This window comes from Nesoenas mayeri, assembly GCF_963082525.1.
Source record: "Nesoenas mayeri genome assembly, chromosome: 1".
Lineage (NCBI taxonomy): Eukaryota > Metazoa > Chordata > Aves > Columbiformes > Columbidae > Nesoenas > Nesoenas mayeri.
In genome coordinates this window covers 120,394,125-120,538,303 of record NC_137541.1, presented here as the reverse complement: position 1 = coordinate 120,538,303, position 144,179 = coordinate 120,394,125, and the positions used below count along the sequence as shown (strand labels likewise).

At 39.6% G+C, this 144,179-nt stretch overlaps 5 protein-coding genes across 11 annotated transcripts; 1 reads left to right on the top strand and 4 right to left on the bottom strand.

The window, feature by feature from the left end:
• Positions 1–34,572: 34,572 nt before the first annotated feature.
• Positions 34,573–47,549, bottom strand: PSMG1 (proteasome assembly chaperone 1). Of its 2 annotated transcripts, XR_013922909.1 has the most exons (9): positions 46,345–47,549; positions 46,098–46,207; positions 44,408–44,559; positions 43,960–44,022; positions 41,299–41,497; positions 40,229–40,365; positions 38,626–39,125; positions 36,593–36,729; positions 34,573–34,960 (listed from the first exon to the last, which is right to left on the bottom strand). XR_013922909.1 is itself a non-coding variant. In XM_080354600.1 (7 exons), exons 1-7 carry the CDS (start codon positions 46,473–46,475, stop codon positions 39,051–39,053), a joined length of 867 nt encoding a protein of 288 aa, XP_080210726.1. In that variant the 5' UTR covers positions 46,476–47,549; the 3' UTR covers positions 37,146–39,050. The 2 variants fall into 2 exon arrangements, 1 of the variants encoding a protein (XP_080210726.1); XM_080354600.1 differs by lacking the exons at positions 34,573–34,960; positions 36,593–36,729 and having other exon boundaries at positions 37,146–39,125.
• Positions 47,550–48,523: 974 nt separating this feature from the next.
• BRWD1 (bromodomain and WD repeat domain containing 1) lies at positions 48,524–104,199 on the bottom strand. Of its 5 annotated transcripts, none has more exons than XM_080362805.1 (41): positions 103,980–104,199; positions 103,738–103,796; positions 103,516–103,545; positions 103,287–103,346; positions 100,369–100,519; positions 98,990–99,088; positions 98,275–98,435; positions 97,430–97,651; positions 95,387–95,487; positions 93,736–93,806; positions 92,472–92,572; positions 91,103–91,143; positions 89,753–89,851; positions 88,734–88,884; positions 88,002–88,136; positions 86,443–86,571; positions 84,938–85,163; positions 84,325–84,510; positions 83,431–83,614; positions 82,534–82,624; positions 81,466–81,606; positions 78,904–78,989; positions 77,830–78,025; positions 76,720–76,836; positions 76,493–76,600; positions 75,987–76,111; positions 75,816–75,898; positions 75,262–75,373; positions 72,079–72,140; positions 68,083–68,238; positions 67,695–67,815; positions 65,987–66,112; positions 65,275–65,350; positions 63,974–64,018; positions 63,203–63,349; positions 62,350–62,502; positions 61,902–62,071; positions 60,050–60,285; positions 58,703–58,888; positions 57,263–58,240; positions 48,524–50,821 (listed from the first exon to the last, which is right to left on the bottom strand). In XM_080362805.1, exons 1-41 carry the CDS (start codon positions 104,041–104,043, stop codon positions 49,677–49,679), a joined length of 6,930 nt encoding a protein of 2,309 aa, XP_080218931.1. In that variant the 5' UTR covers positions 104,044–104,199; the 3' UTR covers positions 48,524–49,676. The 5 variants fall into 5 exon arrangements, 3 of the variants coding, with proteins under 3 accessions (XP_080218931.1, XP_080218932.1, XP_080218933.1); XM_080362806.1 differs by having other exon boundaries at positions 77,830–78,010; XM_080362807.1 differs by lacking the exons at positions 48,524–50,821; positions 57,263–58,240; positions 58,703–58,888; ... (14 more) ...; positions 76,720–76,836; positions 78,904–78,989 and having other exon boundaries at positions 77,944–78,025.
• A 5,212-nt stretch (positions 104,200–109,411) lies between these two features.
• Positions 109,412–116,765, bottom strand: HMGN1 (high mobility group nucleosome binding domain 1). The gene is made up of 6 exons (XM_080348073.1): positions 116,573–116,765; positions 116,090–116,122; positions 115,945–115,974; positions 115,772–115,822; positions 112,714–112,845; positions 109,412–110,241 (listed from the first exon to the last, which is right to left on the bottom strand). Exons 1-6 carry the CDS (start codon positions 116,585–116,587, stop codon positions 110,194–110,196), a joined length of 309 nt encoding a protein of 102 aa, XP_080204199.1. The 5' UTR covers positions 116,588–116,765; the 3' UTR covers positions 109,412–110,193.
• Positions 116,766–117,038: 273 nt separating this feature from the next.
• Positions 117,039–126,222, top strand: GET1 (guided entry of tail-anchored proteins factor 1). Of its 2 annotated transcripts, XM_080348045.1 has the most exons (6): positions 117,283–117,477; positions 118,942–119,079; positions 120,803–120,968; positions 122,195–122,262; positions 123,120–123,234; positions 124,532–126,222. In XM_080348045.1, exons 3-6 carry the CDS (start codon positions 120,845–120,847, stop codon positions 124,603–124,605), a joined length of 381 nt encoding a protein of 126 aa, XP_080204171.1. In that variant the 5' UTR covers positions 117,283–117,477; positions 118,942–119,079; positions 120,803–120,844; the 3' UTR covers positions 124,606–126,222. The 2 variants fall into 2 exon arrangements, with proteins under 2 accessions (XP_080204170.1, XP_080204171.1); XM_080348044.1 differs by lacking the exons at positions 117,283–117,477; positions 118,942–119,079 and adding an exon at positions 117,039–117,243.
• A 1,621-nt stretch (positions 126,223–127,843) lies between these two features.
• Positions 127,844–138,328, bottom strand: LCA5L (lebercilin LCA5 like; the record flags this gene model as incomplete). The annotated part of the gene is made up of 6 exons (XM_080363307.1): positions 137,822–138,328; positions 136,182–136,319; positions 134,196–134,289; positions 130,517–130,626; positions 130,081–130,213; positions 127,844–128,415 (listed from the first exon to the last, which is right to left on the bottom strand). The coding sequence occupies exons 1-6, from the start codon at positions 138,266–138,268 to the stop codon at positions 127,844–127,846; spliced, it is 1,494 nt and encodes a 497-aa protein (XP_080219433.1). The 5' UTR covers positions 138,269–138,328.
• Between the last annotated feature and the right edge of the window lie 5,851 nt (positions 138,329–144,179).

Genomic DNA, 144,179 nt, shown 5'->3' with positions numbered 1-144,179 from the left:
CAAACACTGATAAAACAGCACTGTTTTGAATGGTTCCCCACATCTGATTAAACTGCTTCTCAGGTGGAAAACGTCTCTTCTTCTGTAGCAGTACATCCACAACTGTTCAAGGCTGTTGCTGATGAAGAGGAAAGCTGATGGAAAAGCAGCCTCACAAGTTGTTATTATGCCCCAACAATTTCAGGCCAGCTGAGTCAGAAGTGGAGAGAGACCCCTCATGCCTGTGAGTCCTTCTGATTCAGTACAATATATACCGAACTGCAAACAGAATGAGCTCCTAAAAAAGCTAGGAGGTAATGTTTCTATTAATCACTCCTAAAGCCTTGCAAAGGTGAAAGTTTATTTCATTTGACTAAAAAGTTGGTGCTACCAGCATTGTTCCAGCCTTTCTTCTTTTGCATGTTTCTCACACCAAACCCTTGGGCCCTGCTGACTTGCAACTCACCTGCCACAACTTTCATAAGCACATCACCAAAACTGATGCTGAGGCTGACAGACATGATTTTTCAAGCGAAATGGTCACATAAAACTTTTGCCTAATAACTGTGGTCAGTTACAGCTGCTGTGATTTTGTTGCTGTTGTTACAATATTTTTATGACAGCAAAAGCCTTAATATAGAAACAACTCTTCAAGCATACAGAAGATTTGCATTTGTATATCTTGTATTGCTCACTATGTCTGCAATATATATTGGGAAGTCATTTTTGCCTGTGTGCACTGCCTGCAACCAGAGGGCTGGCCAAGGCACTTACTCTGGCAGAACTTTTACGTCTAAATGATGCCAAAAGCCCTCAGCTCCCATAATCACTTGGTGGAGTCAACAGAGCTCATGTGCCTGAACTCTGTGGGTGGGTGCTCCAGAAAACAGGAGCTGGTTCGAGGCTTCTTCTCCTCTCTGAATTCACTAATTTCAAGTGCATACTCAACATTTTTATACAGCATGTATAAAAGACAAACACTCCTGAAGACTGTAATTTTTTCTGCTTTTTTTTTTTTCCTGGCAAAGATGGAGGTGGAAAGTAGTAGGTTTATCTTATCTGAAGTGTCCAGCCTTAGGGGTTTGTTGTCCCAGGTGTCAGACACTCACTGTAGCTCTTTCAAAGGGGAGGCTCCTGCGCGCTTCTTTGCTACATCTTGTTTGCACCATGATTTCTAGGAGTTCACTCTCCTTTTGTGCTGAGGGACTGCATTCCTTATTTCTTTTCAGAATAATTTTAGTTGAAAAATTTTATATAATTTTCCACCAGTTTGTGATAATAGTTGTTTGTGTAATAGGTTGCTTAATGATTAAGTAGAGCTGCATAGTAATTTAAGTAGATAATATACGGAAAGTCCACTTATCTTAGAAATCCCTTTAACCTAAAAAGCCAACAGATCAGCACGCAGTTTGTCATGGAGCATCAGCGTGGTGGGACCTGACTTCCTTCAGCAGCACAGACCACATGTAGAGCAGTCGGGATGCCAATGACAGATGTGCACAAAAATCCAAAAAGCTTTAGCCCTCGAAATACTGTTAGACCAAGCCCAAGAAGCCTACACCTGCCATACAGGTCCTGGTCACAGAAATGCCTTCTTTCATGTGGCATCAGCACAGTTATCTTGGCAGCATCAGTTTCATGCTCAGCTTTATGAACTCCACTTGCCACAGTGAAATATGGCTGAACATGCTCCCCCCAGCTCTTCTTGCTTGATACTTGATGCACAGTGGGACAGAGTAGGTACAGCTCTCCAAAAAAGCCGGGGGTGTCAGCCTCCCTCAATAACCATGCCACATGGCAGGAATAATCTCCTGCTTGTTTTCACATGTGAAGAGCCCATCTCCTTGGTTCTTTTGCAGCAGGTACATTACTGATGCAGCCCAGCTTTGACAGGCTTGGGTTACTTGTGCAGCCCTTGGTGCAAGGGCCCTCTGGCCCTGGTGTCACCAACCTGCCCAGCTGCACAGGGTTAGATGGGAGACAGCTGCATCCTAGCCAGCACCTGCAGTTTTCCCACATCCCATGTAGCAACCTGAAACTGCTGACCTTGTTCCTTAATACCTTCACCTCTCTCCCATTTTACTCCACTTTACTACGGGATTTCTTCACTCTGTCCCTGAAAGCATCTGAAATCATTTATCACAGGAAGGTGCTGGAATAAGTGTTCTGACCTGGCATGTCCTATTGAAACATCATTGTTGAAATTAGCAGTCAGTAAATCCTGCCTCATTTTTGTGTTCTGTCTCTGCTCTATGCTTATCTGCTGTGATCATTTCTAGTCCTTTCTGCAGTTTCATCCTTCTTACAGCATCCACCTGTTCTGCAAAGCTCAGAAATCTTCCTGTCTGTCTTTGTAGAAGACACTAAAATGTCAAGTAACAAATCGTTATGCGCTATGCTAGGACCATCTCTGGCATTTCCTGAGGCATTTTTATGTCTGACTTTCAACTTACTGTATGGAAAGCTGTTTGAAGCAGAAAGCATGTTTGCCCTGGTTTCTCACCCTGACACCCAAGGCAGTACAAGCCCTTGTATAACCGTGAGGGGCCATGCATGGTGGGAACAGGATTTCTCATCTCCTCATTTCATGGTGTGTGGCTCTCCATACCCCGCTCTCTCCATGGGTGCAGCCCAGCAGGCAGATGAGAGCCTCAAACTTCATTGAAAGAGACTCCCTTTCTGCCTGAGGGACATGGTATTTCCACAAAACTCTGCTTTAAAAGGGGCTTGTTTCTGTAGTACTTTTGAAATTTTGATGCTTTACAATGAGATGCGGTTTCCTGGAGGGCAACATGACTGTGGGTCCACCTTTCATCCCGCTGTACCTTGGTGCAATGTTGAGGGAGCCTCCTGCTTTTATTATTCTGCTCTTCATAACTCATCTGCGAAAGAGAGCTCTGCACAGCCAAATGCAATAGAAAATATTTTCCTGGGAAAACAGAAGTATCCTCCAGGCTTTGTGTATATTTACAGTAGGCAGATGAAATGCATAAATTAAAAGGATAGGTAGAGGCTCTGAAGGGTTTAAGATAGCCAGGGTACTCACACACTATATATTTATTAAGGATAGGGTTTTTTTTCCACAGGGAGCATTACTTCATGTCTGACTTTCACAGTTGTGGTAAGATACACGGTGGTGTCTTAATGTGGTGGGACTGCTGTGAAACTCCTCGCTTTGAGTGGTTCCCTGGTAGCAGACCTTGGCACTGGGAGATAGCACAGAGGAAATCCTGGGACAGACAGAGGTCTGAAAGAAGGCACAGATAAATGTCACAAGATTTAAGTGCTGTGAATAGGGAGTTTGTCTCCAAAAGAGTCACACGGGCCTTTATCTGACAGAGAGAGGGTTGGAGGTGGTGGTGTTTTTTGGGGTTTTCATCCTCTTTTGCCAGCACAAAGGTACTTTCTGCCTCCAGGCACCCCCAATGAGCACCTTGGAGACTGGTCAATAAGAAAGTGATACCTGTCAATCCTGTCGCTTGCCCCTCATGGCAGCAGGCTGGTGAGAGCGTGCCGAGCAAGTGAGGTCCCAGCCCCAGGAACCAGCCGTGCTTCCACACGCCGCCCGCGGGCGAAATGGAAACCAGACGGGAACCTCTCCAGCCCCACTGGGCTCGCCTTCCACCTGGTCTGCAATTAATTAAGACTGAAGGGGAGGTTTTGAATAACCCCTTTGTGGAACAAAATACATGCAGTCAAAACCCAGCTGACAAACACAACAAAACTGACTTCATGGTTTCTTATGAGAAAACCATTAACGGATGGAGAAATGAAGAAACACTTTGTTCAAGTCACTGGTGTGAATGCAGCATATTCAGATTACAAAGCAGACTTGCCCTGCTGTAATAAATATCATATAGCTTTATCCATGGGTAACCAGGTACGTAAAAGCCAGGAATAACACATTAGGTTTTGAGTTAGTGTACAGTGCCCACTATTACATTTTCATGGAGTTCACCCGCAAAGAGTCAGCGCTTCGACACCAGCCGATGCCTCCAAGACGACAAGCACGGACCGGGTAGTCACCCTAAACCCACCACCACTGCTCTGGCTTCATTTCAGCTCTTCATCCATGCCCCCCTCCCATGTCAGCGCCCAAGGGACTGCTGCCTGCTACAAGGTTGAATAAAGAAAGATCTCCTTTACCTGGATGGCATATCACCTTCTTTTCCACAGTGATGTACATCAGAGCCAGCTGAGGAGCAGTGGCAGGTTACTCAAACAGTCAGGCACAGAGAAGCAGGGAATAAACGTCACATTTGGGGAAAACATTTACCACATTCCGACTTTAGTTTGGGTGAAGTTTAATGTCGTGTGCTATATGGCAGGTCAGAGCAAAGGCTGTAACAGGCTCCTCTCCCTGTACTGGCTGTGAGAGTGGTATTCACCCCCAGTTTTACCATTAGCACTCAAAAGCATCTCAGAGGTGTCCAAGCCTGTCTATTTCTTACCGTGGATGACCCTTACAAAGGTTTTGTGAGAAGGGAGTGTTGGTCCATGAAACACAGACCCAGAAGGTCCTGGTCTGGTCTCATGTCACATTCTTCCTTTGGCCATTAGCACCCAAAGCCCCAAAGTGAGCAAGCACCTCCTGTCTGCACCAGCCCCTCAGCTCTGTCTGAAGGCTCCTATCTTAACGTGCAGATGAGAGACCTGGAGACAAGACTGTGGAACTCATCACTCTTTGAGGCCTAATTCTGTTCCCTAATATATGGAAACCCAATCCTCTTGCTGAAAAAGGCAGCCAACACACCAAATAAGCATTTCAAGCACAAATCCGGATAATTTTTAGTAATACCACTGTTAACATCCAGAAACACAGTAATTTTTGAGCTTACATCATAGTCCTAAAATGAAATAAATTCCAGCTGGCACACCATATTTTCATTGGGTTCTCATAAAAACAGCACAGCACCTTATCATCTCCATAGTTTGACAGCAGTTATAATTGACTGTCCACATTTATCTCCATCATTCTGAGGGCTATCACGCACCAAGCATGCCAGGTAGGAGAACAAATAATTGTTTTACTTCCAAAACATGAAAAGAACTCACTGCAAGGCAAATGAGAAAATCCTATTTCTACACCTTTGCCAGCCCTCAGAAACCTTAAAGATTCAATTTGCTGAGGTGGTAAGTGTGCCACTTCAGCAATGGTTTCTGTGGGCTGTATTCGAAGCCCCATAACAAGCCCTCTTTACAGGCTTATGATCTGGAGTTATTGGCTAACTTTTGCCAGTTGTTACCCAATAATTTCAAGCATGAAGCTGGTCCTGCCTCTTCATGTTGTCCTGTCGTGTTACAAGACTACCCGTTCTCTTCAGACCCATGAACAATGAGATGATTGAACCATTCTCTGGGTAAGCAAGATGTACTGAAAGTAGTCATGATCATGTGCCATAAGCCTTCCAATCACAAGAAATTGGCTCAACATCTCAAACCTGACCCACTGAGACCAGGAGACCATATCAGAACTGACATGGCCCTCAAGTTTGGTACTCACCCACCCACAGGGCTTCGCTGTCCTTTCTAATGCATGCACAGAGCTCTTCCCTTCACATCTGGTAGGAGGTATCTCCTCTCCCCACCTCATTTAAAATATGTGATCCTAAGGGTTGTAGTTTACAAGCAGGTTCAGGTCAGGTCCTCCACTAGGTGTTTTAAGGACAAGGGTCTTTATGTGGGCTCCCTGGTCTCAAAACCAGCTGGGACTACTAATATCAGCTTTGGATTTTCAGTGCTAACCTCTCCTGGTGTCTACAACTCTTCTCTTGAGAGACCATGTCAATTTGATGTAGAAAGATCGCCTAGACAGAACAGATTTGGCTCACTGTGGAGAACTGAAAGACTTGACTTTTCCCTCTTTAACATCATGTACTAGTATTAGTACATGGGTTTATTGAGGCCATTGCGACAGGCAGAGTTTTATTCAAAAGCTTTTTCTTTCTCTGTGTCACGTTCTTCCTCCACTGTTATTTTTTTAAACACAAGACCACACATTGATTTTGTCCAAAGTACTGCCAATAGCACATAAATATTGTTTACATTTCTATAAATGGAACAGTTTATTATAGCAATTTCTGAGTGATCATTGCTCTGCACAAGAATGTTTTCAATGTCAAAGCAAGCAGGCTGCTGAAATCCTGCTTAAAAGCATTTTCTATTGTCCATGGACTATAAGAATAAAAAGCTCATGTTTCTTAGCATTTTAATGATTTGATAGGGTTCTGAAGCTTAGGTCTGAATGCACAGCAAAGTACAATGACTCTGCCCATTTGAAGCCCTGCAAAAGCGTGGCGTTGTAAAAGAAAGAGATCCTGAAACCTTCACACTAAAAGAGATGACCAAGGTCATGGAAGGGTCCAGCCACCCATGCCAGGTCACTCCTTGGGCCTGGAGACTCTGCATCCTGCAAAGTGCCCATCCAGGGTCAGCATTCATTCACTGATGTTTCATCTTGGATTAATTTTGGAGGGCTGTAACAAACTGCTCTGCAACCTCCATCAGTCTCCAAACTGCAGTGTCAAAATGCAACTAGGCAAGCACTCGAGACATCTGGATTTGCAGTTACCCATGCTGGGGTTTGGGGAGAGGGCTAGAGGCCTCCAGAGATCCCTTCCAAGCCAGCTCTTTCCATAGTTCCATCAAAACATTGCATTATTTCTATTGACTCAATTAACATTTGACCCTCATTTGAAGTGAGCTTCCATTATGCTGAAATATTTTGCTTTTTTTTTTTTTCCAAATCTACCCTATAAAATTGCCTTTCAACCCTACCTGTAAAAATACAGGAATACAATATTTGACAATGATTTAGTTTAACTGAACACTTGCTACCTTATAACAGAGAACTACATGCAACTCTAAAAAAAGGAAGGGACTGAAGAAAACCCATAAGAAATCCTCTGTGTACAATTTCTGAGAAATACACTCATTATCTGGCTAGAAATATTAGCTGTCAACTAAATGTGACTTGGGTACATACAGGAAAAAACAACTCAGAACATATTCCTCCGAGTATCTAAAGATGAAATTTCCACACCTTTGAGAGCTGAATCATATTGTGCTTCCATTTACAAAGTTCCTATTCACTTCAGTACTCAAGTATGCTCAGAAAGTACATATTTAAAAAGAAAGGACCTTATTCTAGACAGGCAAACAGCAGGATAAAACCCTATTGTTTCGAAACTTGCCAGCAGAGCAGAGTGGGGTGGACTGGAGACCATAATGAAAAAGCAACAGGGAACTTGAATCTTCTGCCACTGGTTTGGTTGGGTGTTTTGGTTTGGTTTTTTTAAGAGCCCCTGCAACAGAAATACATTCACAGGCATGTTATTTTGACAACTCTTGGTAAATTAAACACACTATACTCTTATTTCCACTTGGACAACACTGTAGATCACATGCTGGTTTCCTCCTGTTCATAATCTGCTCAATATTAAAGCAAATTCATCTCATACATACAAAAGTCAAGAATTAAATCTCTCTCACAAGGTGTTAAATGTGGGTAAGTCGTTTTTGGCTTTAGCAAAACTAATCTCACAGTGTTCTCACTGTTAGCATTCAGATTCCCTCTCAAGTGCTGATAGAAGCACCTCTTTTCACTCAACACTGTCTCCTGCTTTGCTCTGGCCTGGTTGGGTGGCAGAATAGGAATCCTATTTCTGGGGTTTGTTTCAGAACTACAGATATCGTAGCAAGAGGCTGCAAGAGATCAGAGGGCTGGAACAGCTGTACTATGAGGACAGGCTGACAGAGCTGGGGCTGTTCAGCCTGGAGAAGAGAAGGCTCCAGGAAGACCTTATTTTGGCCTTTCAGTACTTAAAAAGGGCCTGTAAGAAAGATGGGGACAGACTTTTTAGCAGGGCCTGTTGCGATAGGACAAGGGGAATCATTTTAAACTAAAGGAGGGGAGATTCAGGCCAGACATGGGGAAGAAATTTTTTACAATGAGGGTGGCAAAACACTGGCCCAGGTTGCCCGGAGAGGTGGCAGATGCCCCATTCCTGGAGACATTCCAGGCCAGGCTGGATGGGGCTCTGAGGAACCTGATCTAGTTGAAGATGTCCCTGCTCATGGCAGGGGGGTTGGACTAGATGACCTTTGAAGGTCCCTTCCAACCCAAACTACTCTATGATTCTATGAAAAGGTTTTAGGCATAAATGCCATGGGACAGGTTAGGTACATGGTGGAATATAGGCAAGAGGAAAGGATCTCATTCCTGAAAAGCCTCCGACCTTTTATCCTGTTATCTCTTCCTAAGGAAAGGTATTACTTCTGGTTACCAGTGTCCCTGTGCCGTCCCTATAGTACTGTGATGATCACAAGATTATTTGTCACATTGCTATTAGAGCAGGGGGTGCTGGTACCAAGCAACTTGCAGAGCGGAGCTCAGGACCGTGGCGGCTTCAAGGCTTTGCTATGAGGATGCTCCCCTGTACCTCAGGCCACCACTTCCTTGCTGGAAAGAGGGAGCAGAGCATGGGTTTCCTCTGCAAAACACTTGCAGGTCTCTGAATGGAGAATGCTTTCAGTCACCCTGAGCAGCAGCTGTTTAGCAGTCAGGTTTGCAACATGTTATTTTCCAGATTCAAGCAAATCTGGTTTTATAACATGCTCAGGGAGCAGGAATGACATGCACTGCAACCCCTGCTCCCCAGAGCTTCCTCAGCAGATTAAACCAACAGCCCAGATAAATGTATATACTATTCTATTCAGTTATTCATCTGCAACACAGATGAGAAGATTAATTAATTTACTAATCAGCAGTTTACATCCTGTTACAATTTCTAAAAGATGGGGGGAAGAAAATCTGCCTCTAGTTATGCAACTTTCTTGTCAGCTTATTACTGCCATCTAGCATTAAAACAGAAAGAAAAATGCCTTTTTACTGAATGTCAGTACAGCAAAGAGGAATCCCATAGCTCCCCATTGGTTCAAATGCCGTCAGCAAACTCTGCCAGTTCAACGTTGGGAATCAAGTCAGGTGATGTCCCGTGTTTGCCTCCATCCGATCACCTACACCAGGAGGAGGCTCAGCAGAGAAGCAGCAGAGCAGGATGCAGTGCAGAAGAGCAGGACGTGGTAGAGAAGAGCAGGACATGATGCAGAAAAGTAGGACATGGTGCCACACTGCTGTGGGACAGCCGACTTTGCATTAGACTGCCGTCAGATGCTACCATCACCCTGTGAGCACGGGACGACTGACGTCCCCCGAGCTGCCACCATGGCCAGACCAAAACAGGATGGCCAAGGCCCCCTGATTCCCAGGCCAAGCCTGATGCTCCATCACCTCTTAAGTACCCATCACATCTCAACTTTGGCTCACCTCACCATTAAGCAGCCAGCCCTCTGCCAGGATCTGCACTGTGTTTCTGAAAGCAGCCACAGAGACATCAGGTCTCTGCCATTTTCCAGGCAAATACTGAGTGCTGCATGTTGTACTTACACGTGCTCCATGCAAACTGAAACAAGAAATAAAAGGGGCTGTTTAAATCAGCTGGCATAAGAGGATACTGCAAGGAGAAGCCCTGACGTACACAGTCCAGCTCTTCCCTCTTTCTCTGAAATAAATGCTGTGATCCCAGAGAGCTGTGACGTCTCAAACTCTCAAACAGAAACTCTTGTCTGAAACTCTCAAACAACACTTAACAAACACTTGGATCAATTTTCTTCCATTTCACAAGAGGGAGAAAAAGTGTGGAATTTCTGCTAGTTTGACTGAAAATTAGTTAGAAACCTTTCTTTTTCACAGCTAGCACACTCATTATTTGGACTTTGTTTGAGAACAAGAGATAACAACCCAGCACAGAGTTAATATTTTTAATTGCTCTGATCTGAGAGCCAAGGATATTTTGAGTGCTCTGTCCACAGGTGTGAGGCAGCAAGGAAGGGGGGCCTCTCTCTCTCCATCTCTCCCTCTGTCTCGTCCCTTCTTCGCTCTTTTTGTTGGAGCAGGGGGAGTTTGGTTCGGGATGTTTAGTTCAGTCTTTACCAATTTGCAGAAGCCTTTGGGCCTTTCTGCCTTTTTTCCTTTTTCTCTCTTCAGGATCAGCTCTTCGGGACCAGGTGCTGCTGCCTGGGACTGGCTGCTCAGTGTGGATGGAGTATCTTTTATTTTATTTTATATTTCTATTACATATATATATATATTTACCAGTAGTGTATCAGTCTTTTGTTATTTTATTAAACTGTGTTTATCTCAATCCAAGTTTCTCCCTTCCCTTTCAATTCTCTCCCCTATTGGGGGTGGGGAGGGGCACGAGTGAGCAGCCATCGTGGTTGTATTGCTAGCTTAGGTTAAACCATAACAAAGTTGCATTTTTTTCTCTCAAATCACAAAGTAACCTTTTAAAACCAGGTAGAATTATTTCCACATTTACTCTTGGTTTTCTATTATTCCTTACCTTCTTAAAAAGATCTACATAAATTCTGCTAGCCTGCAAAATAAAGGTTCTTGTAATGGTCTCATTACCCACTTTAAACCCAAAAGCACCCTGCTGGTGGATCTGCTGTCTCTGTTTTCAGGCATAACAATGAACAAAGCCAGTTATTACGATTTCATTACTTATTCCACAAATATGAGACTCGATTCCCTTGAAGAGATAATAATATTTCCATTGCATGACAACCTTGACATAAAAGAAGATTACTGTCTGTCAGAGGGAGTGAGATCTTTCTGGTCCCAAGTCTGTGGGATAAAGCAACCAATCTATCTCATGTCATCTCATGTAAGCTGGAGATCTTGATGGCAGAGCCCTCAGTGGAGGGAGATAGACAAATCACAGCAGATGAACCATCCCATCCGGAAGTCAGTGTCTAAAATAGCTGTGATTAATCACACTCTGGAAGTTCCTGGCTCTCTCCATTGACTAGAGAGGGGTTTCTACATGAGGCATCATAGTAAACAACAGCCTTTTGTTGCGACAGCATGGTCCCCTTCAAGACACTACCAAAACACCCGTTTACAGCAGCAAGTGGAGGATTTCAGCGTTGCTAGGGAAACTGTGGGGTATTTGTCACAGCCAGTCCTGAAGGAGGGCTGGATGGCCGCACTTCTGCAGGAAGTCCTGCAGGGCTCCAGCTGAGTCAAAGAGTTTCTCATCAAGCAGTTCTCCTTATAACCCGATGGGCAAAGAGTCACTTTCCTCATCCTTTTATGGGTACAATCTGCACTTCCCATTCCACTCTCCCCTAGCCTTCCTTTCTAGGCAGGCTGTGTGGTGCTCGCACCACCCACAAGCTCGGGGGCAGCACCATCTTTCATCCTGAGGGAAGTGAGAGAAATGCCAACCAGAAGAATCCCTCCACCGTTGAGCAGAGATGCTAATGGAAGAAAAGCAAGAAGTCTACAAGAAACACTTACTCCATTCACACAGCCTGCACTTGCTGCCTTTTTCAGGCATACAGGGAGACGGTTGTAGGTAATCAGAGGATCCATTCAGGAATCCCTGCTACTTCTAGAGAGCAGACACCCCGCTCCAGCAAAGCAGTAGGAAAATTCCAGCAGGAGTAGAGTCACAGGTGGGATATTCCAGGTGCCTGAGCTCAGATGGCTTTGTCAGCTGCTTTTCAGAAGCTTATGATCTGTATTCAGGGGGAAAAATATGGCATATTCAAACAGAAACACCTGTTTCCCACAGGACTACAAAATCCCCAGGGCCCTTCTCCTCACAGGAGCTGTAGCTCATTAGCAGGGACAGCCAGCCTTGCAAAGAGCATTTGAAAACACATTAGCAGATGTAACAGCAGGCTGTTAAGATGTTTAGAAAACACATCTTGAAAGGTGCAGGTTATTTGAGATTGTTCATAGAGAGAAAAATACCTCTGCTCCTGAAGTGCTCTGTGAGCTGCACTGACCGTGCCAAATACCATCCTCTGCCTCCTCCAGGTGCCCCATGCCACACTCTGCGGGGAAAACAAAGTGTGCAGCACACCACGGTGTGTGAGGAAGCCCAAACCAGGGTTCTTGGTAGCAGGGTCTGTGTGCAGAAACAGAGAGGAGAGAGAGGAGGGGAGAAGAGAGGAGGAGAGGGAGAAGGAGAGGGTGAGGGAGCGGGAGAGGAAGAGGGAGAAAAATCATCTTCTAGGTTGACCAGGAAGCAACAAGTAACAGCACCTGCCCTGAACGCTCTTTAAAAAATAATAATAATAATAATAATTAAAAAAAATTGTTTCTTTGCTTTGTTTTTTAATGAAAGGTGTAACAGGCATGTTCAGTGGAGCTCAGACTGCACCACAACCAACGCAGCGGCACCTTAGAGGGATTTCCCTGGGGCAATTGTCAAACCTGATGGCAAAGAGCCCTTCCCAGGGATAGTGTTGGGGGACCTGTTTCCCCAGTTTGGCTCTGGTAGTTTAGTGCCTCACGCAATGTGATGCATATGGGGCTTCTGCCAGGCTGGTGGGGAAGGTCACCCACCTCCGTCTCCTCCAGAAATCATGCCCACACTGACCTCTCACCAGCCCATGGTACGTAACCCCAGTGCTAAGTCCCCATAGACAGCCCTTATCCCTCCTCAGCTAAAGTCCCAAAGCTTCTCAACCCACATCACGGTGGGGTTTCCCACTGCCTTGTCCCCAAGATAACAGGGTTTCCCTGGCACACCTCTGGCCAGCTCTGCTGCCCTCTCTGCACCACCCAGGTCTCCTCTCTGGTGACCACACACAGCCCATCCAGCCCCCTTGACATGCCTGTACCCCCTGGGGCTTCCACAGAGCCTTGCTAAGGAAAACACGAGGTAGCACGGACCCTTTCCTGGCGTGCCCCAGCATCAATCCCTCCTCACTGGGACGCAGCATCTGCCTTGAATGCTGAAAACTCCTGTGGTTCAACAGCCTGTGAGGCACTGACTTGCAAACAGAGATGCCCATCACCCACCTTGCAGAGGAAAACCCTGAAAATGTCACCTCTTTTGGGGGCAACCTAGGTAGTGAATTAAATATTCAGGGATTTTTTTTTTAATATTATGATTTTTGAGGAATGACACTACTGTATACTCCTGATCCCCCTTCCCCAACAGGTTTATTTTCATCTTGAAATCATATTATCCTTTGGGGGATTGCTCACTCCCAGGAAGATTGTCATTAAAGGAAATAAATGTGCAGCAAGAGAGATCAGTTCCACCCTTAGAGGAACAGCATATGCAGTGCTTTATCAGCCTTTAAAAGCAATACATGTTTGAGGCAAACAAAAAGTAAGAGACTTTTTTGGTTTTTTTGAGAGCTAGAAGCATTGAGCAACAATTAAGTCAGCCTGGCTAATGCTGATGCAGAAAGCATCCAAAAAGATATAAAATCAGAAAACAAATAGAATCCTCGAAGTGTAAACACTTACACACCAGTAACCTGATTTGGTACAAGTCTCACTCAAAGTTTCCAGCAAATGCAAAATATTATGTGCACAAATTATCCAGTGTAAAACAACTATACTATTAGATATCACACATTGAAACATAACATTTGTAATGCAAAATATCAGGGAGCATCCCAGCACCGCACCTACTGACAATGAGCTTTCATGCTGTATTCTCCGAGAGACATGGGAATTGTTTTCTGCTGCCCATTATTATGACAAACACTTTCTCTGTAAGGGAAAGTTTATTAAAGAAAGTTGCTAAGGCAAAGACATGGTGAACCAAACAGAGAAGCAGAACAGAAGAAAGGAAGAAATCCCCAGCTACACAATGAGCGACAGATGCCAAAGGCACCACTGGCCTCAGGAAGTCCATGCAAACCCGGCTCCCACCACACCAGGAACTGGCGCTGGGCTGTCCACACACACAAGGAGGTCACACACAAGCCACACACAAGGAGGTCGGCAGCCAGCATGGGACACATTTGCACTCCCTTTGTCATGTGTGTGGCACATCACACACAGGGCTCCTCGGTCCCAGGCCACACAGTGAGCCCAGACCCAAGGAGAGCACAGGATTTGCCTAGTAAGAAGTTGGAAGAAGAAGAGGAAAAAAAAAGAAAAAAGAAGATACAATGAAAAACCAAACACGTATACAAGACAATGTAGGCTTTAAATAAAAACGGGTTATAATTGAATAATAATATCACACTGATTTGCATCTCTCTCTTCATACCTGCAAATAAGGAAAATATTACAATTTACCTCAACTCAGGCACTTCGGTTTAGATATAAGGTGAAAAAAAAAGGGCATGTTACATGTGTGTTTATGAGCTGCAGAAGGAGCATTCAGTGAGACACGGGAGAAGCAGCCACATTACAGACCAGCATCGGACGCCGATTCAGTCACCATACTGGGAAACATGGAGCAAGAAATCACACCTGAGCCCTCACGCTTCCCTCAACAGTTAGAGGCTCCGCTCTTCCAGTCAGTGTTGTGTCCTGCACAACACTCCATGCAAAAAAAAATAGTAAAAAATTAAAAAATCATAATTCTTTTCCTAAAGTTTGTCCAGCTGTGTACAGCATAAATTTTTCCAGGGACGCATTTGGTACAGAGGAATACTGTAGCCTCATTCACGTCATTTAAGGCATCTATTGCTTTCCTGTCCAAATAATATGTGTACAACTTTGAAACTGGTTAAAAGGAGCTAAATGGAAAAAAAAAAAAAATGAAGGAAGGAAAAACCCTCACTCCCCAAAACCCTGGGCGAAACTTTAGCAACCCATCTAAGACAAAGACATGCACATCTTTGTTCAAAGCCATTTGAACCTGGGCCCATTGGGTTCTATGGATTACTGTAGCACCCAAATTTTTCCAAAAATGTTAGACAAGTTTACCACAGCAATTAAGCTGTCTACCATCTGTAAAAGATTTGCCCAAGAGTTTTCCTAAAGTTTTTTTTCTCCCTGAAATGCATTTAACTTAATTCTTTCAACATTTTGCCTATCATTCAAGTCCATATACATTAAGTATTGCAGAGTTGGCTAGATTTTTGAGGGCAACTTTTCTTTCTAAGGATTAGTTGTGTGCTGCTGCACTGAAATTTTATATAGAGAGTTAACACACTGAATATGAATTATTTCTCGAGGAACACTGTGCCTATTCTCAGAAATGAAGAAGTAAAAACTTTACTAGGAATTTCAGCCAAGGAGCTAAGATTAACACCATTTATTCTCCTCCCAAATGGTGAGTTATTTTCAGAACACTAGACCAGGCTCAAGCTTAATGTCTCCATCACACTGTATTAAAAGTGCCCTGCAAGTAAATACGTGCACTCAGCCAGTGACAATGAAAGACATGGATCCGAATTCTTGAGCACATTGGAGAAAGTATTAAGTTTTCTCAGCAACATTTAGTGTACCTTGCGGTCTAAGTAAAACAGCGGTTAGGAAAGCAGAAGGGTATTCTTTATGTTAGTCCTCTTTCTAGCTTGCATATAAAGTGGTTGCTCCCAACTGCCTAACACTGGTGGGCATTCTCACTTTTCACTATGGAAACTATTTTTATGTAACTCTCTAAATACAGATTGCTTGTGTGATGAATAATCAACCAGTCTACAACACGTTATTTTCTCTTTCTGAGAACTGATTTATGCTTTCATTGCAACTTTTGTTCTTCCATCATATACCCAAATACTGAGTCTCCTAAAATAAACTCTGAAAAAGTAATCTGTTAATGATTAAAAGGCAGGAGGGTTGGAGGCATGACCTTTTCTTGTCACATGTGGCATCCCCTTCAGAAGCTGATTTTGACAAAGCTGGGAAAAAATATATGCTGCCGTGACTCTGCAGAAGCAGAAGATAAGGTCAGGTCTTAGAAGAACTGAGAATAAGGATCGGAGTTTTAAGAACACCCAATAAATGACTGAGTAACTGAGATGAGTGGCAATTATGAAAAGAAATAGCTCAGTCCCTCACCTGGGTTCAGCATAGGGCCTTTGAAATCCTTGAGTGACAAGATTTACCTGTAAAATATAAAATGCTCCTTTGCTGTCAAAAGCACCTACTCAATTTTGGGACAGTGATTCTGTGTAGTTAAAAACCATCCATCAGCCCCAGTGATTTTAGAGCTTCACATTCATAGAACAACATAACAATGTGATGCTCCTGGTTCCTTCTTTTGGTTTCTTACTTTGTTTTTTCTGTTTCTGAATTTCATTTGAATAACAAAGCCCTTTGGACATGGTGTCCATTTCCTGTGAAAGTACCCAAAAGCACAGAAAGGGTTAGTCACATATGAGTAGTGGTCCACATGACCAGTCCCACCACGCTCGCTGAGAACACCGAGGCAGCAAAATGCCATGCACAGTCCTGGAGCCAGGGCTGACACCCCAAGCACCAAGTGCAGCCCTCTCTGTGGGGCTCCTCACACGCCTTCCCTATGTCCCCTGGCCCCACATGGCATCACTCTGCAGCTCACTGCAAAACACATCCCCTCCACCTCCTGCTCCAGAGCTGCCACCTTCACTGTCCTCTGTGGCTGCAAGGTATCATAGAATCATGGAATGTCCTGAGTTGGAAGGGACCCACAAGGATCATCGAGTCCAACTCCTGTTCCTGCACAGGACAACCCCACAGTTCACACCGTGTGTCTGAGGGTGTTGTCCAGTCTCTTCTGTCAGGCTTGGGGCCGTGACACCTCCCTGGGGAGCCTGTTCCAGTGCTCCACCACCCTCTGGGGGAAGAACCTTTTCCTCATGTCCAACCTAAACCTCCCCTGGCACATCTTCCTGACATTCCCTCAGGTTCTGTCATTGATCACTAAAGAGCTGAACAGGCTGAACCCTCCAAACCCTTCACCAACTCCATAGCCCTCCTCTGGACACTCTCCAGTAGCTTTATATCCTTTTTATCCTGTGTTGCCCAGAACTGCACACAGTGCTCCAGGTGAGGCCACACCAGTGTCCAGAGCAAAGCAGTGTCATCCCCTCGTGCCAGCCTGGTGGGCCTGGCTCCAGGCTGGCCTTGCTTGGCTGCTGTGGGCTGGCATGGTCATGGCCCTGCTAGCCAAGCCTGATGGCTACCATGTTGGGGCAGCCAGGTTGCTCTCCTTTCAGAGCCATCACTCATCATGTCTCCTGCAGATATACTGTCACTGACCCCTGCACCATGAAGCAGTGTCTCTGAATTGGAGGTCATGTGCCACAGAGGCATGGGATGGAAAGCATTGTTCGTTTGTTTGTTTGTTTGTTTTACAGGCAGCTTTTCAACACAGTGAAGAGAGAATCACAACTGATGTTTCTATTTGGTTGGGATGCTGAAAACCACCCAAACAATACATCAAGCACTATTTTTATGAGGAAACACTGAAAAAGTTGGAATTGTTCAGCCTGGAGAAGAGAAGGCTCCAGAGAGACCTTATTACAGCCTTCCTGTACTTAAAGGAAACTTATAAAAAAGATGGGGACAGACTTTTTAGAAGAGCCTGTCATGACAGAACAAGGTGTAATGGTGTTAAACTAAAGGAGGGAGATTCAGGCTAGACATGAGGAAGAAATTGTTTACAATGAGGGTGGTGAAACACTGGCCCAGGTTGCCCAGAGAGGTGGTAGATGCCCCATCCCTGGAGACACTCCAGGCCAGGCTGGACAGGGCTCTGAGCAACCTGATCTAGTTGAAGATGCCCCTGCTCATGGCAGGAGGTTGGACTAGATGACCTTTGAAGGTCCCTTCCAACCCAAACTGTTCTAAGAATCTATGATTCAGCTAGGTCTCAGTACTTGCTGTGTCAAATACACATGCTTCCTGCTACGCCTGTCCTCTGCTGCTGTATTTACTCTCAGGGCTGTAGTACAAATTCCGGTGGAGGAAGATTTGACACACATTCCAAAGTGTTGCACTGATTTAAACTGGTGAAAGGTTTTGATGTTTGCTCTTCTCTCTATACAGAAAGGCAAATTTACAAGACTAAAATGAGACGTTTCTCTGTCCCACTTTACACACACTTTCAAAAAATATTGCTGCTATTCAAAATAGCATATGGTAGGCACTAAAAAAATAATGATAATCAACAGTGTGGTACAGATTTTTTTCCCTTAATTTTTGTACCACACATGGGCCCAGTGCTGCTCACACCAAATAGGACACACATAAAATACAGTAAAACCATCAGAGAGGCACCAGAGATGAGGTGGGGCAAGCACCCCCATTCTCCAGGCTTAGTGGAAGGGCTGAAAAAGACAAGACAGACAGAGCAGCTGTAAGGATTAGGAATAGCACAGGGAACCAAGGAAGGGGATAGGGATTGAGGTGGCCAGGAGTGTCATGAAGAAGAGGCCCATACCCCAAGGCAGGCAGAGCCATGCACGCTCCCACCCCCAGAGCCACCTCATTCTCACTGTGAGGTGTCTTTCCATCCTAGAAAGGAGCAAAGCGCACAAGGTGACACTTGCACTGCTGGTCACCCCCTTTCTGGGGTGAGGATGAAGGGCTGATGAAGCCAGCATAACCTTTTCTGGGGCTGGGAGTCCACACCCTGGCCAGGATGCTCACCCCTTGCCCTGGCAGCACCCTCAAAGCTGGTGGCTGCTCACAAAGCTGCGGGGACTACAGCATCCCTCTGCTGTGTGTGTGTCCTTCTTCTTGGCTCTGCCCTCTCCTCTCTAAACCACAGGGGTGTGGACTACAAAAGCCCAAGCAATTTCTCAGCAAGCCTCTCTAACAACCAAAAACTTCAGGGATAGTATTTCTGAGATAGTTTGGCCACAGCTTTCCACCAGGTCACTGCTGAAGTGTTCAGTCCAGGCAGCAGGGACCAGATCATTTTTCACAGGTCAGGCTCAGACCTCTGTGGCTGCAGCCCTTACACACCCTCTTCTTTCATTCACTCATTTATTTGCTCATTTGTTCGTTCAGTGAACACGGGGCTTCCTTTTCTTAGACACTTCTCACAAGTTACTTCTTAAAATTACCCAGCAGCTCTCCAGGGGTCTGTTGACATCAGACGGCAGCCACCAGCAAGCCCAGCCATGCACCGCCAGAGCCGGATGGCTCTGACAGTCCCCAAAACCACATCCACAATCCTGCAGCTGCTTCCTCAGGACGCCAGGGACACCCACTGCTCCCAGTGGCCACTTGAGAGCAGCCCTGAGGGGCTCAGAAGAGCAGCCAGACATCCCCAACTTGTTTTCTGTGGCATCAAGGACACCCAGCCTCTGCTGCTCATTTGGCCGTGGCACAAATGGCTGTATAGGGGACAGCACCTATATCAAAGGTTTCCACTGAGGAGGCACATTGAGTAACTACCATTCCAGGAGTGCCAGTCCCCTCAGACACTTTCTGCAGATGTCCAAGAGACACGAGTGAGCCTTCCCCAGTTTTTCAAAACTTTTCACTCACTTGCAAATGTTAGAAGGAACAATTCAACAACTGTGCGGCTGACTCACCCATTTTTTACAGTTTGGGTTCACTAACAGTAAGTGCAACTGCTATATCCTGATATCAAAGGATGGATAACCCCTGAGCCACTTTCCTTCCCTTGTTCATGCACACATTATTTGCTGTTGGTTCTCACAGGAAGGAGACACACAATTTGTGCTTTACTCCAGCGTGCAGAATGAGGAAGGGTGACACAAACACGGAGTGCCACCTGCCATTCCTCACACCAGACCCGTTCTTGCAGGAGTCACTCCTTCATCTCTGTGAACCCACCCATCTCGACCACAGCAATTTCCCAGCTCAGCAAAGCACCCAGACTGTGCTTATATCAAACAGCAGCTGGGGAGACAGGGGGAGACCGAGGGACCCTAGGGCAGCAAGGAAGCATGGGGTTACCTTGAAGACTGCACTCTTAAAAACAGAGGGACACAAATCAGTGAAAAAATAAGATAAACTATCTTGTCTGAGGGTCTGTAGGGAAAGGCAGTACGTACAGCATTGGTGCTTGGTCAACAAAGGCTGAAGCTCAGCTGCTGATCCTGCCCTTCCCATTAGACCTTCTTCTGGCTTAAAATGTCCTGGCCAGAAAACCCAACTGCTATGGCTGCCTCTCCCCCTCTCTCCTCCGCTCTGTCTGCACCCTGTAATTTTAATGGACTTCTGGCCTCTCTCTATATATCCTGCACATAAATTTCCCCATTCCCCAGACAGCTACATTCTGACACAGCCTTCAGTGGTCTCCGCTAACAGCCCCTGGCTGCCAGGAGAGTCGCTCCAAAGTTCTCACCACACCTGGAAAAGCAACAACCAGAAGTCTGAACTCGGGCAACCTCTGGAGGTGCCAACAGCCCCGCCAAGCCCAGAAGGACAGCACCCACAGGGGGAAAGGCTGGTGCTGAGAATTACCTTTTGCCACTTCAATTCAGAGTTCATTCTTCATGCTTACCACGAAATTTGCTCACCATGTGCAGGAATGGTTTGCCTGTGTGGTGTGAGGGCAGTGGTTACATCCTCAAGTACCAAGACACATTCTGTGGCAAGGCTCGGCTCTAAGAAGGTTTCCTTGTTAGTTTGCTGTTTCTCCTTACACACCTGGAGGCACTAAATAAGCTGTAAGCATTCCTCAGGTTTTACTGATATCCCATTTGCACGCTTATTTTGCTCTGTATCAAGATTTGTGGTACATTTGGGTTAAATATCAAATATATCATGGACCCATTTGAAAAAGGAAAAAATAAGTAGGGTCAATGCAACCTTGAGTGCCCAACCCCAGATCATTGGGTCAAACACTAAGTTCTTACTGATTTCACCAATACTAACAGGAATTCAAGTGGGAAGACAGCAATGATAATTTCAAATCTTGGCTTTCTGTTTCTCTAGGATGTGAGTCATTGCAAAATGGACATTTTGCAGCAAGCAAAAAATTACAAAATAATTCCATAAATCAGCCTTATATACCTTATCATAATAAGTATACACAAGTGTGCTCAGGTATATGTTTGCACGCAGGCTGGAGGCCGGCTATGGGAATTCATCTATTATTTCTAGCGTGAGCCAAAACACTGTCACTGAACAGCAGGTTATTTATTTTTTTCCCCAAAAATGAAACCTCTGGCAAAAGCATATGAATGAAGTAGGTCCTACTTCATTTTTATTCTATTTTAAATGTATTTTCTGCAGGAACTCATCAAATCCATTTTGGGCACACTTAGAAATAGAGCACTTATGCTAAAAAGCATAAAAAATCCAAAAAATCCAACTCAAACAAAATTGTTGGTAAAAACATCATTCTGTACTATGGACGAAACCAAAATGTGGCTCCATTTTCAAGTGCTAACCAGAACAAAAATACACTTGTGGATGTGCACCATGAACTATGATTTAATTTCCCAAAGAAAATGTCCCAGCAGGGTCCCAAAGCTGAGCTTACAGCAGAGCAGCAGGGCATAAACGCTGGGGCTTCGCTCAGCAGCGTGGTTTCCCAACATGGGGTTCCATCACTTTAAATGTCACCACTTACAGAGATGTAGGGGTTTAAAGTAAAGCAGCAAGTACCAGAGCACTGAAAATAAACTCGTGCGATGTGGCAACACTGCCCTCCTGCTTCCTAGTGATTCCTGACCTTTTCTCATATTCAATACATCTTGGGCAAAGAGCTGTCCCGGGCAGTTTCTCCCACCACAAAAGTGTTGAGGGATTTATTCTGCTTTTCCTTCAGTCTATTCAAGTCTCCTTGTGCAGGCAGCAAAGACACATCTCACTAGGGAAAAGAGGATAATAAAAGACAAAAACTTCAATTTCTTGGTTTTCTCAGGGAAAATACATGCAGCTATAAAAACCTCAAAATCCACTGTTTGATTTCTGGGTTTAGCTTTAGGCTTTATAAATCAGCCTAATGCTTTATAACTCCATTAACAACAAATAATGAAATTATAATTAATTCATCTTGGAACTGAAAATGGTTTACATATGTTGTGAAACACAATGGAAAAGGTTATAAAATATGGGAAACAGATTGTTGGATTGTATTGGACTAATCCTACTCTTCGCATTCAGCGTTTGGGTGACTGCGGGGAGGGAAAGACACAATACTCCAGCCCTGGCCAGATTAAAGCTTTAAAAATTAATTAAATTAAAATGTAATTTAAAAGATTAATCCCTATGACCTATTCCTACGTGCTCCTATTGAAGCCGCCATTCTCCATAGGCTAAGAGAGCAAACATCCTATTGAGGAAAGCAAGGAGAAGAGAGGACACGTCCCGCTCCCTGTGCAGCCCAAGGATGGGCCCTGCAGCCCAGTGACGCTGTCCCAGCGCATCAATGGGGTGACTCGGAGGGTTTATTTAAGTGTATGATGAAGCAGCTCACTACTGTTAAGGAAAACAATGATGGAAACCCTACTTTTTATTTTGTGTAATACTTCACGGTGAGCCTCCGTGTTTTTTCCTTCCAGAAACAAAAACAAGCCAGGATGTGCAAATAAACCAAGAAAACTGGAGGGAAGGAAGGAACAGCTTGCAAGACAATTGTGAAAAACAAATAACAGTGGTAATGAGGAAGGAACAGAAAACGCATCACAAAGAGAGGACGTGGGTCAGGATTTACAAAAAATTGGAAAGAATCAAAAGGTGTAGGAAAAAAAAAAAGCTTGAAAAGGCTTACTGAACCCAGGAGTTGAACAAGACTGAGAAACAAAGTGAGAAAGAGGAGATTTATGAAGAAAAAAAACCTGCTCTGTTTTATTTCCAAGTTCTTGTAGAAATGGGCACTGCTGTTGACAAACCTGAGCCCCTGGTGTTCATGTGTTGCAAACTCCATCAGTCTTCTCTCCCCTTTCCAGAGTGCAAAGCTTGTTTTGCAGTCCCCTCGGTTGTCACATAAACGTTCGCACTTAAAAAGTAAAGGTTTATTGGTAAAAATTGTCTGCTATATGCCTTAGGAAAGATGTTTCTGCTTCCACAGGAAAAAAAAAAACAAGTAGAAAAACCAGACATAGGTGCTAGTCTTGCCTACTTTGTTGCCTCAAAGCCATTATGGTTCTCTGATTTGAACCCAAAATATTACCAGTTTGCAAATACCCAAACAATCTGCTCGAGCACGCTCTCCCAGACGCCCTTTACTCTCCCTTGCCACGGAACTGAACAAAGCTTTTTGTGGTCATGAGCACACTCAGCAATCAACACGGCCACATTCTCCACTGGTGCAGACCCTGGCCCCTGCCAAGTGCGCACCCTCCAGGAGTGCCAAACAGGCATCACCAACACCCTTCACCCCTGTGTTCGTCCCCCTCTCCCCATGCAGCACCATGTTTTCCTTCCAGAGAGCCTATGGAAGAGGATGGGGTTCAGGAGTTTCTCCCATGTGTTGCTTCCCCCACGCTCACCGGCATTTTGTGTCGTCGAACATCACAGCTGAACGGCCCGACAGCTATTTTCACTCAGACGTTACTACTCACTTAATTAGCATTGATCTGCACATTCGCCTCATGCTGGCTATCACCTTCTAGGCTTTCCATACGTGTCGAGTTTTCCTGACATGTGGCATTACTTTGATGCCTGGGAGCTTGACTTTGTTCTGCACTCAAAGGTCACGCAGAGTGTTTTTTCAAAGCGTCCTTCAAGCCAGCTCCCTGACAATGACAAATCTTGGTTTATTGCCTTTCCCAAGGCTTCACAGTGTTTCCTAACAGACATCCTAGTGGTATTCTCAAATCCATCACTCCTGAAGTCAGATGTAAAGCAACCACGGAAAGCTGTATACAGCCATCAAACCATATGAACGTTTTTATAACAACTGGCAACCCACTGAACATTAAATATTGGATTAACATTCAACAGCTCTGCTGGTGCTTCCTGCACTTTGGCAGCGAGCTCTCCCCACTCCGTCGTACGCTCACGGAATGGGTTACAACTCTTTCAGGAAAGATCTCAAAATGGAGATCTTCGCTTGCGCTATGCCAGACTCATCACACACAGCCTGAGGGAAATGGAGCATCACAACAGGACCACAGGCTGGGAGATGAGGCTGCTGCTGGTTTTCAGCCTCTGTGAACTCAGTCTGCAACTCTTTACTTACATGGCTGGCCCAAGGAAAAACATGTGCTTGAGTTGTTACCAACACAAACCTACCCTCTCACTTCCCTCCTTGCATACCTCTAAGGGAGAACTGTGATCCCTCTGGGATCCAGCCTGATTCTCCTGCGTGCAAGGTGAGTCTTCCTCATGTTTGCTTCCTCACATTTCCCCCTACACACCACAACATGAGCGCTTCTCTGAGCAGGAATAACTTGTTCTGAGAGCTGGCTCCTGGTGTCTGCACTCCAGAAATGCAAGCACAAGTCCCAACACCACCTGGCACCTCCTGACTGCTTGTTAAACAAGTAGCTTCCTCAGCCCTGCGTCCCTCATTGCTGCCTGCCACTGGGTCAGGCACTTCACACAGGACCAAACCTGCCTCTGGTGCGAGGTGAACCCAACCCTGTTACATCCAGCTCCCACCTTCGCAGCGCACGGGCAGAAGAGCTGCCATGAACACGAGTGATCCCGCCAGCATAGGTCGGGCATTTGCCAACTATTAGTGCAAATCAGGGTAAAATGAACAGATCCAGCTCAAACTCGCAGGGAGAAGCCTGATCCCAGGGGATGCCAGGCAACTCTAGTGTCGCCTGTGCCTATGCATTCCTCCTGACACACTATTTTACATCCAGATGCAGGCTGCACCATTTTTAGAAGCAGAAGGCGACTGACTGATGGACTCCGGCACACAGCCTAACAGAACATGCCAACAGACCCATGACAGGGGTAATCACAGCGTTTAAAACACCATTTAAAGAAAGGTAACCTGTCAAGTTTGCTTATGTTGTAAGGCTCAGGCCCAGAGGACTCCAGCGTACTTCCAACACACCGAACTAATTGTAGTTTACATTTGTTTCACTCTCTATTAGAGGTGCTCCACTTCCCAGGAAAACTAATTTGATCTGCAGCACTTGGCCAGCCACAGCTTTCTGCATGAAACCCAAGCGCCTCTCTTCACTGAATGGGGCTTTGGGTAAGAGTCAGCGGAAAACGTGCAGCGCGATCTGCGGCATGTCACCCTAAACACTGCTACACGCCGAAAATAGTTTTCAGCTTCCTCCACCTCACGTAGTCTGGAAATAAAACATATGGAGTTAGCACGGCCGCTGATTGGATTTTGATTGTTCTGAAACGCTGCCAAGTTTAAAGTGGAGAGTGCGGCCTGAAAGGAAATACAGTAGACAGTAGACAATTTATTTGTTTCTGAGCAGGGACCTGGCTGACAGGCCGCTTCGAAGGTGGCTAACAAGAGCAGCATGTTCCCATATGGAAACCATATGGGGAAATCGGCCAGGTTCTAAAAACATGGCACAATATATGTTATCGCGGCAACAGAAAAAAGCAGAGCGCTGTAAAATCGATGCCAATCACAACAGCAAATTGCTGATGGATGGTGCTGATAAATAGCTAACATAGTGAACATACCGGCAGGTTTTAGATAAAGCACTGTTGGAGCTGGAGAGGGGAAATGCACCCAGGAGATGCACTTGGAAAGGCAGGAGTGTCACAGTCGGCACTACCAGCCAGATGTGTTTGCAGATTTCCCCTGGTTCAGCACCGTGGTTGCGCCCACAAAACCCAAGATCCCTAAAACCCTGAAAAAGGGGGAAAAAAAAAAATAAAAAAAAAAAAATTCCCAGACGGCTGTGACCTTATTAAAGAAACCGGCGATGGTTTTGTCTCCTGAGAGCAGACACATAAAACCAGCCGAAAGTGCAAATATTTACATTTGGGGGAAACAATGGCGAGCGCTGGGGCCTCACCCGGGACCGAACCGCGGTCCCAGCGGCGGCGTCCGCTGAGGCGCAGCGGCCGCGCACACCGCCCCGCGGGGAAACGGGGGAACTCCCCGCTGAGGGAACACCCCCGCGCTCGGCCGGAGCCTCCGGCGGTGCCTCGCCTCGCCCCGCCGCCCCCTCCCGCCGCGGTTTTCGGGCGCAGGAGCCGGGTCGGGCGCTCCCCGCTCCGGCCGCCGAGCTGCCGGCTGCCCCGCCGCGGCTGGCGCTAGGCGACAGCGCCGCCCAGCGGCCGCACGGCGCCGCCGGCAGCGCCCCGCCCCACCCGGTAGCCCCGCCTCCCAGAGCCTCGTCCCGCCTCCGGCTCCGCCCCCCGCGGTTCAGCCGTGTCAGCCAGGGGGTCCCGCCCGGGAGTGGGGGATGAAATCGAAAGGGCTCCCTGAATTTGGGACGGATTTCTTCATCGTCTTGACAGGAGAATGAGGAGAAACCACCTCTCCCACACGAACATTTAGGGCACTGTAACCTGGACTGCTTTCATGCCTTTGATTTTTTCATAATTTGTCTGGATTTAAAGAACAAAATAAAAAATTAATAAAAATAATAAAAATAATAAAAATAATAATAATAATAATAATAAATTTTGATAACCCAGGAAAATGAATACTTAATCTCTAAACAAATTAAACTTTCAATTAAAAAAAAAAACTTAAAATTCCTTTTCTCTTTTCATTTTTTTGAGAAAGCAGAATCTTTTAATGCTTTCTATAGACCCAAATTAGTCACTTCTGCCAGTTTTTTTTTGCTTAAGTTAGTAAAGCAGAAAAGAAGAAATATTCACAGTTTCAACTCTGAGGGCAAAAGAAGGAGGAAATGATTGAACACACTGAAGTGCGGTCCAGCCAGCAACCTGACAGTCACCAAGGCCACATTTTGTACCGCTAATTAGCTGCCGAAACATTTCCAGGACGGAATCATTTTGTGTGAAAGCACTATCCAGAGACCTAAAGCACAGGACTATACATAGGTTATGCTACTATGGCCTTTAAGAGTAAGATCCTCTGTGTTCTCATCTCAGGAGCAACTAACTGATTTTTCATTTCTTAATTTTTATGATTTTTAAAGATACAGGAAATAGATTTTTTTAAAAAAAACCTTTGTCCATGGAAAAGGCATTAGCTTTTCTGCATTAACTCTTTAAGATTTATAGCTTTCCTTTTTGATGATGACAGTTCAGGAACCATTTCACCAGTTCTGTGTATTGCTACCTATTCAGTTTATGTCTTCAGTAATATTAAAGACCAAAGCAGTCATTTTGTGTTTATTAAATTTGTATATGATTTACGCACAAGAACAACTGTTCCAAACCCCACAAAAAGCAACAACGTGTATGCTGACTCTGAGAAAAAACCCTTTTGGGAATATATTTCATTACAGCTTTGACCAGCCCTAAATGCTCCACTTTGTCTTCCTAGAAGAACCTTTGAGAAGACTCCTGAGTTCTCCTACCCCATGTGCCATTCTGTTGCTAACATAGAGGCCAACACTACTTGCAATACAAAGCCCCCAACAACAGCATCCTGACCCACAGATGTGCTGCTGGAGAACTTTGGCCCTGACACTTTAGGTCCATGATTGACTGGATACAGGTGTCTGTGTGTGTCCTGCTCAGAGGGTTTGAGCACCAGCACCAAATCCAAAAGGTTTGAGAAATACCAAAAGGTAGAGTGGGTAAGAGAGATGTCCAGAGAAACCTGACCATGTCACACATCCATCAGAGATGGAGTAACTCCTGAATCCTGACTGAACCAGGCAGAAGCCAGGCAGTTCTCACCCCAAACAAGAATTGATGCTTGAATCATCCAGTTTTTCTTTTTTATTCATTTTACGTAAATAATAGTCCCACTCATTGACTGGCCTTGTCTGTGTGCCATTTCCTCAGACTTTTGCCTTTTTTTAATTCAGCATTGCTGCTGGAGTTGGTTAGCTGGTGCTCCAGAGCTGCAGGGAGTGAGTTATGCACAGTAGTGACTTGACACTCATCAGTTGCACACACATTCAAGTCAGCCACACCATTACAGCTCCCATCTACCCAGTCCTAACAGGCACCTTTAGTGCTGAATGGTATAGCCAAGAAATCAGAATAGAGATCTCTGTTGTTGCTTATGATGATCTACCTGGTTAAATAAACCAGCCTTCAAAGAAAAATCACACTTATTTCACACAAAAGATCTGAAGCTCTAAGTGTCCAAAGGCCTCTCAATACAATTTCAGCAACTGTAAATTAATGTTTACATGTCAAAATTCTGTAATTCTTTATGTAAGTCCATATATACACACGTATGTTTACATTCACTATAATTTGGAACAAAAAAAAGCCAATGGGATGAGTTTTAGTTTATCTGAGGATAAAACACAGATTATAACATATTTCAGCATCACTTTATGCACCACAAAGCTACAGGACAATCAATTTTTTTTCTAAGCATGAAGAAAGCTTTGCACTAATTTATGATAAAAGAGGAAAAGTTTGCCCCTGTCTCCAGCTGCAAATATTTTTTGCTTGCATAACACACATGATCTGTTCTCCTCCAGAAACAGAAAGGTCACATCCAGGTTGACACTAGACCTGCTGCAGGAAAAGCCAGCCAGATGTATCTCCACGAGCTCCAGCAACAGTGCCTCTCATGCTGCTCATTCCCTAAGCCTGATTTTCAGTGGCAGCCCCTAGACACACCAGTGAGCACCAGTTTTCTGACTGATGCTCCTGTTTTCTTTGTGAACTCAAAAATGTAGCAAAACTTTTAATTAGCCAACAGCCTCTAGAGTATTCCACTCTGCTCCTTAAGCAAAACACATCAACTCCGGCCCAAGGCTGAGCACCTGCCTGTTCATTCCTCACCCTGTATTAGTCCCTCGAGGCTGAAGAGGTGAGACAACCCAGTCAGACCTGAGCATGCGCTGCTCTTCCAGAAGTTGTGGCCAAATTGTCTTTTGACAAATGAAGGCAAAACTGAAGCCCCTACAACCAGTGGCCTCTTGAAAATCTGGTCCTTTTTCCTAACTCTGTTAGGATCTCAAGCTGACAGCCACAGCATCATTTCTGTGACTGTAACGCACTTTCCTACTATGGGAAATACCAGTAAGAGGCTACAACAGGCCAGGGATGGCACTGCTGGGCTCCCAGCTCAGAGGTGGTGCCCACTGCTTGCTCCTCTAGCTCCCCATCCTCGGGAATATCAAAGGAGGTGAAGCTGGTCAAAGCAAGGTCCTAGTCAGCACCCCACTTTATATGAGGCCATGGCAGATGATGAAGGAAAGAGCACATATTCTGAGGACACCTGCAGCAACACTCCCTGGGTCTGCCTTACCAGTTGCTGGCAACCCAGCATTTATTCTTTGCATTTAACAGCTCTCCATCAAGTTTTTCCTTCCAGAATTTGCCCTTGCTGCCAGCACAAATAAACTTGGAAGCACCAGAGGAAAGGCTGAGCATCTTCCTGCAGAATAATGTAGTCTAGAGAGGCAATGAGATGCTGGAGAGCAGCTCTGTGGAAAGGGATCTGGGGGTTCTGGTCAATGACAAATTGAACATGAGCCAGCAGTGTCCCTGGCAGCCAAGAGGGCCACCCGTGTCCTGGGTGCATCCAGCACAGCATTGCCAGCCGGGCCAGGGAGGTGACTGTCCCGCTCTGCTCTGCACTGGTGCGGCCTCACCTGGAGCACTGTGTGCAGTTCTGGGCAACACAGGATAAAAAGGATATAAAGCTGCTGGAGAGTGTCCAGAAAAGGGATACAAAGTTAGTGAAGGGCTTGGAGGGGAAGCCGTATGAGGGGCGGCTAAAGTCACTTGATTTTTTTCAGCCTGGAGGAGACTGAGGGGAGACCTCATGGCGGCCACAGCTTCCCCACAAGGGGAGGAGAAGGGGCAGGCACTGAGCTCTTCTCTCTGGAGACTAATGACAGAACTGAGGGTATGTCAGGAAGATGTGCCAGGGGAGGTTTAGGTTGGACATGAGGAAAAGGTTCTTCCCCCAGAGGGTGGTGGAGCACTGGAACAGGCTCCCCAGAGAGGTGTCACGGCCCCAAGCCTGACAATGTTCAAGAAGAGACTGGACAAGCCCTCAGACACATGGTGTGAACTGTGGGGTTGTCCTGTGCAGGGACAGGAGTTGGACTCAATGATCCTTGTGGGTCCCTTCCAACTCAGGACATTCTATGATTCCATGATTATTCTAGAGGTTGCCCCTACACCTGAGGCTGGAAAACATCTGAAATTCAAGGACAGGAGGGGAGGGAGGAGGATGCCAGCACAGAGCAGGCAGGCTTGGAAGTGGACAAGAGACCATTGACGAAGGGAAAGTGAAAGACTGGGGAAAGTGCGTAAAGTGATGTTTATTCCAAACTGAAGCACCTAGAGGTGATGTTTCCTACAGAGAAGGAGGCAGTAGTTGAGGGAGCAGGTAGGGGCTTGCTCTCCTTTTATTCACTGATTTTCCTGAAGTCCTGTCTCCTGTAAACACATGACTTTGTCTTCACATTAACTTTCACCACAAAGAAAGAAAGGAAAAGTCCAGCCTCCATAGTCATAGGGTAAACTCAAAACTTCAGGAGGCAAATAAAAACACCCCAAAACATACTCAGATTTCAAAAGTGTCATGGTTTCTGAAGCCAATTCAGAGTTCACATATTTGCTTGTGAAAAACTTCTTTATCTTTAAAAGCAGCACTTCACTTTGCTCCTGGAGAGACTTGTTACCCAGTCACATCAGACTGTAACATTTGCTTCGTGCCAGCAATTTTTTTCATTTCTGGCTCTCAAGTTCTGATCAAAAGGGTAATTTTTCAATCATCAGAGAATGGGTTTGAAACTTAGGATTTAGTGCCCCATAATTATGTCTTTAAGGTCAGAGAGCTGACGTATTAAAAAAAATAATAAAAAAGAAAGCTAGAAATATATCAGCTGAGAAAGGTGGTGGAATAAAATATAAAAAAATGCTTTTTATCTTTTAAACACTCAAATAATTTTGTCCAACTGCAGTAATGACTGAAACTTTTTTCATCTCATTTTGAGCACAGCTTTAAAACAAACCACAAGAATGGACAGAGCTTCCTGCATCCACTTCCTGCTACGAACCATTCTAATTCTTTGAAATAAATATGTTTTGGGTTATTTTTGTAAGGGTAATGTTTAATATCTGTCCCCTAGCGTGTAAATGTGTAGAATACACCAAAGATTTAACATCTGCTACGAATAATTTTACAGAGGATCTCAAGTTCTCTATTTTAAGATTATTAGGATATTGTACAGGTGGCCAAATTATTAAAATATGGTTTAAATTCAACACTCATGCACTTTCATAACACGTATTGGATTTTCAAGTCTGGAAGCCACATGTCAACACTAGGAAACACAAGGCTGGCCTGCTAGAAGTTCAGACATTAAAGGCCACTTCCAAAACATGACAGACTTGCTGCTCAGCATCCCAGCTGTGGCAGGAGCCTGCTCTGCAGAAACACTTAGTAGCACCCCAGAGGTAGGGGTGATGTAAAAAGTTAAGGCAAACTGCTTTCCTTTCAGACAAGCGGTCATTTCTATGAGCATTACAGCATTACTTTCTCTACCCCACAGTGATTAAGTCAAGATCTTTCCCAACTGATCTTAATTTTAATGTGTAACTTGAAGTGCATGCTGCAAGTGTAATGCAGAGTGAGAACTGAGGCAAACAACTGCTTTTGATCCCATTTCTTTGTTCATAAAGTGGAATCTAAATGAGGGAAAGCTAAATAAATGTGATATTAAAGAAACCTACTTACTCTTATTCAGTGTTTATTTCTATTTCAAATGAGTTGCTTCTTAATGAATGAGCTGGAACCTCTCGCCTGGTGGACTGACGTGGTGCAGAGCTCTGGGGACATGGCTGGAAGGAAGCACATGATTCACACCAGCATGAGCAACATGGAAACCCACTTCTGCAGCCTGTGGTTTTACTGGGATGCTCTGAAGACCACAGAAAGTGGTTTTCAGTGCAGAAACTCTTCCCCTTCTTTAAGGGAAGCACTAGTTATACTGCAGCAACAGAAAAGAGTTGCCTTAGTCGATTCCCTCTGTCCGAGAGAATCATAGAACAGTTTGGATTGGAAGGCACCTTCAAAGCTCATCTGGTCCAACCCCCCTGCCATGAGCAGGAACATCTTCAACTAGACCAGGCTGCTCAGAGCCCCATCCAGCCTGGCCTGGAACGTCTCCAGGGATGGGGCATCTACCACCTCTCTGTGCAACCTGGGCCAGTGTTTCACCACCCTCATTGTAAACAATTTCTTTCTCATGTCTAGTCTAAATCTCCTCTCCTTTAGTTTAAAACCACCACCCCTTGTCCTATCACAACAGGTCCTTCTAAAAGGTCTGTCCCCATCTTTCTTATAGGCCCCTTTTAAGTACTGAAAGATCACAAAAAGTTCTCTCCAGACCTTTCTCTTCTCCAGGCTGAACAGCCCAAACTCTCTCAGCCTGTCCTCAGAGAGTTGTTCCATGGTGTAGAAGTGGATGCCATGACCTCGAGAAGCACCTACAGCACCACCTGAGCTCCTTGGCTCTGAGATCTCAGCTGGCACATCTGCTGTTTTACTTCCTGAGAGAGGGCATGTGTCTGTGCTCCCAGGTGACCCCTGCGAAGGAAAGGGAACAGCACGTGTGAATGGCAGCTGGGATGATACTCGGTGAAGGGGGAGCCCCGTGCTTTGGGCACAGCTGCTGTGAGCCATCCTGTCCATAAATATTTTATTTTCTGACAAAAATAATTTTAAGCACATTCAGGGTAACCACATCAAATACGGGACTCCTACTGCTTGAATTAGAATAATGTCAGACGCAGCTGAACCTGAATCAGAACAGAGTCAAATACCACCTCAGAACTGATACAAAATTTGATCTCCATTACTGACTAGGAGAAATGTTTCTATCCAGGCTTTTTTTAAAGACCACTATTAAATTATTTGAAAAAGTTAGTGAAAAACTGAAATTTACACGAGCTTTAGAAAGCAGCATCACTAGGAATGAGCATCACAGAACAAACTATCCTGAAGATTATCTGACCTCTCAGTCAGCTCCATATTGGTATGCTCAGAAAAGCAAGTAATAGGATCATTGTCCAGTAGAACACAAAACAGAGCATTCACAATAGGATCCAACCAAATCTTCAGTGAAAATTATGGTAGACAAACCTGCACTATCCAGAAATTCTTTACTTGCCAGACAGGGTGTCAGCTGGGAACTGTGTGGATTCATACTTGGTTTTTACTCATAAGATCTCCACAACAAGCCCTGTAGATGAAGTTCACATTCATAAAGATAGAAAATATGCTTACCACAACACCTAAGTGTAAGTCTATTTATAAGAACCCCATAGTTTTAATTATTTTTTTGTTAAAAAAACTCTACTAAATTTGAACACTTGTTAAAAGTAAATACTCCTCACACACACACTCACACAGCTCATAGAGAAGTGGAAGAACATTAAAAAGTAGAAACTAGGAGGGCAGGTGTTGAATTGCCTTTTCTGGTGAATCCACTATTGCAGAGCATCTCCTCGCACATGGCACTACAAGGTTCTCTTAAAAGTGCTTGCTCCCTGCCACCTGGAAAAAAAAACCAAACCAACAACCCAATGAAGCTGTGTTGGGCACTTTAAATTCTCATTTCAGGTTGAAGAGTTTTGCACCAGCACTTTCTAAGTAATGAACAAAAGAGCTGCTTGTTCCTGACAGCATCCGCAGGGTTTCTTCCAAGTGTCCTCCAGGGCCTCAGGGTGGAATAGCCAGGCACAGTATTTGGTACTTGCTCACTGTGCTTATTCTGCACAAAAAATACCTTTTTTCCAATCCAACCTGGAAGCAAGTTAAGTGTAGCCGCACAAAGACATTCTTTGTGAGCTGTGAGAACATTATTCAGGCCAGCAGGGAATAGCTAACCCACCTTGCACCCTACTTCCATTTCACAACCACTGCCTCAAACCTTAATTTTATCGTCTGATCAGCACTAAGGTGGTGGTTTTTTTCCTACTGTGCTCTCACCTTTTCCATACTGGCTGCCTCTGTTCTCATACAATCTTCTAGTTGTAACCTTTCTACCCACAGGTTCACTCTTTTTTAAGCGGGGCTGTACATTCACCATTCATCTGTTCAGCAATCAAACTGCTGCCTTTAGTGACTGTGACTCTAGTATGCTTATTCCCCCTTTTGTTAATTCCCTATGAAACAGCATATTGACTTTAAAGTCTATAGAGCTGATGGAAAAAAAGAGAGTTTTTGTTTCCTTTAATGAAAAGGGATCCAAGTCCAAATCAGACCTAACAGGAGAATTAAAATGTCAATCCCGAACACAAGCAATATAGTAGGTTTAGCGTATGAAAGCATGCAGTAATCCTCTGATTAAAACATGGGAAGAACCCGTGGTCTTTTCAGTAAATGCTAATGTGAAGAAACTGCCCTTTGAAGGTACATCACATTCTTAAAATACATTTTCTACTTTAAAGTAATTACCTAGGAAAGTACCTAGAATCTCAGACACAAAACATTTAAACATACGGTTATGGAATTATTTGAAAGTAAAAAACTTGAGACTATAGCACGCCATTCAACCTTTAGCTTTCTTCCACATACACACTGTTCGAGGTCCGTGGTGCTCTACCCTCACTGAAAACATCTCAGGATACCTCGCTATCAAAATGAAAAAAGTGCTGGGCATTTTTGTCCTCTGCAAGTTAATGGTTTCTCACAGTATTTGTTGTGTGGAATTCTCAAGTACTTTTCCTCATAAACTATTCTAGGATATCTATCAACAGCCTCTCAGTGTTTTCTATAAAGTAAGCAAGTCTTACTTTGAAGATCTGATGTCACTCAGCTAGATAGAGGTGCCAATTAATGTTGGTTGCTGTTACATGCAGCAGCTGTCAAGGCTTCCAGTCTAAAATATTTAAAGAGAAAAAAATGCATATCTGATAGCACTAAAAAAAATAATTAATCTCTCCTACTTTAATTTTATTCTCAGCTAATTTCTATTTTTCAGTGTTTTAGAGACAGAACATTTAAAAACAACCAGAACATCTGAGATTGAACAAAATGCTTGCCTTTTAAAAAAATCTTTTTTATTACCTGCAACATTTCAAACATCTTCAGATTTCACTGTAATAATTCGATTTCGACTTTCACCATCCTGATCCAGCTTTGTTCTTACAACTCATCTTGTGAGTGCTCAACACATCAGCAAGTCAGGTTCCAGGTACCTCAGCTTGTTCAGCCACAAAACATACAGATACCAGCTGCGTGCCAAATTGTCACTTGCAGGGCTCACTCAGCGTTACTGAAGAAACTCCTGTCTGAAGTTGCGGCAGAAACAAATTACTCCTTTATTGGCCATTAGAATACTCACTCGCCTTAGTTGCCACACTCTCCAAGGGAAGAGAAATGAAACCAGCAATCTCATCCTGAGCCTCCTCTGCTCCACATTGTCGTAACTGGGCAACTTTATCCAATGTAATTAAAAACACAAATGCCTTCAGGCATTAGGTGGGGACTGAATTAAAGTTTACAGGGCAAACTTCCAGGATTTTCTTAAATCTTGCCTGCTTGACTTCCGGAATGTCTTAATACAGTTCTTGGCATAGAAATTATAAAATTACATGTCATAAGTGAGGTTGTTGCTCTGAGGCTTTGGCAAGAAAGCGGTTTGCAGGGCAGAGCCCAAGATACTTGCTGGCGGCCTGGGAAGGCTGGAGTCTAGGAAGGCTTAAACTGTTTGTTAGAGACATGAAGTAAGGTGAGGAGACTTTCACATAAGAAGGGGACAGAGAGGTGCATCATGTGTGGGGCCAAGGATGGACTGATGGAAGAATAACGTTCTTTTCTACTGCACCTCTGTTGTGCAGCGGGAATGTAGAGGTACATGAATGAGTTTCGGGGAGTGCATTACTGGATGGGAGGCAAACACTGACAGCAACCTCTAGGATGTGAGCTCTAACACCCCCTGCTTCAGTGCCACAAAAGGCTGGGGTTCCAACAGGAACATTTGTGCACAGTGCCAGTGTTTCTGCTGATGGCACACAGGAGGGAGAAATGGCACAGGAAGAACTGGTACATCATGTTAAATCCAGAAGGAACATCATGGGCTAGAGAAGAGCTCAGGAAGCAGAGCACATGTTTTCATGCTGGATTTTCAAAAGGCTGCAAGAATTTTATTACTGGAAAGTCACTGCACTCGATGTGACCACAACAACCACAGGGAAAAATTAAAGCAGAGTAGCAGGTATATTGCTGTTCTGGGCATTCAAATGGGGAGGTTTTGTAACAAATTCAAATAAAATCCAGATTTCTGGCTTGGACATTACCTTCTAACTATGTCTGTACAGTCCTGTAGTCATACACCTATGACCCGAACTGCAAAGACAAACATGTTACAAGCTAAAACCCAAGGAGCTTCACTTCTGGGCCCCTCAGTTCCAGAAGGACAGGGAACTGCTGGAGAGAGTCCAGCATAGGGCAACAAAGATGATTAAGGGAGTGGAGCACCTCCCTTATGAGGAAAGGCTGAGGGAGCTGGGTCTCTTTAGTTTGGAGAAGAGGAGACTGAGGGGTGACCTTATTAATGTCTATAAATAAATAAAAGGTGAGTGCCATGAGGATGGAGCCAGGCTCTTCTCGGTGGCAAACAATGATAGGACAAGGGGTAATGGGATCAAGCTGGAACACAAGAGGTTCCACTTAAATTTGAGAAGAAACTTTTTCTCAGTGAGGGTGCCAGAGCACTGGAACAGGCTGCCCAGGGGGGTTGTGGAGTCTCCTTCCCTGGAGACATTCAAAACCCGCCTGGACGTGTTCCTGTGTGACCTCACCTAGGCACTCCTGCTTTGGCAGGGGGATTGGACTAGATGAACTTCTAAGGTTCCTTCCAATCCCAAACATAGTGTGACACTGTGTGATTCCAGACTTACGAATTAGGTTAGGTACATCACCTTTGAGTCACGGCCTTCGAGGAAAGACAGAACACGTCTGCCTACCCAATATATTCTGTAGCACAATAAATCAGATTAGACTCAAGAAGAGGCTGTGTCCTTGGTTTGCAAGATAGAAGAAGACAGGTCTATGTTACCTGAAAAAAATATGGGTAGCAAGTGGCTCAGATTATTTGAAAAATGAAAATTCTTCTAGTCTAATAGCTTACTCTGTCTGGTTTCATTATTTGCATTTAGCCCAACACCTTAAGGAAACAAGTCTTCTACAATAACAGTTCAGACATACAGGCAAGAATGCACTTCTACCCCCAGAACTTTTGAAGCCATCTGCCACATTTGACAAAAGATTTTTAAGTTTATACACTTCCACAGGTATTACAAAAACCAGCAGCTGTTTGAAACAAATCTTTATTGCAGGCTCTTACTAGATACTGGGGAGCATAGAACTTAGCAATGTTTAAATATTAAAAAAATCTTCAGCCAACACTATTTTATTAGATACTCAGGCATCACTAGTTCTGTTGCTTCCAGAACTACTTGTTTTAAGGGGGTGAATATGAGCTACTTCATCCACAAAATTATGGAAGATAGAAGGAATTTTAAATTGAAATATCTTCTTTCACTCCCCTATAGTACTGTGCACTGGAAAAGGCTGACATTTCAAATTTTTACAGCACAATCCAGCTGACATGGATGAGGGAGAGCTTACTGACTACACGCTGTGCACGTGCTCTGACTGTACAGTTTCACACCAGAGAGGAGCGCTGCACAGAGCTTGACTTCATCTGTAATGGGGGTCACAGAATTATTCCTGGATACACACAGTGAAACCACTGGCTTGGTACTATCCAACAGAAAAAGCACCACACCCTACATAAACATTTCCAGCTATGGAGAGCTATCACACCCTTTGAAGCAAGAATCATCAGCTGCCGGAGGATTCTGCCAATACGCCTGTTTTCGGGCTTTCTAATTTTATCTTCCAAGCTGCTGGAGTGTTTTCTTTGCCACTTTTATTCAAGGTCTTTAAGAGTACTCTCACATCTCAGCATAAACCCAGGTAGCAAAAACTGAATTATAATTCAATGGATAACTGCTTTGAAACACTGCAAACTGCGTGGGTGATAAAACCAATATTAGAATAATATTTACAGTTCCTATAAGAGCCTGCATATTTATTATTAAAGATATTTATTATTATGTACTTCATTTATTATGAATCAAACACATTCAGTACGCAAGTAAGAAAATGGTGCAGACAATGTGCAACTCTTTCAGAACAACAGAATTCTCTGCTCAGATCAGGCATACAAACAGGTTTTAATTAAAATGCTGCACAGAAATGGGAAACAAAACAAAAGGATCAATGTCCTGTACTTTATGCTTCAGAGTTTGTTCCAAAATACAGTACCACTTAAAGCAACAGTTGCTTATCTGTAATGATATTAAGAGAAATTTAAAATCAATGTCTAAGCTTGTATCCACATCAAGAACATTCTATTGATGTTGAAACTGCGATATAGCGTGTAGTTAAAAAATTTCCAAATCAGAAGCTGCAGCGGGTCTGCTGAAGCCAGGGGTTACTTGCTTCAGTGGATGGTGACTGAGCCAACCACTTTCAAAACTGAAGGGATGACAGTTCTGTTGAAGGAAAACATTGTTCAACATTGTCCACGGGGCACCCAGTCTAAGTCGAAGTTAAACATAGTAGAGAACTTTGAAGCTGTTATCCTTTTGTTGCAAAAGGATAAGATATGTGCAATTTAAAGATCTCTGTGCAGTGACACCACCAGTGAACTTCCTGGTAGCAACAGAAATACTATCTTAAACACTATTTTCTTAAACAAAATGTTAAATTTAACAGAGGATATATGCAAGTCAGAACTGCATTACAATCCTAACAAATATTTTAAATACGCTACTGAAGTTGTTACCAACTTTCAGAGAACTTTTTGAGACACTTTCAAAACTTAAACTTTTACTTTCCTCTAAAAATCACACACTCTGCATAAAAAAACTGGTACTATTCCTACCATTGTCAGCAATTCAGAGCTTTAAAGTGGACAGATTAAATCAGTTTGGCCTGGTGAATCCAGCTGAAGCAGCTTGCACGCCCACCACCCCGCTGCACTGGGAGCGGTTCCCACTGTTGCAAGAGATGTGACAGCAGAGAACGCTCCTGCGCCTCCACAGCTCCTCCTCAAGGACTGAAGTTGCCAACAGAAGTTGCTTTTCATATTCATGGTATCTTCCCTAAAATTGCTTCAGACGAAAATCTCCTAAGCCATGCAGATACACCTGTTTGCAGTGATGAATTTGAAAATAACAAAAATGAGTGTAAAAGTAAAAATCTACTGGAATTCATTCCACTTTTAAGGAAACAATTACAATTCCGAAGTATCCTCTACAGAATAAACTGGTGTTTACGGAAGTACAGTCTGTGCCATAAATGTCCTCTTTAGATATAGATATTATTGTGAATTTCATTGGTTGTCAGTAACTTCTTCAAAATCTTTGTGCTTTCAGATACATCCTAGGAAAAGGAAGAGATTACTTGCATTAGCTACATTGCTGGAAACAACACAAAAAAGTTTCAGTGTCCTCTATTCCAATTTTCATTTCTCTGAATATCTGTTTGATTAAAACGTTAACTGTGAGCAAACCTCAGGTATTCTGAATCATTTTGGTTGGAAGAGACCCTCAAGCTCATCGAGTCCAACCATAACCTACCTCTGGCACTAAACCATGTCCCTAAGAACCTCATCTATACGTTTTTTAGACACCTCCAAGAGTGGTCCAGAGATCTGCTTAAGACTCCAAATGAATGTGCAGTTCAACCATAGAATGGGATTTGTTAATTTGCATTCCTCCTCGCTTTTGTAGGAAAGGAAGAGCCTGCATATTTGGTGTTTTTTTTCCTTCAGAGTTTAAACATTTACATACTAGTCTGTTAGACTCATTTAGCAGACCAGTATAAGCTGCAATGAAAACTAAGTCACAATTCCCATATTTAAAGCTGAAATAATAGTACACATAAACCTCCTCTGTCATGTAAATGTAAGTTCAAATGGCAAAACTGAGGAGAGTGTTTTGAACAAACACTTCAATTACAGAAAGGGGCAAAACATTCACTTTAGTACCTACAATGCCGTGATTTCAGAGCTGCTTAATTAGTGCAAAACTGTGAGGAATCATCTTTAGAAATTCAGAAAGAAGTTATAGGTCAAAATAAATTTCTTAAGCAGCTTTCATGCACTGCACTAGACAGAGCTAGAACATTCTTGCACATGAATGTAGAATGTGAAACATCTATACTTAAACATTTCAACACGAGACACCTTGAAAGCAAACTGCAGCTTAAACAATCACAAGAAATCCCTCCCTGTCACACTAATACCACTAGAGGAGCCTGAAAAGTCAAAATGAAGTTTGTAGGGAAGCTGTAAATTCATTATTTCTAAGTAACTTATAAACAGATGTAAATAGCTACAGCAGGTACTAATACCAGAAATCATTGGCCTCTGTCAATAAAGTCTGCACATTTCTGTACATTACACACATCAGCAGAATGCAAGAGATGAAACACAGACCAAAACAGACCAAACCTCCCATTAATTTTTAAATATGAAATTTTACCTTGACTAAATTGTTCAGGATTTTACAGGAAAGCAGAGGCTTGAACGCTTCAATAGTAACTGTGTCCAGCTTGATGCCATCAGTGTAACACTGATACAACACTGCAGGAATCTGCCATACTTGACAATAGCTCAAAACTAAATACAAGGTAAAAGAAAATGTGTGTTACATTCAACAGAGAAGGAATTGCAGCTTTGTCTATAAAAGCACATTTGGTCTGGCCAGAACTTCAAAAGCATGGAAGTTTATAAATTATCTACTCAGGATACTGGCTGCCAGACCAGCCACCCCTCATTCTTCAGGTACACAAAACAACAAACCACCAAAAATTAGTAAAAGGCAGCTGGTATTTTTTTTTCCTGGCAAATACCTTAACTGGAAACTGTGTATTATTGGTAAACAAAAATAACATGAGCTTCCGTAAACAAACAAACAAAGACCCTCAAAATCCCCAAACAACCAAACCAACAAACAAACCAACCATGAAACCCAAAACAACAACAAAGAACCCAAACAAACATAAAGAAATGCAAACAAGATAAACATTTCCTAGAAAAATCATCCACTTATAGCTCCTGCCACACAAGCTTTTCCTTATGATGCCACATCTAATTAGGTACTCTATAATGAAAAGCCTCAGGTTTTTATTACTTTATGTAAGAAAACTGAAAACTGTAAAACTGACTTCATCTGTAATACAAAGAGAGGACTTTTTGAGCCTCAGGTTGGACGCTTAGATGAAAATAACTGAGTAAAACATACTTAGTTCATAGGTAAAATGCTCAAAAATCCCAATACACAATATGCCTTGTGAGGCTATACTGAAGAATTTGCTAGTGCTTATGTCCTACACATAAGGGGTAAAATGATCCGGGGGTGGTTTTGAAATTTGTCCCTGTTTTACAAGGCAATATGTAAGATGCCAAACTGTTAGGAATTAATTTTCAAAAAGCTAACTTGCTAGCTAGCTCACACAATTAAGTGAAAATTCTAATTGCAATGGGATGCTCTTCAAAGTGAGCTTTGTGTTGCCACCAGCAGCATGGTAAAGAACTGGAACTGCACGATACCAGCAGCAGGAAGATCTCGCACAATGTTGGGTTGTTCCAGCAGTGGGCAGCAGATCTGCTCTTTGAATTCTTTTGTCTTCAAGGCTTTCAGAAACGGAGCTGGAAGTGTTAAAGTGGATTCCTGAGTTTTATAATCAGCTACAGGACACGTTGAAAGAATGGTTACTTGCAAGCCCTCCTTTTGCATACAGCCAAAAACCTGAAATAAAAATGTTAATACATGAGCAAAATTTATCTTCTTACAATAAAAGCATAAAAACACAAAGATTTGTTTCAATTTCAGTACAGATGGCAAATAGTAGTTTAACTCAGGTTTGCAGGATCAACTAAAATTTAAATCACAAACTTCAGGCAGAAATTTCATATGCATTGCTCTTGGGACAGAGATTAAAAAAAAAAAAACAACCACCACCAGCTAACATATTTCTCAAGCCTCTAATTTTCTTTACAGGCCTTAGGTTTTCAGCATCTCCTGTTCACCTGCAAATATCCTAAGATTTACTATTTTTATTAATGGTGATTGCAGAAAGAAAAGACCTCGAAATAAAACCAGGCTGCTTATGACAGGAAGACAGCTTGCTAAGATGCAAGACACTTGAAATTGTGCTCACCAGATGTTCTGTAGTACTTAAAGAGAGTCTTCATTTTAAATATTCAGATTTTATGTAATTATATTCAAGTGGAATTGAGAGTTGACAAAGAGAACCTTATTTTCTCCAGCTTTCCTCAGACTCAAAGAAGAGAGTTTCAAAACCATTGTACAAAACATACTATTGGATCTATTGCATGCCATCAGAAACCAACACGTTGCACAGCGCTCCACTGTTTTTAAAGAACGTATGTCAAAATGAACAGAAGCATCATAAACCTGCACCTTCCCTTTACACTGTCCTCTTCAGAATTATGTTTAACAAGGCAATAGGGTATTTGGTAAACATTATGGACACTCACCTGTTTCTGTATGGGGTAGGAATCCCAGAAGGGAAGCTGACTGTTCCCTCACATCAGCGTGTTACCAGCATAATTTAAAACTGACATAACTTTTCAGTTTTCACATAGTTTCAATTTACAGTATATCTATTTCATTGGAAACACTGGCTGGTATGCATTAATGCGAAACTTTAGCCTCTATGTTCTCATTTTGTCAGTGATCACTTACTGAGAAAACACATGCAGAGGTAAAAATGAGACCCATAGAGAATGTGAAGATGCTCAGTGAATCAGAATTTACAAAGCACACAGAACAGTTCTGTAACTCACACTAAAAGCAGAAGATTACCAGCACAACATTTCTGCCGCACATTTAAAAATATCAATAACCATGAAGTCTAAAAATACTCAAGAACATTGACTTGGTAAAAACCGTACACTCCTACTGTTCATAAACACCCACATTTGATATAACACATGCAAAAAGCTGGAAAAACACAAACAGAAGACAGCAAAACCACAATCATCTTTCTTTTGTAATCCCAGTTTAAATGAAGTGCAAAAATGTGTGGAATATGGCAAAACCAAAATATTAGGGCCTTAGGATTTCTAAACTTTTAAGTGACCCATGACTCTCCACCAAAGTGAATTAAACTCTTCAACAAGCCAAGGAACCACAAAGGGCTAGTTTTCCACAAACTTGGGTCTGAAATCCCTGTATTGCTCAGTGAAGTTATGCTGGTTTTCCATCCTCTTCGCCTTCCCCTAATCCCTCTGGCTCCCTCACACCGAGATGCTCGTGTGGTTCTCCCTCCCAACCAAGAAATCCCTCCAACATGCCGGCTGGGCCAGCTGAGCAGCTGTCACTCAGCTCAAGCTGAGAACTTGCTCCCAGCGGATGGACACACCGCTTTTTATCCCGCTCTTTGTATCTCTAGCCACAGCCCTACACAACTTCAGCATCACATAATAGCTTCATCAGATCAGCAGAGATTTAAAGGAAGGTGTGTTAGCAGACAGACAGCAAGACAAAACAAGCCATACTCCCCTCAGGCTACGCACTGACCCAAATCTGTGAAGAGAAATCGACAGCCAGAATATTTCACACCCTCCAGTTTATGTTTGAATATCACCATGTAGATTTTAATGAGGGACCCGGATGACCCAGCAGCACTTGTGTGATGCTGAGGTAAGGCACCTGGCATACTACGTCTACGAACAAACGGGGCAGATACTGCTCTGGAGGCACCTTTAGAGTTCCTCCTTGTGAAAGGAACAGAACACACCCATTAGTAAAGATATTGTACATTACGAGTTTCACAACAGGCTTGTCTGGTGATCACTTGGCAGCCGTACAAATGCAGTTATTATTTTTTAAGGAGGGATTCTCCCGGAGCCTCAGTAAGCCACAGAAAATTTAAGCGAAACAAGAAAAAGGGTTGAAAAATAGTTAAGGGCAACAAAACTGAATCTGTCCAAAAGAAGTTATTGCACAAAGCTGTTAAGTTACAGCAGATAAAACTGGTAAATTCTAGAAAGGCATTTCACAGAATCTGCAGACAGTAAATTTATTCATTTATTGAATATTTAAGAAAAGAAAACCACAGGGAAAACAGTTATTTATAATGCTGTCATTTTGAGAATATCAGAGAAGAAGAGGCACTTGCACTAAGTTGAAGATCCCCCACCCATAAAATTTCGTTACTCAATTTGTTGTCTTGCCAGTTTTACCTTTTCAAGCCACTGGAACTGTTGATCCTCAGCAACGTAGCAACTACACTGGCACAACAAAACCTTAAAAAAAGAAGAAAAGTTGCATAAGCAAGTGGTTTGAAGAGCACAGCAACAGCTCATAATCACATGCAAAGATGATGTGACTGCAGTCAACAACTTGTTCAGTTTTCTTCGGCTTCTTCAACTCTATTTCAACAATAATTGTCCATTCACAGCTGATGTGAAACAATCAGGCTCTCATATCATCTTTGCACGCAATTTCACATGCCAGAACTTCAAATAATTTCGGTGAGCAAAATTACACTTGAGATATTTTGCGAGATTAATCCAGAATACTCCAGCCTTAATGCTTTGTTTGTCCTGGGCAGCATAAGGGGTGGACAAAAGTTGTTCCTTCTTTTTCAGAAAGCTAAAATACAGAGGAATTAACGCATAAGTCACTTACTGTCGGATCTGATATTAATCGGTAGAACAAACAGAAAGAATCTGTCGGGAGGACATTTGTTGTGTTGGATGTTCGACACCACTCATTCCACAGCTTCACAACTCCAACTACTTCCCAACATACAGAATCCAGAATAAAAGAAGACAGGAAAGCTGCAAAAAACAATAAATACTGTTGGTTTATAATGAATAAAATCTCTGTTCTCCAAATAAATACCTGAACTGAATTAGAGTATTTCTTTGCAATCTCAAGTTTTTTAAAAATGTAATAACTGATTTTTATTGACATACATTTATTGACCAAATGCAGCAAAGACCAAGAATGAGAGCAACCTCAGCATATCAAGACTTAAAAGAAGAGCAGTTCTGTGTACAGAGATCCCTACCATCAAAAACATGTATTCTTAGAAATTATATCAATATGGTCAACTTCGATTCCTTTATTACACTTTAAGGATGTAAATATTCAGTCTCTAATATTTCTTGACATACCAGATATAACAGACTTCTCAGAAAAAAACAAAATCACTGAACATATAATGCAGAACTATTACACTGGCTCTAGGAAGCAGAGAAGAGACTATGCATGACTTAGGGCAAAAAGAGATCCTAAATCAAATGTTCATAAATCAAATTCCTGTCAAAAATTACTGTTAAATGGAAGACAGATCTAAAATATCTATAACTGTTTTTCAAGGGAAAAACTGAAAAAAGAAAAAACAAGTTACCAAAGTTAACATTGATATCAATCACCTAAATGTCATCTAGATGTGACCTAAATATAATGAAGAAATAAAACTTCTTTATATTCACAGGGAAACAGCTATTAAAAAACTCAAGACCTTGGTAAGTGTGTGTGGGAAGGGGAGAGGGCGTTTCAAGGTTCTAGGCCTAATCAGTAAATACCCATCTCAAAAAAAGGCATTTTGAAGAAGCGGAGAGTTATCATATAAAAAAGAGACTGACTGGTCAAGGAAAAAAGTAAAAAGTCACTGTTCATTAGAAGTTAAGGAAATTGCAGCTTATTGACTTACAATGTTATGTTTTTGACATAACATTGTAATGCTTTTGTTATATTTTTGACAGATCCCTACTTCAAAACACTAGACTGCACTAAGCAACTCACTACTCTTAGAAGAAAACTTCTGCCAATTAACAAGTAATCCAGGAAAGTCTACCAAACAACTGTCAGACAAAGGGAAAGGGGGGTTGTTCCAACTAAAATCCAAGACCAAAACATACTTCAACTGAAAATGTATAATTTCACTGCGATCTGACAGAAGGAACAAGCAGCCAGAACAAACCCCGCGTCTCACACGCACAGACCAACTTCAGCTTTCTCGGGATGGCCCAGATACCGCAGGGTTCAAACTCTGCTCCCTAAATGAGGGGCTGAACACCCGTAAGAACCTTAGCCCAACAGAGACACACGATGAACTATGGCCTGGGTCATGCAGAGCGAGTATGGCAAAGGGAGTGTCCTGGCACACTTACACTTTCTTCCACAGAATCACAGAATGGTTGGGTTGGAAGGGACATCTGGAGACCATATAATCCAACCCACCTGCAAAATCAGGTTCACCTAAAGCAGATTCCAAATTCCAGCCTTCTCAAATTCGGCCAACACCAAGAGAACGCCAGCATTTCACACTGTCAGCAGGTTCGGTTTCGCGGTTCACACCACCACATACCTGCAGCGCTGTGTCCTATGGCCACGATGAATTTCGAGCACACGAACGGCTGGTCGGCAGAGCTCTCCAAGGAGGCGCCCGACTTCAGGGTCCACAGGACGTCGATCTCCCTGGCAAAAGAGGCGCAGGGCGGTGGCGCAGCGACCCCCGGGCCCAGGGCCCAGCCCAGGCTGCCCCCGGAGGTCCGTCGCGGAGGCCGCAGCGCAGCGGCGAGGAAAGCGGCCGGGCTGCCCCGCCAGACCGGTACCTTTTCTTCTCCAGCTCCCTGCGGATCTCCCGGTCCTCGGGCGTCTCCTCTCTGGCCTCCTCCGCCCACTCCTCATCGTCCACGCCAGCACGGGACGGCGCCACCACCACCTCCCCGAAGAAAGTCGCCATGGCCGCTCACCGCGCCGCTCACCGCGCCTGCGCGCACAGACGCTCCGGTTCGCCGGCACCGCCGAGTTCCGCTCCGCCCGGGAACGCTCCGGCCCCCGGCGACTTCCGCGGCGCCAGCTGCCGCAGAGGTGGCCGAGCACCCCCGTCCCTGCTGCAAGCCCCGTACCGCTGCACGGCGAAATCTCGGAAGAAGAGCGGGGTGAAGGCGGGGGACCCGCAGCAGGGAGGCGCAGCCTCTGCTCCCCCGCCGCTGGGCGGTAGGGCGCGGGTTGGGCTTCTCTGCCTTCGGTGCAACGGGGCAGCCCAGGAAGGAGGAAGCACCCGAGGGACACACGGACTGAAGCCCAAATACGGCAAGGTTAAACATACCAGACATGCAAATAAGAGTGCAGTGACGTTACAGTTTGAGGTATAGCTTTACTGATGATGTACATGTAGAAGTGGACCAAAAAAAAAAAAAAAAGTCTTTAATACTAAATAATTCGATTCTCCTAACACTCCTGTGCTGCACTATTATTTTCCTCTGTTCATGCTGCTCCTTAGCCTGTTCACTATCCCAGATAAGGTCCTGCTTTAAAACAAAGCACCTCCCCAAAAACCAAACAGAAAACCATAACCATACCACAAAAAACAAACAAAAAACAAACAAAAAAAACCCAAAAAAACCCCAAAAAAACAACAAACCCAAACCACAACAGTTTACAAATGCACCACATTAAGCAGCTTTAAACAAAGCTACTACTTTTACAGGTCTACTAAATCACTTCCCTGAGTACAGCTAGACCAAATAAAGAAGGCCGAAGGATTAAAGTTATCAGGAACATAACAGAACTGCTTTCTGCAAGACACCAGCCATTTCTGGCAAGAGGAAGCATGCTCATTAAAAAGAAATAAAAATCAAACTCTTAGAGGGCAGAAGAGTAATAGAAGTCCCTTTCCAGTTTAATCACATCTTTTTCTACTGGTTCTTTGCAACCTGTCTCTATGTATAAAATTAGGAAATGCAAACCAGTCTTTGCTGAGAAAGTGTTTCAGTCACACAGCCAGTAATTCCCACTCAGATACTAAGTACAGAGACCAGAACCTCCTCCCAGCTGCCAGGGATCGCTATGAGCACGTAGTATATGACCGCAGTATGACAGAGAATACAGCATGTGAAAAAAGGGCGAGAAAGTATTTTTAAAATCTAAGACTGAATTAGAAATGGAAACCTACCAGCCTACTTTTAGCTGTTTAAATGTAAGATTAATAAAAACTCCTGACGTTCACTGAAGAGGTCTTACATCAGTATTTATTCCTATACTGGAGGTCATACTCCATAGAACATTGATCATAAGCAGCTGCTTCAGTTTATGGATAATATAAAAATACCCACTGACTTGCTCTTTCATAACAAAGTTGCCCCTAAAAGGTAAGATACACAAAGCCACCTCAAAGTTTCATCACTAAACACAACTGTGTTCATACTTTAGAAATCAACTTCAAGAACTCAGATAAACATGTATCTTGACTTTACAAAATTCTGCCCTATCATACTAAGGGCTATGCTTCAAATAAAGAAATTTCCTGCGGCAAGAATGATATAAACTAAGTTATTTTTGGGCTTCATGTAGAATTTTTAAGAAAAAACAAAAAGTGTTTTTCTATACTGACGTAACAGTCTAGATACCAAATACACCTTTTTGGCACACAATGTCAGCGAAGTTGCTGGAGAAGTGGTTCCCACTAACTGCTGGTAAGCAGTGTGTGGGACTCCCTTTTCCATTACATCGCTTCCATTTGTACAAGCAATTCTGGCATTGGTGGCTGTGATTATGCAGCTGCACTAACCTTATTTTTTCCAAAACCCTTCTAGACGCTACTACCAGTCCCTTCTGCTGGAAAACTAATTCACAAACTTGCTGTTTCAGTTCCAATGAATGCATCTCCTACTGAATAACGAGATCAGAAATCACAAAGTCTTATCAAGTGTGAGAAAAGCAGAGGGAGGAAACCTACAGCAGAGAGCAGTAAAGAAGAGGAGATCCTGGTATCAGGCTGAAGGCAGCGATGGTGGCGCTTCTACCAGCAAAGCTCCAGGGAAAAGCAAGGTAAGAGTAGAGAGGTGCTATGAGTTCTCATCATTGATACATGGCCAACCAAGAATTTATACTTTATTTCTGGAGAAATTTTCTCCTATCATCTATGCAAGAATTATTGCTTGTCAACACAAGCCACCTCAAACATTTCTAAAACAGGAGATGTACTGCAATAATTAGAAACCGGTAAAGTTTAATCAATGCAAAGTCTAACAATAAAGCACTGAGAAGTTTAAATATGGAAGAACAACAGAAATGTAGCAAATAAGGTCTGGAATGTAAGAACCCTGTACCTCAAGCTCTTCCCACATAAAGAAAACAGAACAAGTGTTTTGTTTGGTTTTCTACTTTATAAAGAAAACACACAAAAACCCTTAGGCCCAAGAGTTCACCTGCATTTCATATTCTTAAGTTTACAGTATAGAAGTCACATTAATTATGATAGTACTACCTGTCAGCATAAACTCTCTTTTCACCAGCACCAATATGCCTTTTTAATTGGCAAATACACTTTTTCACTGGTAACTGGTTCTAGAGTTGCATGTTTTCAATAATGGAAGTACAGAACATTTAACATCTGTACTAATACATGTTGTGAAGATTTATCCTAGTGACGATTCATTACTTTTTTGATGCAATGCTAGCATCTGCCAGATGTTTATAGTGTACAGTATTATTTATAAGCCTGTTACTATTGTATATGATTTCATACAGCATTAGAGATGTTTGAAATCTGTTCTTGAACATTGTATGACCTAGGTAGTATTCCATTGCAGCACCCATAATAATAATACTCAACATACTGCTATTAACCTGTTGTGCAGTGTTCTAACATTTTTTAAACTCTTGTTATATGTAATAAAATACCAGTAAAGACAAAAAAATTGCCCCTATAATGAGGCACATTTTGGCATCTGTGCTAAATGCTGCTACATGGGCAGGCAAGTGCAAGTCAAAATATGAAAAGGAGAAAGTCATCATCTAATCACATTCATAACTTTTTCATAGAAAAATATAAATATATTCCCTGAAATGTAGGACAAAGAAGAGCCAGCATCCATCATGAGTTCTAGTGCTATTACCATTAAAAAAAAAAAAAGTGGGCTGGCTTTTCCTTTTAAGGTTACGTTTCGCAATCTGTATCATCTAAACCTCTGTCATCGTCATCATCACAATTGTCGTATCTCACAGTCCGTCTACCACCGTTCCGAGTTCTTATCTTAGTACGCCGATTAGCTCTTCTATATTTGGTGTAATCCAAATCTTCAGAGTCATTTTCTTGGTTAGGTTTCCAGCGTTTCCTTCGCTGGGGTCTTCTAGAAGTCATAAGTGAGCTGGAATTGGTAACTTCTTTTCTAACAACTTCTGCTTTCCTCTTCCTCTTTCTTGTTTCTGTGGCATCACTATAGATACTGTTATCAGTTCCAGAGTCTGAATCAGAAGAACAATGGAAACTGGCTTTTGAACTTCCTGCAGTCCCAGGTGCTTCCACATCCTCCGATACTGAGTTTTTCTCATCTTTCTTCCCCCCTGTTGCAGATTCCGCTGTTTCTTTGAAGTCATCCAATAATTTTGATCTTTTGAAAGGAACTCTAGATTTCTTTGATACTTCTCCGATATTTTTAGTTTCCTTTTTAGCTAAGTCAGGATCTACCTCCTCTTCAGAGTTGCTTGTATGATGGTTGTGGGCTGAAGCTGACTGACTGGAATTTCCCCAGTTTCTCCCATTTTCCATCTTGTGGTTTGTGGAATTCTCCTCTGAGGAGTCATATTCAAAATTTTTAAGAGCTGCAGCACAGATCGTTTTGTGTACCTGCTTGTGGTTATCATCATTCTGCTTTTCAGTTGCTTTAATCTCTGCCTCAGATTCTGTTTTTTCATTCTCAGACTCACTAATGTATTTTCTTTTAGGAACAGATGATTCAGGGCAGGAAAGTTTTTTCCTACCAGAAAGCTGTTCTTTCTCATCGTCAGACTTTAAGCAAGCATCGATCTCTGAGCTGCTGATCAGTTTCTTCCTGGATGCTGCAGACACATTGCCATGAAGCTGCCTTCTGTTCTTTTTTACTGTGTAAATGCTTTCTGAACTTGATAATTCTTCCTTTGTATCACTCATTATCTTAATCTTATTAGCTGCTAAAGTGGCACATCTGCGTGGATTTTTCTTCTCCGTTACATTAGACAGCTTTATGTGTTTCTTGTAGTTAATAATACAGGTCCTGTTCCTGAGCACTTTTCCACTTTGTCCAGTCTCCTCAGATGTTGATTCTACAAAATAAAGATTTAGAAGTTCTTTTTAGTAACTTACATTCCTGAAATAAATCTATTAAGCACAAGCGCTACTGCCTTTAATAAAATACACAAAAGCATTTTTATTGATTTCAACTGTTATGCGCAATTTGCCTTAAGCCTTTACTAAAAATACAGTCACGCAGTCCCAGACTTTTGCTTTGAGATCATGGAAGTGTTCAAAAGTAATATTCTTTAGTATCACTCTAGTAATTAGCTTAGAAATTACAAATTACCTAACTTAGAAGTATTAGTAATATGAAAGAAGTTGTTTGCCATCATTAAAAGCTATCATTTTCTTAATAGAATTAACGTTCAAAATGAATTATTACACATTTTAGACCTTTGAATTCTAAAAAAGAATTTATAATATTTTATGTAGATACAAACCCCAGATAGATTTCTTAACCTTAGAATAATTTCATGTACATAAAAAACGTTTGAACGGTTCAGTTCCTTAGCAGCTTTAACAGTAAGACTGCTTTTAATAGTGAATCTTCCATTCAGTACTTTTAATATAGCACTTGTTTATGCTGGGTTTGAAAACAAATATTCGGTCTGTAAATAACATGAATGATGCTACAAAGATAAATGGTTTAAACTTTTACCTTCTAAATAGAACAGTTTTACTCATAGGTATCAATAAAAATTAAAAGCAGAAGTTCTTGAAGTAAATTTATTTGCATAGACTTGATTTAAAAAATTGTTATTTTAGCAGAAAAGTGTTTTGCAAAGTTAGTTTTCCCAAGAATATTGTCCATCTTTATTTCTTTGTAGCTGTTACTGATTTTATGAGTGAAGTGGATAAACATGTGCTTCAAAGCCCCTAAATTATATTAGCCTATTATCTCCTGATATCAGTCAATTTTATTCTTTATCTCATTACTTTCAACAATTCTCTACCTGTATTCAGGGAACAGAGGGGAAAAAAAATCATGGCAGCTGCTGTGCATTTTGTGTAATGCTCAGCAACTACATATCTTTTCAAGTAGAAGTTTAGGGAAGCAAGCAGAGTTTAGAGAGGGCATGCTCTCTCGTCTTCCTTTACAGAGGGATGAAACAAGCTTGTCTTGATAACTTTGTTTATACTATGAATGGCCAAATGCCTTCTGAAAATGACAGCCACCTAGACATAGAACACCAGCCTGAGACTTAAAAATGAGTAAGGTTCAATACCCTGCTCCTTCTGATCAGCTTAACCAGATGTGTTAGCATGGCAGCTCTTTTGTACTCTCGTTCCCCAATTCCTCACCTATAAGGTATGGATAGGGCAACAGTTTCCCTAAATTCCGAACAGAATACATGCAGTAAAGATGTATTATAGAAAAAAAAAATAATAAAAAGTTACGAATCAGGAATTCAGATGTCCAGCTTGAGTACCAATATTAAAAATCCCTTCAGATACCAAATCTGGTCCTTATTTCAACGTAAATCCTTTTATGTACTACTCAAGTTTATTCCTATGTTGAGGTTTCCAACAGATAATTAATTTACCCTCTTTTCTAACAGTTTTAAGAAATTATACGTGAACACTACTACTGTTGCTATTGGTACTATGTGATTTTATGGCCAAAACATAACATATTTCTGCTGAATACAGCATCATGCTGTAAAAAAGGGAAACCAATTCACTGATCAAAAAAATTAAGAGCTAAGGCTTAAATTATACACTGTCCTCCAGTACTATCAAGTAGACATATACACAACATATAGCTGCTACTCATAGCTGTTATGAGGCAAACCTGAACAGGCAGTAGTAAAGAGCATTAACACTGCAAATTAGACCTGAAACAGGAAAATACTAATTAAATGTAACAATACATCATAACATACTAGTAGTGGCAAACGACAGCACACAAGTTACTGGTACAAAGAGACATTTTGACAAGTTAGTAAACGTGGAAATATACAACCCAACTCCAGGATTAAGAGATTCCCCTACATCTGCTCTGAGCTACACCTGTGTTACAGAAGGGCAGTTTGGAAAGGTAGAAAAGACTGCCCGGCCTTAATGCTCACTTGATCCCCCTTTGGCTGTCTGGAGAAGTAAATGTTTGAAACTGAAAGACATCACCTGGAACTATTCCAAGAAAGGCAGCTGGAGAAAAAAGCATGCACACAATTATTTGAGCCAATTTTTCCACAGAGATAGGTGCTTAGATGTTTATAGATAGATGTTTTGAGAAAAACTTTTATCATAATAAACAGATTATGCATATTTTCAAAGTTTCAGCAGCTAATTTATAAGACAGAATGCAAGAGCTCATGCCATCAAACCCTAAACCTGGAAGTCCAGGCTTCAATACTGAGTAGGAATCTTCATCCACCACTCCAGTCAGCTCACCTGCAGGGTGTACTACAGTCTACAAATTATTTCCCAGCACCTACTAACCAGCTAAACAATTTATGTCGAAGCTTTGCTTTAGTAGTGTTATTTTTGGCATTTGGTTGGGTTTTGTTTGTTTTTAAATATACATATATGCAAAAACATACTACATATCTAGAATAAATATTATATAAAATAGAATACATATTACAGCACTACATAGATTATGTTTTATATATGAAAATATGCTATATCAATATATGTATTAAAAATAAACACAGCACAAAACAAAGTTTCCACATAAATTGCTTAGCTGGTTAACCACGTAGTATATATATACAGAGAGAAAATATGTATTTATTTGAAAACAGATATTATATACATACATATGTGCCTATATTTATGTATTTAAATAAAAGCATCTCCAGCAGTACCTGACAAGAACTTTTAGAAGTACAAACAAGTTTAGCTTCCTATTTACTGTCAGCCTCTTCAGAAAAGAGCAAGACAGGCATCAGTTTGGTAAAACACAGTAAACTAGGCTGTGCTAACAGCACACTCTGTTGTTGTATCTACTGACCGTTGAGAAAAATGAGCTAGAAAGGGCATCTGCTAATTTAAAAATAATTATGTGACTACCTGTGGTAATATCCCATATTTAAGATTGGATAAACTGAAATGGAAAATAAATATTGTGTTTTACAGTAAACACTGTCCAAAGCTAGCTATCAGTTCATATACAGGACAACTAACATTTCAATAAAATAACATGGGGAATAACTCAAAGTAAAGAAAACTAAACATCTGAAAGTTACTTGCCTATAAGGAACATTGTTTAGGACAATGATATATTCCCCTTTCACATGAAAGAAGTCTCAAACTTGGCCCTCTGTCTTTAACCATTCTGGTTCTGTACCTACTGAAATAATAAAATTAAGTTTTTTTTTTTTACTAAGTTAATGGTATACTCAGCCCTTTTGGCAGATGACTCTACGAGGAGATCCAAACAATCCAAAAAGCTCAGTGTTGGCTACCCAGTGTGACAGCTTCTACATTATTCACAAGGAATGTTTACACACAAAGTTTTTTAAATTAACCAGTCTTGCTTTCCCCTTAAAAATGAGCTGTTAGACAAGATTGATAAGGGAAACATTACCAATTGCCTACTCCAAAAGCTAAAAATTCCCACTAGATTAAGTATTTGTACAAATACCTTCCATTTTTGTCACATTAAAAGTCTCTTCCAATCTTCTCCTAGTAACACCAAAAAGTTTAATATTTGACTCACAGATTTTGTCAGGAAGCACATTCAAGTAAGATTTTCAGTTCCATAAAGCTATTAAAAGATTCCCTCCTCCCAGTTTTCTTAAGCTTTAGAATAGAAAGTGACTATGGCAATTTAGTTCTGACAAGTCTGGAGTTCAATAACCAATTACAGAACTCAGCAGCTCTTTATTGTTGCTCCTCAGGTCCATCTGGCATCCTTTCACGTTGCTAATATTAAAACAGTAAGAAATGTTTTCAGTACGTTTAGCAGCTATAAATACTAAGGCCTTTTTAGTACAAAAGAAGTATGTATTCCTTGTGAGAAAACTGTCAAGACAGATTGATCTTAAGAGACAATTTTCTTTTCAGGATTCTTAAACCACTGCATTACAAGTGTGTACCAAAGCTACTACCTGATAGGGCACAAAAATGTAATACAATCAAACTTACAAGGCTGTTAGAAATTACTCAGTCTGGAAGAAAAAGAAATATATGCTGTCAAAAGTAATCCCTGCCCCTCGCCTTATTTTTTTCAGCAAGGCAGCATTCAGTTGACACTGAACACTGAAAAGTAAGGAGCTTGGACACAAAAATTTTACTGTCTTATAAAGCAGTACTGAAGATAGCTCACTCTTTCCTCAATTACCAAATTAATGATGTAGGAAGTAACTGAAAATAGGTAGGATTTTTTGCTCCAAAACATCACAGTCTTCAACTCTGATCAAGTATTATGTGAGCCAGAAACATTTAATTCTGCTGTGTGTGCTTGGTATGTAAAAAAGGCAACCAACTCATGCCTTTGAGTTTGAGTACTGTTTTTTCCTTTAATTTCCCTAAAGCCTTTTGATAACTATTTGCAGGGCACTAAAATCCTGTAAACCCATGTGTTAAGGCTAAACAATGCAGACTGCTTTGTTTGAGGGAGGTGGGTGAGGAACACTGCTGAGAAAGATTAGTCTTTGCACCATAACAACAAAACAAAATCTATATCACCTAAATAAAAATAAATGCTATGGTAAACCTGCACTTCAATAAGGTTAGATATAGAAAAAGCTAATTATCTAAATGCAGGCTAGGTCTATTGCCACTTAGGGGTATTCTCTCAAGTCTTTTAAGAGTGCTCAAGATGTTTCACAATGTTTTACCCTCCCTTCCCCCCAAAAAACAAACAAACCCCAAACAAACCAACCAAACAAAAAACCCAAAACCAACCAAACAAAAAAACCCCACAAAACAAAACCACCAAAAGCAAACAACAAAACAGCCCCAAACACAGTTTAAATTCCTAAGGAGTTTTTAGAGGTTCATAATCTGGTCTCTGTGATCCAGTGCCGGGTTTGGAAGGATTAGACCAAAACACCAACCTCTGAACAGTCTTTCAAATTCTAAGCCAGGACCAATCCCCTAACAATATAAAGACACATAATGTACAGACCCTGTTTTAATAAAACTTAACATCATTCTAATATGCTTTAAAAAACCCCAAAATATGAATGTCCAAATCATAACGTGTCAGCCAGCACACACACACATTTAAGTGAGACAGAATTATGGGGGGGAGGGGGGGAAAAAAAAGGTGCAAAGAACTAAACTTTTTGAAACAAGTGGAATGGTAAAATCTTGTATCTGCATCTATCTGGAATTTGTCCTTCAGTTAGCTGTCGTTAACTGCTTCACATAGATCTTCTCTGTAGTGTCTTATCAGCATGATAATATAGCTAGAAAGTGCCATCAAGCTTCAATGAGTTACAACTTTGCTTAGACACTTGGGAAACTAAAGCAAGTAAGGAACAGCAGGGTCACCACTGCACCTCCCCATACAAAATCCCCCCCCACCCCCACCCTGATAACCATCCAAACCCCTGTATGTTATAATAAAACTGAGAAAAGCCAGACATGCATCAAATCATAACCAATGCAGCACTAAAGTGCTTCTTTGTCTTAAGGACACTACACATCACTTGACAGAATAAAATCCAAAAGCCAAATCAAGTTCCAGCTTCCAGTGTACACCATGGAAGAACAATTACAACATCCTTCAGTCAAAAAAAAATAAAGTTCCTTCAACTGAAAATAATAATGGCTGTAAGTCTGCTTTAAAACAAAGTTTCAACAGAAAATTAAGATAATCTACAGTAAGAACTATTGCTTTACCCACAAGCTCAAGGTAACAAGACTACAAAACAAAGGGTTTTTTTTCATTGCTGAAATTCTCAAAACAAGGAATAGGACAGAGAGAGCTGTATTGCTCCTTTTGAGATTCTGTGCTACCCTGAACTGCACACCATAGAACTCATCCATAGCATCCTTTAGAACACTGCTTAGTTTTGTGCCAACACCCTGAAAGCCAGCATTTCTCAAATTTAACTGTCACGTAAGCACAGTAATATTATTTCAGAATAGGTATTTTAGCATTAGATACTATATACTGCGACACTGATAAGCAAGTGCAAGTTAAATATGGAAAGAACAATCATGGGATAATTTTAAGTTTTTCATAGAGAAATGTATTGCCTGAATTGCACAAGAACGGCCAGTGTTCAATCCAAATTCTCAATACCACAGAACTACACCAAACTCAAATAGTTTTCTCTCAGTGATGTGTCTGGTAACCTCTCAGTTCCAAACCTGTCTAGACTTCTAGACACTGTCATCATCATCGTCATTGTAGCTCACCATTCTCCTTCCCCCATTTATAGTTATTTTAGAACAACGAGGAACAATATTACACTGTGTAGAGTTCAAATCCTCCCAGCCATTACGCAGTCATTAATCTTGTCTCCATCTAGTCAATATCAAGTCAGATGCATTAACTTTAAAAATTTTACCTTTTCTAACAATTTTTGTTCTTCCTTTTATCTTCCTCCTTTTTGTTTTTGAAGTAGTTTCACAATAATTGCTATTATTGGAATCTGTCTCAGATTCTGTATCAGAAGACTGATTGAAACTGGCACCAGGTCCAGATTTTGAACTCTTTGCAGTTTTAGTTGGCACCAAGCTCTCTGAGATAAAACTTCTCCCATCCTCTCTGTCTTCTGTTTCAGATTCTGCTGTGTCCTCTAAATCACTCAAGACTTTTGCTTTTTTTAAAGGAACAAGCTCTAGACCAGTTGCTTTTCTGCCATTCCATCTACCTGACTCAGAATCCACTTCATCCTCAGAGTTGCTCTCTGCAGACTTATTATGTGCAGATGTAGACTGGTCAGAAGCTTTTTGACTGCTCCCATACGCTGAATTATGGCTTTTGGAGTCCTCCTCTGAGAAGTCTGGAGTGGGACTTCTCATTTTGGGAGATACAGAATGGACTGTCCCACGTGATTGTTTATGACCATTGCTTTGCCAGGTTTCCTGCTTCATCTGTGTGTTTGTCTCAGAATCTGAAGTTCCATTTTCAGATTCACTAACAAATTTTCTTCGTGCAGCAGATGAACCAGGTTGAGAAAGAACTTTCCTCTTGGTAAGCTGCTCTTCTATTTCTTTTTCACTTTCAGACTTTAAGCCTACATCATCCTCAGACCCCTCCAGTAACATTCGTCTGGCTGCAGCCGAGGCATTTCGGTGAGGCAGTTTCCTATTCTTGCAGCCAATGCCAATACTTTCTGAGCTTGAGACCTCTTCCTCCACGTCGCTCATTAGCCTTAACTTATTAGCAGCCACAGCAGCACTTCTGCGTGGAGTTTTTCTGTGTCTACCAGTACTATTACTGAGTGATCCAGATGTCACCGCTGACATATTTTCAGAGTCACTGACATACAACTTTTTTCTGACAGTTTTTCTTGTACTCCCATTCTCCTGAAGAAGTGCTCCTGTAATGGAAATGAGAGATTAGCATCTTAAATATAAAACCAGCAGCTGCTTAAGTCTTGTCAAGCCTGGAGCAGGTTCAACTCACAGACATGACAAATGAAATACACTCCTCATAATAGTTACGTGCATTTGTTGTCTGCCAAGAGAAATTATTTAGCCATGTCAGGAATTTTCCATTCATTCCAGTTTTGTGACAATTAGAACTTCTTTACGAATTACTGCTTTTACTTCTGTTTACATAAAAAATTGTCACAAGACATTCCCTCTTATTAGGGTCTTGGTTTCTGCTCTCCACCCCTAAGTACTGAAAAAAGTTGATTGTAGTATTTTGAGAGCTTCCAAACTACCACCAACAAAAAGCTGGCATCTTACATATACAACAATTTTAAAATACTAATTATATTTAGTTATATAAACACTTGTGTTATTTACCAGTCACAACAAAAGTACTCAAATCTTACCTGTTTGTTTTCTCTGAGCAGCTCGATTTCTAGTTATCCTACGATTGCTGTTCTTTCTTCTACATACACCATTTTGTAGTGGAGGTGATGCAAGAGCCACAGAGCTTTCTTTGCTGTCTCCTGAGCTACTTGTAGAGGATGAAGAGGAAGTAGACGACGAAACCAAGGAACCTTCTGTTTCACTTTCTGTTAAAACAAACAAACAAACAAATCAATCAGAATTCTAAACATACAGTCAGCTTCCAGTTAAGAGCTACAATTTGCTGATCCAGGAAATGTTCAATATTTCCTTACAATATTATCTTACAATACACTATCATGCCTTAATGTCTTACATGTATGAAACTGACAGATCTAAAAAAATAGGCCACTCCATATTGTTACGGTGTTCAGTGACAGGAAACTTCCTTAACCTGTATTTAAGTTTCAAGTAAAATAACATGGCTGTTCCCAAATAAGAGAATTAAGAGAAAAGCATGTAAAAAACATACACAAAATATACTCTGACAGACTTTTTTTTAATCAGGACTTGTATTGTTATTCTTTGATAGAAACTGAATTTTTGTTGAGGTGCGGTGTAGGGAAAAAACGATTAGACAGGAAGGTTTCTATGTCTCATGGAACTTCTGTTATTTGCTAATTTTGGATGACAATTTTTATGTAATATATATAGGTGTACAACCGGTATTTTATATAGTACCATTTATCAAATACACTACATTTCCTTCTCAAATACAAGACATCAGTTCATTACAACCACTTTCCTAGAACAGCTGCTTGAAATGAAGAAATTCTCTGTATTCCATTTGGTAAGACCTGAGAGCATCAAATAATCATGTAGTTAGTAGGACAACTTTTTCTTATAATCAGTCTTACTCAGTTCAGCTTTGTTGTGAATCCCCATATAAATGCTGCAAAAAATGTATCATCCACTTGACTGCAAAAAATATGCACAACCAAGACAGCTCCGCGTCTAAGACAGACTATTCTATTGACAGATTCCTGCTTGGGCACAAGCTTTTTCATTAAAAGTTCAGTAAGCTTGCTGCATTCTATGGGATTTTAAAGTAGAAATGTCTATATTTAGTACAGATATTTTTATAATATTCAATAACATAGTGTCCAAAATTCATTAAAATACACAAAATTCTGTATTACACAAAAAAAAACCAAACTGCATCAAAATCTTGTCAAATAAAATAAGTTACATTAAAAATGCAACCCTTGTTTAACAATTTAGAATGCAATTGCAAACTATGCGAATTATAAAAGGAAGGAAATATTAGTGGGCAAGTCATGGCAAAGACCAAGATGAAAATCCTCATCTGAAACAATTCTATTTCTGACCTGATGATAATGCAGAACAGTTTGTTAGTGTTGTGGATCTAGCTTTTCCATTCCTTTCAAAGGATGCCAGGCATTCAGAATCAGAGGATTCACCAGAGGAACTGTGGTTGTAATTGCCAGCATTCATTTTATGGCTTGCAACGCAGGCAGCTTTCCTTGAGGTAGGCTGAGTAAAAGAATCTTCCTGCTCAGATTCAATTTTTGCCTGAGACTTCAACGGTTTCTGCTTCAAATTTCTAGTGAAAGGAGAGAGAAATAAAAGCAACAGAGGGTGTAAAACTAGGAGAAATAATAGCAATTAAGTATTTTAACATTACTTCTCTGTGAACGCTTAACTAACTGTATGCCCCAAGATTTTAGATTTATGGAAGGGTAGGTAGATTTGTGAGCTAACATGGTGTGGGACAATTTGAACTTTGACAGAGATAAGAATTAAGTACTTTCATTAAATTAATAGTGAAGTTATACAAGGGGAGACACACTCTGTTCTGAGAAACAAAGAAGTTAATATTGAATGCCTTTTAGAAACCAAGGTCCTCTTATTGTTTACGAGAAGGTTGCAAGAGCAGCCTCAATTTCTGTTGAATTCCCAATCTCTTGTTAATTGCATATAAGCCTCAAACTAAGTGTTATGAATACTAACATTGCTCCACAATAAACGGAGTTCCAAAGAAACAAAGAAGGTGTATCTTTAGAGAAAGTTTACCGTATAAAACAAAACACGTGTTTGCAAGGAAACTCACTGATTCAATTATTCCTTACTATACATGCTAGAGTGCTACACATAGTCCTGGTAAGTCACCTATTTTCACATTTAAAACTCCTGTTTTGTCAGTTGCTTCCTTACAGTCACAGGTTTTCAGATGTTCATCTACGCATACTGGATATATATGCTCTTTGCTATCCACATACTCTTCCAAATAGTCCCAAACCCACTCCTACTGAGCACCACTGACTTGTAAAGAATTCTTGAGATACAAGCAGAAGTGTAGTTTCAAAAGAAAATGGCTGCCTATCCTGATGCATGTTCCTTTATTTCTCTGGGAAGAAATAAGAACACAAGAAATACTGCCAGTAAAGCTTAAAGCTCATTGCCAAGAACACCTGTAGCGTAATCCAACATCCATGCATAACAGAACTTGAAAATGTAGAATCATAGAAATAATCCACTGAAATTTTAAGAGAAGAAAGACAAATATGGCAAAGAAATGCATTCTTAAATTGTTTTTCTTAAAACTCTTATTCCTATTCTTTGATTGCCAGTGAAGAAAGGCTGGACAGTAGCAGAAAGGTATAAGCTCAGTTTCAACAATTTACCAAGTTTAGCTTTTGTATTTTGTCTCGCTCCATCCCATATGCAAATTAGGAATGAGTCAATCATGTCAACCAGTTTGTTTTCCTTCAAAAGAGAAAAGGCATATCTAGCCACCAACAGAATGCCACAGTAAGTGAAAATTTCTATAAATTCCATAGGACTATCTTCTGTATGTAATAAAATATGTGATATAAACAGCTTTGTTATCTTTGTAATATATACAGCATGTAAATCTTTGTTTCATTCCTCATTATTTCTGTCAGATTAAATATTGATTTCCTGACTGAAATATTTAAAAACAATAAAAGCAAAAAAAAGCCAGCCTTTTTCTACCATTCAGTCCTTTTTCGGTTTCACTGTTGGTTTTATACTACAAAATCCCAACTTTTTTTGCATGGCTTTCCTTCTGCAAGAGAAATAATTATAAGTCTAACCATTTAGTACGCTAGCTGTTCTCTTCTTCACAGACTAAACATGACAGTCAACCTGAATATTAGTCAGCTGAGATGTATCTCTACATCTGCATAATGTGGTTACCTGAGCATTTTGGTAGGATGCTGCACTGAGCTTTGATTATGATATCTTCTAGTATACCTCTGGTTTCTTCGCAGCTTTTCATTCTGTTTCTGACCATTTCTGAAATCTGAAACAATTCTTCTTATTTTCTCTTCAAATAGTGCTGACAATCTCAAGGTCATACTATAAATCTAGGTAAGGAAGTGCTTATATTAAAAACAGAACCTTTCATCCAAGAATAACATTTCAAAAATGAAAAACTGTATAGGAAAGAAAGAGAAAATGCATAGCATGCAATCCTATGTAGCACTAAATAAACACGAAATTAATATACTAAGTATTATGGTCATACTTCTCCCCACTACCCATCCAATCAGTAGCTTTATCAACAGTACTGATAAAAAACTAATTCCAAAATAATACCTCATTTCATTAAGACAAGTATAAAATCCCCAATATTAACAGCTACCTTTGACTTTTTGTTTGGAGTGTAAGATTTTGCATTACTAAATATTAGTCTTATATCTTTGCACAGTTCCATTGGAGTGTCATAATTTCCAGCCTCCAGAGTTTCTTTCACTGTACCAAAGTCCATTGGAGTGTCTATAATATGTCTGTAATCCTAGACAAAACACATGACAAAAAGATTCAAGAAGGTATAAAAAAAAGGCAATTCAAAATACCTCTTTCTCTCCTGTCAATGAGTTTTACAGAACCTAAAGATGTTCTAAAACCTGAAGTGAGACCCAAATTCAAGATGTGAAGTCCATAGGAAAACATTTTTTTGCTTGTCAAGAAGTTTTTTTCCTTGAAGGTTTTTTTTTTAGTTTTTAGACAAAAAGAGATCAAAAAGTTAGGAAGAATACCATGAACAGCTAAGAGAAAGAGATGGAACAAATCAAATTCATAGCTCAGGCTCAGTTAAACAGGTTTTGTAGACTGTCTTTCAAGAAACTAGTTTTCATTAAGAACATACAGATTTATCTAGAATTATTTCCCTATAAGGGCCGGTAAGAAAGCAAACAGAAGAGTTTGTGAGTGGTTTCAAACCATATTTAAGATATCAGGATATTTTCAGGCACCACTGCTGCTCTACAGTTGTGTTGTGTTGTGTGTCAATATTTTGCTGGATGTTAGTTATGTTGATGCAGTTGAGCATACAGCTCATAGTTCTAAGCACAGAGGAAAGCAAATTTCTTTCAATGGTTTGGGACTAAAGCCATAAAAGAGAACAAATACCTCGAAAAGTGATGCAAAGATCTCATTATGGTACCAAATGCTAAGAGGAAAACAATCTTATAAGGTTAGTAAGGACAACTTACAGGATATTGATCCAAATCAACTGGCTGCCTGAAAGGCTCAGAATCTTCACACTGGAAAATTAAATTCACCAGTTCCATACACTGTTTCTTCCAACAGTTTTCATCATAGCCAGTTTTCACATTTTTTCCTTTTTTCAAGCCCCGTCCCTTGGGAAAAAAAGTTAGGAAAAAGCACTATTGAAATACAGAAAGAAAACCTGATAATCTGTCTGGAATTATTTCTGAAGCAGAAAAATGCACTTCCAAACATATCATTTTATAACAAAAAAGGCACTATACTACTAGCAGATTTTTTTGTAATCTTTAGTAATAAACTCTGACAATAATACAATTTTCTTTTGCTGTCTCTAAAGGGTTTTTTAATACTACATAAATAAGGCACAAAAAAGTATACCTTTTGATACTAAATTATTCTCAAAATATTTGAATATTATTCACCACTAAAAGTATTTTTTCTCAAGCATGTCAGCTGAATAATGCTTTTATTTCCATGTCATACAGATAACTGAAAATGGTTACACTGAACAACACCGGTATCAAACTTGAAAGTCAGATTTTCCCAGACAACGATACCAAACAGGTATAGAAGCATTAGAACAGCAAAGACTTATTTAAGCAAAGCTTTTTCTTCCCTAATACCATCAGGAAAATTTGGTTCCATGATTGTTATAAAACCAAGCATCACTATCACAGCATTTCAATACAGTCTGTTAATCAATTTTCCCTGCCTGACCTGATTTAGGTATATACAGTAACAATTAGCCAACTCACTTTTCTTCTTCTATATGATGTTCTCGGAAGACATTTTTCATCATCCTGCATAAAATAAAATCGATCATCTTAAAAATGATGTGTGAAAAAATAGGTAATGGGTGTTCAAAATGTCATTAGCTTTGCTACTGTGGTAAAATCTGATTTCTATTCTAATTTCTCTCAATGAGATAGAAGATAAGCACATAAGAAAACACACAACACAGGATCTGAGAGACTTGGAAAGCAAGATCCTAGATGCTACCACTGAAGATTCCTGATTCCACTTTTGTCTTTAATATAAAGGAAAAAACACCATCAGAAATTGCAATGAGAAGATACCCATCAGCTTTGAACCTCAGTAACTAAAGTTTGTCAGTAATTTAAATCACTGATAACAGATGTCATAAAACTTTCTGATTTTTGCTTGCCCTGAGTTTAGAAAAAGACATCTTGTGAACAAGTTACTTTTGGTAAAAAGAAAAATCTTATTATGTGGAAGGACACTAAGGTGATGCTGAACCAGTGAAATAAAGAACTAAAACAATTCAGTGTGATTTCTTCCCTACATATTAACCTGCAAGGGAGAGCAGCTATTTTGAAACTTTATGAAGTATTGGTAGTAAATGCCAAATCAGAAATCAAAAAGTGAAAGAGACATCAGTTCTGGCAGCTCTGGGTACACTATTAATAAACATACAGCACTGCAGATAGCATTCACTGCATAACAACAGTGCATATTTACCTCTATCAGATTTAAGATAAATGTACTTTATTAAATGCTCAATGAAGTGTGCAAATTTGATGTATGATTCATATTGTGGTATATAGTGAAATTGAGAGCCAAAGCATCAATACAATAGTTATACAGCTTGTCAATTTTTAACATTTATGACTATATGAATAATAATTTTCATTTTAGAAATAAACAGATGCATATAATAAAGAATACAGCAAGACAGATTCATGTACTCTTGAAATGTTTACATTACATTACAGTACATTAACATGCTTTAGAAATACAGTCCCACTCACAAAAGACAGAAGAGTTGTTCCAGTTGATAGCACACAGTCATAGTACAAAATGCATATTTGTTATACTTACCAAATATTGACAAATCAGAATTATTTTAATAAAGCATCTCCTCACATCACTCCCAACATTCATAATACAGTCCATGTTTATACTAGCTATATAAATGTACAAATAAACCCAAAAATATCTATTAAAAAAACTGAGCAATTTTACTAAAACCATTTGAAGGCTGGTAGCATTTTCTCACCACTGCACATTATTGGAATTATCCACAAAAAAAGCTTACCAGATCAGCATCAAGACAATCTTGTTCATCATCTGTTGTGCTACATAGTTCAAAAATGTTTGTACAGTTCTGATCACTGTAATGCAATTAAATCTCTGTTATTTGGATAGCAAAAACATAGCTATAATTTCCTAGATTAAACTGAGCCATAACCAAAAGCTACACATAAACTGCAAGACAGTAACTAATAATGAAATAGAAAAATCAGAAGATGATTATAATATTAACAAAGTAAGGTTACATCCAAAAAACTGCCATACTGTGCATTTCCAAAGTGAGGGGAAGAGGGTAAAATTAGCATTATAAATATGGAAGAGGCCTTCACATCTGATCTACCTGCAGGGAGACTGCCTATGCTAATTTAATTCAGTTGAGAGGTTTGATTTTGAAAGAAGTCAGACAGGCTACAACAGGAACTTCTACATATGTGCTAGACAGCTCAGAACTTACTTTACAGGTTGAGCTACTTTCCTATCAGGTGACATTTTAATACTATAAATAACAGTGAATGACACTGAAGGAAAAAGTTAAAATGTCTCTCTGCTGAACATTTAAGTATTTCCCCAGTTAGAAGAATTACACAACTGTCCTGCAGTGTATTGAAAAATAGTAAGAAATCGAAAGCAGCAGGATAAGCAATAAAGATGCTTGTATCTTCCCACCACTTAAGAGCAGGATATTTAAGCACTATTTAGATTAAAATGCCACTTACTTGATAAACTTTAAGAGCTGGGTAGTGATCTTTTTTGCAGCTCTAGCAATAGCACTCCCAGGTTCATTGAAGGTCCTAGCATTGCTTTCAATATATCTTACTTCCCAAACCAGTGCAGAGATTCTCCTTAAAATGAAAAAAAAATGTTGCACCTTTAATACTAAGCTGAAAGGCTTAAAAACTGAAAAAAAATTCTCTAATAATTTTCTGTCCACATTAGATTAAGAAAAATGTCATTTGTTTTAATTCTCATTAGACCAGTCTCAGACTTTTCATTCACATGGAAAACTGAAGTATGCTTGTACACACACGGGGAGACATGCACACAAGGAAGCCAAACCAACAATGCACATCTTTGCTCACTCATTTTCCAACTCACTGTTGATAAATCGTCTTCAGAAAGTTTGTGAAATTCTAACACCCTTTGGTTTCACTCTTAAAAATTCAGTTAGTACTTGGCTAGTTGTAGTAATATTTGTTACCGCTAAATTATAAACCAGCACTGAAATAATACCAAGGATTGTGGATTTCCTGGATTCTTTAAAAAACACATGCATTTTTTAAGAAGCTTACATTTTACCTTATTCAAAAAGGAGAGGGGAAAAAGTACTATTTAACCAACACTCTAAATTATAACATTTATTCTGGAAACATCAGATGTCAAATGGAACACAACTTGTGTAGTATCTTAGTAATCCTTAACTAATAAACACAAAGCACAAGCAATTAAAAGAGAGTGACAAGAAAATTAGTCTAATTACTTTTTTAAGGATATCTTGGCTATGATGTTCTGTTCTGTCTCCTCTCAGATACCTTGCTTTGAGGCCAACTGACCAGTCAAAGCAGTACCCTAAGATGACAGATTTGTAGAAACTGCTACAAATTAAAACTGTAACTTGATAGAAATGAGCTAGTACAACTATGTAATTTCATTTTTATGATTCATTTTTCCAATTCCTTATAATCATGAAGCAGAGACAATCCCAGTTTGCAGCTCTTCACCTACAGAATTTCAAACTATTTCCCAAGACCCTATTTCAGTCTTAACGCAGGAAAAAGCTATTTATGTCTCTTCACTGTATTTACAGGCATACAGAAGGTAAGTCCAGATGAACATCCTCTAGTTTCTTCTGAGCTATGGATACTCAGCACATCCAGCAAATCAGAACTTTATCACCACTACAGTTCAATTTATTCCCTCTCTCTCTACTGTACAGTTTTTATAATTTTAAACCCCTATGATAGTATTTTACATTTCACCTCCATGTTTAAGCCAATTTCTGAAAATAATACGTGCTTAAGAGCTTAACCCTCTTCAAGTTCAAAGTAAATGAAGTACAGCACTTTGAAATCTTAATTAAGTCTTCAGGATTGAAGTATCTTTTTTTTTTTTTCCCAATGTTTACTGTTTTCCAATAGCAAATTTCTCAAAGAAAGAATGTCAGTGTTGACTGTTACTCTAAAAATGGTACCCATATAGGCTGAAATCGATTTCCTTAAGATCTAAGAAATTTAATAAGGTTGCAGTTATCAGGCATCAGAGCCCTGCTACAAAACACTAGTAATGTTGAATTCAGGTACTAGAGCGTTGGTTTTCAGAATGTTTTTAAAAAGGTTAATTGCTCTTCTTACTAAAAAAAGTTCAGATCTTCTCAAAACAGGCAAACCTAAGGCCAAGCTCTCCTTTGTTTCTACTGCTAGTACTAACCTGTAAAATCGGTTAGCCAGTCTTGTCCGAATAGTGTTCAGGTCTGTTGGATAAGCAATCACGGTACAGTACTTGGGATATGTACACAGGTCAACTGGACCAGCAAAAGCTGCTGAAATGTCTGTTAAGAAATAGCAAAATTAATTAAACTGACAATTGGCAACTGAGCCAGGTGTTCAATTGCTATGTATATTATTGATAAAACCAGTGATGTATAAAAATATAAAAATCTCAGTATGGACAAACAAAGAACTACACATAAACATGTATGAACGTTCACAGTATTTTATCGAAGGGAATTTTTAAAGGATGCCATGGATATTCCAGGGACCTGCTTATAAATGTAATGTGAGGAGAAAACTACCTAAAGTTTAGATAACATGCTTACCAAGAGTCAGAAGCTGATCAATACCACGGATAATCCGCTCACATGCTTCATCACGAGATCTCATCCCCCACTCGCCTTCTTGGGGTTTGTATAGTAGCTTCTCCACCTCTTCAAAAGTTACAGAAACACTAGCTCCTAATTCTTCAGGCTGATCAACTGAAGAGCGATAGCAAATAGGATAGGGTAGGAAGTTAGAACGCAAACCAGCAAGGTAAACTGTTAAGTACTGATGTTTATTAAATACTCATATGCTCATAACTGACAAAAAAAAAATCTTGCCTTAAAGTTGAGATTGATGCTAATACTATAGGAAAAAGTACACAGACTGACTATAACAGCAAAGATATCCTTTATGTGCCTTTTTCTTGCAGTTCTGGATCTCCAGAAGACTCTTCCTCTCTTCATTTAAGCACTAGACTTGAAAAGGACTTGAACTCAGAAGAGTTGTTTATATGCTTCTGTTTTACATGCATGCCCCTAAACTTCGCAGGGTGGTAACTTACTTTAATGAGTCAATTTGTACCCTCAGCCTTTAAATATGTGCAAGATAGGCAATATACTTTGTCACATCCTTCCTGGTATTAACAACTGTGATCTTTTAGACATTTTAAAAAACCATATTTATTTTGAACATGGCAGATTAATAATTTCAAAGCAGTACAAACTAGCAGAAATATGAAACTGTGATTTATGGTTCTGAGGAAAGAGTCATGCCTCTTAAGACTAACACAATCTGGCTAATGCAGAATGACTGAGTAGATAATGTATCATCCCTGGATGCCTTTCCCCCTTGACTGCACAAGCTGGTTTTAGTATATCTGCAGTTTCTGCACTTTCATTGTTTTTGAAAGGCTACATTCTTCATTTCATTTGTGCACTTGAAAAGGAACAACCACGTGAAGGTTCCTGATTAGACACCGTAGGTAGGCAACATCACTTCTTTGTACTGATTAGGACAATGGGAATCAGCAGATAAATTATCTTTTATTAGCAGATAAAATTCAACAGTGTAAAGAGTATAGGATTATAGCTAGATATTAACAGAAAGAACTTCTATTAGCATCCAAGAGTCTGTACATTAAAAATGAAAGCAAGAAAAAGGATAGGATCCATGAATATGCTGCATACAAATTCTCGATACACTTCAGCTACAACTACTATACAGAAAAAAAATCCAAGCTTTAGCGGTGGATCTTTTAAGTTTGAGAAAAATACTTTTTCCTTCAGCTGAACAGGGTTAGTCTTAATGAACCTAAACAATTCCTAATTCTCTGTTCACTATTGCATTGACAAAGACCAACAGTATTTGCTGTCCCCTGAAATAATACTGAAGATGAAGCAGCTCTTCAAGAAGCAGGTAAAAAAAAAAAACAAAACGTACTATGGAAAGCTGAAGGGGCAGAGGTGACTCACTTAGATGATCCTTCTAACTCATCTTTAAGCCAAAACAAATTCTGTAACCAAACTTCCTGAAGACAACACTAAGAGAAAGCACAAGTAATGCTTCTACACTTACACAGGGTTGCGTCAAGAAGAACTCACATGGTATCTGGTACTCCATTGCATAAGCGCTCAAGAGGGATTTTCTCCTGCAGGAGTAACAACTAAAGCAGAATGACAGACTAAAACAAACAAAACTCTGTCCTTCTCAACATGCACATCAAGATCTCTGCTTTGTTTTCTTTGCAGCATCCTGGTATATGTGACACAGAAGACTTGATATAACTCATGGCATGTTATATATATATAATGACCACCTAGAATAATCTGCAGGAGTAAATGGGCCACAGAAAGCTGAATCCCCAGAAGGATGGCTGCAGTGCTTACAGTACAGGTATAGACAGTTCATACATACAACACCCAGTTCACACCAATAGTGTTTTAGTAAGCATGCTGCTGAAAACTGAACTTCACATCTCTATGCACCAGCTTTTTCTGGTCTTCAGAGCATTGTCCCTGACAAGGCAAGACTTTGACATCTGACACTGTATCCTGATAATCATGAGACAAAACTTAGGCTTACTGGATACAAAGGGTAATAAATTAAGGTTGCAACGTGCTAGTTAGTCCAACTTCAGTGCTGTTCCTTCTCACATAAATCAGTTCAGTTAGTTAACTGAACAAAGAAATATTTTGAGAGAGTAGTGGAAAACGTGAGATACAATTTCGATTTGGTTTTTAAGTCATTCAATTGAAGAAAGGAAGAGAAAGCGAAGTAGAGGGGGTTTCACTCATTTTATACTATATTGCTAATATAATAATGCTCTGTAGAAACGCACAAAACCTTTCTGTAAGAGCTTTTCTTCCCTACTGAGTGCCAGTTTCTGCCTGGAAAGAAAAGCAGCAAATAAAGAGTTCCAGATTGCCTTCAGATAATTTTTGTTCTTCTTCTAGCCTAGTGGCTGCTGTATCCTTGACCTGGTCAGAGGATGTTGTTCTCAATTCTTTGAACTTGTCCACAACAGACACACTAGCTTTTAGCTTGCCTTTTTTTTAGTGTCCCTTCCAAGTTTTTCTATGGTAAAGTTGTAGCTCCTTATATTAATCAAACCTTAAGCTCTTACAGCAAAGTAACAACTTACTAGATCAAAGAAAGAAGCTACCATTTTCCTCTGATATAGCAAATACTACCCAGATTTAAACTAGCATGTGTAGGATGTCTCTGTCATTATGTTGCCAGTGTAGCAATTCCAAGAATTCTAGTTCTTTTATGCTGTCAAACTAAAGTGGTCAAGAACACTACTCTTTATATTTCATTCCATAGGAGGAAGAAGTGGTAACTAATACACTGATATAAACAGCATCTTAAACCGTATTATACAGCATTCAGAATAAATCGATACAGTTTGCCCTGTTAAAATAAATCCTAACTTAAGTTCACATGTAAGGCTTGCGAGCCTTTAACTGTCTCTCAGTAATATATATGGGAAGCATTAAGCAGTTCATGATTAATAAGAAAAGCTTCTGTATGTTAGGAGGAGACAGATGTTGGTGATGAAAAAATTGGATGTTTCAAGTAAATCTCTGCGTGTGTGAAACCAAAATCCTGCTGATTACTTCTTTTCTATGAACTAAACTGTATAAAGATTTCAATTTCACATTTTGATTTCAGACTTTTGCAAAATTTGTCATCACAAGATATGACTCAAGCAGGCAGCTAACACTTTGGAGCTTAGACGGTCAGGCGGCTACTGAGAACATCCACATGTATACAATATACTCATATTTAAGATAAAAATATAGCACAAGGTTTTCTGGTGTCCGGGAAACAAGCTAACTCCTAGCAAAGGTTATTAGAAATTCAGTATCTTTTTGAGAGCTTATTCAGGAACTACTCTGTCAGTATTTCACAAACTTTCCTCCTTCCATCCAGCTGGTACTGACAAGCACTGGAAAACTAAATCAAGTAAGACAAACCAGGAATCCAACTGTATCATTTATAGTTAATTTGGATTTGACCAGCAAACTTTATAAATTGCTGGTTTAAAACTACATGCAGTAAGGATATGCTGGCTGGAAATTATTTTATACATATTAGTTCCCCATCCCTTTATACTATAATGTATTACAACAAACTTTTTTTTTTAAACTTGAAAAGTTTTTGAACATTGACATTTTTAAGTAGCAGATTTTATTGTATAAGCCAGAGCTACACATTTCAAGTATTTCCTTCAAAATTGCTCAGGAAGATGCCAAGGGAAAAAAAATATAGGTATATTCAAGGTATTCCACCAAATCTGAAGCAAGATTGTTTTTAAGAACTTTCTTGCTTAAATGCAGAAAAATGCCCTGCTGACATTCCCTACAATTTAAAGGATAACCACTACCATATCAGTTCCACCTATTAAGTACAATGGATACTGTACTCAAATGACTTAGTGACAAGAGCTGCAATAAAGACAGGAGTCGTCTAAGGTCCACTACCTGCATGAGACTAAGGAACTGAAAAGAGGGAGAAGCACATGAAACTGTTTTATTAAATGAGTTTCTACCTACCATTATCAGGAACTGGTTCCATGTCCCACGGGCTAAGCTTTTCAATTTCACCATTGTCCCATCTGATTCACGAAGTTAAAAACAAACAAACAAACAAACAAACAAAAACCGTTATTTTGACTCAGAAGTATTCCCTCCAAGCATATTTAAATTACAGCTATTTTTATGTATTAATATACTGTATAAATATGCATATAAACAAAAGTATTAGCTAGCAATCACCTGTCACAGTGCAAAAAGAAACATTCTTCATAATGAATTTCAAATTACATTTGTGCCCCTCATTTTGGCTATACACAACTTACTCAATATAAAAATCAATTTTATAGATATTGTATCAAGACACTGCAGAAGAAAAATAAGTTGTACACTTGGAAAAATGAGATAACATCATGGGAAAGATACAAGAGCAAGCATACAGAAGATTCTTTTGCAAACAACAACAGTAGTTGTACAAATCCATTGAACATTTAAGAGAAAGGAAGAATTGTAAGTGAGGTATTTGGTATATTAATATTTCATGTTATAAGGTGTACCACATTAAGACAAAGATAAGAGGAAGTATAAAATGAAGAAACTGAACTTGATTAAGGACCAAGAGGAAGCACAGCCAAACACAGTTATCTGTACATTCATTCTGATATTTAACTATTAGGTATGAATATCATTTTGATATTTCTAGAAATCCTACCACTTCGGGCAGATTTTTACATGTTTTGAATGACATTTTGGTATTTCAAAGATAAGAAATGCCCAAGTGCATCAGCTTAATGCCCTACCGGTCCAGCTAGACCAGTAATTTGTATCTTTGAAATTATTCTTGGGAGATGCTGTTTACGGAGGCTGTATGATCCTGGTACGACTCTGCTCAACTTGTACTTTCAGGATTCATGATCATTGTATTCCTCTAGGCATATTTATGAACAGACCCCAATCTATTTCCTTTAGTATCTACTTATTTTTGTCTAATATTTTTTTGAACATGCTAGTACTTTCTCACTGGGGGTGATTAAGCTCCTGTCAGACAAAAACAAGTATTTGCACACACTGACAGATCTTTTATATATGGAACAGTCTTAGCTTTGTCACGGCTAGGAACACAAAAAAGTCCCTTATATTCAGATGATCTGTTCTAAAGACAAAATGTTGATGCCACTTTTATTTACGGCACATCAAGAGCATCAATTTTCTAATTGTAGCCGTAAAAGCAAAACTGAAATTGCATACAAGCAAGAACTTCAATCTGGAAGTTACATCTTCCTCCTAAGGAAAATCAACAGGACAGATGACAAGTAAAGTAGATAATACAAGGAACCAAAATACGTAACACGATCTTGGTAGTCTCACAGAACTGTCTATTAGCTACAAATACTTCCCCCTTCCTTGGGATGAGTGACATTTTCAAAAAACCTCTGAGTGAAAAAAAAAAAAGCACCCTCTAACAACGAAACTCTGGATTATCAAATACACTGCAAAAGACATGGGAACAATCTCTGGTCATGACAGAAACAGGAATATTATGTATTCACTGACTGTTCTACAGTCCTCCCGTGCTGGGGGAATCCAAAGCAAACAAAACCCCAGAACCATTCCAGACTACTTAGATGGGCCACAACAAGGGCCACACCTGTGATATTGCGTCCAGTTCTGGGACCCTCAGTTCAAGAAGGACAGGGAACTGCTGGAGAGAGTCCAGCCCAGGGCAACAAAGATGATTAAGGGAGTGAGGCATTTCCCTTATGAGGAAAGGCTGAGGGACCTGGGTCTCTTTAGACTGCAGAAGAGGAGACTGAGGGGTGACCTCATTAATGTTTATAAATATATCAAGGATGAGTGTCACGAGGATGGAGCCAGGCTCTTCTTGGTGACAACCGATGGTAAGACAAGGGTCAATGGGTTCAAACTAGAACACAAGAGGTTCCACTTAAATTTGAGAAGAAACTTCTTCACAGTGAGGGTAACAGAACACTGGAACAGGCTGCCCAGGGCGGTTGTGGAGTCCCCTACTTTGGAGACATTCAAAACCCGCCCAGACACATTCCTGTGTAGCCTCGTCTACGTGTTCCTGCTCTGGCAGGGGAATTGGACTAGATGATCTTTTGAGGTCTCTTCCAATCCCTAACATTCTGTGATTCTATGAAGGGCAATATCCTGATTTTGAACACTGAGGTCCTGAGTTATCTTTGTTCACCTTTTTTCTCCTTCATGTGAAGGACCTCTTTGTCAATATGAAAGAAGATGCACAGAAACACCACTAATGTCAAACTGTCATGAGGGAATAGCAGGCAGTCATTTTTCAGCATACATAAAGAAGGTCTGGGTACAACTATCCTGTTACCAGTTTGACCCGGCCTTTTCTGTTTAAGTAGTTGGGGGTTTTCCTACTCTAATACCCTTGATTTGCTCAATTTGCCATGTTTTGAACAATTCATTTGATATTATTTGCCTTCATCTAGGCAGTATTATCTCCTGACAATTCGACTGGTCAAAGGGATTTGTCTGTTACAAGCACACAGTGTTGTATTACCCGACAGTTATCTAGCTAAATATCACCCGAAGAGAACATCAAAAGGTGAAATAGCAAGTGGGATCTACACAACAGGGAATGTGACAGAATGCTACCAGGTAATGAAGAGACTCAAATTCTTTCCTCACATTCATGTGGCAAACATGAAGAGAGCAACATTTGCAAACACTCTCTACAGGAATCTCAAGTGATAATATGAGATCATGTTATATGTATACTTTCTCCTGTGGACTATAATGTGAAAGACCGAAGTGCCAGAACTTGAAGCATAAGGATCACGATTTCAGCAACAACAGAAGAGATTCAGCATGCCCCATCCAAAACCAATTATGAATTAACAGAAGTAATTAGCTTACACTGGAAATTGCATTGCTTGCTTCGTGGAAGCAATTCAGCATTAGTCTTTACAGAAGATGATTCACAAATAATAAAAAAGTCAATAACTTCTTTTACCATATTACTATCCACAAAAAAAATTGCCACAAGTTATTACATATTCATGTTATGCTAGATTAGCAGCTTGTAAGCATTAAAACGTGATAATACTACCAGTAAAATAATATGAACAATTTATACATTCTCATACCAATAAGCCAGCTATGTAAGAGGAAACCCACACAACTAACATTAGAAGTGCCAAGTCTTTTTATACTTACTTAACACTGTAGCACTGAAAGTGACTATCCGGATATTGAGGCTGATACGGTTCTTGACCCAACACTGTTCCAAACCACCATGCATCATCAATAATGGATCGGAATCTATCAGCTAAAGCAAAAGAAGTCTGCTCAGATATTCCACTAAGAAAATGCATTTAGTTATGTTTCTTCTATACGCTAATAGAAAAACTTATGATCAGTGTCTTCCAGTTTAAAGTTCTAAATCCACTGATATTCAATAAAAGACAACTTATTATGCCAAAAACATATAAGTGCTAAAATCTAAATAAGTTTGCTACTTAGCTAGGAAATAAGAAAAGGGTACACTAGAGTCTCTATGTATGTTTTGAAGACTGTATCTTAGATCCATGGTAATTCCTCTGAAATGCTTAGCACAGCAGTTAGTAGGCTCAAATTTCTAATGGACAAAGGGACCTTACATACCAGAGCCCTCCGAAGTTACAAGCAAGTAGCATCTAGCATATTCAGCAATGAGTCAAGGAAAATTTCTGATTTCAAAATCACTTAGTCAAATACTTAAACGCACTTACAAGCTTGCCAATTCCTTTGCCGTGCTTCATCATAGAACTGACGTAATATAAGGAAGTCAATAACATCTGGCATATCATGGTATCTAGACAAAAAAAATCACTTTCATGAGTGTGCCTTAGAAAAAGAAATGTATTTTTAAATACTTTTCAGAAAAATAAAGATGCACATACCTGATGGAAAAGGATTTGTCTGTATGTTTTCCGGTGGCATGATCTATAAAGGCAAGCTTGAGGCAACACAATGTAGGAGGACCAACTTCATATCTAATGCCAACAATTTTTACCAATTCCTGATCCTACAGATTAAGAACAAAAAAAATAAATTATTACCTCCTGGACTATACACAAAACCATTAATTTGAAATTAATTAGCCAGGTACATGAATTGTATCCACATCTAAAAAGCCAAAAATATTGAAACTGTATTTGAGATTTCCATGGAAGATAGTCAGTCAGACTTGGCAATTTTAACACAGCTGTTTATACTCCAGGCTTCCCACAGGTAAGTTTGAAGATACTCTGGTAATTGAAGACAGTTTCCCCTATTGTTTCCACAAGGAAACATTATGGGAAATGGCATAACCTCACAAATCAATGTTTTGCAAACAGTGTAAACACTACTCTTCATTCACAGAGTACTAATATTGAACCCACAGCATCTTCAAATGCAGACGTACCCTAAGGACTACTTTTCTCCATGGCTCCTTGTGTGGATTCAGTTCATAAATGTTATTTCTTCTAACTGCTTCAATGTAAGCTTCATGTCCTTGTCGGAAATATATTACCTAAAAAAAAACAAACAAAAGATCAAAAACCACCCAAACAGTAAATGTTTTCCTGTATTTAGAAACTATAATAATGTTAGTTAACACGAGTATTTAAAGACTTTAATCAATATTCCTACCTCATCACCCATCTGAGGAACAAAAGGGGATCTTCGAAGAGCTGTGTCTGTTATCCACACAGGAGGGTGCCAATCATATGACAACTCCAAGTTTACTGGTTGTGTTGGAGCATTAGCCTTCACATTTAACAAAGAGCAAAATCAGATATAGCGGACATACTGCTGACACGACATCAAAACAACTTGTTTGACTTTAATTTGGCAGACAAAAGCTTGATGTATAAAAGACTAATGTACATTTCCAAAATGTATCAGCAAAATTCCTCCAAGGCTTTGCTTAAGTTGTAACTATTTGTAGTACTAATACTAAGCATTCCTCTCCCTATATGAAGATTTGAGTGAGCAAGGTTACTATTACCCATGTCTTCAGAGAAACAAATTTTTATGATTTAGACGGCATTCTTAGTATCAAATCAAAAATCTATCAAACTGCAAGAAATTATTTGAATATTAAAAATTGAGATATTGCACAATAAATATCCATATTAAAACAGTTTTAAAAATATATTTTTGAGAATACTTGGAAGAAGTGAAAGGATGGAGAGCAAAATATACCAAAATTACCCCAAACATTAATAAAAAACCACCTGTTTGCCCTTTAATAGCAGAAAGCAGCAAATATCTATTGTAACCTAAAGGATAATTACTAGATTAACTTATAAATTTCAGTGACTTAAAAAAAGAGTAATTACTAGAACTTACAAAAATTAAAAATTCAACCCAAGTATAAATGGCCATCATAAATACAGTGACTACAGCCCCTAAGTTTTTGAAAAGATACGTTACTTAAAAAGTGACAGTTTAACAGGGTTTTAGTCTAATATTCTGTACAGGTATTTAATAATCACATTTCTCCTTTGATAGAAGAAAACTTGAGAACTCTTTATCTGAAAGTGAAGATGACTTGACTTAGTATGCAGGTTCTTCCATACAAATCAGCAGATACCTTGCGTTTGCAATGGTGTCAAATTACCTAAGTGCACACTATATGTAGTGATACCAATTTCCTTGTCCAGTGGCAACAACAATTACTTAAAGTTTCCCAGTGAAGAGGTCTAAAAACTTACAAGAGAAATTTATTAGAATAAGTAGAATAATTTAACTGTATACCTCCTCCTGCTTTTTTGGTTTGGGCTTTTTTCTCCTTTTTCTTCTTCTTCTCTTTGGAGGAGATGATTTCTCTGCTGATATCTCATCTTCTGATGTACTGTAGTATTTGAGCACTTTCCGCCGAGAAGTCCGTACAGGAGGTTGTAGGTTAATCCCTGAATCGGCAATCCAGTCAGAGTACCTACTTGAAGAATCACTGTCCATAGCAGATGGGGTCAAGGAAAATGCAAACACAGAACCAAGTTGTCAATACTTCAGAATGCTAAATTCTCTCAAACAAATATCTGCAGATATAGATTGCTCTTAAAAGCACTATCTAAAGTACTAAAATTACTTTGACCTGTTGTAACAATTACTTGATGTTTAACACAGTATTTTGAGAACACAGTAATTCAAAGCACATTTTTTAAAAAACTCAGGTCTGGAGAATTAAAAAAAAAAATCAAGGAAAGAAAGTTGTGCAATAAAATTCTGGACTAGTTAAAAGACCTTCCTAAAGAGCACACTATCCAAACACTAAAAGTCTTTAAAGACAGTTATACAAATCTCACAAGTACACATTTTATTTTTTATATCTACTTTTGTCTCTTTCTCAGTATTTTTTAGTTCTACTACTACAAAGTTCTAGGAAGAATATCTAAAACATAGTAGAGTGATTAAAAATTATCTGTAACTTCAGTTCTAAATAAAATAATAAATTTTCAAAATTAATTGTTCTCAACCAAATATTTTTGTAAGAGCAAGCAACTGATTGTTTCTGCATTACTAAAAAAACCTCAAACCGAACAAACCAAAACCCTCCATTCCCTTGAAAGTGCTACAGAACAAAATACACTATTAAAAAAAACATTCCCAACTATCTTCTTTCTCCTTGCCGCCTAGCAAAAAAGCAAAACAATCTGAAACTGTTTTCATCAAATGGGACACTAAATAACAATGCAATGCATCAGCACAGTACTCCACAAAATATTATTACATACGAAGCACAACAGAACTTCCACACAACTTTTAACTTGCCAAAATTCAAGTAAAACTCATTACAGTAAAAGCTGGGACTTGTTTGTTTGCTTTTACCTAGAACTATTACTGTTGCTTTTCTTGTCACTTCTCCACTCTTCCTCTTCATCAGATGAGTCAGAGCCCTCACTTTCTTTGGCTTCCTGAATTTAAAAATATGCAGAGTCAATTCAAAACTTTCTCACAGCACTTATTTTAAGGGCTGGAAACATAAACCACTCTGTTCATGCCTGTATATTATCAATTTAGGATGAAATCTGGTAAAAGGAGTTGTTAAAATGGAAATTAAAGTAATACTTTTTTGTAGTTGATTAGAAGTTAACAGTGCACGGATAATCATTAACTTCTGTAGATTCACCAACATTTTATTAGCCACGTATGGATTCACCTGCTGTAGCCACCCTTTACAAAGCAGCATCTATGTTCTTTCTAGTCTAAGTTCACATCTTCTATCAGGGCAAAGTGGTGAGCCATTCTTTTTTCTTCACCATTTTTCCTTAACTAAGTGACAAGTCCAACAAGTCCAGTCTTCTCCACTCCTTCTGCTTCTTCCCCCTTCCCCAGTTTAAGACTAGTTCCCTGTGTACAAGGCCAGACAGCTGTGTGGCAGATGTACTCTATTTACCCCCGCAACCAAACCAACAGCAGTTTGGTCCAGACTCCAAAGATGGTAAAGGCCTGAGCTGCAGCCAAGCCAAAAACTGTTAGGAAACCCACAAGGAAGTGGAACGGTGCACTGAACACCAGCAAGGTGTGGGTACAAGGAGTCTTGTGCAGACCTTTCCCACTGTGCGCAATCAGATGACAAGCCAACCACTTTAGTCCATAGATATGACAGCCTGGGTGAGCTACTGTGAGCACTCCCTGCTAGACAAGCATGGCTGTAGGGCAATGATCTTTCACTAATCACAGATCACTGCATAAGCCCAATTTAAGTTTTATATTAATAATTTAGCTTAAGTAAATGCATTTTAAATAGAATAACTTAGAATTATAAGGTCATGTGATTTTTAATATACTGTCTGTTTCATGTTACTTAGACAAATTTGCTGAAATCTTAAACTGTATGTTGTGAAGTTCCTCTCATATTCACCAAACTTACATCTACTCAATGAAAACACAGCAGCTACAGAACATCAAGAACACCTGCAAGATAAGGTCTGTTTTGCACTTTGTTGAGCAAAACAGGATTCATTTGAACAAAATAACATCTTCAGAGCCAGCATGAAGCAGCTACAGACTATAAATGTCTGCAGCTAAACAAAACACGAGCCTGTCTGCAGACGATGAAAGGATTCAATGAGAAGCAAGAAGACCCCAGCCACAAATACCACTACTGGATTGAAACATCGTGTGAGGGACAGGTAAAAAGTCTGCAAAGGTATAAATTACCCAGGGACTTCTGTCCTCAGCTCAGCACCTCTGCAAAAATACCCAGCTTGAGCCAGGCCTGCTGCTGTACTACTCCATTCAGTTCTTTATTTCTATGCACTTTGATGCCTGAGAGTTTGCTTTGAGACAGTTAGGATCCCATCCTCATTGCCAATTAACTTTTATGTCTGAAAGTTTGCTTGAGAGACCTAGGATTCAGAGCTACCTGGCACCAGACCTCTGGAGACCAATAGCATTGAGATGCAGAATGATGGAACTTTGAAATCTTAGCCAAGCAATATAAAGAATCAGATGTGCACATATAATCTTTTGGTCATAAACACATATAATACCTTACTTGTTTTCCCTTTGTGTCTCTTGGACATGAACTGTTGACCAAGTCTGGGGCTAAGTTTAGATCCAGCCACGTCTAGGCTCCTTTCTGAGAACAAGTTTAGAAAGCAAGGAGGTCCATTCTGAACCTCATGACTCAATGGGAGGGCCTCCCTCTACCATTTTGCATCTTCTGTCCTACACAAATCACTCTAAAGCAACTTTCACCTCATTCTGCTTGGCATGTTTCCTCCACGCAGTAATAGAGTTAACCTTGCCATCAAACTCTGTTAAGTCACACTTTTCTTTAAGTGATCTAAACATTGTTCTGCAGCAAGCAGGACCCTAAATCACTCATCTGTGACAAACTGTAGTCCAAACAACCCTACCACTGATGTACATCTGATAATACAACAGCCAAAAGCTCCTGCTACCCACAGCAAAGTTCTGTGTCACTCCAAGCCAGGACTCAGACAGGATAACCAGACTCTGTGGAAGAATCAGATTACCAGACTGTAACTATGCTTTATCAAGAAGCTTCAAAATTTCCAGTTTGATATGCGCAAAATTTTGGAAGGTTTTCACAGAGAAACAGCAAGATGTATCTAAAGTCCAGATTTTACTTTCAACCAACCTCAGCACTGTACACTGTGCCTTGAGCTGTGGCTTTGGTTTAGGGTACTCTCAGCAAAAACAGTTCAGTTATTTATAAAATGACAGGAAAGATGGTCATTATTAAGACAATAGATAAATAGGTTTAAGAACTGCTAACAATAATGATTCTTACAGAAATATTTTTTTTGGTAACAGAGGGGTTTTTTTGTTTGCTTGTTTAAGAGAGAAAAGGCAAATTTACATCAGACTTCACTTATTGAAGAACTCGGATCAAAATACAGAACTTGGAAGAGAACTCACCTGCTCTATCAAGTCAAAGCAGTTATCTCTTTCCTCATCAGAGGACTCCAGTTGTTCAATGTTATTCCGTGTTCGGTAATTGGCATATTTTCGTCTATACAGTCTACGCTTAGATTGTATTAATGAAGACTCAGAATCACTCTGATTTATACAGGAAGTAAAAGAAAAAAAAAGGAAGTTACATAAAAGTACATATGTAGCAAAATTTTGAGGGTGAAAGGGTGGCTTAAAAGCACTGCTGAATGTAAAAACTGAAACAGCCTCATCACATCACAACCTGATCACATCAAAACTCCTTTTCGTAAGAAATAATTTTCCTGTAAGCCAATAGTTTTAAATTTGCTGTTCCCAATTTAAGATTTAGTAGTTATTCTAAGAAATTACTCTGTATAAGCTACTGTGACAGGTCCATTCACATTACTTGGTAAGAGTGTTTACAGGATCAAGACATTAACTGCAACAGTGTGCAATTCTGAGAGGACCAGAAATCCTCAACTCCTCCCAGTTAAGGGGATCATGCAGTAGAATTCTTGCATCAAATTGTTTTGTGCTGCAAGGCACAGTGAATCACAGCCACTATCTTATAAAATCAGCAACAGATGATGAAAAAAATCATTCAAAATGGGGCAAGTCTGAAAAAGTTGCCCCATACACAAAACATAGTAATCTGAAGTAAAATGGCAAGGGAATAGCAATATAGCCTGTAACTCTTCAAATACAGGATCTTGAACATCCTAACACCTCAACACTTTAGCGAAGACCTACAACAACTGTCTTTGAAACTTGAACTGCCATAAAATCAGAATGGCCTGAAGTCAAGTCTGCCTTTAAAAATTACTACCAAATACCACAGATGGAAGGAGGCACAACCGAAAAATAATATATATATATATATATATCTAAAAGTAGGTATTCATAAAAGAAATAAAACCTCATCCTGCAATAACTGGAAGCTGAACCAGTAGGATCCTTTGAAGACCATACTTCCAGAAATGTCTGCTTTCATTTTTTAAACCATCCCTTGTCCCTGGGCACAGAATGTCCATTTTCCTAGAAGCTGCTGCATACCTTTTCCAATGACTCAAATGACTTTCTCTTCTCTGTTGCATAAAGATCTCTCTCTTCTTCCCCTTTTGCAATTCGATAGTCTTCCTGCTTCCTATGAGAAAGTAAAGAAAATTTAACTCTACATCTTTTTTGACAATACTGAAAAGTTAAATGATCCATTCTCTTTGAAGGATCTAACTAAAAACCCCTAACACCACTACATTATTAATTTCAGACATTATTATTGCTCCAACACCTATAACACACGTCCTCTCATTTTCAGATAGTATGATTTGAAAGGTAAGAATGTGGATTAAAAATAGGGTTGAAAAGGTTTATTATATTCTGATATTTGCAAGGAAAACTTTCTTAGTATCTTACTCTATCTCCCAACACCAGGAAAGTTTTTTAAAAACTTCAGAGATGAGGCAGCACATATGGCTGAACCATGAAAAATAAATATTTAGCTATTGATACTACTCCTTTTCACAGATGCATACTGATACTACTTTTGAGAACAGCTGTTTCAGTATTTCAGGTGCTCAGTGCTGTTTCTTGTCTTAACACATCACCCCTACAAGGTCTGAGAAAAGCACAATCTCTCTGAACTCTTTCATGTAAATGAATTTAACCTATACCCCTTTATTTTGGAAAAAGCAATTTTCTAGGCAATCCAGCTGTCCTCTAAGATGACTCAAATAACTGAAATATGGGAGAATATATTAAACTAGAGAAATTTCCATTTATTTTTGTTGAATGGACTTTACAAGTAGAACTTTTTAAGCATAGATGACCATAACACTGCACTATTGCAATTTGTACCACGTATCTATTTTACCTTCAGTCTAATAGCACTAGGCCTAGAAAAAAATAACATGATGTGTTCTCTCCAGTCATATCTGCAAGCTGTCCACAGACCTGAGTAAGCTTGGTGGTATTTCTGGTACAACAACTCTTCGTCTCCAAGCCTGAAGATCTCGCTCGGTAGCCATCTGACTTCGTGGGGCATTCTGATGCATCTGACGCACGCCTTCAACTTGTCCACTACGTCGTAGACCAATATTGGGAGGAGACTGGATGTCAAAACTTGGCCTTCTAAAAGCTAAAAATATACAAAAACATTTTTCCCAGACTACCGAGAATTGGACCCTTGTTTCTTCTTACTAAAAGATAAAAAATTAACACTTTACATATTTTTAACTCCACGATTGTAAGTATATGATTAGTCACCAGCTTTAGGAAATTATGTGAGATTACACATGTACTTTTAAAATGGTTATTTCTTCTACAATATTAATACAGTGAAAGGAAGTATAACGTAACAGAGATGTTTTTCTGAACTGCTTTAGCAGCTCTGAGGCTAGTGAAGGTTCTACAAAGCACTTTTCCTGGAGCTGGGCATAAATAATTAAAACTACAAGGACACACACAGATCAGAAGACTGTTTGGCTTAAATCCATAAAGAAGGGGTAGAGGACCCCAGTTTGAATAATGGTAAAATATTTATTTTGCGAACTTTAGAGGACAACAAATGTAGCTCCTCTAAATGTTGTGTAAGCACTCTACAAGTGTTATTAAATATGTAGCACTCTACAAGAAATACAATTAATGGTCTTTAAAAGGAAAAGCAAAAGGCTCTGTAATTTAATCAGAAGCGTAGCATTGTTTTAATGAATAAAACACATCTTAAATAGATATCACTGTGTTAAAGGAATCTTAGTCCCCAAAACAACATTAAACATAAAACCTGTTTGAAATACTTCAAACAGCATAATAAAAATTGAGATAGAACAATTATCAGCGTGTATTCACCTCTTCTAGGTGTTCCTTCCCCATTTTGTGGACCACTTGAAGCAGATTCTTGATCAGCTCCAGTTCTCTGATCTTGTTGTAGTTGTAATTGTCTAATCATACCATCAAGAATACTGGGCTCCAAGCCTTGTTCATCCTGATCAACTGACCGTTGGCCTATAACTTGTTCAACCACTTCTCCATCACCTTGCAAGTGTAATGCAAATAAAACAAATGGCTTCGGTTAACTAAGTGATTATAGCAAATGATTTAATCCCATTGTTCACATCACAGAGCCACATGCTACAACTACAACTAAACACAATGAAATCCATTCTTGAAATGGTTTGACTTATTCCAAATGAGACACTTATGAAGTGCACAACTCAAACACAGTTTGTGCATGTCAGTGCACACAGAAAATCATAGAATCACAGAATGTCCTGAGTTGGAAGAATTTAGATATGTATTTCAACAACGAACTGTGGGGTTTTTTTCTTGTTTAAAATCTTATTATCCTGTGGGACCTCTCAGGATGTGAGAAAACGAAGTCATTTTTAAATAACCTATGTCATTATCTACTCTGTTCCCATTCTAACTTCTAGATGTAGGTCTTCAGTAACACTGTTCTTACTTGTTGCTACATATCCAAGTTGAGGAATCAAATGTTCATCTGCACAATTCTCTCTTCCTGGCACCAGTCTTTGATATTTTGTTGGATGAGGGTTTCCATCCACATCTACTAAGAAGGGAGGTGGCATAAGATGAGGAGCCTGTTGAGTCTGCTCATCTAGGACATAATTGTTAGAGTCTCGAATAAGTGGCCGATAGTCAGTGTGGAAGAACATCTGATCAGGAATCTAGAAAGAAATGAAGTTTTTATGTTATCGATTTGAAAAAAAAAAATATGCTATATAACAGAGAAGAACAAGTGATACTAAAATATCTAAACTCTTTTAAAAGGTACAACAAAGCACAAGTTCCCAATAAGAAGTTATGCATAGCTACAATTAACCTGTAGGGGTGTTGCAGTACTCTCACTTTTGAGAGTGCTTTTGCAGGCAATGACTGAGGTAACTTAAAGCAGAAACACTAATTTAAAAAACATTCTACATCTCATTCTATTTTTTGCATATAGTTAAGAAAAGTTTCCTTGGTTTCCATGCAAGGAAATAACTGTCTGAAGTTCAACTTAAGCCCTCAAAGTAAAGTTCTTTCTTAATCATGCAATGTCCACCATAAATTTTTTCTGCAACACAAACAGTCTGTTAAATCCATGCAGCTGAAGGAAGACAGTTACACAAGTGTTAGATCACAGTCAGAATCTTTGCTCTGCGAAATTATAAGCAAGATGAAGAGAATAAATTTCAATTTCAGCTAAGAATTTAAAGCAAGAAAAAAAAAATATTTAAAATGACAAAAACGGAATTACCATTGCAACTTTAAAAAATTTGAGGGGAGAGTGAAGAAAAGCATAGGCATAGGCCAGAACTGCACTTTTGAGAGCTATTTTGAAATAACAGAAACACATGTACTTATCAAAACAAAAAGGAAACAGGCTGCTCAAAAAAGCAAGAGATTTACCCCATGCACATTTTTCTAACATTTCAAAATCCACAGCGTTGGATTGATATTTACTTTTGCTTATTTTAAACAAATTACTACAGTGTATTCAGGTTTGAATAAGGAAAGGTATAAAGAACTGCCAGTTCCAATAATTGAAATAAACCAGCAAATTATTCTTAACATAGAAACAGCCTGTTTTTTGTTAATTAGGTAGTAATGCAATAAACTTTGTGATACATTTCAGTCTTTAAACATCAAGCTATTTTCAGAAATTAGAAAGAAATGTAATCTGGGGGTTGAACAATTAACATGCAGATTAGCTGGCTGGAAAATGAAAATGTATTCCAGAAAAGTTCTTGGAAGCTACTCCCAAGGGAATGCTAAGACACTGGTTGTTTCTGCTGTGCCAGGACCATACATACACGAGAACTTACAGACACCAAGGAACCTGTTATTTTTAGGTCCTGTACCCATACAAAACTCTTCTTTTACATACCATGTTTTAGAAGACTGAATGCAACTAATCTGAGTAAGAAGTTTGAGTAAACAGTTCCAATAAAAAGCTGAACTTACCTTTTCATATGGCCTGCTACAGCCAAAACCAAATATCAACAGATGTCCGTGAGAATCTGTACATGCAAAATGCTGCCCATCTGGTGAAAATTTACAATCAAAAACAGCACCATGTCCTTGGCCTTCAATCTAGATTGAAAGAAAGAAACTCAACATTATGTGACCTTTTTTTTTGAGCAAACAATAACGCAGCATCAAAAATTAATTACTCTATCAAAAGCAGCCATTCATCTCTTAAATAACTCAAAGCAAAAATAATTCCATTAGTTCAGTTCATTCCTCTTCCACTTGACAAATGATTTTAAGTCCTGAACCATATAGTTATATAAGATGCACTCAATTTTAAAAGATGTATTAAAGGGTATGGAAACTTACTGTTAAGAATTTTAAAAAAAAAAACAAAAAAGCTTTTTGAGGCTTTTTACCTCTTAGTATACTGCTTAAAAGTAAATTGCAGCTAATATATACTGATTTTCTTAAAGCACTTTCAAGACAAGCACAAGAAATCTTAAAGCTAAGGAAAAAAAAAAATAACTTCGCTACTGAGTGTAGCCAGAAAAAAAAAAAAAAAAAAATTAAAAAATTATTAGGAACATTGGATCATAACTTAAGTCTCAGAGAAAATAACCTACTTTAAAATGTTCATCACAAACTCTCAAATGGAGCAAATGCCATTGGAAGTCTCAAGAAGAACTGCACTGATCCACTAATACTTAAGGTAATAACATTATAATTTTTTAAGACATTTGAGAATATAATTATTTGTCAATAACACTCTTGAAATGATGGTCTAAAACAGGACCTCTCAGTCTTTTATACGGCGCCTGATCTCAATTAAGGAAAACAGATACTATGAATGAGGTGCGAGAACGTCTTCAGTGACAAAGAGTAGAAAAGCCCTGATGTCAACTCCTCCCAACACATCACAAACAGAGAAGTCCTGATCAACATGTGGAGTCTGCAAAGCTCAGACACTGACCATGATGAAAGTAAATTCATGTGCTCCTCCCCCCATGTCTCACATTCCTCACACCCAACTGCAAATTCTCAAAATTAAATCTTCCTTGTCTCAGCTTATTGAGACCTCCCTGACTGGTTTCAACTCCGATGCCCCGCAGGAAAGCAGTGATGAAGGGAAGTGGGGAATACTGCTGCAGATCAGTGAACTGACTCAGCTTTGTAAAAAGTCCAGTGAGAAGCACTTGATTGAAGACAAAGAATGGGCAGCTGGGAGCAGACAAAGGAGGCAATCCCAGCCCTCCTTTGCTGCCACATTAAACTGTTAAAAATGGCTCCTGGTCACTTTCCACCTACACTACAATAATCAAGAAATTCAAAGGTAAAAGCTCTAAAGAAAAAACAAACTCAAAATTTTTACTGGTTTGGGTTTTTTTTTTTGGTGGTCTTGGTTGTTTTATGCTTTTTTTTTGGTGGTTCTCCCCCCTCCCCCCCCAAACAAAAAAGTGCAGGGGGTGTGCATGTTAGTGAGCACTTCTTAAACTAGTATGTGAACACACTGCTGTGTGTTGAGCAAAAAAAAAAATTTTAAAAGGTCTTACCATGTTAAAATAATGCTTTGTTTTTGTGCCTTTGGTAATGTCCCATATAAAGATGTTGCCATCATGACCTGCAGACAACATTATCCTGGAATCAAAAGGATGGGTCTCCAAGACAAATACTTCATCCGCGTGACCCTAGAATTTAAAATCACATATCAAATGCAAACAAGAGGACATAAATCCACATCAAGAGGATATTTACAGTAGAGCCCAAAGCACTGTACTATCATCTCTTCACACTCAGACTCTTGGAAAATTAGACATCTGCAAGCTGCCTTCAAAAAACATGAAGTTTTACAAATTCCACAGTATATCTATCTGGACTACTTCCTCATGGCACTGCCTGAGAAAACCCCAGGCAGCCAGAAAGACTGTAATTCTAAATTAAATAATTGTCTAGATTCACACAAGAACTCTAGAAATATGGAGTTGTTTTTTTTCCACAGGACAGAGAACTATTAAACGGACAAGTGTGTCACTGCAGAAAAACTTTTTATTTATTCCACAGGAGAGGCAAGTTCATCACAGCAGCTAGAGAAAGGATAATTCAAATGCACAAGGAAGTGGCTAGTTTTGGTTAAAAAAAAAACACAAACCAAGAAACACTACACTTTATTTATCATTCATATAGAGCTTTCAAGACAAATCAGATCTAATTATAAACCCAGCAGGCACATGTCATTGCAATTTTAGGAAGACAATGTATTTCAAAAAGCAAGTAAAATTACATACCACCAAGTCATGAAGTAATTGCCCTGTACAGGAATTCCAAACTTTCAGTAGATGATTATTCACAGCCGTAACAACATAGTTATCGTTTTGGTTCCAAGCTATCATGGTTACTTTAGGCTTCATAAATTTGTCTTCTTCTGAACATGTATCACTATTTTGAAGAGTTGAAAAGACATGAGGTATTTTTAATTAGCCCATTTCAATCTCAAAATATAGAAAAATAACCTGTTTTCCCATGTTAATAATCAGACAAGAGAAGGGAAGTTAAGAATTATATTTGTTCTGAAATTTTTCTACTTACACTTGATCCTTTTTCGTGCAATTAACTATTAAGCAAATCTGGATTTCTAGCATACTTATTTCATAGGACATGATAACCTCTTTCCCATTTGAGAAGAAAGGCAAACAGGCTTTCTTTTTTCATAGAGTCTTATCTCTTCTACAATTAAGAGTCATAATGTAATTCCTTTAAAAATAAACTGTTTCAGAAGCTAACCTCTACATTAACAAAGCATTTTTTTCCAATTTCCAACATAAATATATTGAAGATAATATTTTGTATTAACATCAATCTACTTCCTTGTTTCTCTCACTTATAGGAAACTGTAACATTCCCTTTTGGCATCTTAATCAACTAAAGAAACAAGCCTTTTTTGAAACACTTCTTCACACAGCATTATCTATATTCCACATCAACTAGTAGCCTCTCCTACAAAGACTCTCTCTCAATTATACAGAACTGTACATACTAACCCAGAAAGATACCATAACCAAATCTCAGATATTAATACCTCCTCCTTTCTTAGAAAAAACACTTTTTTTTTTCATGGCTGCATCAAAGAAGAGCTTGCAATCACCCTCCAATAAACTAGTATACCCAAGGTCCACTTTTTGTGTTTGTTCTCGGCCCACCACCCCACCGTTTGATCACCTACAAATTCACTTCTGCTGAGTTTCTACAAAGTGGACACAAAAACCCAACAATAACAAAAACCCACAAAAGACAACACTTCACCTACCCTGGTAATCGATCAGACATATCCAACAAGATACTTCTCCATTCTGCTTGCTCAAAACGCCAAATTCGAGCTGTTCCATCTCTACTGCCACTTATGAACCTTGAAGGAGGAGGATTTGCTTTAAAGTATATTCAGAGTTACACCACCACAACTTAAAAAACACTACAATGGAAGACGGACAGACATGACACACATAGGGAACAATTGTGCATAAAAGAGAAGACCATCAGTGGTTTACTTTAAGATAGCAAGCTGTAAACCACGTCAGTTCAGGCTTCCATTTCATGAACTGCTGAAGTGTCAATGCAGCAGAATGGAAATTCCTGAAGAGAGGAACCGAAACATTTTAAGATACTCAAAGATAATCTCCCTAGTCCATTAATCACAAGTCTGAGAAAGACAGTTGACATACCTGCCCCAGGAAAAGTCTGTGTGTCAGACAGTGCTCTAGTTTGCTATGATTAATCTTAACAATAATTATAAATCTCAAACACCTTCCATAGAACGTGTTACCAAACAAAAAGAGCAGTTGTATTGACTTTTTTTGCACTGCCTTGAGAAGTAATTCATGCAAGCAACATGGATAGACCAGTGCAACATGATGGCCCCAAAGACCCGTATAATCGCAGAAAAACACATTTAAAAGCAATACAACTACAACTTCAAAACTGAATCTAGATTATTAGTTTTCTTAGTCACAGTTATGTGGCTTTCAAGAAAAGAAAGGACCCAATAAAGTTGCATCTTATGGCTGCAGATGTAAGTCTACCCTGAAGGTTAAAATCCACATCTTCATTAGGGATAGGCCAGAGATCAATTTGACTCCATTTTCTACTAGAAAGGAAGTGAATTTTTACAAATGGAATTTATACAGTGTTTCCCTTCACATTCCCCCACCCCCAAACAACTGTAGAATTTTGTCAAATAAATTTCCTTAAAAAAAAAAGTAGTAGGCTAGAACAAAAAATGAAAAATATTAAAACTTATTTTAGACCATTCATTTGCATTGCATTTTCCCATTTCCTATTTTGATCCAATACTTCCTCAAACTGAAAGGAGGGGGAAGAAGATGTTTACAAAGGGACAAATACATCAGGTATGTTAAAAAGTGGTAACATTTCTGTAAGCAAATTAAAATCCAGCCAGTCCAAAGACACTGTCTAACAAGGATTAATAGCTGAGACAGGCAGATGAAACTTAGCTATGCTCTCCTGGATTAGTCCAAATTTCCCCTTTGAGTTCTAAATAAGGAGAATTTCCTTATTGGAAACCTCCAGGTAAGAAAAATAATACATTTTGAAGTCCGAGATAATGTATTGTTTGTTCACAATTGAGCATTTCTCAACATACCTATCACCACTGTTAGAAAACTGAATGCTGTCCACTTTGTCCTGCAAGAAAAGGTAGAGTTTGTTAGAAATTATATTTTTAAACAGGAAATACAGTTTTAACAAATCCGAAACAACAATTTTTTAACAGTTTTAACTGCAAGTTGAACCAAGTCCCAGAATTCACTAACCACTAATGCATTTAAAAAGGAAGTTTTAAAAAACTGTCCCAATTAAATATGAAGAGTGGGCAGGTGAAATAATTGTCCACTTGGCATACAATTAAATCACATTTGAATATATATTTCTAATATCCTATGCCTACTACAATCAAGAGGACTTGTTGTTCCCAAGTCTACTTACACATTCCTTCAAGAAATATACAACTAGTTATTCATTTTTATCACAATAAGAACTACAGGAAAAGTAGATAGCACACTCAGATCAGTTTATCTTCAGAGCTGAAAGTCTCTTCTACATATGAAATACATATTGATCAAGCCTTATCACTATAACTTAAATGGTTAAAGTCATATTCAGTATTAGAGAAAATACATTAAGGCAAACAGAAAGAAGATGAGTACTTTAAGAGTTGCCCTTGAAAGAGCTTTAAGGATTCAACTAAATCTAAAATCTCTACAGTAAAACTACAGATTCTTTGTGCATCAAGGGGCAAAAAAAAAAAAAAGTCTCAGCCTTCAGCACATGAGCATAAGCTCATTTGCTTCTAAGATTCCTTAGAAGGCAGAGTCCACTAGACTAAGATACACAAATAAAAAAAAGGACCATATTTTATCTAAGAAGTTATTCTCCTAACAGGTATCAGTTATGTCAAGAACACAAGTAAAGACAGCACACATTAAACGACACACATAGGGAAACAACACTAAACCAGCAAGCTGACTTAGGAAGTATGAAGCAGTTTGCACAGCCCCTGAAAACATAAATAAAGGCCAAGATGAACAGAACTAAAACTCTGGAAACTCAATCTCATTTAAAGATTTAACACAAAAGGTGTCAAATTGTAAATAACTTGAGTAACGATATACACATTCTCAGCCTATCTACTTCCTGTATACAGCATATAATATGTGTAATATGTGGGTGGTGAGGTACACTTACATCAGAGGGAAGCAACCGAGCAAACCATGCACTTTAAAATTAGAGATATGTATGACATCCAGTTGAAAAGAAAGAATTCTAAGTATCATCTTGATATGTTCCAGCCTTCAAAGTGGCCAAGTCACATTGAGATGACTAGCTGAAATTCTGCGTAAGTTCCAAACATATTCAATAAAAGAACACTGCTACAAACCCACTAACAACATTAACTTTCAACTTCAATACTGCTTTATAGATGACCAGTTATCAGATCTAAGAATCTTACTTACAGCATGACTTTCCAATTCAGCTATTTTCTCAGGTGTTTCAGAGCCAAAAAAGTACATCCTGATGACATGATCAGTGCTGCCAGTTGCTAAAAACATACCACCTGTAAAAATCAAGCGATAAATAAGCTACTGTATAAGAAATTAAAACAGATCACCAATATTCCTCTGATGCTTAGTTTAAAAAAATAATAATCTGAAGAGCACTGCATTTCTCATGCTCTTCCACTGACATACAGATGTGGAAGTAGATCCTCCTCTTGCCCCAGAACACTTTTTCAGCCATAATAAAAATAGTCAAACTCCATGTTACGAAGATTTTAAAATATGTAACTAGAGGAATGCTGCTACTACTACACTACTAATTGCACATAAAAGCCTTCGATTATGGGGAATACAGCAAGTCCTCATCAGAATTATCCAGCTGACTCTTTTACTGTAGCATGTGTCATTTGTAGCATGTGAATTGCTTCAAAACTGCATAGATGCATAAGCAAATCAGCATAAGTACACCAGTATTTAGCTGGGCTGGCAGCAATATTAAGATCTGCCTCTTAACACATCTCAGTGCTGTCAAAAAAACCCCAAACAAACAAAACCCCCTAGCCCAAACACAACCCATGGCTATATTCGGACAACATTAACAAGCTATACTTTGATTTCTATTTTATTTCTGAAATTCTCAAGTTTCTTCTAATGTTCATGCTGTCTGCTATCAGTAGGCCTTCCCACAAGTCACCCACATGATCAGAATGAAAGACAACTACAAGCCTGAAGTGAAATACATTTATAGATACATTTATGGATTCTTAAGAAAGTAGGGATCTTGATGTCCATCCCTGCATATAGCTGGCACAGAATCAGGAGCTCCTACTACTGGGAGTAACCACTTCCACCGCTGTTGACTGTGGTACCCTAAAGAACTAACTTTGCAAATGCCTGACATTATTCTAAGGAGTTGAACAAAAATAAAAATCCAGTAGAGATGGATAAAAAGTAAATGAGCATCAGGTGCATTTTACTTCTGTAAATCACGAATGGCTAAAGGAAAATAGTATCACTTAGTTCTACAGTCTTTCACTGTTAACTAAGGCAAATTACACTATTTAATTATGTCATAGGCTAACAATACACATATAAACAATTACTGACTACACAGCTACTGCTTTTGTATATCTTAAAGTTGTCACAACCAGTGTATTATAATAAATACCTATGGGAAAAGAGGAGAAATCACAATGCTAAACTCAATCTGTACACAACTTACCTACACTGAACGAAGAACAAAGCATCTGAACCCCTGGTCTAGGTTTCTCTGTGAATTTCACTGGCCGATTACTTAAAAAGAAAACATGCCACAAAAAAATGGCTTTGTCAACATTTCAAAACAAAGGTCCATTTCTTCAAACATCTACGTAACAGGTACTTCTTAAATACATACAATACCATCTGTAAATCTTGTGCAGGAGGATGAGCAATAAGGTTTACTTTTCAAAATTACTGTACACACATACACAAATGATATTTGAAGCCTGCACAGCTCATGACTTTTTCTGCAAGATGCTATTACCTCGCAAGGATAACATGACATGCCAAGAATGTTTATTCTCTCTCATCCTTTGGTAAGTATGATATACACCCTTCATAACATATCCACAAAGTACTGAACTCTTGCCTTCACATTAAAAATCACCAACAGTACATCAGGCCTATCAAATACCATTACTGCAGAATGCTGTACAAAATCATACCATTTTACAGTAAATAAAAAAAAAGCAAATAAAAGTTCTTCAACACTGTGCACATGGTGATTTAAAGGACTGGTTTCCTGTTCTGCAAGTCATGTACACATTCTTCCAGTTGACATGGCCATAATCTCAAGTAGCTACTATGAACTACATTATGGATAAATCCAGTAAACTGTGCCACTTACAAGCATTATAGGTTTCTACTCATCATTCTGCTGTTTTTTTGTTCAAGTGTTTTTTGTTTATCAAAGGAAATATACTAATCATCTCAATATTTCTCATGTTTGTATGATGCACAATATAGAGATTCAAATCCTAAGAATACTGCTTTGAGACATACCAAAGCTTAAACCAATTTAAGTCTATGCTTTAACTAATTTAAACGTTTACATCTCATACAGTCCTCTAAATTATTTTTAGAAGGAGAATAATTAAGGATTCAGTTTAAACATTCTCCTCCTATATCTTACAGCCCTAAAAGATTCTTCAGATGCAACTATGTCTTTGATAGATTTTGTTGCAATTCTACTATCTTAAGATCACAAGATTGAATTAAAAAGCAAAATAATCTTCTGCTTTCTACAGTACTGCCTTTTTTTTTTTTTAACAGTTGCTCTAATGTAAAATGGATAACTTTATACCAACTTTCACTATGTAGCACAATACTAGATACAGACTGATCATCCCACGTATCCTCTTTCTGGTAGTAATCTAATTTTTTCTATAAATCAACAGCAATCACATACAGAACATTTAAAAATTATCCTGAACACACTCTGTATGCAAGTTCTATAAGAGACATCCTAAAACTACAAGGCTGTTGAAAACTCATAATGAACAAAAAGTTGTATTACACTGTTCCAACATATTTATATTTGGGGCAATTCTATTTGTCCCACATTTGTGCTATTACTGTAGTAAGAAGTTAACAGATTTCCCCACTAAACTCCTAAGACAACAGAGTAACATAAATTTATAAAGGATATAGTTATTGATGGCACTTTAAAATAATTATGTTATAGGTTATTTCCACAGTATTTTTACAGTCACAAAAGAACTTCAAAAGTTTTTTACCTAGACTTGACTTATTTTTGCTTACTGTTATTTGACTTAACTTCTTTTAATCAAGTATAGTATAGAATAGAGTTAATAAGGAACCCATTTACATACTTGAATTTCATGGTATCTGCATCCCATTGCCAAAAGCAAACAGTTCCATCTGCACCTGTAGACACCATGTATCGCATGGAGCCTTTCACCATTGGACTAAACTAAAGAGAAGAAAGTAAAATCAGACACATACAAAAAGAGATATTTAAAAACTGTTTGTGAACTTCTAAAAAGTTAACGTAAAACCTTCATTTACTTCACATTTTAAACTGCTAAAGCAGTTGTTAACTGTCAATTTTAATGTTTACAAAATAACATCTCCTACACTTTAAAATAAAGTCATAATCTATGTTTCAATTATTGCATTGCATAAAACCAACGCATTCACTGCTTTGTTTTTGAAGTCTTAACTAACCACAATCATCCACATCGTCCATGAATGAAGTAATGAGCAAAACAGATTGGAAAACAAACAGAAAGTAAAATGGAAGAAGTTTCACTAGACTTTTAAAATTCTATAATTAAGCGGAACATCAGTTATGAGTACATGTACCCAGCATCACATACGAATTTATAGGAAGTTCTCACACATACTTCTTTAAGACATGGATTCATTGTTATGTACACAGGTACCACAAGTTACACAAGTTGATTAAATTGCTCATTAATTACTACTGCCACCTTTGGAAAAGGCCATATAAATTGTACATGTTGCAATTAAAGTGTTATTAAGAATGATTAGACACAAAACCCCCACAATAGTACAATACAGTAAACGAAACACCAGAAATAAGTGAATTGCCGTTAAAAAAAATGCAATTAATGCTACAGAAACTTTGTGAATATGAAGATCACCCTTGGAGTCAGCACTTTTGAAAAAACTGCAAAATCACTTTTCGTATTGAACTTCACAAGCTGGCAGGTGGCCACTCTTCACCACTCAACATACGCCTGTTTGTCTCATTGGCAAACAGCAAATCTGGATAATGAGCTACTAGTTTCTCTGTTAAATAAGGAATTACAAAGGCCAAAATGAGACTGAATCTAAAGAACTACCAATAGCACAAAGTATTCCAACACTTTCAAATTTAATTACACAACCTGTTACACTGGCACCTTTGCACTTCTGAAATAACTTATACTTTTGAAATTAAGACAGATATCTCTATCACAGAAGTTGTAAGAACCACATACTGGATCAGAACACTTGCCTACATAAATCAGCATCCCACATCTCCAGTAACAGACAACAGGAGAACTCTGTATTTCCCAGAAATTCTCTTTGGTTCCAACAGCTCAAATATTATGGATAATGACCTACTTTAAGTGAAGAAGGATTCCTGCCATTATTTCCAGTAAATACTCAGGAATTTCAGAGAGGCAAGGAACTTTTTTATTATTATTATTCTTAAAAAAAAAAAAAAAAAAAAGTAGACTTCTCCTGTGGTCTTGACTAATTTTTGACATCAATATTTAAATGCTCAGATTTTAAGATTAACACAGCCACACAGAAATAATTTTAGTTATGTGAAAAACACAGTGACAAGCACAGTGAAATTGATTTGCCATGCATGGGCAACAGAACATCAATTCCTTGCATTTGGATATGAAAAACTAAGAAGTATGCTTGGCAAGCTACTTCTTAACCTAGTAACAGCAACAACAAAGTACTTCTCTTCACAAACAGAAAATGAGGTACTGATCTTCCTTTTCAATACGTTATAACCCAAAGATAGAAAGCTCTATTGGTGTCAAGCAGTCACATAACTACATTTCTCAATTTCAGTCAGCAACCAAGGAAACTGATTATTTCTTATGAATACGATAGCTAGCTAATCTTAGGGTATCCCATCAAACAACATCCTACTACTAAAGCAGACTCTTAACTTCTCAAATTAGGTGCAACAGCATATTTTTTTTTTCTCAAATTATTTCCCAATTTATTTATTGCTTCCTATTATTTGATTAAAATACCTTAAAACTTTCAATACCACGCTGTCAAGTGGAGCTTAATATCTGACTTTATTCATAGACTGGCTGCTTCTTACAATCCATCTACATTCTTTCTGCTTCAACACATAGAATTACTTAAAAAAAACATACCTGTAGGGAGGTAATGGACCCTGTGTGTCCATGGAGGACTGCAACTGGTGCACAAGTTCTCAGACACCACACTCTGATCATTTTATCACAGCTTCCAGCTGCAATCATAGTGTTTTCATAATTGACAGCCATATCTGAAATCTCTGCTGAATGTCCACGTAATGTGGCAAATAACCTGCCATTATGAGTTGACCAGATCTTTACCAAACAGTCATCTGAACCCTGGAAAGAAGTATTTGTTACACTCAGCAAGGATTTTCAAAGACATTCAGGGTAAAACTTTCAGGTGTCCTTTAAAGAACCTATGTTTTTCCACAGCTTAGTAAATTACACTTCTATTTAAAACTATGCATGTTACTTAAGCTGAAAAAAATAAAGTCATATGGCCAAAATTATAAAAAGAAAATGTTCAATTATGGTTCAGGATAACACTGCAATCACCAAAGATCTATACCATATAATGCAAAAAAGTCTGAATTAAACTTGAGGGGATTCCTGACACAAAGAGCAAGGGCCAACGGAAGTACTGTTCTGTAAAAACAATCTCTCCTCTGCCACTTCATACAGAATATGAAACATGCTTAACATTAAACTATATCCCTAAATAAAGCTCCTACACCAATGTCAAGACCTGATAAGACACTGAGTACAATAATTTCTTAGATGCCTCTGACCTTTAATTACATCAAATTGTTCTACTTAAGCATGGCAGTGGAGTTATCAGCTACATTTTAATAATACTGATATCCACCTCCAAAACTTTTAGTGTAATGCGCGTTTTGAAGTTCTTTTCCTTGCATCCATCTAGAACTATTTTAAGATTCAGATCTATTTCAACAACTCACAGTAAATATTCTGTGTCCAGTCCTATCAAATGCAACACAATATACTGACGAAAGATGGCCAAGAATCCGTCTGTGCATCTTGACATGCTGATACATACTTCCTGGAAATGAAGTACTGAACTTTGCGTATCCAGTTAATTGTTTTGCTCGATACACTTCCACTAAAACACAAAGAAAACAAAGCATGAATGTACTAATGCTTAAAACATGTCTATTCTAAAACAATGTTTTATTTAACTTCCATTAGTATATTACTTAAGAATTTCTGAAAAGTTACTTTCAGGCTTCATGAAGTCAGGGTTTTTTATATTTGCCACCTTTGTGTGTACAAATTAAGACAGTATTTTAAACCTGTTCCAATAAAAACTTCATTCTCTAAATATGAAGCATTCAATATTATCTTTATTTTCCCACAGCTTTTTATACCTTGAACCATACAAGGGCCCTTCTATCCAAAGAAGAACAATTTGTATTTTCTGTAGGTTTCTCAACTTCATACAGGGGCTTTATAAATGAAAGAGATGTGATCTAGAGGCTACTGCTTCACTAGTGCTGTGAGCAGACCTTTGTACCAAATACGTAACTCCACTGAAGTCACATAAAGGTCTCCAGATCCAGCTCTGAGATGCCATTTTCAGTGTTGTAGCAAGGCCAGTATACCAAGATAGCCATTGTATGCTCACAGCAGCAGTGATCGGTGTTGAAAACAGCTTACCAATATTTGGTGGTGTGCCATAGTTCACAGGAATTTCAGGAGGTCTTCCTCTATGAAGAGCAGCAAATGCAGAGCCCTTCCAAACAGTGTTCCTGCAATCTTTAAAACCAATTGGTTGACGTTTATTGAAAGTATATGTCAGAAATGCCAAGAGAGTTGCAGTTCCAAACAGGGGAAAGAATACATATAGGTGGTCTCAAACACAGTATTGAACAACTAAAAAAATAGAACATCAAATGCCCCAGAATTTTCATGAAGAGTGCAATATCAGAGAAGAAAAGAGAAAAATCCATTTAGTAGAGTAACAGAAGGAGGAAAAAAACCCCAACAAAACCAACTGCCAAACTTTGAAATTGCTCCTAAGTGGTGATGCCACTGCAATTCCCATAACACAAAACCAACTTTTCAACTGATTTTTTCCTACACATTCTCAGTCCAAAGCATTTAAGATTATTAATAAAAAATTGTGAAAATGTTAACAAAGATTAAAAATATTTATTGAGCATTTATTAGCAAAGAATTATTTAAGTAGATGATCTCAAGAGGTTGCTTCCAATCTGACAATTCTGCAATTTGTAAAAAAAACCTCCCACATTGACAGTTATTTTGACACGCTCATGCTGAAATAATTGCAATCCTGATTTTCAGGATAGCACAGTCACTGTTATTCAGTGTGCATCCTTTAAAGCAGTTAGGACAGATACTAAAAACACAATAGAATCCAATAAATCAGTCCCACATTATAGCATCTAGCTACTCAACAGAATTTCATAGAAACACATAAACACTCCCCTCCCAGAAATATTCAGAGATAAGTCTAAAGCTAAAAACTATTCTAACAAATAAAGTACATGCTTATGCATCGCCAACTATTCCCTTTAAGCTACAAAAAAGAACTTTTTTCCTGCATATGTACAGAATTCACAAATATTAATTTTTATGCCATTTGCATCAACCAAGAAAGCTTTCAGAAAACTGGTGTCACTGTCTCACAGTTGCACTGAACATAGTACAACAGCTACTGCATTCAGAACCAACACAGGTCAATATACTACTGGAAGTGTCAAGAGATGTTAGAGAAGTAGCACCAGTGTCCTGATGCTTCATTATATTGCAATAACAGTGAAAAATGGCCACATTCAGCAGCCTCAGCACTCAAAAGTAACAATTGTCATGCAACTTAGATCCTTCTCTTCAAAACAATCAATATACAGTTATACCATTAATAGACAGATCACTAGTGATTTAGTTGATTAAACACGGTACAGAAAGGGGGGCCAGTTTTGGTGAGAGCTCACCACTTTTAAGTGTTCCAGTAGTCTTCACCATACACTTATGAAAATCTACTATACCCATTTCAAATAATAAACAAACCATACCTTTTGCTGTACGTAACAATGACTGTCTCCCTGCACCAAGTAAGGAATTCACTCTCGAAATGCTGGGTGGTATCTCCTTATCCAGTATAGGGCCAATACGCTTGCAAATTTGTAACAAATGGTCTGGAGCCACATGTTTGTTGGATAGCACCTGACAGAAATTTAAGTGTTAAAAATACATTGAGTACATTCAGAACAGATGGATCTAAAAGCATCAATTTTCAGTTATATTAAAGATTGATTAGATATTTTCAAGTTCAACTCACAAAACAAAACCAATTCTGTTAAGCTCTGATCTAGTAAATTCAGTGAGTAGACTCCAAAAATGGGAGTGTTGTAGTAAAATTAACTGCAGTAAAATTACTTACTGCACATCAGTATTTTACTACCGAAAGCCTGCAACATTCACATGTATGGCACTTATTTGTGCAGCACTCTACAATGCATGTCTTCATCCAATTCACCCAATTATTATTAAAAATATAAAACAGAATTCAAACCCTTATAACTTCAGATCATGAAGAATTCTTTCATAATCAAGCACAAGAATTTATGCAACTAGTACTTCAGTCACACAGTACTTGTTCAGCAAACTGCAATCTAGGAGGTTTGAGTACAAACCCTCTGGAAATAGTTTCCTTGAAGAACCAGTACTACATAGCACAGGACTGCCCTACTTCCTTAAACTAAAAGGATCAAAACAGTCACCCATCCATTCAGGAAGTATCCCATACTATCTACATCTAATAATCTAAAAAAAATAAAACTCCACATACACTCAGATGTCTCAGTCAAGAACAGATGTGTGTGGGTTTTGATTATTCTTTCCCTCTCTTCTGTTTGGGAGATCGACAACAAAAAAAATCCTTATCTAACTATAAAGTGTCAATCACAATAATGTAGAAGTTAAATATGCAAAGTAGAGTTCACACAGACTGAAGTAAACCAAACCATTGGAATCACAAATTTAAACTATTGGGGAGGTCTGAACCAGCAGGCACAAACAGCCGCATGCTTACTTCACTCTCTGACCTGGCCAAATAAAAACCAGTTAGTCTCAGAAGCCGCACTGCTACTTCAGCAGCCAGACTATTCACAGTCAACACATCCAGGAGAGGGAGAGGGCCACACCAACACAGGTATGTGGCCTCTTGCCCATGTTGCTCAGAACACAGGCAGAACTAGCTTGTGCTTATGATGCTATTCCCTTAGCCTACTGCCTCAAAATAGATGAGAAAAGTCCTGACAAGGCTGACCTCATCATTAGAACAGCGGGAATAAAAAGACTACATGCTGTCATGTAAGAGGCAATTCAACAAAAAGTTGACCAAATGCATGCTGATTATTGAGAACATACACTTTAAGCCACAACCTAATATTTGTTTTAACAATAAAAATGCAAGTAATTTATAAATCTTGTGGGGCTATAGTTTGTATTCCTGGGGGGAAAGCAGCGCAGGGGGGTGGTAGTATCAGTAAAGTAGTTAACATTACCATATAGCCAAGTATTTCCAAGCAAACCAGCTCACCAGAGGCTTAAGGTTGTTTATGGGAAATACATTGGGTAGTTCAAAGATTACAAAATGCACTTTTTCATAATTTCTTTATAAAGTTTGCCTCTTGAACTGTTATGGAGCAGCAGCAGCCACAACACTGAGGACAGAAAGTTCAGGATACTTTGTGCCAAGCATTATAAACCATTTTGTTTGCATGCCATCGTCAGTAAGTATGTATTCCAAATACAATCTCTGATAGAAGCATGCATACAAAACCTTCCAATTATTTTCTGTTCTAAGCAGTTTTGCTCAGATTTTGGAAGAAACAGTTCTTTCAAAGTCTTGCTCCAATTCCATGATAAACAAAGAGGAAAATAAATAATTACACCACATGACTGCATTTGTTTGTGGTCTCTGCAAATTCAGACTGAGACCAGTGGGACCAAAGGTTCCCAAAACCCCTCAAAAGCAGAAACTAAAACCTTCAGAAGATTTATTTTGATATTCTGAAATACTATTACTCTCTATAGAGATTTTAAATTGTGTAGGAAAAAGAGGTAGAAGCAGCACATATTAAATAATTAATTTGATAACTGTACAGGCATAATAAACACAGTTTAAAAAAAAAATCTTAGGGGAGGAAAAGGAAGAATAAACTCTAGTTTAAAGAAAACAAGATCAATTACAATAAAACAGGATAAAACCACACCAGTCAGGCACTACTAGGCCATCATTTCATAAGATTCAATATACTTTGCCATTTAAGAAGCAAGAAAATAAAACACTAAGACAACTTTCCATTCTGAAATGGGTATCAGTTAAAGAAAACACTTAAAGCAAACTATATCAGCAGCAGAAGGCATAAAGTACACGGCTGTTGCAAGATCACTCATATCCTTCTTGCATTTAGAAACAAAGCTATGACCAGTGAGTCGTCAGAGATAAAGAGCATACTCATAGGCACCAGAACTGCCAACCCTTGATTTCTGAACAGCGATTTCATTTCCTAATCTGTTGAAAGGGGCAGATGAAGGAAGCCAACCAGAAAATAAATACCGTCAAATCAAAACACACTTAACAAACTTGCTCATGAAACACTGAAATGAAACCTTGCTTCAGATTGGTTCTTCCCTATATGTAGGCAGTGGCATGTACCAACGCACAACGCCAAGCTCCACCTCTGCTATGTAAACAATATCCTCAATTTAAAACACCACTTGCGTTTTTGTTAGTCTAATGCAAAGAAATTAAAGGCCTTTTCAAAATAATTCCCATGTCTTAACAGAGCTGGAATGAAATTACAAGGTAAAGGTTTGGGCCTGCTTTTAAAGGTAAATGGTTTAACAACGATGTTATCATCCGAATGAAAAGGTGTTGTTCGTTGTTTTTTTTTTTTTTAAAAAAAAAAATAAAAGGTCTCACCAATTCTTCATAACTTCTATAATGTTCATTGCCTTGCCAATCCAACCTTTTAGGAAGCAACTAAATGGAGAAAGAAAAAAAAGTGAGTGGCTACAGGGGAATGAAGGATAGACCATTCTCAAAACAATGTGTGTTGAGGGGAAAAAGTTGGGACAGTAGAGTGGAAGAAACTTGAATGACTTGGAAACTTTTGACGATAGCAAGAGACTACTTCAGAGTCCACACAGACCTGGTGCTGCTCCAACTCCTGCACTAGCACCTGCAGAGAAAAAAAAAAATACAGATTTAGAGACAAGCAAGCCTCTGGCTTCTCAAGCAGCTGCTGCCGCAGAAGGGCTCGGGAGGGGGAGGGGGGGAGCGGCTGTTCACACCTCCCCTTCAATCCTCTTCGCGGCAGCGAATGGCCGAGGGGTGCTGAGCCCAGGTGAGTGTGCGGCGCCCCTGTACTCACCTTCAGCGCTCTCCTGCAGGGCCCGGTGGTCAGGAACCGAGCTATGAGGAAGTAGAGCTCTGCAAGAGACACGGGGAGAGACGGGGGATGAGTTCGGGGCTGGCTGGGGCGGAGGGGGGGGGGGGGAGCCCCCGGGGTGACTGTAATTCATAATCACGGTCAGGAAGATGGCGGCAGGGAGCGGCGGCACCGGCAGTAGCTCTCGCCCTGGCCCGCGGCCGCTCGCGCCCCGGCGGTTTTACCTGATTCAATGAGCGGCAGGGACACGCTGCCGCCGGAGTTGGAAGAGGCCGGGGGCTCAGCCATGGCGGCCTGAGCCCGGCGGCTGCCGCTCACTCGCTCGGCACAGTCGCTGCTGGCGGCGGCCGTTGGTGCCCGGGCAGGGAGCAGAGAGCAGGGCTCAGGCAGCGCCGGGCGCGGGCAGGGCCCGGCTCGGCATAGCCCTGTCAGCGCCGCCCCTCCCCCACGGCCAACCGCCAGCCAACCGCCCCCCCTCCCCTCCGCGCGCGGGAGCGAGCCGCCCCCGCCCCCCGCCGGACGCCTCGCTCGAGCTCGCGCTCGGGCTCCCCTCCCCCTGCGCTGGCGCTTAGCGCAGCTTCCGCGCCGCCGCCATCGCCGCCGAGCGACCAGCCACGGCGCGGCCGCTGCCACCTGCGCCGGGCACGCCCCGGGGAGGGCGGAGGGGAAAAAAGTAGTTCCCTGTCCCGTGCGTCCGGCGTGCGGCGCGGGGAGAGGGTGCGCCCGAAGCCGCGGCAGAGGCGCGGGGAGAGCGGCGGAGCGAGGGGCGGCCGAGTAGGGGAGAAGGCGCCCGGTAGGGGAACGGGAGGCCTGGGCGTGCGCGGAAGGATTGCGCGGCGAAGGTGGTTATGACGGCGCGTTGGTGGGCGGGGCCGCTCTGAGGTGCCGGAGGCGTCACGGGGCGCGTTCGCGTGTGCGCGGCGTGGCCGTTGGTCTGTGACTGGGGGTCGGGAGCGCGCGTGCCCCGCAGCTGCCGCCGGTCGCCCCAGGGCCCTGCGGCGCGGCCTCTGCTCGGGGCAGGCCGGGGACCGGCGGGGACAAGCTAGAGCCTGTAGCAAGGCACCGAAAACCGGCCGCGGGGCTGGCGGCTTCCCGGGGCGATGTGGAGCCAGGAAGGCGAAGCAGGCGCCCTGTGCCGTGGGGCCCAAACCTTCGCGTAAAAAGCACGTTGCCCTGCGAGTGCCCTGTGTTGCTGGAGAGCTGGGTACAGCGGTGCTTCTCTCCGTGCTGAGGAACAGCTCGGGCAGCAGCACGAGTGTATCTGTAAGCAGAGCATCACCAACTAGTGTTTTTACACGTGATCAGTTGTCTTTTGCTTCCCGAGTTCCACTTTAGGTGGATCTCCTGACTCCTCAGACCCATAGGTCTCCTGTGCTACTGAAGCTACGTGGGGGTGATGCTCGGGGCACCTCAGCTGACCTAAACTTCAATTCAGAGACTGGTTATTTCCCCACCTCTCTCTGGAGGAAGGCATCACTTCAACAAAACTGGCAGCTTTACCCCAGTGCCTTGCATTGCTTCTCTGCAGAAGGGTGCCAGCACCACCTCCATCTCATAGCTTTAAGAGACTATTAATGGGTGTTTTGTTTTGTTTTTCCCCTCCTTAGAGTTATTTCTCTCTTCTGCCCAGCATGAACAGTAATGTGAATGTAGTAATAGCTATACCTGTGTTGGATTTTAAATCTGAGCTGTTCCTTTTTTCCTTTCCCCACCCATGGTGGCAGGGTATGCACTTTGAGAACCTTTGAAATAAAAATATTTTTACATGTAGTTGTAGAAATATCTGTGTATTTTATTAATCTCACTACCTCAGATGCACGTTCAGTTTTCGACAAAGAGCTTTTGTACACCTTTTGTACACAAGCAAGCAGCTTCCCCAGGCACATCCCTGGAAGGCAGGCAGACTGCTGCTTCTGCCTCCTGCTTTTCACCTCCAGCCTGGTTAGTGTTCCTACATCACAGTTCAGGTACAAGAAAAAGGTATCCTGCCCATTAAAAATCCTCTCCTTAGAAGAGATCCATGGTTTTCTGCTTCCTGTATTGCTGCAAGCTTCAGCTGCATTGTTCTTACAGGCCACCTGTGTTCCTCTAGATTTCATTGCCAAACAACTCAGTATTCATTAGCTCAACGCGAATGCACTTGAGGTGCATCAGTGTTTTATAGAGCTGTGGTCTAGTTGACACCAGAAAATGAATTCCAGAAGAATGGTGCAGTGTGAAAATGTAGAAAGCAGCACTGCCTTAACCAGTATTAGAAGCATACAAATACCACAGAGTATCTCCAAATAAACATGTTTTGTTCTGTTCATGTTATATTTTGAAGTGGACAGCCTTCTGTTATGTGTGTTCCATAGTACTGTGTCCAAACCTGCGTTAGCTGTCACTCCATTCTACAAAGCAAATGGATCTGGTATTGTAGAGGAAAGAACGCTTTTTCTGAAGCACACCCATGGAAATTCTTGTTGGATGAATTAAAATACCTTCCAATCCAATTCTCCACAAGCAGAATTGACATCTAGTGCCAGTATATACAATTCCTCATTTTCTCAGTAGCCAAACTGGTGATTTTTTTTTTTTTTTACAGTTACACGTTGGCGTTTCATGCTGTGGAGGAGGGCAGTGTATCTGTCATTTATATAACCTTATTTATGGGGTACAACATGTTTAGCTTTAAATTACTTTTTTTTTCTCCTCCAGTTAACTGCTTATAATAGCTGGGAAATACTTAAAGAGCTGCCCCCTCCATACACTCAAAGGGTGCACAAACAGTAGCTATCTTTAATTAAGAGAATCATGCCTGTATCTACGTGCTCTAGAGAATCGCACATTAAGACTTGTGAAAGGCAACCCCATCTACAACAGAACCAAAGTTCATAGTTGATTCACTGACATATTTGCGAGATATACGGTACTTAACTAGGGAAGCCTGTTACATTCCTTACCGCGTGGAGTGGGGCTGCTGAAAGCAGATGTAGGGCTCCTGACACAGTTGCCCTGGTTCTGTCCGCCTGCCAGCATGGAAACTCCAGAGACGCTGTCACGGATTTACCCTCATTGAGTCCTTTCACTTCTATCATAAAGAAATAACTTTTTGTCCCCAAGAGTAAATATTAGGAGCAGTTACCACAAATTAAACAGTGGATAATAGAGAAAGACAACAGGATCTTAACATGAGAGACTCAAAACATGCATGAAAAGTAGGCATTCAGTAAAGGAGGTAAGAGGTTATTTTGGAGTATTTACCTGCAAATTTATTAGTCATTTAACTCGTGCTTTTGACTTGCTAAAAACACAATGTAGCTATGCCATGCTACTACTAAATTAAACCAATAAGGTAACTGGAGCGGGGTTTTGGAGAGGAAGGCAGGGGGTTAGAAAAAGTGGGATAAATGTAATTTTGGAATATCCAAGAACTTCAAGCCAAAGCCAACTGCACTCTGCAAGGCATGCAGCTGTGGTGGAATTGCACCAGAAGCACTTTGTGGTCCAGTGTTGGAGGACATCCAACATATAAGCTAAAGAAACGTTAAACATTGCTTAAATATTGAAGGGCTAAAATGGTAAGACGGTTTCTCAAATGAAAGCATTGTTTAAGAAAGAGGCGAAACTGTAAGGGTTTTTTTTAGAAATAACTGTGATAATTTGAAGAAGGCACCAAGAATGTACAGGAAGCAGACACTGTGCTTGCAGGTGTTACTTAACAGCATAAACAAGTTCTCAGTCAAGGGGAAAAAGGAAGAAACAAAGAATGTTACTTTTTCATCTTGACTCCTCCCAAGACAAGGTTGACAGTTGCTTGATAGGCATCAAATAGAGTGGTAAGATAAAACCACGCAACTAACTGATGCAATACAGCAAAATAATGTGAAATGGGAAAAACAAAGGCAATGAAAAAAAAACCAAACGGAAAAAACACAAACACACACCAAATCCAAACAAAAACCAAAACCAACACACAGAAAAAAAAAATCACAACCAAAAAGAAAACCCACCAAAAAGCCACAAACCAAAACAGAACAACCCTCCACTCTGTGGGAAAACTGTAGTAATGCTGTACTAGATTTGATCTCTTTATTTTAATACATACTTGCGCTAGTTGGACTGAAATGAGGCCATCTTCTTCATGCAGTTATAAAGGTTTTTTTCAGCTAGCATGGTTGTTTGGGTTTCATTTGAGAACAAGAAGATAACACCCTGGGACAGAATTGTTTTTCTCAACTTCCCAGTGTTTTTAAATTGGAATGAAGAGAATGTAAGAACTTACCAGTATCTTAGTTTTTGTCTGGGAGCCAAGGTCTTTTCTGAGCTCTCTATCTGCAGGTGTCACGCAGCTGGAAAAGGGGGGGACATGGATGGGACAGGCCTTGACTGACATCCAGTCTGATCAGTGAACACATTGCATGCCATTAGTGTCATGCTTCATATTTACAGAGAGTTGGGTTTTCTGGCTGGGGAGACCCATTCTGGTTCTTCTGTTTTGGTTGAGTTCTGTTCCGGAGTTCCTTTAATTTAGCTGCTTTGCAGAGGCCTCTGGGCCTTTTTGCCTTTTTCTCCTCTTCCCCCAGGATCACCTGTTCAGGACCAGGATGCTGCTTCCTGGGACTGACTGCTCAGCCCAGATGGAGTTCACAAGGAATTGTTCTGAGCATCGCTTGTATTTTATTTCCATTTTCTATATATAATTAGTAGTACATTAGCATTATTTTGTTATTTCATTAAACTGCTTTTATCTCAATCCGCAAGTTTTTCCTTTTCAATTCTTTCCCCTATTTGGGGGCAGGGGAGTGAGCGAGCAGCTATTGTGGTTTTGATTACTACTTGGGGTTAAACCACAACAATAAACATGCTCCTTTCTGCTGAAAGCTGTTACATCTTCAAGATTGATTTGATTTTCTCAAATACAGCAAGAAAGAATCAAGACAGTTTTGTACAACACGAAGTGGCTCTCAGCACAGGCATGTTTGTTTGAAACCACAATCCATCAACCTGAAACCTTATGCAGAGGGTACACTCTGCTCACAGCACGTTATGCTCACCCAACAGCTCATCTGCACCAAAAGGGAAGAGTTCTTGTGCCTCCCTCCCTGCTCCTGCCCAGGCTGCTCCCCAGCTTGTCCTCTCTGCATTCCATTACATACACTCAGCTACCTGGAAGAGTCCACAGCCTTAGGTTCATTCTTCCCCAGGCACCAGAAGCTTTATTGATTTTAAGGCAAGATTTGGGGAAATTCCAATATGGTTCCAACATAACAACACCACCATCTGACCAGTTAACGTTCAAGATGATTGCTTTGTGCATCTTCCTTAAAACAGTTATTTACACGTGAGTGCATAGGCAAACTCTTAGATGCCAAACAGATGAAAATATCTGATGCTTACTAATTATTGACTTAGTTTTTTTAAAGGGAACAGAAACGGGACCAGGCTATCAGCTTTAAAACTTCAATCCAAATACAACTACAACTACCATTTTCTACTTGCTACTCACTCCCTGCATTACCACCTATCTCTTCAAAAGCACGTTTTTAACAATATGAAGAATATGGTTAAGAATCACTACACCACTTAGATTGGGATAGTCAATGCAGGAGCTACAGAAACTTCCTTTCATAATCAAGATTTATTTGGCTTTTGTTTGATGATCACAGACACTATGAACAATTTTACAATTGTTTTTATTCACAAAGGGTTTTTTTAACTCTAAAAACTATAATACTTTTTTTTCCCCCTAAAACTATTTCAAATATTTATTGTTTGATCTTTGTAGACAAGCTGTCCTTTTAAAACTGGATGTGAAGTTCCAGTATCTCAAATTGACATAACAAGTTACATCTGCCAAACAAACTTTTACCTAGTCAGTATTTAAAGATATAATAAAAGATTCCAAACTTTTGCATCACTGCTACAAAGTTTTTGAAAAAAATAAAGCTGCAACTACCAAAAATAACTTTGTCACAGATATACATCACTCAGCAAGAAATCCAACACTAGGGAGCAGTTTTATTAGATAAGCAATTCTACTGATGGTACAACCATAGATAAATAACTAAAATATTAAGACATTCTCAACGTATCATTAGGAATTCCAAAGTCTGATCTGTGTTATGCTTCTTTTAATAGGATAGAAAAACTGTCCCTCAAATCTATGGAACATTAAGCCTAATCAAGACTTCAAAGCTTTCTCCTTAATGTAACATGCCATTAATTGTTTCATAGAAAACAGACAACCATTACATGATTTTACCACTTAAAAAAAGCATTTACGCTTATCTAAATATGTAAAAAAATGAGTTGAGTTGGGATTCTCTCCTTTTTAAAAATGTGTTTTCTAGAACTACTAAAAAACTTGCATTTACAAAATAGTTGATAAAAATATTCCTCTGAATTGTACAAGAAGAAAGGTATAAGGACCACCAATTAAAGACTTGGTACCAGATGTTACTCAGACTTAGCTTCTTTCTCTACTGCTGCATCAGATGCTGGGGTCTGAAAAGACAAAAACAAAACAGCACACTTAAATGCAGAAAGTTTCTGTGACTCAGCTTTTTAGTTAATAGTATTTTTAATGCACAAATTAGCTAACTTGATATAGAGAAAAAAACATTACTTGTTTCTACATACCATGTTTTACAGTCTCAATAAATTGGTGTCATGATCTGCTTATTTCTCTTGGATAATGACCTACTAAAAACAAACTGTCTTGAAAAGGCTTCTGTCTCCTCAGATGCATCTCTATGAATTTCAGAATGTTGCTATTGTTACTACTCAATACACTGTAAAGCATTTTTTTTCCAAAGAACAAAGCCCATTTCAACAGTTACTGTCTTTATGAAAGAAAGAAGTAGCTTTTTAATCTACTAAGCTAAAATCCCTGCATATAGGGTGTTTAGAAAACACTACAGATACACTTAATGCATTTAAATTTCAGTGCAGCACTGTTAACATATTCTCAAATCTTACCATGTTTTAAAGTAACTAAGAAACACAGCACTTCATGACATCAAAGAATTTTGTAAAAATACATTCAGTGAAAATGAACTGTGGCAGCAGAGCTATACTGTTTTTAAGGAAAGTCTCTATATGCTGTACCTTAACTTCAGAACAAATTAATACAAAATTAATTGAGTAAAATCACAACTCCATTTAGATAGGAAAAGTTGCACCATTTGCAATGCAAGTTAGAAAAAAGGAATGCAACATATATAGTAACATAAAAATTATAACTGCGTGTTCTATCACAGCAGCACCCACACAGGAACTCCAGCACCCGTTCAGTCTTTACTGCCACCTGGGGGAAGATTTTCAAGGATGGCCTACAGAAGCCATATCCACTTGCAGGCACTAGTCTGTGTGCATCACCATAAATTGTCACTGCCCCTTCACCAGATCATGGATTAACAAGAGCATCACTGACACTATCACCCTGATTGACAACAGAAACATCCAACAGGACAAACTCTTCCTCTGCCTCTTCTACACTTGGGGGATATATTAAACCTGCAATTTTGGCTGGCATATGATCAATGTGAGACCAGCAGGAAGATGTGCCCTAAAGCTCATCATCTGTTTTTTATAAATTTACATCTTCTCTGCACTGATGTATTAAATAGACCCCAGAAGAGAAATATTTACAAATTTACCTTTTGCTGGTATTGCTGAAATACTACACGCACAAATTAAAAGACTGAATTATGTGACAGTAGTACAGAACCAGAGCTACACAGAAAGTTAAGCCAACGAAACAATTCTTAATTATAGCACAACTTTTCCACTACGATCACACCGTAAGCTTGCAAATGAAAACTGTTACCCCAAAGTACGTTGTCTTGTACACTCAAGTACCATCCTGTACCTTCCTCACCCACCAAAACCCATCATCTACCCAAAAACCGAATACTTTTTTCCTCTATTTGAAGGTCTAGCTGCACACTGATAGATCAGTGTGATAGAAAAAAGAAGTATCTCAAAAAAAATTACTTTTCAATACAACTACCAGACAGGAAAAATGAATCACATATCTAAATTAAAAAAAAAATAAAATTATCTGACTACCTGATCAAACTCCACTGAAGTAATTAAAATGAGCGAGGCATTTAAACAGTGCAGAAACCCGAGACTAACTGTAAGCCTGTTGCCACAGTAAAACTTGTGTTTCATCCAGTTGTTAACAGCTGCCCTAGTAAGAGGCACTGCTGCTCACCACAGATCTTGTCCTAAACTTAAAATTAAATTACATCCATATTCCACAAAAATAATAGAATGTGGAGGATGTTTTAAGTTAGATGATCAGTGACTCCAAAAATGTCAGCTACACAGCCATTTCAGCACAGTATTACAGACAAGACTGATTTAACATATTAATTTCTTCAGCAATGACAACTATTAGTATTTCTTGTGCCTTCCCTTCCATTCCTGCACCAAGGTGTCCCTTCTATCAAAATCTGTATCCATGACTCCTATAAATGTTATCTCAACTTTGGTTAAATCATTTTGATTTTGGGTTCTCAGTGCACTTATCAAAAAACTTCCGTAGCAAGAAGGAACCTCTCTTCCAGTAATGGCATTGGCAGACTAAATCCCAAACCAAACCCTCCAAAGATAGACACGTCCACACACACAGAGCAGTATCCTCTCTGTACATTCCATATGTGTTATTTTGCCAAGACCTGCTCACAGAGAAAACAGCCCGTCTCTGAAGGACATTATCCTGTACTGTAACTTGGGTAAAATTCTCACCTTTTTCCTTCATTTCAGGGACCGTTATCATATCACTGCAGCTCTTCTTGGGGCAACAAGAATTGTCCAGGCATATCTACTAATATTTTAATAGCCTACATGTTTCTCTTGGCAGAAACAGATTCTGTTATAAGAACTGAATATGTTTCTGATAGATACTTGGATAAACCAGTACAGTAAGTTATTCAGCTGCTTTGCACCAAAGAATAGAGACAGCTTTACCTCCTCACTTTTCGCTTCCCCATTTTCTGCAGGCAAGTTGTCCTTTGTCTGTTCTGGGTTTGTCTCTTCTGTCTGTTTTCCTTTAGGCCCCTTTTTCCCCTTTGATTGAGCTTTCTTGTCCTCAGATTTATCCTACAATGAAATGAATTTGCAGTAAGTAAATTCATGTGATCTGCTAGGTGAACTTTAAAAATAATCAAAACCACACAAAACCAGGATGGACTTGCCAAACAGCAAGAGCTATTACCAAAAACTAATGAGCTAATACATAGTTCAACTGCCAAAAAATTTTTCCAAACTGTATATAGATGATGACAGTTTCAGATAGTACAGCAAGAGAATCAAACTGGGATGAGAAAATAACAAGATTCTAGTGGCTAGATAGAGCAATTTGCAATATATTATTTAGCCTTGTAGTGCATAAAAACCAGCAATGCAGTCCTTCCACTTTGTAGATACAAACCACTTCAAACTCTTTTTCCTCTTATATTGATAGGTGCAAATTTCAGCAACTTAACCTAAAGAAATGAATCATCTGGTAGTATCATTTTCCATGCTCCTTTTGTTAGTATCTCAGTCACGTCCTCTGTATCTACATGACTGTTATTAAACGGGTAGGGAAGAAGTATTTGTTCAAGAGCTATTTTCATATAAATATGTAATACATCCTCCCAGGCATTCCTCACAGCAACCACATGTTACAAAGTTTGCCTGTCCTCCAGCTGATCCCCCTACTTATAAAATATTTCTGTCAATTCAGAATTACGTAAATGCACTATTTTTGACACCATCTGACAAACATCACTTAATGACACTAACAAAAATTTTCAATAAACCACAAACTATAACACTGTTTTTAGTACAATCTGAGTAAGTGACAAGAAAACATAATACGTTTATTCCTCTGAGCAGACCACTACACCGATCTACCTTAAAATGCACCTGATCTCATTAAAAATGGTGTGTATTTCATTGGTATGTTCTTCAAATTATGTCCTAATTTGTTGTTTCTGACCTAAAATAAACTCCAAGAAATAAAGTTCTCATTTTTTTATATCTTGGGTACTGCAGAAATGTGTATCTCAGATTAACATTAGGAATTCATTTGGTCAGAAGTATTCCACAATATCCACACTCCAAGCATCCTTCCTTAAAAAAAGCATGCAACTTCTTAATAGCTATCTGAATAAGTTTCCTATTCTACATGAACATTCATGTAAAATGCTATCTTTATAAAAATACTATTTTGTCAACCAACTGCAACTATTAAGTAAAGTTAAGTGTTTTACAACACTGGATATAAACATGCAGTAAGCTACATCAAATATAAAAGATGCAAAGTAAAAAAAAAAAAAAAAAAAAAATCATCAATACTGAAGAATCTTGTGTCCACAAAACTTTAGGAATTATTTATACCTATTTTTAGAAAAGATCTATTGGGTTTTTTTAATCCTCAAAAGCACAGAAAAAACAGCTGAAACGTGCTAATGGAAAACAAAATTAAAAAGTTATAAATGCTAAGCTCCATATTAAAAATTCAGGTAACAATTTCACAACACACAGACATCTATGTTTTGCTGTCAAAATGCGTTTTTCTTCATTTATATTTTTTAAAGAAAAATACCATGCGAGTACATAATGAGCAAACTCCTCTCAAACAGAAAAAATAGTATGAAGAGGTTACAAAGCTGATGCAAAGAAGCATTTTTTTTATGGATTAAATACAGAAAAATGATAACAATTAAAAAAAAATTAAAACTATTAATTGACTGGTATGCAACAGTGAGTCCAGAGATAGCTAAAATGACAGAGAAAATACTAAAGCTGGAAAACTAAAACACAACCAGAACAAAAAAGATTTCTACATTAGCAATAAGAAAGTTTTCAAGTGCTAAAATATTTTAGTGACAGCATGAGTTTTAGAACAAAGATGATCAAACGTAAAGCAAGTTATACATTTGAATTGCCAGTGGTAATAGGGATTAAAAAAAAAAAAAAAAAAAAGGACTTTTCTGTTCATGTATTCATATTACAACAGTATTCCACGGGGGCCTTGTGCAAGATGTTCTACTCAGTATCTTGAGACAACAACTGTTTGTGAAGTACTTGGTTTACATGAGTATGTTCCCAGCTATGAACTGTGGAAATGTTTCTTTCTAGAGTTAAATCAGTTATAGGCAGCAAGTAAGAATCATGCATATCAGTCAGCACCAAGTAACATCATTAAGAATTAGATGTACAGCGCAAGGACACTAAAAGAAAGAAGGAAAAAAAAAAGAGAAACAGCACTTAAGTAAAATTGGAAAGCTTACCCAAATTCAATCCACTATAATTAAAGTGCATTACTGATAAGTAACTGTTCAGTACGATTAATAAAATGAAAATATCAAGTCTGTAAAGAGGAACTCTTCATCAGTGTACTTGAAACATTCTTAATCCATACATTAAAAAGAAAACATATGACCACACTTAAAAAAAACATACCAACAAAGCCAACAAATACACATTTCTCCCAAAAAACAAAGAATTTTACACATCAGTTATTGGCACTGTGCAGATTATACTGAAAAACTGTAAGATTCTGCTACACCACACTTACACATACACACAAAGACCTGAAAGCTACACTATATGCATGGAAACTCAGACATTTTTCAGTGGCTAAGTAATTCAATTTTTTTTTTGGTCCTAACACACTGCTTTAAATAATCAGCATATTTTGTCCCCCTTTTTTATAGTGATGAAATACAATCCTATGTACAGTTGCTTTGACATTCAAGCAGCCCTCAGTACCAAACTACCATCTAACACTCAGGAATCAGTGACCACTGCAATACTCTGCATGCTTCACAAGGATCTACTCAACCAGTGGTAGAATGGACCTGTAGATACTGACAGAAGCATCTGAAAATGATGCTTCAGCTAAACGAGTGTTCCCACAAGGAACATGTGAAGACAAGTGAAAGTGTTCAGACACTGTACATGACAGGAAATGAGTGGCCACCAGACACCTGCACAATGAACTCGACAACCCACCCCTCTTCCCAGCGACTCTCACCTTTGCAGCCAACTTTTTTGGTTTTGGCTCTGCTTTGGCAGGAGCAGGTTTCTGTGAAGAAAGAACACGTAAGGGAGAGATGCAGCCCTCCATAATCCCCTTTTCGCTTCGGGAAGGCAGCACAACCCCCTCCCAGCCCGACAAAGGCACCCCACTCTCGCTCCCGTACTCACCGCGGACAGCCGCGCCGATCGCCTCTTCGGCTACACACGGGGGACAAGAGAGAGAAATGGCATCAGCGGGCGGGCTGGGAGGGCTGGGAGCGGGGCGGGCCGGCCCCGCCTGGCCCACCATGGCCGCCCTGCCCTGGGCACCTACCTCCTCGGGGGCCTCCCCGTCCGCCACCGTCACCTGCCAAGACAAACAGTGCGCGTCAGGCGGCGCAGGCGCCTCGCGCCGGCGGCGGGGCGGGAATGGCGGCCGGGCACGTGACGCCGCCGCCGCTCGCCCGCCCGCCCCCCCGCCCGCCCCCTTTCCCGCCGCCTCTTTCGGATTGCGAGCCCCGGAGAGGCGGCCGCCGAGACCCCGCCGAACCTTCCAGACACCGCCACCGCCGGCTGCCCGCGCCCGGCGCCGCTGCCCCCAGCGGGGCCCCCGCACCAGGGAGTGTACGGAGCCGGCTGGCAAGGGGAAGGCGCCCGCTCCAGTCGGCGAGCGGTGGCGGCCGCCGCAGCGGTGCTGGCGCAGCAGCTGCTTCCCCGAGAGCCCCGTTCCCCGCGCGGTCAGACCGCCCTCCCCCCGCTACGCCCGCCCGTCCCTGCGGCGGCACCGCGGTTCCCTGGCGCCTCCCGCCCGTTTCACCTTTCTCTTCGGCATGGCGAGGCTGCGCGGCGGCGGCTCCCGGCCGCGACCCCCGGAGCTGCTTCGGCGGCAGCGGCTCCCGCCCGGCTGCTGCGCACGCTGAGCGCCTCACAGCCAAGCGCTGCGGCTGCCTGCGAGCCCGCCGCGCTGCGCAGGGAAACCACCGCCCCCCCTCATCCCAGCAGCGCCAGCGGCACCGCAACAGGATCCAGCCGGATTGGAGGGGGGGGCGGGGGGGAAACGCTCCCCGCTCTCGAGAGGCCGCCGGCACCGCCCCCCCGAGGGGCGCCTCTGCGGGGCGGGGCCGCCGCCAGCGGCCCCAGTGCGCGCGCGCCCCCTCCCCTCCATCACCGCCTCCTCTTGCTGAGGGAAACGGGGGGGCGGCCTCTTGATTGGCCAACTCCTGTCACGTGGCCGCACCTGTCCCCGTTTCCCCTCGCATAGGCACCCGCGTCCCAGCCCACGTGCGCGGGGGAGCCGCCCCCACGCGGCGCCGCCGCCGCCCGCCCGGGAGGCTCGTTAGTGCCGGCGGCGGCGAAGGAGAGAGGGGGCGTGCCCATCCGCCGGCGGGGGCGCGCGGCATGGCGGAGAGCGGCGCCTGGCTGCTGGTGCTGAGCTCCGTCTTCCTCTGCAACGCTCTCAAGATCCTCCTGCCTTCCTGCTCCTCCATCGTAAGTGACGTCACCGCGCCCGCCCCGCCCCCTGGCGGCCGTTGCTTAATCGGAGCCGCCGCTCCGCGCCCGCCGCCTCCTTCTCGTCTGCCCTGGTCACGGGCCTCTGCGCTGCTGTGGGCCTCGTCCAGCCCGCCCGGGCTCTGCCGCCATCCGCCGAGACAAAGCGGGAGCGGGCGCTGGGCGAGGCGCTGTTGGGGCTGGGCGCCTGGTCCCCGGGTGGCGGAGGGAGCGGTGAGGCCCTGGAGCAGGGCGGTGTGAAGGCCCCTGCGGAGCGCTTGGGGTTCTGCGGAGGTGGCGTCACCCCCGCCCGACAGCTGAGAGCTGAGGGGAGGCGGGCGGGGGAGTGGAGCCGTTTGGGAGGGCTCCCGGTGTACCCGTTAGGCCTCCCTAGCGGTCACTGGCAGGGTCTGGGCCTTAGGGAAAACTTGAGAGGCTGGTACCGGGAACAAGTGGAGGTGATCAAACACCGTGATAGTAGGTGACTCCAGTAGCCTCGATTAAGCAGCTCTTTGAAGCAAAGTTCAGCGTCATGAGTTACCAGTGTCTTAAATGATGCTCCAGCCCTTACGACATTGCAGGGAATGTGAAGGATGGTTATGCTCAGTCTTCTGTGTTTCCAACAGATGGACGTCTCCGTTGTTGAGAAGGGAGATCAGTGCATGCAGAGATTAAGGGGTTAGGTGTCATAGGAGAAAACGTTAAGTCCCAGTCACTAATCAGGATGCCCCCTGGTCTGATCTTAAGTGTCTCTGTGGAAGTGTCTGTAACAGAATTATGGACCAATAAACTCTGTGACTGCCACATTAACTCGCATGTAAGCAAGCATGCTGAAATACCTATCGTTCTGCTCTTTAACATAAATAACCTTACTGTTACACGGATCAGTGCACACTCTTCAATAAATGGATAAAAATCCTTTAGAACACAGATTTGTCTTAGTTTGGGAAGCTGAACTCAGTGCTGCTATAGATGACTAATGAAAATCTCTGCTCAGCTTTCTGCTGTGGTTTGTGACAGAAACTTGTGTAATGTTCTCATTGACTGCGGAACTGAGAACATTGTTTGTGAGGAAAGGAATTACATGTGTCTTGAGAAAGACAGATTTTTTTTAAGAAACAGCAAGAAAAAGATTTTATGTCGTCTGTATCTTCATTTCTATGGTAAAAGGAGTTCATGAACCAACAAGCAGGCGGAAAGTAAAAAAAGGAGAAAGAAAAGAAAAGGAAAAAATATTTGCCAGTACAATGCGTGATTGCCTTTTTATATTTCTGTTTGCAGCAAATAATTTTAGCCAAGAAATCAATAAGATGTTATAAGAAAACTGCATTTAAATACATGAGTAAGATGTAAGAAAAATAACTATATATATGTGATTAATCCAAGGGTGCTTAAAGAGCTGGCTGACATCATAGTGAGAACTCTTTCCATGATTTTACAGTGTTCCTGGGAATCTGGAGAGGTCCCAGGGGACTGGATGCTGGCAAATGTTGTCCCAGTCTTCAAGAAGGGCAACAGGGATGACCCTAGCAACTACAGGCCTGTCAGTCTCATTTCTGTGCCTGGCAAAATCATGGAGAAAATTTTTGGGAAGTTATTGAAAAACATTTGAACGACAACGCAGTCATTGGTCCCAGACAGCACAGGTTTATGAGGGGAAAGTCCTGCTTATCAAACTTATTTTCTTTCTACAACAAGGTTACCCACCTAGTTGACCAAGGGAAGCCTGTTGATGTGATCTTTTTGGATTTCAGCAAAGCCTTTGATACTGTCTCTCACAATATTCTCCTGGAAAAGATCTCCAGCACACAGCTGGATAAACACACAGTGCAATGGGTGAGCAATTGGCTAACAGACTGGGCTCAAAGGGTTCTAGTAAAGGTGGTTATGTTGGGCTGGTGAACAGTCACCAGCCCGTTCCTCAGGGACACATCTTAGGGCCAGCACTCTTCAATGTCTTTATATATGATTTAGACTCAGGACTTGGAGGAATTGCTTGGTGAGTTTGCTGATGACACAAAATTGGGCGGAGCTGTCGACACTCGAGGGCAGAGAGGCCTTGCAGAGGGATCTGGACAAATTGGAGAACTGGGCAATCACCAATCACATGAAATTCAAGGGCAAGTGCCCGATTTTGCACTTGCAACATGGCAACTCTGGCTGAACATACTGACTGTGGGGCAAGATGCTAGAGAGCAGCTCTGCAGAGAGGGATCTGGGGATTCTGGTCGATGGCAAGTTGAACATGAGCCAGCAGTGTCCCTGGCAGCCAAGAGGGCCACCTGTGTCCTGGGTGCATCCAGCACAGCATTGCCAGCTGGGCCAGGGAGGTGACTGTCCCGCTCTGCTCTGCACTGGTGCGGCCTCACCTGGAGCACTGTGTGCAGTTCTGGGCAACACAGGATAAAAAGGATATAAAGCTGCTGGAGAGTGTCCAGAAGAGGGCTACAGAGTTGGTGAAGGGTTTGGAGGGGAAGCCATATGAGGAACAGCTAAAGTCACTTGGTTTGTTCAGCCTGGACAAGCGGAGACTGAGGAGAGACTTCACGGCAACTACAGCTTCCTCACAAGGGGAGGAGGAGGGGCAGGTGCTGATCTCTTCTCTCTGGTGACCAAGGACAGAACCTGAGGAAGGAATGTCAGGAAGATGTGCCAGGGGAGGTTTAGGTTGGACATTAGGAAAAGGTACTTCCCCCAGAGGGTGGTGGAGCACTGGAACAGGCTCCCCAGGGAGGTGTCACAGCCCCAAGCTGGACAGTGTTCAAGAAGAGACTGGACAACGCCCTCAGACGCATGGTGTGAACTGTGGGGTTGTCCTGTGCAGGGACAGGAGTTGGACTTGATGATCCTTCTGGGTCCCTTCCAACTCAGGACATTCTATGATTCTATGAACTAACACAAATTTATGTTTCTGGTTTTGAAGCAGTGATAAGATGCTGCCCAAGATGGATCACAGCTCTCAGCCAAGTACGGCAATTTGTGTGTTTAAACAGCCCAGGCTAGGCAATTTGTAACCTAGACATGTGATTCCCATTTTGTGATCCGTGCATTACTGGTGAGGTTTAAAAATGGGCTTCAGTGAATAAAGTTTCCACATTAATTAGTTTAGACCCTCGCTGAGGCTGAAAATTATGAATAAGTAAGGGGCAGTGAATGATGAGAACTGCAAGGAGGGAGGAGGGCAGTTTAGCTCAGGATGCAGCGCTAGGCCAGGTCTGGGGGGGTTTTAAAGGTCTCAGAAGGCAGCATTGTTGAGAGCGGGGAGATGAAGAGGTGAAAGCAGAAATAGAGAAGGGAAAGGCAGTTAAAAAGGGATAAAACAGTTGAAAATCACTGTCCTACAGGGACAGTAAAACCCTTTTTGGTTTGCTCCAGTCAGAATAAGAGAATAAAAATTCTTTGGCTTTTAGAACATGTTGCAGATGTTAAGTATCTTGATGAAAGGGCCTTTTTTATGGGAGGCTTTTGAATATGTAAACAGGAGATCATACTTTATACATATGAAAGAAAATGAGTGGAATTCTGGATTAATAACTGGTACTATTTCTTTGCTTCTTAGATATCCAGATTGTTACAAAAGGATGCAGAGCAGGAATCCGAAATGAGAGCTGAAATTCAGAACATGAAGCAAGAACTCTCAACCATTAGTATGATGGATGAGTTTGCTAGATATGCCCGTCTGGAAAGAAAAATTAACAAAATGACTGACAAGCTTAAAACTCATGGTAGAGTGCAATGTTTACTCCCTTTTCTAGTATCTGAAAAATGTTTTTGTCAAGAGTCTTTTCAATTTTAAGTATATTTCTCCTTCAACTGTTCTTCTCTCCCTCTTAGCCATTTCAAGTGTTCCCCCCTCCCCCGCCCTTTTTTTAAATGTATTTAAAGTCTTTGGAGAGCTTGTTTTTGTCTTTCAGTTGTGCATAGTTCTGCGTACACTGGTAAGGCAGTGATTTAGATACATTTTTTTTTTACAAGGTATTTCCTAGTCTTCACTGTGTAGTTACTTTTTCTCAGTGATGGTCATCACTGAATCATGTTTTCACTATGTCGAGGAAGTTGTCTGCTGCCTGTCTTCAATGCAAAAGGATGCATTGTTTGGCTGGGGCTATTTGTTTGGTGTACTACAAAATTCTAGAGAGAAAGCCTTAATCCGTAAGGTAAACAGATGAGATCTTTCCTGTTGTGTCACAATCCTGCTTGATCTTATGCAGCAGCATTAGCAATAAAGCTGTAGTGCTTTGCCTCGATGAGGATTTTATGGTAGTATGGTCCATCATCTTGTCGTAGAAAGTACACGTAAAACTTTGGCACCAGAGCTTTTGCTCTTGTCTTTGCCCAAACTTACCCTAATAATTTCAATTAAACTAGAGTTGAGTAGTTTACTTGGCAACCAACAACATTTTTAGAAAACCTGAGGCCACTGTTTTGTTTGACGATGTGCTGTCTTCACTGGGCTTCTTTGTGTTGGTCTGAAGTACTGTAACAGAAGAAAATAGGCATGAGAACTTTTAATACTGAACCTGGCCAAGATTCATTCAGTGAAGGAATTGTCTCAACTGTGTTCCTGAATGAAATAAGGCAAAAAGTGCACCTGCTAAAGCCAGCATTCTCCCCTTTTTAGGAAAGGGGAAAATTTAATTTATGCTTCAGCTAAAGCAGGTTCTTAAATTAGTAAACACAGTGACTGCTGTCATTTGGGAATAGTGTTCTTGATTACACGTGACATTTCTGTGTCTTGGATATCAGTATTTTGCAACTTTTCATAGTAGTGTTAATAAGAAACTATGATGTGATACAGACCTTGCACTTTCTTGCAGAAGGGTACTTTCAATATAGCTATGAGTCCTTTGAAAAGAGATATTTAAACAGTGATTTGAAGAGCGAAATAGTTAATAGTTTTATGTAAATATAATTCACTATTATGAATAATGCAGAATATTTTTTTTAACAGTGAAAGCACGGACTGCCCAATTAGCCAAAATAAAGTGGGTTATAAATATTGTGTTCTACATCTTACAAGTAAGTAAATATTTTTTTTTTTATGAATACAAAGTACTAAACTAAATCCTCAGTAGTGTTACAATTCTCTCCTGCATTTATTGGCTGATGATTAGTCACAAAGGTGTTTGACATTTCAGTGACAGTGCATGCCAAACATAGACGGTTTATTGAAATAGAAGGGAGAGATGTTGCTGATAAGGTCTGGTGGTTGTGGATGTAAGGAATTTTGAGTTTCATTTGAGCTTGGTGTTTCTAGTTTTGACATCACAAGATAGGATTTTGTCTTAGCTTTTTAATCAATGGGATTTATTTCATTTACATATGGCAGTGGATGCAGGAAAGTCCTGATACATGCAAATATATTTTACTTATGTTTTTGAAAACAAAATATGCTTTTGCTGAGGATACAGATCTCCACTTACAGCTGCCACACATCTCCCCATGATGCCTCATCAGATTGTCTGTAGTTTAGGCTTGATGCCAAAGAATTGTCTGCCAATCAGGATGACAGCGGTCAGCCTGAGAATGTCCTTAGGGTAGTGTTAAAGCAGGTTGGATTCCAAGCAGGCAAGGATTATGGATAAAAACAGTAATCAGAATTTAACAATTACTATTATGATGTTTGTCTATGCTACATAGGAACCAAGGTCTCAAAAGAAAGCAGTATTTTCCAGTGTCTCACTTCTACCTCTTAATAATGTGCATGAAATTAAGGTCATACTGAGTTTAAAAATATTTTCAACTTGCTTAAGAACAATTTAAAATAACAAAGAAACTATTCCCTTTAATTAGAATTCGTTATTTACTGCTTCAAAATAGTGTTGGAAATGTACTTTGGTGTGTATTATCCAAGCTAATAAAACTTTCAATTCTAGGCTGCCTTGATGATCTCTCTGATTTGGAAGTACTATTCCGAGCCAGTTACAGTGCTTCCAAGCAAATGGCTTGCTCCGCTGGAGCGCTTGGTAGCGTTTCCTACGGGGGTGGCAGGTAAGGACTCCGTGCTGGAAAAAATACTTTTCCCAAGCCTATGTGGGTGCTAACTGTGTAGTGATGAAGAGCATGCACACGTTAAATCCTTTTCTTTTGGGCAGTTTAATCAATTAATAATCAGAACAATATCACAGGTTGTAGACACCTGTTTCTGGATGAAATATGTGCTGACTCCATGCTAATGGGATAAGCAGGCAGGCAGAATGACAGGACAATGTAGCATGGAAATTTAGCATCAAGCTAAAATGCTGCTGGTGAAACTTCATATTAGGCTTGTAAGTCCTAGCTGTTCCAGAAGGAATTCCAAAATACATTGTCGGAATTGTATGTTGTTGTATCTTTAATACTGTCTAGAGAATGATTTGTATCCAGCATGCTTACTGGATGAGAAGAGTCTGCTTCTATGCAGGGTGGGGGAATAGTCCTTGGCATACTTTTATTTAAATATCATTTGAAGGGATTTAACAAGGTTATTATCCATATCTGCCTTCCAACCTCCTTTTGTGTCTTGGCTCATAATTACAGTAAAGCGCTTGCTTTTGAATTCTAGGTGGTAAATGCAAAAATGTCTAAAAATCACTTAAAAAAAAGGTAATTTCTTCACATGTACAATGAATAGCTATGTGTTCTGCGATTCTATGCAGTGTGATTCTATGTAGTCTGCAGTATGGGTGAGCTGTGTGTTACAGTCTGGGCACACCCTCTGTTCTGTCATACCGATACAAATCTCTGTGCTGCTGGTTGGAGAGATGGGACCCTTTAAAACAGTTGTGCAAGGCATCTGGGTCAGTAGCAAAGGTCTCGGTAGAGGTTTTTTTATATTGCTGTATGGGGAGCAAGGGGAAAGGAGAGGAGTATGGATATAATACTTTTTAAAAGACTGATTTAAGTTTCAGAGGAAATTTACTTTTTACCTATCTCAGATCTTGAGTTTAGGTTCTAGCAAAGTATTCTGTACTTGCCAAGCCTTTAACTTCAGTGCTTAGACATTTTCTGTTAGGTACATAGAAAATGCTTTTAGCTATGGGTTGTATATACCAGACTTCGGCTCATATTCATGTTATTTGGTGCTTTTTTCCCTGGACAATCTTCAGTTTTTTTCAGGACCAGCACCAAGTTGGCTGCCATCCCTTGAAGAGAGACATTTGTGTATATAAAGATGTTTTGTTCCTGTTTATCTTGTAACTCTTTAAGTTTCATTTTTTTTTTTACACTTCCAAAGTTTTTTTCAGAGTCATGTGTGCATCGGAGTTATTGATGCAATGACTTAAATAATGTTTTATATCTATTTCAGGTGGTGTTGGAATTACATGTTGGCTTGTGGTTTGTAATAAAGTTGTAGCTATCATGCTACACCCTTTCAGCTGAAGGAATCTCAGTAATTTGTGGAGTCCTCAACTACATTGTCATTATTGCTGTTTTAAATTAATAAAAAAAAAAGGAACAATTGTCTTTCATGAGACTAGGTCTGAGATAATATTTGTTACTTCATTTGGATATCAGTCAGTATTCCTTTTATTTTATATTTCCTTAGTTTGCTTTTCAGTTTAGGGGTCAGAATTCAAAGGATAGCATTGCTGTTTATAGAACCTCATTTTGTGTCTGTTTTGACAAGTATGAACATGGCAGAACCGTAAGACTTTGTCATGGTATAAATTCAACCAAATCTAAGTGTTTGGTTTGTGGTTTTAAGTTGGAAATGAACTGGCATTAGGAATTATTTTGAGACCTTTGCTGTTTCTTTTCTGTATAATATGGCAGTTTCACACAAAGGTGGGATTATGTTTGGTGACAAGTGGTACTGGAGGATAGAGGTAGGAGGTTTGGTTTGTTTAGTGTAAAACAGAATTAGTTTCCTTCATGTTATTTTTTACACTAGAATTGGCGTATTCTTGGACTGTCTTAGAGAATTTATTAATGATATATATGCAGAGTCAACCCTGAAGAGACTCAGTTGCCAAATACAGGATGGCTGGATACTTTTTCCTCCCTGACTTTTAAGATTCACTGAACACTTGTATTTTTTCCAACTTTTATTGATAACTGACCTTTCCTTCCTTTACATTATTTTCTACCTCTCAAACTGAGTGAGGATCACTGACACAATTTCCTTCCCTGTTTTGGGGGGAAGGGTCTGGCCAACCTTCTCAAGCTCCATGTTAAGAAAGTAGAAGATGGTGCTGTTCCTCCAGAGAACTACATTTCTAAGGGCTTTAGCATATATTAGTGACAGTCCAGGATAGCCCAAAACACCTATGTAAATGTAAAAAGGCAAATTTGAATGTCTAAAGCAGTAACAGAATGGTAGCAATCAGGAGGAGCAGGTAAAAACAGTTTTCTCTTTTGGAGTGAATCCTTCTTGCTGTATTTAGGTGCAGAAAACAGCCACAATATTTTGAATCTAAAGACAGACAGAATTCTTCATAGTACTGTGCCTGTAGAACAATGACAAAGTTGTGGTATTTTCTGTGCTACCCTGTGGTTACTGCCCCATGAGACAAATGGGTGGGTTTATAAAATTCATGTTCCATGTGTTTTTTCTTTTTTTACCTGAGCCTTAACAAAGCTCTAGCAAAGCTCTAGGGGACACCATTTTTCTGCTGGGCCTTGGCCATTCTGGTTCAGCTTCCCTCTCTGTACAGTGCGATGTGTCTGTTGTGTTACTTCAGGTCCTTTGCCTTCCTGTAGGAAAGGGCGAGGGCCCCTCCATAATTAGCACTGCACTTAGAAATTAGTTCAAAATGTCATGATGCAGCATATGTGTGTATGTATATATGCATGTATTTATTTGATTTTAATGTTATTTTTTCAAAAAGATGGTTTTTTATATTAGGGATTACATTTAGCCGACAGGAAAATAGGTGCATTAAACATAAAGAAAAAATGTTGTGATTGAATGTTATGTATAATTGTGTTTTTATTAATGAAATAAAGCTTTTCAACCCATCCCAAGTTTTCTAATCCATTTTTCAGTAGTAATTAGTTTTCCTAAACAAAAACCCCAAAACCAAACCAAATCAAAAAGAACAACTCCTTCACCGCACCACCCCCTCACGCAGTGTTCTTGCATAAGGAGATACTGTTGGAATCAATAGACCTAATTTATTAATTGTTTTTAAGTATTTGGGACAGATTATTTAGCTATGACATTAAGATATTTCTGAATCTAAAGATGTGGCTAAATGATACTTCTACTTAGATTGTTATGAAGTTAAGAAAAGCAGCAAAATTTAAAACTTTCCCAGTGGCATTTGCTGTTTATCCACATTTAGCGTGGGGTCATCAGATACGCAGTTTGTTGGCTGCTGTAGTCAAATGTTGGGGTGAGTAAAGGCAAAACGGCTTTTGATCACCGAGTCAGTACAAACAGGATTGTTGGGTTATGTCTCCTAGCTTGCTCTGAGCTTTGGGACAGCAGTGAAGGCATTGTAGAAGTATTAATACTTCATAGAGAAATACCTCTTCTGACTACTCAAAGTCATTTGAAGCCTGCCCAATGTACAGCTTAAGCCTCAAGAAAAACCTTCAACATTTTGAGAAGAAATGTGCTGCAAGCAGGTTTCAGATCTAAATGTCTTAATCATCTTTAAAAGCTTTTGCAGTATAATTTATTGAAGTTTTTTTCCAAAGTGCTACTGCATTTTAAAATTAATAGAATACACATAATTTTCCTGAACTTCACATCATTTTAGCAAGGTTTCATGAATTACCATGAGGAACAAAACATAATCCTCCTACCCTTGCTTACATAACCTTAAACACAGGCTTTTTAAAAGCTTTTTGAGAACTGGGTATGCCTGACTTCTCCAAAACAATAGTTTACTCTTGCACATTCATCTTTGGATGTCAGCTGTGGAAGTTACCAGGCAAACTGTTTTGATAAGTTCTAACGGTGGAAAAGAATGAAGCTTTAGAGCTTTATAATACTAAGGAAAACAATGTAATAGCAAATTATTATATGTGAATTCTGGAAGCTATTTCAGGAGTGAAGAAAATAAAAAATAAAATTATTTTCTTTTTATTGCAGTGTTGGTACTAACCAAACACTGAACCTTATGAAAGCAGATTGCTCACTTCAGCTAGCTAACAAATAATCGGCTTCAAAATTCAAACTGCAGAGAGAATGCAAAAAAATGGAAGTTATAAAACAAGGACTAACGCGAACACCTGCTAACAGGTAAAAATGTCATAATTGTTAAGGCATTCGTTACTAAGATGGATATGCAGGCACATACGTGCACATGGACCGAGAACGGAAGAATGTTCTTTGTGACAACTGATTTGAGTATCGTCTTGGAAAAATCATTGAAAGAAATTCTCAGTACTTGTAAGATTTAATACATATTTAATGAAGGTCAAACCACTGCTTTTTTTAAAAAATGTTTTAAATGATGCACAGATCTAAAGATAAATTGATGTACTTAACTAAATAGCAAAATAATTAGTTTGTGTATGCTAATGAGGTTAGTAATAAGGATTTCATTAGCATTACATGCTTTATGTTATGAACTAGTAGTGGTGGTTTGACACTTGGCTTGTGTAACGCCGCATCCTTTCACTTCCATTTCTTCATTCCTCTCATGACAGAACTTGCATGGTTGTCTCTTCAAACACAGCCTGGTCCAAAGAGCTCTTTCATAAGATTGTTTTTCCTTTCAGTGAATGTCATATGAGCGCAGCCTTCCGCTTCGGTGGAACTGTCCTTCTGCCCTGTTTTGGTATCTTTGCCAAAAGACGGTTCATATAGCCCAAAGGAATTTTTCTCTTTTGATTCAGCTGTTTCACCACAGTCCTGAGCCGCATGTCCGGGGTTGCAAAAACTGCCTTGTCTGGATTTTCTGCCTGATGCCGGAAGCCCGTGATGCAAATTCTCAATGGCTTCTGAGAATATGTATTTTTTTTTCAGCCCAATGGGTGTTTTCATTGTGGGGCCTGGAGTCACACATTTACTCCCTGCCTTCTCACTGCTATTTACCTCTTCATCTGGCTTTTTTTCTTCTTTTTCATATTCTTCCACTGCATCTTCTTCCTGTTTGTTCACTTTTACATTGTCACTTAGAGCTTGTTCGGTTTTTATCGGTTTGTTCAGCTCCTGTTTAAGCAAATCTGTCTTTTCTTCTTTCATAAATTCCAAACAAGTGTATTCTTCCATCAGTATTCTTCCCTCACTTAAATAATCTAAAATGAAATATTGTGGGTTTTAAGAATGTTCTTAAATTGCCTAGTAAGATAAAGATTAATGAAGCATTAATGAGAGCAAGTTTTACTTCCTTATTTCATTCCTTAAGTTGGTGTTATCGATGGTATTTCAGTCTTGAAGGTTATGACAATGCTATTTACTAATAAATATAACAGGATGGGGAAATATTTAAAGATTTAAATGGCATTGTGCCATTGAATTCAGGTAAATATATTTCTTTTTACCTTTCTCATTATGTTTAATTTTAGTAAATGAATTAATATGCAAATATAATCAGTAATGGCTAAATATAGGGCCAGAAAAATCCTGTACAATGCAGCAGAGAAAGCACATGAGATCTGAACTCTAATTATAATTTTCTGCTTTTAAATGGAATTTAAATATATGCATGATTTTCTCTCCCTTGATTGACAACACAGTTGCTTGTTGCGTGGAGCAGAACATACTGCACCTTTCCAACCCATAATTGAGTTGGCTTCACTTTTTAGTAGAAAAAGATATGTGGATACCGAATGCCTACAGTAAATACATTTCTTTGCTGCAGGGGACAAATAATAGGTTCTCTGGTTTGGAGAGGTTCAGAGTACCTCCAAAATCAGATAGAGTCCAAGCTTAAAGGAGAAGTATGAAGTTGCAATAATTGAAATAGCTAAATAAGACTTCAATAAATAAGTCTAATATTGGCAGTGGGAGAAAACCAGAAGAATCTGGCAAACAGTGAGGAGAGAGATTCACAGGCAGAATCAGAAGATTCTGCTTTCTGACGATTTTAAAAGGGAATTTCAATGACAAATGGTGATTTCAGTTATCTGGCAGGGCCTGGGTAGGCTGCAGGCTGAAAAGGGGGAGTACAAAACACAGGAGTTAACACATTCCAGATTACTGGCGCTGTTACTGATCCAGCAAGCGACCTCAAGAACCTGTTGCACCTCTGTAGAAGTGTGACCTTTAGGTCACATAATTTCTCCTCCCATTTGTAAAATATTTAGTATGATGGCATTCAGATCTTGGTTCTTCCTTCAAGCCTCACTTGAATGCAAATAACATGAATATTTTCATGAAGAAAAACTTAGATAGAGGAATGCATTGGTTTCTTCTGTTCTATAGCATCTCTTCAAAATAAAGGTGTTTATAGATGAGTCCCTTGCATGTAACCGTTACATGAAAACACAATCTATGGCTAAGATTTACATAAAATCTATTACAGTGATCATTGTAATGAGGACATACTCTCAGCCCTTGAGCGAGTCCTTTTCCTTTCCCAGCAATAGAACCTGAGCCAGAAATACCTGTTGACGTGAGCTGTGATGAAGGTTTGAAACCAACAGTTTGAGATGAGTAGCTGAATTAGTGTGGAATTAACAAGCTGTTAACTGAAGCATACTTTTACAGATAAAACACTGACTTTTTACAAACGTGACTAGCACCAAGATGCCTCATACTGTGGAGCTGCTCTGCTGTCAGTGCCGTGCTGCCAACAGTTGGATTTCTTTGACGCTTAATATGTTGTTTTGTTGAATTAGTTGCTGTTGGTCAGGTGCCAGCTAATGGCTGTCAGACCCATGTAAAATAACCAGTACCATCAGTACTTCTTTTCAAAAGATCCAATGAGTTTCTGAGAAAAAAAAAATATTAAAATATACCTCTATGTGTTCTATTAAACATTTCTGGCTTTGGTATTTTCTTGGTTGCTTTCTTTTCTGTTCCACAGTGGGGATCTGTGTATGCTTCGTTTGCTTTAGTTTTTTGATTCTTATCTTCAGAAGACTTTTTCTCCTATAATTGGCAATTAAAGGTAAAATTAATGAAGAAATACTTGTTTAGTGACTTTTAAAAGTACACAGTGTGATACTTATAAACGGATTAATAATTTCTATTACTATTATATTCTTATTTTGTATCACAACATTTGTCCTACATACTTTCTGTAATATAGTTATATTACACAAAGCGGACACAAAGTCCACATCCTGGAAAGTTAAGATGACAAATGAGGCTATTCAGGCATATTCCTGAAATTTATGAAATAACAGCTTAGTTGAGAGTTTAAACAAGGGATTGGATTCAGATCTTTCATACCTTTGTTAGCTGAATTAGACTTTTTTCTGTTTCCTCAGCTTGGTACTGTGACAGCAGCAGTGACCTAAAACTCTGTTTATCTACTTGTACTGCTCTGTTTACACTAAGACCTATTGAAAAAGGACAATTGTTAGTAATACAGTAGTTTCTGGAATTATATTGTTGGTATAAACAAAAGGTAGCTTTGATGACTGATCATACTGGTATGTGGCCTAGGATTTAAACATCTTTTCGCTGCATGTCTTAATGCCCTTTAATAAAGAAATTATTTGTTCTGCGTGATCTATAAATGTGAAACTGGGACAGAAATAAAGATACCTGGACTTTGGAGCATTTTCATCTCCACATCAGTACATTGTAAATATACTTGAGTTTTACTTCTACAAAGTCCTGTTCAGATAGAATATGCAAAGTCAGACAAGTGTGTCTATACCTTGGGGTCCACATGGGCTTAATTTGTGTGGTAACATTCCAATGTAAATTCAAGAGGTCTAGTATGAGGCCTCAGTTTTTAGGTTCCTAAATTGGCATCCTACGAAGTATAATAAACATGCTTGTTTTTATGCCTTCTGACTTGGTTACTTGTCTTTCTCAAAGTTAAGCACTTACAGAAAGCTTTATGGAACAATACTCTTCAGATGAAATGCTTAACACTGCTTGAAATACCAATGGTCTTGGAAGAGAGATTACAAGGGAGTGATCGAATGAGACATTCAAAGAAATGATAGAATCATTGAACTGTTTGGGTTGGAGGGGGCCTTAAAGATGGGGAAGGTGAATATATTGTTCTTTTATTCTATTTTTAGAATAATTTTGGCATGAGTACAGTAGCTGAGAAAGTTGTGAGTACAGCAGCAAAAATGTGATCTTACCTACATCAACATTCAAACTTACTCCCAGTTTTGATCTCTGAAATCAGAGGAACACTACCCATAAAAATGGTGATTTTCAAATATTTGCAGCTTGGTGGTAAAAAAGGATGTTGATGACTGATTTGAGGATTACTCTTGAAGGAATGGCCCTGATGATGTGGAGTTAATTTTCCCTTTCAAAAGGGAACCAGTAAGTAGATAACTTAGCAGCTTTGTTTTTTGACAGAAATCAGTGGAGCATTCCTCAGACTCAGAACTAGGGGGAGCTGTACCTCTAGATGAGCTGGTGTGGCCTTCCCACAACTGAGCAAACTTCGCTGTTATGGAGAGCTTACGAAATTAAGGGCTTCATTCAATAAATCAATTTTATTTATGTACACAGAGCTTTTTGATAACATAAGCAAGCCTACCTATTTACCAGGAGTGCTACAAAATGCATCTTCACATTTCTCCTTCCTGCTGGGTAAAAATTTTTACAAATGCAGAATGGAAAATAACTACTTGTAGAAGTAGCTCTTTCTCATTTTGTCATAAGAAAATTCAAATCAATAGTGAAAAGGAAAAAACAACTGTCAGTAATTCCAGTTCTAGATTTCTAAATCATCTGTTTCTATTAAATGGCAGAGAATTAAACCCTTATTGGCCAAAAATACCAAAAGATCAGATAACTTTGCTTGGAATCTTTTTGAAACAGAACACCAAGTCTCTCTCCAGCTAAGCTCCCTTATCTTCCTTAGAGAAAAGAAGACCTCAAATAATAAATAGTGATTGAAATACTGTATTTTAAGTAACAATATTGTACAAGCCCACATGGAACTAAAATTAAAAAACCCATATCTGATCATGTGTTGCAACTAAAATTGGAATTCAGAGCTTCCTGAAAAAGTTGTCTCACTTAGAATGAGAAGTAGGAATTTGTGTTTCTTAATTTTACAAGCTGAATTACCAGCACTTCCCCTGTAGTTCACTTGTCGTTAATGCAGAGCAATGGATTTGCAAAGGTAACAATGAGGAATGAAATAAGCAACTGACTGCAAAAAGGCATTGTACCATTACCATATTTTGAAGAATTCTGTGGGCACATGAAATATTTCCAGAAAATACATTTGCTACCAAGACAATTTTAAGCACTCTTCTGAACCTGAACATTCCAATTCGTCCTTTGGTTTAGGAGCAATAATATCTGACTGGCATTTTAAAGAGGTGCTCAACTCAGGACAGTCAATAATCAGAGCATTATCCAAAATTAAAGGGTGTAAGCTTGTTGTGCAGCAAGTTCTCTTTTAGAATATCAAAAGAATGTTTATCATCCTGAGTAGGTGGCAGAATATTACTTTCAATGTGGGAAAAGTACTCAAAATCCATTTATTAGTTTATATATGAAACACATTTATTAGTAAATTCTAGATATTGTATCTAAAGCATAAGACAACTAGAAATGTATAAGTGCTTCAAGAAAGCGATTTTAACATTTTTGTCCCTGACAAATATAGTGAACACACAGGCAACATAACCATTCTTGGCTTGTCTGATTTATAATTGTTTTTAGCTGTCGATCCCTCAGTTCAAGGGGTGGGATCCACTTGTCTGAACACAGGCGCCTCATGCTATTTGAGATGCCTTCGACTATTCAAGGTATCTGTATAATGCTGGTCAATACGACACAGGACTGATGGGACACCCATGTCCTTCTGGAACGACAACTAGAATGTGCTAGGACATCTCAAAGGGCACTAGATGCCTATGATTAGACAGCTGAATCCCACACAAGGTAGCTGCCCTTGGTATGATTGACAGACAAGGCTGCGTATAATAGATATTTCTCTACAACACCTGTCTGAGTGTCCTCATAAAGAAATAATCTTCACTGAAGAGCTATTTGTTCCATGATAGAATTAACTTTCTATTGTTCTTTACTATCATTCTACTATATTGTTCTAAATAACATCAATTCTGTGGACAGAATTAATTGATAGGATATACAATAACTGGGTTATTATGATCTCTGGTTGCCCATTTAAATTTACTTACACTAAAAACCAAAGGACTACTAAGGATAACCCTTATCTTCTCTCAGGTAAGCTGTCAGTATGATTACCAGACTGGCCTTTAAACTTCCTAAACCTTGCATCTGAAAACTCCTCCTCTCCTTACACCCCAACAGAATGCAAGTTGCAGAAGTTTCAATAGTGGACATTGAAGCATCTCTGCTACTTACAAGCTACAGGGTCCAAGGATTTTAAAGATGAGAAAACAGTTCTTAAAGACTCAATTAAATCCATTATTTTTCCTCATATGAAAGCACCTTGGAAGTCTGTATTAAAACTAGGAACATTTCAGAGGAGGGTTGTTTGAGGTGCTTTGATTTCATGAGCCATGTTACGAAATTCTAGGTCTAGGATGGATATTTCTCTGGGCCAGTTCAAAGGGAACAGCTTGAACATAAATTAGCCCGCAAAAAATTTGTGGACCCTGCTAAAAAACTAGAGGCAAGCTGCTCTTGATGCAAATAGACACTTAAAATAGCAATGCTCCTATAGTGTCACTGTTAGCATACTAAAACTATGCATGCTAAATGCTATTCATCATGAAAATTGGGTTGAATATTAAAAACAGGTCATGTATTTATGTTCATAAAATAAATGAGAAAAAAACCAAGCAGTTCTCTTTAAATTATAAGTGCTAGAATAATTTTAACCCATATAAAAGTACGATATTGTTTTTTTATTTCAGAATATATGTCCCAGTTATAAAACAATGTAAATTTCAGTTAACTAAACAACAAAGGAAAATGAATATAGACATACTTTTTTCATGAGGTACTGAATCCCTTTTGTTTTTTGGGATTTTAGGCATCCGATTTGCATAGATATTTTGTATATAAAGTTGTCGATCCTTTTCCTAAGAAGAAATAAACACTATTGAAATTCTAATGTGCATTAAGATTACTTTTTACCAACTTAATTCTCCCATGTTGGGAAAAAACTGTCAGTGATTTTGCTTTGTGCCAGGCCATGTGGTAACTTTGTCATTTACCTGAATAGTAATCTGTCATTTTCTTTCATGAATCAAAAAAAATTTCTCCCTTTTTAAGGCTAAGGACACATCTATACACCTAAGTGATCTTTTTCATAGAACACTGTTTAGAAGATGAAATCTTCTCCAATTATTCATTTGTTCCATTTTTTTTCAGACTAAGTAAGTTTTGGATTTACTTCCTTTTTTAAATTTGTTTACTCTGCATCCTTGGTTATGATGCGCTCAGTTCTGTTTTGCAACCTATTGCTCAGGATATCACATAAACTTCAGAGGCACACTTCAAAATTGTTTTTAGCAAGGGTCCTCTTTCCTTACTGAAATCTTAACAAAGAAGAGAGATTTCAGTAACACTCTCACCATATCAGTTCTTAGTGTGAAAAATAGGAGCTGCACTTTATTTGGAGATAGAGGTTGTTCTGAAAGGGAACTATGTGTCTGAATACCTTGAATGGTCTGAATAAGCCAGGTGCTCAACTATGACTGTGTAAGAATAAACACTGTCCTGGCACAGAAATAAGGTTAATAAGTATGTCTTGTATTCTTTGTGGTAAAACAATAGAAGGTTTTGTGAATCTAAATGTAACATTAAGAGACCTGGAAACACATAGAAAGCTGTGTGGAAAACACATGAAATAAATACTTTAGAAAAGTGTTAAGGTGAGATCTGTACTTTAGAATAATTTTAATTTTGGAACAGTGTTACATTAGTGTTCCTGGAACTATAATTATTCCCATCTCCCAGATCTGCACACACAGGAGGCGCTCAGGGTCTGGCAGGGCAGTAGCGCTGCAAGTGATGTTCGGGTGACTGATACGAGGCCTGGGAAGACCACGGTTCTTTTTTCCTTTCCCACCAAAACACTGAGCCCAGCTGCTGCCAAATATCAGGAGGAAAATTTCTGCACCTGGTACATTGGTAAGAGGAAGAAACAGTGTCCTTGGACAGAAATGCAGAGCTGCCTTTTCTGCCCTAAACAATGCCTGGGCAAATTCACCGTAACATCTTTCACAGGCACTTGATTCCATTTACAAAGAGAAAACTCTGTAGTGGGATCAAAAGATGGATCAGTGACCTTATATACAAATTTAAAAAGTGTATTTTAACTGTGCTAGAAACACAGTTAAAATTATCAAAAAGCCACAAGGCTTTTCATGTTTTCTGGAATGTGTACTGTTTTTCTTGTTCACATACCAATCATGGCAGTTTTGTTTCTATTTACTTCTAGGTTCTATCACTTTTAGGTTTTCTTATATGTTTGGTTTGCAAGGATTACTGTGTTTAACCAGACATATTTGTCCCAAAGAGATTTGTCTAAAAACCAAGTTGGAATTCAAACAAACTACTGAAAAATTTATGTTAACTCTCTTTGTTAAACTCTAGTTTTGCAGATGATTGTAATATTTAGTTCATTTTGATTTGAAAGTGTTTCTGCAAGGGAGCTCATTTAGGGTTAGTAGATTAATATATTGACCTAAATCTATCAAAATGGTAACAAGCTGGTGGAGATTACTTGTTCACACTATGATGCATTAATCCCTGTTTTGATTAGTTATTGAACTATTTTTAACTTTTGACAAATAGACCTTACAATAATCCCATCATTTGATATTTTGACCTTATTTTGGTAGACCATAGACTCAACTAGGAAACAAAAATGCCACTCCTAAATAATATAAAAGAGGAAAAAAGGATAGATAACATTAAATACTTAAATCCTTTGTGGGAACAGAAACCTGTTTAAAATCTTGAATACCTTCATTTTTTGGTGAAGAGAGTTAATTTCCATTTGCAAGTTCTTTGTAATTATCCCAGCTTCCACAGCTTTTTTGTTCTCGATTGCCAGCTGCCGACTAAAGGTGCTATTGTTCAACTTCAGCTGCTCTTCTAGGCTCTTAAAAAAATTACATGTTTTACTGTACGGACATATTCAGTAGAACTGTTGAAAAATTTCAGTTCTTACCAGATTTAAAAAATAAGCATGCTAGTATAATGAAAAGTAAACTTCCAGTAATTACATTGTTGTAAACAATGCATGTAATTATGCTGAAGTATCTGAAAAAATACTTTAAAAATGAGCAAAAGCTGGTTTAAATTCTAATTTTACTAAAACAAAAAGTATACTTGGCATTCAAACATGAAAAATAAGGATGTACATTACCCTTCTGATGGATTAATGAATACACTTATCTTTGAGAAATGTTAAGACAACATTTCTGTTCGCACTGAGATGTATTTTCTGCAGCAGCATAAGGAGGTTTAATGTAAATGAAAACTAGGTAATTTATTGTGTATTTTATTGACTACTGTACCATCAGAACACAGTGCCATGCACTGAAATTATAGTTACTAAAACTGTAAGGTGGATACCCAACCCTGCATACTTTTTATGCCTTCTCACTAGGACTTCAGTAAATAGAAAGTTTTCAAAAGAGAGTCTGAAATCAGTGCTTTATATTTCCATTTTCTTTCATGTAATAAATGTACTTCAGACCTAGCTGTTCAGGTGGTGAAATTCCTCTAAGATTACCTGTCTCTCTATTTAATTCTATGCATGATATAGTGCATAGAAAATAGAAATTATTTCGTGGAGGACAATGGAAATTTCACTCTTCCAGTTTTGTATTAAAAACTGTATTCCTGTCTTTTTGTGAAAGGTTCAATAAGAGTAAAGAAGCATGAGATATGAAAAGGAGCTGCATTTTCTCCTCTTAAACCCCCACCAGGCTTTTACTAAAGTTGCCTAATAAAGCAACAGCAGAACCAACCCTAAAATTGAGGACACCTTTCTACTTCTTAATTCAGCAGCCATCCCCCAGTAGACTACAGTGAGTGACAGTCAACAGGAGATGTAGGTATGTCCATACAGCCCACCAGCACCACATAAAAAAAATGGTGCTAGTTCCAGATAAGCCAGCTTTGATTGTCCAGGGAAGCAGATCAGCAGGAGCCTGGTGGTCTCCATGTGTGACTAATCCTATGCTTTGCCAGGGTAATTTAGGGTCCATGTTCTTGGGGTTGGATCGCCCAAGCAAGCCCGGTACCCCACGCTGCCGTGGGGCGCAGAGCAGACACTCTGCTGAAGATCGCTCTCCAGCTATACACTACGCTTCTGACCTAACAGGGTTAAGGCAAATGACTTAATTCCTAAAAGACCTTTCTTGCCAAACCAAATCCACTCATACATTTCTGACAGATTTTAAAATACTGTAAGGGGGTACAACTGGCATTTTCCCTACCTTACACTCAGGACAGCACTGGTTTAAAAAGAATGTTTGATGTTACAGGTTTGCATCTGAATCATTAATGTGACAAGAAGCAGCTAAAAACTTTGCACTACACTTTCAAAGAAACCTCTCCTATTATTGTTCCACAAATACAACATGCACGTATTACCTGTATTCTGTTATTATTCACTTCAATTTTTTCTGTAACGATCAATAATCTGTGATAAAGTTCTTCTCTCTCTGCAAGAGCCTTGTTTTCTGAAAGCACATGCAAGACTTGGAAAGCATCTTTAGTTTTTAGCAGTTCTGTTTCAACTTTTCTGAGCTTCTTGGATGTGTTTTTCTCATTCTCCTGAGACACCTTCAGGAGATTCCTTAGTGCTCTCACCTTGTTATAATGACTGGCTAAAAGATTCGGCAAGTTACTTTCTGAATTTTCATATCTACCTATTGCTTTCAAGCGTCGACACTGAAGCTCTTTCAAAACGTGGTTTTCTAAGCTTAATGCTTCTACTTTGTGTTGTAAGTAAAATATTTCATTCTTCAACTGTTTAATTTTGTGAAGTCTTGCTGATAATATTCGCTGAGCCACTGCATTTTTTTTCTGGGAAATCATTGTACTCTGCAGGCTTAAAGATGAAGAATTCTGATATGCTATCTTCTCAGCTGGCAATTTTTTTCCTCCTGCATTCAGACCAAAGTAAACTGACATTGATATATAGCAATCATTTCAGCTAGCAAAATCATTGTATGTCTTTACTGCTCTCATAAGTTCATACACTGCTCATCCAAGCTGCTTACCTGTGGTATATTTGACAAAATGCCCAAGATCTATACTAAGACTCCATGTTCAAGTATTTCACAGATAAATCCATTACAGATTTTATATCTCTGTGTGTGCATTTACATGGCTGCACTGGACCATAGCTAACTAGGTCTGTAGGAGGTCAAGGTTCCCTCCTTTCATTCTCTGAAGGCTTTTTCATTTGCAAGAGCCATCATGCTCACTTTCTGTTAACAAGGGTAACTACACAGGTGGTATCTTCTGAGGCAAAGAGCAATAATACTCTGGGAAAAACTTAGTAAAGTATGTTTATGTTAACACATTACTCCAATATCTACAGAAACAAATTTTGCCTCTGTAAATCATGCAGTTCATTAATGTAAGGCATGATCTGGGAACTGATGAAACAAATCCACCCCATTTAGAAAGATTCCCAAGAGGGAGGACCTACATCTTGAATGGCAGCGTGACAGAAAAACCAACATAGTAAGCTACAGGTCTGCAAGAACTCAAAAAACAAACTGATCACAATAGCACTTGGTTAAATTTCTCTGTAGCTAAGATTTCTAACCAGCTTTCTAGAATTTTCAAGTCAGCTTCAAATCAAACTACATTTTTAAACCTAACATACTTACTAGTATAGAAGAGTTATGCAGTTGTGTACACTGTTTCTATACAGCAATTGAAAAAAATCTTTACAGACTAGCTTTCTAAGCGTATTACTGTCATTTGCCTTTCTTTATGGCCAGCATTATAAGTGAACTACTCTCATTTTCCCTTCCTGAAACGTAATTTGAAAATAGTCAAGACTGTAAATCTGAGAGTGTCCCCCTTTTTTAAGCATATATTAATTTTCACTACAGCTGTCAAGACATCTCAGGCAGTATTCTGCTAGAAGCTTATTATAATAATTTTATGGATAAGATCGGCAAGGTCCTAACCTAAAAAAAAAAAACAACAGACATTTTCAAGCTCTTTTGTTGAATCCAATGGGTGTTCTACACACAAACTCTTTAAAGGAGCAGGCCCTAAACGGAACACCCTGTTGCAGATGGAAAGCAACATCTAATCGGTGGCAGGAAAAGCAAAGCAGGAGAGTGCCTGGGCAGCACATCATGGCCGTGCTGCTTCCATGACCTAAGCCTGAGCAGTGTAAAGCTATGAAAAGAGGGTTATCTAGGAAGAGAGACACACATGGGGCAGATGCTCTTCCTCGCTGGAGCAGCACCTGTTCCTTTCTTTCCCTTTCCCTGATGGCAGCAGCCTCAACAGCCTCCCTGTGCTCCACAGCTTCAGCTCAGCTCTGCCCCATCCCACTATGGGGCCTTGGGCCTGACACCCACGTGCCCGCTGTGCAAGGCAGGGAGTTTGAGGGAAGTATAAAGAGGGTCACTTAGATGATGACAATGAGGTTGGAACGGCATGGAGAACAACCACGCACTCTGCCATTTCGGGAAACAAACCAAATGGTCTTTCTTCTGGTGGCCCAGAGGAGGGAAGGCAGGGGCAAGCTGGTAGGACCTCGCTCACACAGAGCCACGCAGGGAGAAGAGACTCAAATTCAACATGACAGCAAAAGGATAGAAAGAATCTGAGATTAGGAGTCAAAAGGAGGAGAGACTGTGATTTGGGTGTATTTTACATATGTTTTAAATGGATTAAGAAGGACTATCATGGATGTTCAAGTAAACAGAGAAGAAATTACAGCAGCCAGTTGAGGTCAGACATGTTCAACACCTTCTGCAGTGAGCAAAATTAACAGGTGCCATGAAAAAAACCTCACCAGAGGTAAAACACAAAGCAAATGGCAGGTAGTCAAGCACCATGCCTGCACATTCTCTGTGATTCTACTGCAGGAAGACTACAATGTGACCACAAATGTTGTCACACAAATATGTGCAAAATGAGAAAAAACATTACATTACTATTTTATTATGGCAGCAGTGAATGAGAGGATGTAAAAGAAATGGCAAAATACCGTCCTGCAAAAGCTGACAAAAATACTGTAAAATCTATACGTGTCTATACAGGGGGAAAATGTAGGTTATAATTATGTTACTGGGAAGTGGATCATTTCAAGTAGTCATGAACAAGCAAAAATAACCACTTAAAAATTCAACACAGCTAGTAGCCAATAATTATCTTGCTAAATAGATTTTTAAAATATGGTTATTCTTTCTGGTTTGCTGTTTTCATGCCGGTGTAACTTCTTGACAGCAGCATATAACTTATATAATAGAAGAGATAATCAGTGGTTCCTCACTCTTCTTTTCATTGATTTGCATCTTGTAGATTGGGTAGATCTACATGAAATTTTGAATCTCAGCAAGAAAATGGTCATTGGTTTTACACTCATTTTTTGACACGGCATGGTGGGATTTAAGAAAGCGTAGGTCTAGGTATGAATATATGTAGGCATGAAAAGATTCTTCACTGTTAACATTTATGTAAAGGGAATATATTTGTGCTATATGATTATTCCATTGAGGTATAAGCTTAATTTTACATGATGTGCCATGACTTAGCTGGCCAAAACATGGTGATTTTTTTTTGTCAAAACTGACACTTTAGTGCAGACAATTTTTTTAGTAACTTTCCTCAGGAAAGGCTTTTTCAGACTCATATGGTGATGCATGGTCAAAAACAGAAATTACAGTATATGTGGGAGAACCATTTTTCAAGTCCTCAGATTAAAACTGAGGAATAAGGATTGCAAAGGTGCTCCCACATCCGACGTTATTTTTCTGTCCCTTGGATCACCAAGTGTTGTGGGATAACAAAAAAAGGAATATCTGTCTCTCTTCCCTCCCCTTCCTAGAGTTTGAAACATGATTTACTATTTTTCTTCAATGAAAAACTGTTTCCCCTGTCTTCCTAATTACTGAAAAAATGCCAAAGGGGAACAGCTGTATTTCTCAGAGTCTCATTTTACTAGTGCAGACAACAAAGTACCTTTTTTATCATCTTGGGGAAAGATACGCTGTCCTTTTTTCTTCTTTTCCTTTCTCTTTCTTTCCTTTTCCCGTGTTTTCTTCTCTTCAGTTCCTGATATTATAAAACATTTGCTGTTTCTAGCTGTTTCACAGCAAGTTACTGACAAAGCCCTCAGAACAGTCAGCATGAGAATTGTCTCTTCTGTGTTCTCTATTGTGCTGCCTACAGTCATCTCTGCTACAGCTGCTGCTTCTGGTACTTCTGTGTTTTGGGGAATCTTTAGTACCCCTGCTTTTTGTGCCATGTTCTGACTTATTATCTTCTGTCACTAAAATATAGAGGAAACAATCATCTGAGTTCACCACTTAAAAGTTGACCTCCATCATCAGGAACTGACCTGTCATCAGGAATCAGAATGTTATTGAGTTGTTTACATTTAACATAAACAATACTAAATTGTGTTCAACTATACTAAATAATGTTCAGAAATACTAGGTTACATTTGGAAAAAAAAACAACAGTCCTGACTCTTTAATCCATTAAAATAATTGTGTGGTCTGTAGTAAGCGGGTACGGAGGTTTCCAGAATGAACTGCAATATGAAACATTTTAGTTTTTATCTCAGAATTTTCTATGATAACTGGCATGTGGTTTCCAAAGATTTATAAGGTACTACCATTTAAATGTAAACAGATACCACAGTTTGTTTTCTGTAATGTATACATTTTCTCCATTATTAATGTAATTTAAAAGAAGTGTAATTGTGTTTATGCTCCATACCTACAAAGTGCTTTGCAATAGAAAATGTTATTGTTCAAGTGTCTAGAAGCTAGATATTTCTAATTGTGTTTTTATAGTATTTTTACCTTTCCATTCATGTAATAAAAATATAATTTAGTAATATTTTTCAATAATTATATCAGAAATCACATCACAAGATTAACTTATGCATTAAAATATATATATATATAAACCCAATTTAGTTGCCTTATAACCATTATAGGCAGAGGATATCACAGCAGCTAAAGCTGCACAACAAGAGTATCTGATTTGGAGACTGAAATAAAGGCTTTCTTATACTTTTGAGATGTTGTTTATTTTATTTATTTTTTAAATCAGAATTATTTGTAAAAATTAAAAAAAAAAAAAAAAGCTTGTTAAAGAAAACCTCACAGTGTAATGAAAGTGTCTCTGCACAATTTTAGAAGAAACATTAGGGAAAATGTCAGAGGTTTTTTTAATGAAAACAACGTATTCACAGCCTAACTATACTTGACACATTTGTTTGCTTTTGAAAATGCTGTATGACACTTATCTCCATGCCTACGCACCCATATAGCTTGGAAAATATCACCTGTAATGCACTCTTGTTGCCAGAGCTGTGGTTGTCTGATGATGATCTCATTTTGTTTGATTGGGTTCTAAGTAATGTTGCTTCCTCTGGAATTGTCTTTTCTCAATAGTCCAATTTCAAACTAAATGAACTCTCCTAATTGTCTAGCTTTTTAAAAAGCATATATTTAGTATAAAATATAAAATGCTGACTGATTTTCTATGTCTTTGTGGATATCTATCACACCTCAATGCTTTTGCCTATTGAGGCTACTGGAGAGAAGAACAGATTACATCATTCTCTTGGCAGAATTGCTTAAACACTATAGTTCTGGTAAAAATATTTTTGGGGATATGGTTCAATCTGTTTCATTTACTTAATGACACTTGAAGACTACCCAGACCATAGTCTTATACATGCAAAACTCTACCCACTAGTGGAATAAGTTGTATATTTGAGGAGAGGTCAAAAAGGGGCATAGCAATTTGAGGGGGGTTACAATGATATTTTAGTTCCAACAGGATTTAACAAGTAGCCTAAGCTAGAAAAATGGGAAGATATTTTTAGAACATTCTAACTACCTTGTTGGCATTTTTGCTTTTTGGTGGCATTTTATTTTAAATTACATTAAATTTCTTAAAGGGGAGAGGGGAATCCCATGACTCCCAAAGAAAATTTGTAAGTGTAATTTAGGATTGCACAAAATGTTCCAGATTGGATCAATACACTTTCATTACTCTTCATTCCCTTACATGAACAACTCTTCTTTGTGGAAGACTGAGGAGTGCCAAGGGCCCTACTGAATTTCAGCTACTGCAATAACCCCTAAGAGATGGGAACTCATTTTAAGATGAGGATTAGGCAAAGACCAGCTTGGTACATAGATTTGTGTTTCTGTTTAAATTTCGTTTGGCACTGTCAGCACTTTCTGGCCAAATTGTGTTTAAATCAAATTAAATTAAGCTTAAAAGTACTGCTTTAATTTGTTTTGATGGGAAGTGTGGGCTGAACCTCATCATCCGACTTCAAAAGCAGATGTTGAGAAGTAAATAAAATGGAAAAGGAGACGAAAGGACAGAAAAACAAAAGGTGAAAGACAAAAAAACAGAGAAATTAAACAAAAGATATTACTATAGAAATGAAAAAAAGCAGTAGCTGAAGGTGGAATGAAATGCACAAACACCAGGAGAATGTATGTTAAAGGAAGAAAAGCAGAAAAAAAATAATCAGGGCCAAATCTACCTGTCAGAGATGACAGCACCATTTCAAGCACCCAGAAACTGCTAAACTATCATGGGGAAGAATTAATTTCAATATATGTGCAAAAAGTAACCTACTAACCACCCCCCTTCTAATACACCCCAGGGTGCCATTGGCCTTCCTGGCCACAAGGGCACAGTGCTGGCTCATGGTCATCCTGCCGTCCACCAGGACCCCCAGGTCCCTTTCCCCTACACACCCCTCCCCACCTCCACC

Bases quoted from the DNA above. Each gene is read 5' to 3' on its own strand.
- BRWD1 (XM_080362805.1), bottom strand. From the start codon at position 104,043: ATGGCTGAGCCCCCGGCCTCTTCCAACTCCGGCGGCAGCGTGTCCCTG. The intron at 95,488-97,429 runs GTATGTTTTTTT...TCTTCTCTTTAG, and splicing joins GGTCCATTACCTCCCTACAG to TTTAGTCCAATGGTGAAAGG. The intron at 72,141-75,261 runs GTAAGTATAAAA...TTCGTGAATCAG, and splicing joins TTTCAGTGCTACAGTGTTAA to ATGGGACAATGGTGAAATTG.
- PSMG1 (XM_080354600.1), bottom strand. From the start codon at position 46,475: ATGGCGACTTTCTTCGGGGAGGTGGTGGTGGCGCCGTCCCGTGCTGGC. The intron at 46,208-46,344 runs GTACCGGTCTGG...CTCTTTTGCCAG, and splicing joins AGGGAGCTGGAGAAGAAAAG to GGAGATCGACGTCCTGTGGA. The intron at 39,126-40,228 runs GTAAAATTTCAT...TCCTTTTCCTAG, and splicing joins TCCTGAACAATTTAGTCAAG to GATGTATCTGAAAGCACAAA.
- HMGN1 (XM_080348073.1), bottom strand. The intron at 115,975-116,089 runs GTAGGTGCCCAG...CCCCGTGTGTAG, and splicing joins ACGGGGAGGCCCCCGAGGAG to CCGAAGAGGCGATCGGCGCG. The intron at 115,823-115,944 runs GTGAGTACGGGA...CTTTCTTCACAG, and splicing joins GATCGGCGCGGCTGTCCGCG to AAACCTGCTCCTGCCAAAGC.
- GET1 (XM_080348044.1), top strand. From the start codon at position 117,154: ATGGCGGAGAGCGGCGCCTGGCTGCTGGTGCTGAGCTCCGTCTTCCTC. The intron at 117,244-120,802 runs GTAAGTGACGTC...TTTGCTTCTTAG, and splicing joins TGCCTTCCTGCTCCTCCATC to ATATCCAGATTGTTACAAAA. The intron at 123,235-124,531 runs GTAAGGACTCCG...TATCTATTTCAG, and splicing joins GTTTCCTACGGGGGTGGCAG to GTGGTGTTGGAATTACATGT.